Source organism: Neolamprologus multifasciatus, chromosome 12 (assembly GCF_963576455.1).
Source record: "Neolamprologus multifasciatus chromosome 12, fNeoMul1.2, whole genome shotgun sequence".
NCBI lineage: Eukaryota > Metazoa > Chordata > Actinopteri > Cichliformes > Cichlidae > Neolamprologus > Neolamprologus multifasciatus.
The window spans coordinates 26,675,591-26,819,769 of record NC_140450.1 but is presented as its reverse complement, the minus strand read 5'-3'; the positions used below and the strand labels follow the sequence as shown (position 1 = coordinate 26,819,769).

The 144,179-nt window shown below is 41.4% G+C and overlaps 2 protein-coding genes across 10 annotated transcripts; one reads left to right on the top strand and one right to left on the bottom strand.

Annotated features, from left to right (window-relative positions):
• Positions 1–38,438: 38,438 nt before the first annotated feature.
• Positions 38,439–46,786, top strand: rflna (refilin A). The gene is made up of 4 exons (XM_085179433.1): positions 38,439–38,807; positions 38,924–39,266; positions 43,455–43,564; positions 43,668–46,786. The coding sequence occupies exons 2-4, from the start codon at positions 39,048–39,050 to the stop codon at positions 43,999–44,001; spliced, it is 663 nt and encodes a 220-aa protein (XP_085035559.1). The 5' UTR covers positions 38,439–38,807; positions 38,924–39,047; the 3' UTR covers positions 44,002–46,786.
• On the bottom strand, positions 46,363–143,355 carry ncor2 (nuclear receptor corepressor 2). 9 transcript variants are annotated; one of them, XM_085179423.1, is made up of 46 exons: positions 143,082–143,355; positions 124,517–124,712; positions 123,698–123,813; positions 115,265–115,442; positions 110,280–110,462; positions 104,653–104,766; positions 98,875–98,931; positions 97,013–97,065; positions 93,164–93,230; positions 91,959–92,131; positions 91,666–91,759; positions 88,175–88,353; positions 87,441–87,495; positions 87,253–87,351; positions 85,469–85,614; positions 82,923–83,083; positions 81,635–81,697; positions 76,472–76,614; positions 76,189–76,327; positions 75,176–75,602; positions 72,320–72,440; positions 71,478–71,742; positions 70,260–70,424; positions 69,991–70,118; positions 69,762–69,861; positions 69,469–69,576; positions 68,922–69,025; positions 65,267–65,417; positions 64,981–65,130; positions 64,790–64,882; positions 64,044–64,249; positions 62,006–62,342; positions 61,639–61,830; positions 61,240–61,485; positions 60,449–60,583; positions 60,065–60,349; positions 59,793–59,973; positions 59,194–59,690; positions 57,267–57,385; positions 56,886–57,055; positions 56,611–56,745; positions 55,595–55,740; positions 55,439–55,492; positions 52,597–52,785; positions 51,619–51,798; positions 46,363–51,528 (listed from the first exon to the last, which is right to left on the bottom strand). In XM_085179423.1, the coding sequence occupies exons 2-46, from the start codon at positions 124,619–124,621 to the stop codon at positions 51,326–51,328; spliced, it is 7,212 nt and encodes a 2,403-aa protein (XP_085035549.1). In that variant the 5' UTR covers positions 124,622–124,712; positions 143,082–143,355; the 3' UTR covers positions 46,363–51,325. The 9 variants fall into 9 exon arrangements, with proteins under 9 accessions (XP_085035549.1, XP_085035552.1, XP_085035553.1 ...); XM_085179426.1 differs by having other exon boundaries at positions 85,469–85,605; XM_085179427.1 differs by having other exon boundaries at positions 59,308–59,690; positions 61,240–61,488; positions 69,469–69,579; positions 143,082–143,354.
• Positions 143,356–144,179: the final 824 nt, after the last annotated feature.

Genomic DNA, 144,179 nt, shown 5'->3' with positions numbered 1-144,179 from the left:
AGGTAAACAAAAAGAGGCCGAGCTTCACTTGTGTTTACTTTAACGTTGCGGCGAACAGCGTGTGTCTGCATACCACTCATGACAGCAATTTTCTCAATCCCTGCAAGATGCATGGAAATGATTAAAGGAGAAATTTGCACTGTGGTGGCCACAGTTATTCTGGCAACAAGCACTTGGCGAAAGCCTCGGCTGGTTGTTCTTGACTTTTTTCTTGCACCTGCACGGATCTTGTTTAATAAAGAGACGTTGAAGATTTTCCCTTTCTTCGTTCTTATTTCAATAATCACATCCAAGTGGAAAGAAATGCAAAGTCCATCAGCTTCACATGAAAGCATAGAGCACCTGGAGATTTCCCATTCAGACAACCATCAGCCTGTTCTCATATCATGGCAGGAGGAAGTCTTCTTGATCCCATGTAAGATTAAATCTGCAGCTAAAGTCTGCAGAATGACAGAGTCAGCAGTGCAAAGAAATTCAGGTAGTGAAAAAGACTCACACCCCACCTGCTGCAGGCTGCTCGAATTCTTGTTTGCACAGCTGCAGTTTTTACACTTTCTCATACTAAACTATTTCATGCACTCCTATTGCATAAGAAGAGCATTACAGAAGCCTTCCCGCAAGTAACCGAGCTCCTGGATGACCATAGCCTGACCGACCCACCGGACGTCCGCTCTCACATTTGCACCGGACAGGCTGGTGTTGACAAAGAAATATGAGGACATCTTAACTGGAAATGTGGTTGTTTTTTTCCACCAATCTAATAAAAGGCTCAGATTCCTAGAAAAGCACTAAGTCTTGGTTGACTACACAGCTGTCAGCACTTGATTTCTTACCACCCACCAGCTGAAGCACTATATATATAAAACCTCTACAAATAGACAGTTTTTGGTAGATGTGATGTACCGCATGAGATAAGACAGGATTTTAAATAGAGAAGAAGTTAGTTAAGTAGAAATCCATTTAGATTAACCCGTGTTTGATTACCTGCCTGTGCAAGTCTCTGAGGATGAAGTTCTTTTAATTGAGTACCATGAGGTTTCAGTTTAAATATGCTGGACCCCATCCCAGCTGTCAGTTTTGGTCTCCATCCATTCATCCGTTTCCTTCTCTTATCCAATTCAGGGTGGAGGCTAACAGCTAGGCTATCGTAGTGGTTAGTTTGGGTCTGTGTATAGCTAATTTCCCAGTTAAATTATTTTTATAAGTCAAAATGTACAAAGGAATGAAGTTCGAGCATGTGCAGTGTGAATGACAGTTAGGCGTTTGTAATCATCAACTCGCCGAACTGGATCTTTCAACCTTGTTTGATGTGTCGGTGCTTTTTTAAAGCATTTGTATTGCAGTTATTTTCCAAAAATCATGACTTTACGTGTGGAAGCTTACATCTACTAACAGCATATAGAAGAAGTCTGTTCTCTGCGGGTGAAGTTTGTTGACCATGAGGGTCTTTTTGATGTTAACATGTAATTATGTAAAAATTAAAACGCTGAGTTGGCTCAGACGCATCAAGTTGGAATCCTGTACACAAACACACTGGATAAGAGTGGGAGTGATCTGAACCCATTAAGATCATGCTTTTTCCATTAGATAGGTCATCTGCTGCAGGGTGAGATGGTAATGCCGAAGATAAGACATATTGACATAAAATGTGCCAAATCGGATTTAAGGGTCTGTTTGTTGACTCTGGGGTTTTTTTTTAACACGGCTGTGCCACACCAGTTCAAGGTCATGGTGAGGCTAGGTTTCCCTCTCAGTCAACACTGTTGATAAGCCTGGGATATATAAACACAGTTTCACTCCCACCCTCACTTTTGTCTTTCTCAAACAAAAGAACGCTGATGCTATCGCAACAGACACAAAGGGCAAATATACGAATACAAAAAACACAAAATGTGCCAGTGTTTTGTAGTGCTGTTGAAATCTATGTTTGATTCATCTGTGCGAGATTTCCACATTTTACCAGGAAAAAATAGTTTTGGCAGTTTTACTGAACCTGTTAATAAACTAGAAGTAATCACATACCCACCCAAACATCAGCCCCATATTGTGCACTATGTATTTTTGGACAGTGCCACTGTTCCTATAGTTGGTGGTGTCCCAGGATATTTTCAGGGCAAGTCCCTTTAAGTATTTTTTTCTATCTCATATTCACTGGGTGTGTCCCATTGCCTTTTTTTTTTTGCCTCACTAGCAGTCAGTTACAGTCTACAGTAAAAGGCGGCAACACTAGCTATTACGGCCGTAATAAAGGTCCAAACTTCACAATTGGCGGTGAGCTAATTTTAGCCCACATGTGCTAGCAACAACCAGGGAGGCCCAGCAACAAACATATAGAGGGAAATGAATGCGACAGGGCGAGCCAGAAAATGTCTCTGTGTGAGAGTCAGAGACGTAGATTTGTCATCTAATCTGTCACCAGCCGACAGCCAGCAGTGCTGTGCCATGCTATCACGTCTCAGTTTCTTTCTCTTTGCTGTTTAAAAGTGGTACATGTGACTAATATGCACTTCTGTCACTGTCTAGACACATTAGAGTACAATGTTCTGTGTCTGCGAGTGAAAACTGAGCCTGTGTTTTATTTTAGTTCAGTGCAAACACATTTCAAATGGCACAAGAGAGCGTGCAGCCTGTGAAGTATGGTTTCAGTTCAAGTACATGCAGTTCATATGTTATTCTGCCATTTCTAGCCCACTGTAGTTCACTCAGTCACTCTGTCTGTCAACCCACCACTAAGATATTATCTCAGCACTGTACTGTGCTGAAGTTTGTGATGGTCTTACACAGCTAATCTAAGTTTGCACATTTTTATTTTTGACAGTATTTAGTTGGATTGCTGCTTTGTTTGGGGCAGATATTTATAGAGCCTGGTGTCGGTAACATGTCTGAGATTATTTATGAAGCACACAAGTCTATGTCTTATACGTGTCCTCACTGTTCTTCTAGTGTAAAGTTGACATTTGTGGTTTTGACTGGTTATCACATACAGCACTCACATTCACACCTAAGACCAATTTAGATTCATCAATTAACCCAACCACATCTTTGGACTGTGAGAGGAAGGCCGAGTACTCGGACAGAACCCACGCAAACGCATGGAGATGCAAACTCCACACAGAAAGACCCTGACAAGGTGGTGAAGTCAAAGTCAGAACCTTCTTGCTGTGAGGCAACAGTGCAACTGTGCTGTCCTCTTACCCTATCGGTCTTTAAGTGATGATGTGATAAACCCTGCTTCTAGGTCCAAAATACTCTGTGTTTATTGAGGCTGTTGTGTTTTTAACACGTTTTAATGCTTTGTAACTTGTTTTTTAAAATCTGAACAAGCCCCTAATAAACAGTCAGTGATCACTTTCGATCTCTCTCCGTTTTTATTACCACTGTCATTTTAAATCTCAGTTTTTAAAACCTTACGATGTAACTACAGCCCAGCCCATGCAGGAGCATATTAATGACTAACCTCGTATTGTGGATGGATTATCTCAGGTGTTTTCCTGACTGAAGTTTGGTCCATTTACAGCATCCTGCCATGCAACTACATGTTCTCCTAACCTTCAGAAACCCTCAGGTTAACTTTTATCAAGTGGAAAAAAGTTAGCATTCATCCTCGCACTTTGTGTGTTTATATTATGCTAACCATAGCTGTGTAGCTAGCCACCACATAGCACATCATTATATACCAGCTAGCCCAACATCAGTAACCCTACAAACGTTATTACTGTTTAGTTTTCTTGTCTTCGTTTATGTCAGAAGCGATGGCAGAGCTGTACATTTAAATTTTTTCAGAAATCCCTCAGTCATAACATGGTATATTATGTTTAGGTGGAAACTAGCGAGCTAACTTCCTGATAACTTCTAACTGTGTTAAATTTCATAAATTCTGTTTTCATGGATGCCTGGATGTTAAACTTAATTGTTACACCTGGTAGAGCAGCAGCACTGATCATCATTTTATTAAACATGAAAGAATTTAGACAGTTTTTAACTCTCAGTGATGCCGCAGTGTTGCTTTGAATTTGGAACCAGAAACGACTAATGACGTCAGACTTAAAGACAGTAATGGACAAGGTCTAGCACCCTCCCCTCCACCCAGCCACCCTTGACCCTGATAAGGATAAGTGGAAGAGATTGGATGTATGGTAGGAACACATACAGTTTGCCATGATCCTTGTTCCAGACATTCATATCAGCCTTGTGATAACTTGGAATAATTTTCGTGATCCTCTAACAACTTTATCCTCGTGCCAATAGAGAAGTTTATCCGTGGTGGACTCATTTCATGTTTTTGTGTCAAACTTTTGTATCTGGCATCAGACGCACACATGTGTTCTAAGCTGTAGGTTGGACTTCTATCTAGGGTTGCCAACCGTCCCTTAAAAAACGGAATCGTCCCGTATTTAGAAACAAAAGTACACGTCCCGTATTGAGCTGAAAAGGGACGCACTTTGTCCCGTAATACAGTGAGAATCAAAAGTAGTCTATAAGTTTTAATGTAATTAACGCTTTGTTTGAAAACATAATTCCCAGCCCCGCTCCTGCTTTGTGACCAATGAGCTGACAGCGCACTTATGACAATTCGAGTATGACAATTCAGATTACCGCTCATCTCATTGGTTGAGGAAAGGTCGCTTGCGGAGAAAATACCGGAAGACAACAGATGACCACAACAAAAAGCATGGCCAACGGGGAAACAAACGCCGACACTGCGGTGCAAGTCTCAGACGACAGTACACCTGAAGCTGGGCAAACACTGTGCGATTTTCAAACTGCACGATTGGCTCGCATGGGTTATAAGTTCGTAGGTCACGATGCAGGGTCTCACACTATACCGCCCGATGCTCTGATGCGACCCGAGTGCTCACACTGTGCTTCCATAAAATGAAGGTTATAACAGAAAATCTGTCGCTCGCTCTCCCTCTCTGTCTTTCACTCACACAGACACACACCACCATCAACTTTGCTAAATTGCTAATGAAAAACACTGATCAGGCAGCTGTGATTGAGCAGCAATGTAAATCCAACTATTTTCACGGTTGTTGTGGTCGTGATAATTTGGTGATGCCACATCGAAAAGGCTCGGATGAGCTTTCCAAAGTTCTACAAGTTGTGCCTCCATCGCTTGTGTCCAGATCACACGCTGCACAGCCGTGCTGCTCCGTCTTTTTCACCGACGTTTACGTGTTTTCGCGTGAGCAGTGTGAGCGGCTGCGGTGACACCCTCACGAGCAATTGATGATCGGGAGCTGGTCGTGAGGTGTTAATCGCTTCTCGTTACCCCACGTATACTACACATGCACGATGAAGGCCAAAATCGGGCCGATCACCAAATTGGTCGCACGACTCAAAAATCGCACAGTGTAAGCCCAGCATTAGACCAGCAATGTTTGTTCCTCTCAGAGAAAGAAGAAAAAGGCTGCAAAAGTACAGGGAAGAATGGGAAAAGGAAAACACCTGGCTGGAAAAGTGCACGATAACACCTATAAAGCGCACTGCACTGTGTGCCGGCGCACTTTTTCCATAGGCATGCTTCTAATAGTGGGCACATGAAGAACATGAGGGGCGTGAAAGCTCGGGGAACCCTTAACCAATTTTTGTCCACCAGGCCACGGCAGAAGCAGATATGGTATGTAAACACTGGTTTGTTTGTTTTTAAACCCTCTGGTTAAGGTTAAAATGGGCATGTGCAGTGAATATCAGCGCTATGTGGCCAGAAGTGTGATAATATAATTTATTTTTGTGTAATAAACAACTGCAAGGATAGATTACAATAAATAGATGAGTAATACATAAAAGTAATACATAGATGAATAATGATGATGAGTTATGATGCGTAATCATGGGAACAAGTGGGTTTACAAACGGGAGCAAAAGCTGAAATAATGCCTCTACTGAAGCCAATTGCACTAAATGCACTAAATGTGCACTGTTACAAGAATATTTTTCTTTCTATTGTTTTCTATTAATTTATATAATTTTAAGTTAAGCAGGACAGAGTTCTTTTAAAGAAAGATTTACTTTTATTCTCAAAAGTTAAGCATGACAGGCTTCTGTTTAAGAAAGAGACCTGTTTTATTGTGTTAATGTTGTCATTTTGAGCTAAAAATAAATGGCTAAATGATTTTTGTTTCCCATGTGTTGATATCACAAAGAATACGAATCTACTTAAATTAAATTCAAGTCAAATGGTTAAAAAATAATTTCACACACAAAAAAAGAGCTAAAAAATTCACCACACTGGGAAGGGTGAAGACAATTGGGTTTCCCGGCCCTGGCCACGAGGTGTCCCTTATTTATTTCTCAGGGAGTTGGCAACCCTACTTCTATCCATCATCCACATTTTATTTGCACAGACCAACCATCTGGGATCCTGAGTCACATTTACAGCCTCAGTCAGAGAGATACCGGTGTTATGGAAAATATCCTGGACAGTTCCTGTACCGAATAAGTCGATGCCATCAGAGCTTAATGACTTAATGACCAGTTACCCTCACGTCACATGTGATGAGGTGCTGGAGAGAATCATTTCTTGACCATCTCATCCAATGTGTACATAGACCAAATCTGGAAGTGGATGATGCCATAACCTCTAGATTGCACATAGTTTGCTCCCATCCAGATAGCAACACCTTAACCATGAGGTCCATCCAAAGCAGAAAGTCAATACATTTCTTTAATAATGCAGAAGTAAGAATATTCAAGCCTGAGTAGCACTAAACGACATTTTATCTGATTCTGGCATCCTTCCTGGCCTGCACTGTTTTGTTAAGTATCCTCCTCAAAACATCCATCACCTCCTCCGGGTTTGTCTTCAGTCTTTTCACCGTCTCCTCCTTGCCTCACTTTTCCAAACTCAGACCTGCCAGGAATAGAAGAAAGCATTTATCGAAGCAGCACTCACAGCAATAGATGAATGAAAAATATCACACAGAAATAAATCACTGGCTCAAAAATGTGGAAAAGAATTAAAAACTTTGACTAATAGCCCCAATTATCCTTACATGCAACTGTAATGAAAGTTTGTCAAGCTTTAAATGCATTAGTCATTAAAGATAAGAGTAAAAAAGATTGTCTTTAACAAGACTATTTAGATGAAATGCTCATTTTGGTTGCTTTAACCCTTTCATGCATGGTGTTCCCTAAACTTCAAGTAAAACCACATTATTTAAAATAACGTCTCTAAATTAGCAGAAAATGTGATCCCAAACGTTCTCTGAGATTTTTCTAAAGGGTGCTTGTTTTACTCATTACATCATTTTTCACAGATGTCTAATTTTAAAATAGGAAAACTTCACATAAATTATGTCTGTGAAGGTTCTCAGTCATCCAGGTCATCGTAGTCAAAGGAGCTTGCAAAGAAAAGCGTCTGGACTTCTTTAAGTTACTTGAAGACGTACTTCAGACCCAGCAACACACTCAGACAAAAACTGGTTCACCCGAAAGACAAAACGGCAAAACACAGACTTAACAATGTGGTGTATGTCTGTGAAGGTTCTCAGTCATCCAGGTCATCGTAGTCAAAGGAGCTTGCAAAGAAAAGCGTCTGGACTTCTTTAAGTTACTTGAAGACGTTTCACCTCTCATCCGAGAGGCTTCTTCAGTTCTAAGGTCAAATGGTGGAGAGTCCCAGATATAAACCTGGTGGGAGTGTCCCCCCACAGAGGGACAAAAGGACCCCCTGATGATCCTCTAATCGCCTGAGCCAAGGTGTGGAACTGGGTGTGGGTCCCAATCAGCCAGAGTTTCTGGTGAGTTCATTGTGAAACCTGGCCCCACCTTATCATGCGAATTCCTGAGGTCAGATGGCCCAGGGTGTGAGTGGGCGTTAAGGCGTCTGGGAAGGGATCTCAAAACTGGATTATAGATGGCAGAGAGTTGGTGTCGTAAACCACCGCCTCTGTTCAAAGATGGTCGCTCACAGTGGACATAGATGGCTTCTTTCACTCCTCTTTCAAACCATCTGTCCTCTCTGTCCAAAATATGAACATTGGCATCCTCGAAGGAGTGTCCTCTATCCTTAAGATGCAGATGGACAGCTGAATCTTGCCCTGTGGAGGTGGCTCTTCTGTGTTGTGCCATGCGCTTGTGAAGTGGCTGTTTGGTCTCTCCAATGTAGAGGTCTGGGCATTCCTCACTGCACTGTATGGCATACACCACATTGTTAAGTCTGTGTTTTGGCGTTTTGTCTTTCGGGTGAACCAGTTTTTGTCTGAGTGTGTTGCTGGGTCTGAAGTACACCGGGATGTCATGCTTGGAGAAAACCCTCCTACGGTGTATGCCGTACAGTGCAGCGAGGAATGCCCAGACCTCTACATTGGAGAGACCAAACAGCCACTTCACAAGCGCATGGCACAACAGAGAAGAGCCACCTCCACAGGACAAGATTCAGCTGTCCATCTGCATCTTAAGGATAAAGGACACTCTTTCGAGGATGCCAATGTTCACATTTTGGACAGAGAGGACAGATGGTTTGAAAGAGGAGTGAAAGAAGCCATCTATGTCCACTGTGAGTGACCATCTTTGAACAGAGGCGGTGGTTTACGACACCAACTCTCTGCCATCTATAATCCAGTTTTGAGATCCCTTCCCAGACGCCTTAACGCCCACTCACACCCTGGGCCATCTGACCTCAGGAATTCGCATGATAAGGTGGGGCCAGGTTTCACAATGAACTCACCAGAAACTCTGGCTGATTGGGACCCACACCCAGTTCCACACCTTGGCTCAGGCGATTAGAGGATCATCAGGGGGTCCTTTTGTCCCTCTGTGGGGGGATACTCCCACTAGGTTTATATCTGGGACTCTCCACCATTTGACCTTAGAACTGAAGAAGCCTCTCGGATGAGAGGTGAAACGTCTTCAAGTAACTTAAAGAAGTCCAGACACTTTTCTTTGCAAGCTCCTTTGACTTCACATAAATTAGTTCTTGAGAGTCTCTAGTTTTACAACCAGGATCCAAAAACATTCTAGCTGTATCTTCTCAGTTTGTGTTGTAAAAATGTTACTCACACCCAATAAGTGATTCACCAGAATTGTGCTGTCAGTGTTGGTGGGGACAGTGAGATGTTATGAAGGTGCGGTTTCTCTTTCTTAAATTTTCTATTTCAATCTCTTTGTCACTCTGCTTCTCTCCCTACATCCCGCTGTCTGGCCCAAGAGCAGCAGTGCATGGTCTCTGCTTCCAACTTTGCGGGTTGAGTCTGAAACCCAACACTGGCACCAGGAGTCACCTTCCACATGGCTCAAATGCCCACCACCATCTTTGTGCCCCGCAGTCACAAGACTGAGGTGGAACAGGAGGTCACACATACACACACACCCAACCACCCCACCACCCTTGTGGCGCTTGCATAACTTTAGAACTTGTTGGAGGTCGCTGGATGGGGGACCACCTCAAGGCATGTGATCAAAGTACACCATGTTTGCATGTGTGATCAGTGCTGGGCCCGACCGTTAGGTGAGCTCTGCTGTGACCTTCCATAAACCTGCATGACCTCCCCCAAGCACTCTGCTCAGTCTCCCACTCCCATTCTGAGGATTCAGTTTCAGCACAACCATGCTTCAGATTCCTGCTATTCACACAGGGGCAAACTGGAGAAGCAGTGAGTTTTAGAAAGGGAATGGACGCAGTGACGGAGTGACTGAGTAAGTCTGAGAGAGCAGAGGTAAAAAGGTGTAAATAGGCGGATGAAGTGGCAGCAAAGACATCACACAAGCTGGTGCTTTTCCTGGAAGTCAGTGCTCCCAATTAAGTTACTGGTGCTCACAAGGGGCTGTCTTTAGGTAACGTGGTGTCAGTGTGGGCAGAGGGTGTTGGGCTTGCTGACTTTGCAAGAGGCCATTAGAACCTGAGCCTCGTCAGACCACCCACACTACCTCCAGCCTGTCAAAATGCTGGCCTTTAACAGAGTTGTGCTGCTACAGGTGGTCCCTTGAGCATTTCCAACCATGCCATACTTGCCCTAAAACGGTTTCTTTGTAACTGGGATTCATAATAAATTCCTTATTACCAATGTTTATGAGTGTACTTAACAAAATAGCTGCTGACATAAGAACTTGCTACAGTAAGGCCTGACCATGGAGGAAAAACAAATGTCACATTATCAGATAATGGCAAAAAGCAGTTTACTTTATATTACCTATGTCTGTGAAGGTTCTCAGTCATCCAGGTCATCGTAGTCAAAGGAGTTTGCAAAGAAAAGCGTCTGGACTTCTTTAAGTTACTTGAAGACATTTCACCTCTCATCCGAGAAGCTTCTTCAGTTCTAAGGTCAAATGGTGGAGAGTCCCAGATATAAACCTAGTGGGAGTATCCCCCCACAGAAGGACAAAAGGACCCCCTTTATATTACCTAAATAACCTAATTTGGAGGTCCCCTGCAACTACACCAAATTACTAAACGAGTAAGTAATTCTATCATCTTTATGCTTGAGTTTACACCAGAAAGTCTGGGTAATAATCGATAGCGATGGGCGGATGGATCCAAATATCATCAGTTTTAATACCAATCCTGATATTGGATTGATACTAGCACGATTTGTTGCTATCAGTATGTAAGCCACTGAACTGTGTTAAAAAAAATGTTTTTCTCAGTAAGACATTAACTTATCATTACTTATATCTTATATCTTATCTTATATATTTGTAAATGTAACAACCTCAAAGATTGCAGTATGAAAAATGTCTGAACCTTTTTGTGTCGAATGTCATATCTACTTTATATTTTTAGTCTTTACCACAAAGCTGACCCAAAGTGCTATAAAGGTCAGGTCTCCAAAATTCCCAGCTACAAAATACATGAAAAATTATAAGTTGTGTTGTAAAAGTAAAAAAAAAAAAAATCACAGTGTAGTGGTCCTTAGAAGTGTTCAGAATTTGCAAATTGATAATGATTCATGTCATAAATCATGACACACTGCTCTCCCCTAAATAAGCTGCCTTTACAGGTTAAATGTATCTGTATCAGCACTGGGCCTGTATTTACCTGGTATTAGATAAACACCAAAATTTGCAGTATAAGCACAGCACTAATAATCATACGGTTCACTTTCCCTTTGAGTTTGGTTAGGCTTTCTTTAAAGTGTGTGTGCTCATCTAACTACTTGGCCTTCTTATATCTGTTAGCTACATTTTGTCAAATTAGCCTTTAACATGGTGAAAGCTGTTCCAAATTGCAAAACACCTCAAAACAAATATGTATAAACTGGAAACTTGCCGTTATCATGTAGATGGTCACAAACACAAGTTACTGACCACCAGTGTTGGGACTAACGCGTTATTAAGTAACGCGTTACAGTAACTACGTTATTATTGTGGTAACGAGCACGGTAACTAGTTATTATGCCAAAATCAGGAACGCGTTAGTCGTTACTGGGATTTAGATAGGGTCGTTACTCGTTACTTCGTGTGGTGGCTATCGCGGAGCTTCCACAGATTCTGTAACATTAGCAAGTGGTGGAGGCAGCAGGTGGATGAGGGAAAGGGGACGCAGAAGGAAAAGAGACCCGAGGCGGCCGCCGGTCCAAGTGTGAACTGAACTTCAGGTAAGAAGTTATGACCTGCAGTCTATCTGGGTCAGATATAAACCAAGTTTAGGTGGAGTTTATTTTCGTTATTCTGACTTTTTCCGTACTGCGTACTAGCTAGCATGACGGAGTTTCTATACAGCTGGGTGGGTGCTATGAAGTTAATGATGTTGAACTTTATTTTGTTCATAAGTTATTAGAGTTGCCAACCGTCCCGTCTGGTATTCAGAGAAAATATTACGCGTTTCTTATTGAGGTGAAAAGGAACAATTTGTCCCGTAATTCAGCTACAATGAAAAAGGCACAAAGCTGGAGTTATTCTGTGTCTTTGCTGCACAGCTGCCTCTTCTTCTTTCATTCCCCTCCCTCTCCTGTTTCTACTTCAATCATGAAAACTGATCAATGATCAGCTGATCGGCTCTCTTGTTTGTTTATCGCCCACTTTGCGCCAGAAAGAGGAAACCAGCCGATGTCGCGCTAAACAACAGCAGCACGTTTAAGCTTGAGCAGCCGTTGTTAGAATTTATTTAATATTAATTTCTAGTATCAGCTGATGTTTGCTGGAGCCACAGCTGCAAAAAAGCTGCTGGTCATAATATCGGTTTGGTTATCTGGTGAGAGGGAAACATGAAGATGAAACCAGGAGATGTCCTTACTGAATCATCAGAGCTGAACAGGTGATGGAGAAACAGGTCTACCTTTTAGGTGACATGAATGAGTTGAAGGGAAGTTATGAACTGTTTCTGAGAGACAAATAACACCAGGATCCTTTTCTAAGTAGCTGACAGCTGGTAACTGTGCAGGGGCGGGTCTAGCAAAGGTTTGCCAGGGGGGCCAGGTAGGGCATTAACAGGGAGAGGGGGGCACAAGGAAATACTTTTCTTTCTTATTCTCATTTAAAATGTCTGGCTTTTAAAAAATAATTATCTGAATCTTACAACAAACGATTGATAGATTGGTGCATATATACCATCAAAACAGTGAACATCACTGTCACAACAGCATTTGTTTTCATTCAAAGGCTTTATGATTTTTCCTATAATGGCGGGCCAGTCTCAAGTCAAAATGCCCGGGCCAATTTTCTGTCCCAGTCCAGCTCTGTATGCAGCTCATCTGCAGTCTGGTGTTGCCTACATCTTCCTATTCAGAAGGCAGAATTTCCGAGTTCTGAGTACAATCAAAGCACCACGACTGCAGTTTTTGTGTTGGATGTAAAAGGCGCACATGACGCTGTGACGTAGGCTAGAATCATGGCAGCAGTCAATGACGGTCCAGACGTGGGATTTCTCTCGTGGAAATATGCACATTATCTTTTCCTTTCTATTGGTAGGTGGCACAGTGCACTTGTGGCAAGTAAGCAAGCTAGAAGACTGGCAAAGTTATGGAAGCAACACATTAACAAGAGAATTCTGAGTAAAACCAAAGTTACTTTCCCTAGTAACTAGTTACTTTGAAAGTAACGAGTAACTTGAAGTAACTGAGTTACTTTTGATAGAAGTAACTAGTAATGTAACTAAGTTACTATTTTAAAGTAACTTACCCAACACTGCTGACCACACACAGCATACAGCTGAATAAATACCGTATTACACATTCAGAATGGAACAAGTTGCTCTTTGTAATGTAAAAGTTATGATGTAATAAATTATCTTATTATAAATGTTATAATTTTATATACTACAGGAAACCAAAATACATTTACCACATCGACTCTTTATGTCACTTTATTGTGTGAACACCTCGCTGTGTCTACATCATGTTGCAAACCTCTATTTACACACTCCAGTCACACACAAGCAAACAGTAACAATTTTTTTTTTTTTAACTAATTTTCTCTATAAACCTGACAGTAACTCACTTTTCATATATGGCTCACATAAACTGCTTTTATGCATGCACCCTAAACCTGCACCCTCTGTGACCTTGCAGCCAGTAAAGGTGACACACGCTGTCACAACATGAGATTGCACTCAGTCACAAACTCAAGCGAGTGGCCTCTGATGTAAGCTCGCGCACATTAAATTCTTGGTAACCAAATGCCTTGGGCAGCCATGCAGGAGACAGCCTCCGTGAACCCGCAGAGAGTTATAAAAAGAGCAGAGTGCAAGCAACAGGGCACGCCCTCTTTGCTTTGTTTGTTTGTTTGTTTTCATTGTTTCATCTCATGTTTGTCTGTTTTGTTTTGTTGGGTGGGTGTGTTTGTGGGAGTGGGGGTACATTTGTTTCTTTCCTGGGCACATCAGCTTCCTCCACTCAGTTAATTATGATAACTGCTTACACATCTGTTTAAATAAATGTGTCATATCACATTACAGTACATGTATGTTTGAAAAGTTATCATTAACACTGTATCTCCACATGTGCAGGAATAATTCACAACAAAAATATAATTTTGTGTTCAAGCTATATTTTTAATCTAGCTGAATAAATAATTAGAGCCACCCATCTTTTGCCTTTTGCCATCTTTTGGTCCCTTTGTATACATGAACATGATGCTTATTGTCTCAGTTATAATGGTTATTTTCTGAGTGTGCACAGATTTAACTTGCACTCTTTGTAATGGCCAGCAGGGGAAGACACTGTAGTTTCAAAAAGAAGTCAGGTTGCATAGATGTCCAACAGAAAATAACCCTTTTTCTTACTTGATCCATGATCTGAGTGAACACTTTTCCAATATGTTTATGGTCTCAGTCACTGGTTTCAAGGCTTGTGTTATAGAGCAACTGTGTTTATGTGACATATAGGATTGATATGTTTATTGATTAGCATTCAAATATCTCAGTGAAGACAGAACAAAGATTTACCACAAAGCAAGAAAGCATGAGACAAGGCTAATCAAAAGGTATTGGCTGAAGCATTTGCTTATTACGCCAACCCTTTTAACAAAAGATCTTTTAGCATGCAGCTCCTGTACACAGGGCTCGAAGCAAATAATAACATTCAATTCAATTCAATTTCATTTATATAGCGCCAAATCACAACAAATGTCGCCTCAAGGCGCTTCATAGATACAGAGAGAAAAGCCCAACAATCATATGACCCCCTATGAGCAAGCACTTTGGCGACAGTAGGAAGGAAAAACTCCCTTTTAACAGGAAGAAACCTCCGGCAGAACCCGGCTCAGGGAAGGGCGGCCATCTGCTGCGACCGGTTGGGGTGAGAGAAGGCAAACAAAGCAAAAACAAAACAAACAAACAAACAAACAAGAAAAAACACCACCACCTTAGTAAGTAACTACATCAAAGCAAAAGAATCAAGAGGTTTTCTGTTTTTTGTTTTTGTTTTTGTTTTTTTGCTCTTTTCATTCTTGATATATATATTTTTCTAATACTCTATTTTTAAACATATTTTTAAACAAGGAAAATGAACTACACCTTTTTAAATCACTGTCATAACTATTCCACAGGTTAACTCCTCTAACAGAAACACATCTCTGCTTGTTTTTTTTAAAGAAATCTGTTCCCCTTAAGTCATATTGACTCTCTCTGACTTTGAACAGCTTCTGAGTACTGGGGCAAAGCAAGCTATTTTGTGCTTTATACATTATCTGTGCCATTTTATATTCAACTAAATCATAAAATTTCAGGGTATTCAGATTAATAAACAAAATGTTAGTTGGTTCTATATAGTTTGATTGGTTTATAATTCTTATAGCTCTTTTTTGCAACTTGAAAATAGGAAGAGTGTTCGTTTTATATGCATTACCCCATATCTCCAGACAGTAAGTCATATATGGAAGCAACAGAGTACAATAGAGTGTGTATAATGATTTTTTGTTCAGGACATGCTTTGTTTTATAGAGAATAGCAATGGTTTTTGACATTTTTGTTTTCACATGGTTTATATGAGACTTCCAACTCAGCTTATCATCAATTATCACTCCAAGAAATTTATTTTCGTACACTCTTTCAATTTCAATTCCATTAACCCTGATTTTAGATACATTTTTCATTTGTCTAGTGCCAAAAATAATCAATTTTGTTTTCTTTATATTTAATGATAACTTATTTATATCAAACCAGTTTTTTAATATATTTAACTCCTTTTCCGCTGTAGTCAGAAGCTGTTCCAGGTTTTACCTGAGCAATACAGAGTGGTATCATCAGCAAACAATACACATTTTAACAGTTTGGAAATGCTACATATGTCATTTATGTATAATATAAATAATTTAGGGCCCAGCACAGAGCCCTGAGGAACACCACAAGTTACCTTCAACTGCTTAGATTTTACATTATTGAATTCGACATATTGATATCTGTCATCCAGGTAACTTTTCATCCACTTGTATGCTAACCCTCTTATGCCATATCTCTCTAGTTTATTCATTAATATAGAATCAATCGTATCAAACGCCTTTTTTAAGTCTATAAAAACACCAACAGTATATTCCTTATTATCTATAGCATTAGATATCCCTTCTACAAGTTCCATCACTGCCATCGAAGTGGACCTTTTCACTCTAAAGCCATATTGGTTATCACTTAGGAGATTATGCTTCTCAATATATTTATCAAGTCTATTAACAAATAACTTTTCTAAAATTTTTGAGAACTGTGGGAGCAGTGATATTGGCCTATAATTGGTAAACTGACTTCTCTCTCCGTTTTTATGGATTGGAATAACTTTTGCTATTTTCATTTGTGAGGGAAATACACCAGTTTGAAAGGACAGATTACAAATGTATGCGAAAGGTTGGACATATCAACGTCTTGTGTATCCATCCCTCACCAAACATTCAGCTGAAAGGTGAGAAAATGTTTAGGGTTTTTATGTAGTTTATATAACATAGATTTACTATCTAAGCTTTTGGTTTCTTGACAACAAATTTCCTTTTTAAAAAAAACAAAAACAAAACAACAACTATTTTCTTGTACTGAATGCACAAAATCATCATGTGTTACACTTAGACCTGATCAAACATAAACAGCTGTACTTCAAAACACAGGGTAAAAGAATGTATAGCGCAGCTTTAGCGAGGTGTTAGCAGTCCTGTTGGGATAGAGTGTCGAGGTGCTGAAATGGCCCATTGAGCCAGAATGTCAGCTATACAGAGCCGATAGGATGGAGCACTAGTCTGTCAACAGCTTAGAGCTGCTGCATTGCTCTGCACCCCCTCCCACCCACTGACAAATCAGGGTCAGTGGAAAACTTTGCAGTGCGCACACAAAATGCACATACATGCAACAATTCTGCAAAGAGGAAGGAAACAGATAAGTATTTAGTTAAAAGCTTGTAAAGAAGATCAGTATACGTATACTGTTTAACTGAGTTTTGAGCGTGTTATACCTTCGAAGGCCCATTTTGCAAACAACCCACACTTTGAAACACAAAAATCCACTGCCATTGTGACACATTCAAAGGAATCTGTTTCTCTGAAATGCCACGTCCCTAACAGAAAACTCATGGAAACCCTTCACAAAGCCAACATTGTTTCTCAGGCCTGTTAGAAATGCACATGGAGACAATGCTGAAGGAAAAGCACCCCCGATGCAGCGCTCTGGGTAAAAGTACGGGCCACTGACTGATCACTGGAAGTGGGTGAACAACGATCCACTTTTATGTATGAGGTATAGTATTAGCACATACTTTAACAAAGTGACACTGTTGTATGTTGTTTGTAAAATAAATACAAATAAACTACTAAATAAAAATTACCTGAATAATCACTGGCGTAATATAAAAACTTTGTAAGTTATAAAACAAACCAGTCGACAGAGGATTTAATAGGAAAAAAATTACTTAAGATAAGATGATAAGACAGAGCACACACACACTGACACATTACTCAACCTAACACAAAGGGTTGTGTGACAAGTAAAACAGCCCACGAGAAAGAATCCAAAGCCAGATATGAATGCTCTACTTAGCATTCCCCAATCATAGGTTGTGACATGATTTCTGGGTAAACAGAGAAAACACATAAAGACAAAAGAGCTATCTGAGAGCTATCAACAGAGCAGCTATCAGTGAGTGAATGCATCACCTAAGCTCATCATTAGGTCCTGTGGGTCACTTAAGGCAGCAAGAAAAAAACTTTGGGCAAAGCCCGGGTCCTGACTGTAAAGAAATGTAGCCAGTGCTTCAGAAAGATGATAACAGCTCCTCCCATGCTGGTTGTGTTTGTGGTGTGTCAGACCCCCACGGGTGTGAGCCCCCCACCGGCACCATCCTCCCATCGGGAGACACGGACACGTCGACAGAGTTCACCTCCCTTTCAGTGCATTGGCAGAACAAACACAGGAACCACATCAAAGCAGCTGAGCCAGGCCACAGTGCCCCTGTGGACTGGTTTGTTATTCTCCTCCAAAGGTTAATTACAGTGGGGGATTCAAAGGCCTGGCTTGGCCATCTGTAAGGGATCTGAAAGTTAAAGTATGAAATTCCTGTCAGGCAAAATGAAAAAAATAAACAGACCAATCAATCAGCACAGTGCTTACTCACACCCTCCTCCACTGTGGTCAGTGGTGGTGGTAATGATAAGGTAATGTCCTACTGAGAAAATAGCTTGCAACTATTAGGGGGAGCTCTGACACCTTTACCATCCAATCTGTAGAGAGGTTCAAGTGACAGGGTTACATAAGACCAAATCAGTGTGCACAAGCACCGGAAGGAGCAAAACACTGATGGAAATCATCTTTGTCTAAGTGAAAACCCCTTTCTTATTGAGGTTGTGGCACTGATGGCCGGAGCAAAGTTTGTGTGAGGGGAAATTACAGGATGGAGGAACAAAACAGAGTGTTTCTCTTTGTGAAAAGAGAAGCAAATACATTTAAAGAAGAAGAAGAAGAAGGGGAGACAAAAACTAAAACTCAATGGAAAGGAGAAGTTGTAAACAAATGCCTTTGTTTACCTAGCACTTCAGGCAGCCTCAGTTCCTACCCTGTTATAACTCCACAAGTGGCGATAGTGCATTTCAAGGCCCCCTGGTGTCCCTGGAAGCTCTCATTAGGGCTATGAATAGTCAGCTATTTGTGTTTATGCAACTGAATCCTGGGTTATTTTATGACTGTTTACCATGGAGGGAGTCATCCGAGCTGTTGGTTCTCACAAATAAATGATACCCGCTGCCAGGTACGAGTGAGACTGTTGCTCAAATAAGCGTTTGTTTTACCCCCTCTAAAGAAGACCACATTGGTGGGGTGGGGGTTGTTATTGTATTGGCACTTACAGAGGCTGGTCAATCACAGGCGAGCAAACCAAAGTCAATTTAAAAAGCACCTCTCCAAACTTTCTCACGCTGATTGTACCGCCAGGCAGACTCATACCGTACAAACTGCTCCTGTGGTCAGCTTAAACAAACCACGAGATGTATGTGAGCTTGCCTTCAACCTTTTGGTCTGTTTGCCACTCATCAACTTTTTCCCAAACCTGCACGCCACTTCTGTTTATTCTAATAAGGTACGGAGGGCTAAAAGAGACGCATTAACCGGGTATAGTGGGGCAGTACCCCTCAGTCTGTATTTATTATTCCAACATGGAGAACAGGCGTGCCTAATTGCTTGAACAGCTATGTGTGTGTGTGTGTGTGTGTGTGTGTGTGTGTGTGTGTGTGTGTGTGTGTGTGTGTGTGTGTGTGTGTGTCCCTTTTTTGGGCTGGGAGCACACAGGCTGAATTGAGAAGTGGGTCCCTTGCAGAGCGAGCGAAGCCAGGCTCACATGGTTTTAATGCTTCCTGCTTGTTGTTTTATGTGTCTGCATTAAATGGAGCCACATGCTATCAATAAACTTATACACATGTGGAGGAAATATTCATCTTTAAAAAAAGAAGAAAAAAAAAGGTGGGCCCATTTATTTCAACACATTTCTCAGGGTAATCAATAGATGAATCAATGGAAACATGGGCATGGGTGCAGCCATAAAATTACATTTAAAAAAACAAAACAAAACTCGTAGGCCTACAAAGTCTTTCTGTGCCTCGAGGGGCGGACAGGCAGGATTCATTTTCATTCATTTTCATTTGCCTCGTTTGCGTCAGAAGCTGAGTTTTTTTGCGCAAGCAGGGTGTGTCTCGGTGACATGCGATGGCCCGGACAGTGCTGGTGTCATGTTCACGGTGTGAGTCACAGTCTGCATCCCTTACTGCACAGTCACTCTAACCCAGCGGCTCAGGTGTGTGTAGGTGTGCGCGCGTGTGTTCGTGTCTGTGTGGCTCAGCACCCGCTAATAATATCAGACCTGCTCGGCCCGCCACACTCCCTCCGTGCCTGTGCAAGCACGTTCAAATACGCATACTCACACGCCATCAGTGAGCAACCACAAAAGATGACTGTTACACAGTGTTTGTGTGTTTTCAGTTGAATAATGTGTCATATTTTGAAATAACCAGACAACAAAAATGACTGTGCACATGCTGTGGTGTCAAAGGATCGAATTATATGTTATTACTTCCTGCTGGATAGAAGCCTGTGCCTGCTAACATACTGTATATGATCAGTTTTTCTTTATAGCCAGCAATGATTTGTTAACAAGGCAAATGTCTCCTTGTAGTTAAGAAAGCACTGATAAATGTTCTATAAATATTCGATCTGAGGAAGCAGAGATGTCACCTTCTTTTATAGACCTCCAAATACTAGTAACACCTATTTTTATAAGATAGAAAGAATGAAAGTATCCTATTTTTCTTCTGATCTCAACCTGATATATGTATATTTAATATGTGGATTCTCAGTTAAGGTGCAGAAAGAATCACACAAGGAATAGGTTGTAGCCAAGCTCTTATCAGCACAGCCGGTTCATACAGGTGAGTATGTAACGATGCCGTTTACACATGAAGAGCCAGGAGTGATGGAGCCTCAGTATGAACAGGAACACCATATGTGCACACAGTGTTATACAGTAATATTTTGACTCACTATTTTCCCTTCTGGGTGGCTTTGAAAATGGTTAAAGTGATTTTACAAAACATTATGATATCCAACTGAAAATGACCTTTGACTTTTCAGATGTAAAAATGTCTTCACTTCCTGCTTGAATCCTTTGAGACATTTGTGTGAAATTTTGCAATAATCATTGCACGGATTTGTGAGTTACAGCTAGAGATGTGTTTTGTGTGGTCATCCCAAGTTCCTCCCAATTTTTTAAAAAAAAGTTACCTCAGGGTGGATTTAAGAAACAAAACAAAGAAAAATAAACTGAAAGGATAAAGGGCAATCTAAAAGCACAATGCCTCCAGCTACACCCATCGCCCGTGTGGCGTAAAATCCCTCGGCTCTCTGCTAGACTTCCTATCAGTTATCACATCGTCAGCTGAGTTTAGATAAATCCCTGTATGACATCCAACCCAAACATCATGTCACTCAGCCCATGGAAGAACCTTCATGATGAGTTGGCAATGAAAGAGTGATGGTTTTAAATATATCTGTCAGCGGCGTTGGTGGCAAATCTTCTTCATCGTGGATTTTTGCCTCCCAGTGCTGAGAGAGTAAAGAAGGAGTGTTTTGGGGAAACTGTAACGTGACAGATCAGCTGCAGAAGTTCATTCTGTAAAAACTAAAACCAACACATGTAGTCTGAGAGCCAACTGCCCCCAAAGCTATTTTTTTTTACTCGACTATATAGGATATGTACAGCAATAAAGTTGTGGCAGTCAAAAATTTCAGCATTGTGGCAAATTTTATATATGTATAGCTCTAAGTGCAACCTCAGTCAGCATGTGTCACTATGGCAACGGTCCACATCAGGCAACAGTAATAATCAGCACACTCAGGGCAGTAACCACCAAAATGGGATCCCAGGAACAACACCTGAGATCTCTGACCAGAAGATTGCAGTCCTAGGAACAGCAAAGATACTGCACTGGACCCTCAAGCTCCCAGGCCTCCGGTCAAGCACCAGAGCCTAAATGATAAAGTAAAATAAGAGCAACAAGCTTTACAATACATATAAAGGTCTGAGGCTGAGGTGGGACCACCTCTGATGATAAGTGCTACCACTTTCCTTACAGCTGTCCACAAAAATGTTCACAAAGACTCAAAATTACAAAGCGGATGCAAATGAGGTGCTCCAAAAGTTAAAAAGGTGCCATTTTCAGTGAATAGTAAATAATTACATGCAGCAGGCAGGTTGAACCTTTCCCAGAGTTGACTAACAGGGCCAAGCTGCAGACTTTTAGACTCACATTAGCAGAAACGTGTGTTTAAATCTTCCTTCTTAGTCTTCATGTAACTCCCTTTGAACTTGATGCATTTTTTTAAGCTGAGGAACATTTCGCTAAAAGAAAACTGCAAAATAATTGTAAATAAAATGGACTCCACAGACCTCTCATCTTAAACCTTATGCACTATACAGTGATAGCTCTCAGTCTATCAGCCTGAAATTACAACTGAAGAGCAATATTTCCCTACCAGCCCGTATGTAAAATGGTAAACACAGTCTGATGCAGTGGTGACGCAGACAAGGGAAACTAAAAAAGCGTAATAAGACGCCCGCAGGACCAAACAACCCAGAGTTCCCCTGCAGCTATAAATCACTCGTACGTTTTAATCAGCCAAAAAAGCAAAATGAACATCCTGTGCCAAAAACTGCACATTAAATTCATTAGCGGAGTCCTTACAGTAGGGCAGCACATACAGAGTGGCATTTAAAAAGTCATTTCTAATTCGTCTCAACATAAAACTTTTGAGCTGTCGTTTGAACTCCGCCCCGTCCCATTTTCCTTGCGGTATTTGGGCTTTGTGAAGGATAAAAGCAGCCTGTGAAAGTGGATGGGGGAAAATGGACCAGTTGGCTCAGAGCTCAGAGCAACGAATAGAAACACATCTCTCCAAATCCCTCCTATCCAACGCAAATACTGCTCCTGGTTTAGAGGCAGGCAGAGCTGCACTTGCCCCACCACTCACTGCTCTTTATAGCTTACATATGCACAAATCGCAGATCCCTGTTTTGGATGCTCAGGGGCTAATGGATGCTGTCAATGTGAAAATAAACCATTGTGGAGGGAAATGGTCCGTGACTGTCTGACTGAACAAAAATAAATAAACCTTTGTCACGTTTGTCTGACCTGCTGTTCCTGCTTGACGGTCTTGCAGGTCAGCTTAGGAAAGCCCGAGAGGCAGCTGCATGCTGTGCTGCTGTTGGCTGCGTGTTGGTTGGTTAGGGTGAACGTGGACTGGTGGGACAAGCGAGTCTTCAGTCCAGCCCCGCACAGCTGAACAAACTCACTGCCAAAACCAGGCTGAAGCTCAAGTTTGAACCATCGTATCCTGTGTAAAAATGGGTCATGTAAAAACAGAGAAGCATCTCCAAGTTTTAATTACTGCAGGTGGAGTTCTAGGAAACTAGCGGCCTGTCTAGACAGGACACCAGAATATTTTGGGCTTTACTTAAATCGGTGTACGAAATGATTTGCCACTGTTTGTGCACAATATACTGTACTACAGCAAAGGGCGTACATTTACATGAATGCTTGTGTAGAATATGTCTGACACTTGTTGAAACCACCTGTTGCTAGCAGGTTAAAAAAAATGCATTGTTTCTACACTGAATCACAGTATCAGGGGTTGTGCTTAGACCATATCAGAGGCTTTGAGTGGCTCCTTTTAGGAAATAACATCGTGGAATGTGGCCCGCCTCTCTGACTGATCACGTCCTCCTGACAAAGTGTAGACACTTACAGGAAAGAAGCCGCCGTGTTCTGTAATTGTATCAACAAGAACTGAGTGGAAAGTGATTACAGTGATAAAGGAAGATATTTTGAGGTGGTAGCGTAGTGCTACATGTGTTCAGGAAACTTGTTCAGTTTTGCAGGGAGTTCCTTTCTTTGTTTTTTCTACTTCACCTACTGACTTCCATTGTGTTACCCTGTTTTTGCTGGAAATACATTGTGATGATGTACTGAATTATGTCTGGATGGACGCGGCAGTAGTGGTGTGCGATACTACATATTTTGGTATCGATCCAATACCAAGTAAATAGGGGCCAGTATCGCCGATACCGATACTTTTCAATAAATAAGGTGGATGCCTCATTGAATTGCTAAATCTCAATTTTCATGACCTTAATTATTTTTTGTGATTTTTCCTTTTTTATTATTAAATAGCTGAAACTCAGGACACTAAATACAAAATGCTTATAGAAAATGAATGTTATCAATTTTTTTTTTAGAAAAATCTTAAATAAAAAGTGCACGCAAACTAGTTAACAAATTAAAAACAAACAAGCACTGTTGAGAAACTATTATACAAAAATTACAATTAAAATTCTCAACAACAAAAACTATAACTGGTGAAAATATAAATAATATGTAAACATATTACATAAATAATATGTAAACAACTAAACACAAGAGGGGAGGAGGGGTAGCAAAGTATGGGATACACTCCAGTGACATCCTGAGCTGGAGGAAGATGGATGGATGGATTTTCACCTTCCCAATAATGAGTCAAAAAGCAATATTTGCTCCAGTTTAGGTTTTTAATAGCTGCTTGTCAATCTTCAGAGTTACTGACTGTGATTAGAGCTGTCTGTAGGTAACATACTCAGTTGTGGTCTGTTAATATGATGGTCAATGTGAATATGTTACCATTTTAATTTGGTGGAATTATACATGGAAAGACACACACCTTGTCTTAAAGGATATTTTTGATATTTTGATTTAATAGGAGGTCACTGTAAAGCTTTTTCAGATATGCTAATTTATGCTTTTTACAGAGTGTTCTGCAATGGCACAGTTTCTGTAAAAGCATGAAAAGTATCTCTGCAGTGTGCAAAAGATGCGTGCATGTTATGCTCTATGAGTGTGCAAGAGTGCAATTTCATTCAGTCTAACAAGTTGTGGCAAGAGTTTTTGGTGTGGCACTTTGAGCACACCCACTCTGTATCGGTTTGTGCGCCTCTGCGTCCTCGCGTGTCTACAGGTTGAGACACGGGCATCTAAACACAGCCTGTTTACCCACAGCTGTGTTAAGCAACAGCTCAGAGATGTACCCTCCCTGAGGCCAGAAGCCAGACAGGGGCTTTAGAAAAAAACAACCTCAGTCAGCATGTGTCACTACAGACAAGTCTGATTCCAGTCTACCATTAACCGGAGCCTTGAGGCACTTCCAGCTTTGATCAATTATCTAATAATTTTACAGCCTGCGTCTGGTTTTTCTAAAGAATTCCATTTAACGATGAAGCGTTGTTATTGGACTGGATGGTAAGTTGACCATTTGGCTCTTTGGCAGGGTAAATTCTCCCAGGTGTTCAAATGGTTTTTACTTTGGATCTCGGTGCTGAAAATGTAACAGGGGGAAAAATATGAGGAATTTGCTTCTCTTTCATGTTGGCAAGGCTTTTCCAGATACCTCCAGCCCCGCATGCAACTGTAAACCATCTCCACACTCTGCCACTGTCAGACAACAAAGGAGAGTTTCAACACGTGCTGTAAACCACAGGCTGACATATGAACAGTAATTCACAAGACTTTCTCCAAACACAGCCGCACACTTCTCAAGTCATGACCTGGCCAGGAAGGTGGAGAGGGAAGGAAGAGGCAGGCAGTGGAATAAAATCAGAGAGTTCAAAGGTCAGCGCTTTGTTGACGAGGTAATGCCAGACTAGAGAGGGGAAAACAAAAAAGATGGGAGGGAGTTCAAGCATGCCAGAAAGAAAGTGCATGAGTAAGTGAGTGATTAACTGAATGGGTGAAACTGGGTGACTTTGAGTGAAGGAGAAAGAATGTAAGCAAAGGTAAAAGAAACTGACAGAGACGAGTGAGTAAGAGCCACAGACGCAGATTCAACTCACCCCTCTGTGTACAAATAGTGGCACATTAACATCCATGTATGTCAGCAGTATGATGGTAGGAGCTTTCTTAATTCTGACTAAAATTTTCATCTAAAAAGCCTATTTGGATTTTTTTTGTGCTTTTCTTACTGAAAGGTTGTCATTACTTTGAGAAGCTCCCTGAGTTACCTCTGCTATTCACTGAATGTTTATGCCCGTTGCTTCCAGTCCTAAATTACCACTTAACCTTGTGTTTAGATTTGTGTTCAGTACATCGTCATCGCTTATTTCCTGTTTTTCATCTTCATATCCATTTTAGTGCCAGTTTACCTGCCCAGTATTAATGTGGTCCAAAGTCCAGATGAATGTTCTACCTGTCCAAGTCTTATAAGACTCACCAGCTTTGTCAGCTACACCTTACCAGGACTGGGTTGGACACCACGTTTGCCTTCAGAACTGCTTTAATTCTTTATGGCACCGATTCAACAAGGTGCTGGAAACATTCGATCTGCGTCCAGCAGACATTTGGGTACTCGCTGTGCTGCAGTTTAAAGCAATCTAAGAAGGGCAGAGAAGGTTTTTAAAACCACTGCTATTAAACTGACAAGTGAGCACGATCTGATATCCTGTGTTGGCGGTGTTCCTATATCATCATAACAATGTTTGTCCAGGATCAACTTTGGGACTCCAATGACCTTTTCTGAGCATTCAATTAACATTAGCTGACAAGTTAGCTAATACCATTAGAACATGAGTAACATAAACTTGTCAGCAATGAGCTTAGCTTGATTATATATTTAGGTTATTAGACAAATTAATATATAAAACACTTGAAATGCTTGTGATTGGTTCCAGAAGAAAGTATAGAAACAAAGGCAATTTTCTTACCCACGCTCCAAAGTTGTGACATCACAACAACATTATTGGTCAGTTGTGATGTTAATTCTGGACAAGACAACCTCATTTCTACTAAGAAAGGGAAGGTTTACAAGGTTTGCAGATGGTGGCAGTGACAAAAAGAGAGTAGGTGGTGTTGGAAACTTTGAGACTTTCATTGGGAGTGACCAGAATGTATAAGATGAGTAAATGGTAAATGGTAAATGGCCTGCATTTGTATAGCGCTTTACTAGTCCCTAAGGACCCCAAAGCGCTTTACACAACCAGTCATCCACCCATTCACACACACATTCACACACTGGTAATGGCAAACTACATTGTAGCCACAGCTGCCCTGGGGCGCACTGACAGAGGCGAGGCTGCCGGACACTGGCGCCACCGGGCCCTCTGAGTACAAGAGAGGGGCAGCTCATATTGAGCAGTTTGAAGACAAAGTTAAAAAGGCAGGGTGGAGATGGTTTGGACATGTGCAGAGGAGGGATAGGACAAAGGATGTTGAAGATTGTGCAGCCAGGCAGGAGGAAAAGAAGAAGACCACAGCGAAGGTTCATGGATGTAGTGAAGGAGGACATGTGGAGGGTTGGTGTGACAGTGGAGGAATCCAACGAGGGGGTGAGATGGAGGTGTATGATCTGCTGTGGTGATCCATAAAGGGAGCAGCCAAAAGAAGAAGAAGACAATGCATATTGCTACTGAAAAGATTACAGTGTTCCCTAATAATAAACCATAGGTGACAAGAGAACACAGCCAAACCTTCAAGAAGAAAAAGAGTTTTCTTCTCTGGTTTAAAAGCTGATAAAAAAGGAGAACAGAGAGGGCAGGCGGGCTTTAAGAAATCTGCCAAACATAAATGCAGCGATAAAGTGGAACAAAGATTTAAGAGCAGAATTCTTCGCTCTGCCTGACTGGGTTTGAAGAATTTGGCAGCTGTGAATACAACCTAGTCCTCCCACAAGTTTATTCAGGTTGAAGGCAGTAGTCCAGCATCAATTCTTAATGACCTTTCACATCAGATTTGAGCAAGACAGTAATTGCCACTAAATTGTTACCATCTCCCCACTTAAACCTGGAGACGCAGCCCTCTCAATAACTACAGAAGCACTCAAGAAGACCTAGGATAACTCAGCACCTGGGCCAGATAACAAGAACTGTTTAAAGATTGTGCTGAGCAGCTAGGGGGAGGCATTCCTGCTCTTGTTCCTGAATTCTATCGATGGCTCCACTGTACCACCGATGTATCAGCTATGGCAGCAATCCCTGATTATTCCCATTCCAAAGAAGAGCGCTGTCAGGGTCCTGAATGAGCTCAGGCTGGATGAAGGCTATGGAGAAGCGTATTAAAAATCACATCACCAAGGAAGTAGATTCTCAGCTGGACCCACTAAACTTTGCATATCAAGCAGGCAGAGGGGCTGAAGATTCTTGTAGATGGACACCATTCACAAGTCCCTGGAAACCTCTAACACAACAACCAGGCTCCTGTTTGCAGATCTGTTTTTCATTTAACACATGTATCCACATATTCTTCCCGAGAAAGTCTTCATTCTGTTTCATCTATGTAACCAACAACTCAGCTTGTTCCCCACAGACTTGTGTTCTCTCACCCTTTCTTTTTATTCTATTTATTGTAGGGCCAAATTCCTTAATGTGAACAAAGAGAGATGGTCTTGATGTTTAAAAAAATAAGAAAAAAGAGGCAAGTGGCTGATATAATCATAAACACCATCCAAGGGGAACAGGTAGAACTGGTAAATGAGTAAAAGTATTTGGGGCCAAACTTTGAAAAACAACTAAAATTCAATACCAACACAGAGAAGACTCAGGAAATGCCAGCAATGGGAGTGTATCCTGAGAAAACTCTTTAAACAACATCTTTGCTATGCTCTACTATTCCTTCATAGAGCGCTTTATGAAGTTCTCTCCTATTATTGGATTCCCAGTCAGAGTCCTCTCTTTGTGAGCAGTAGATCAAAATAAAGCTGTCAGAATCACGCATGACCTCTCCCATGTGCTGTGGCCCGTTCATTGGATACTTTTTAGATGCTGGCTTTGCTGCCCAGCCTGCAGGTCTCAGGGGACACCTCCATGCCCAGCTTTTTAAAGCATAATCATTCTTCACCCAGTCCTTCTGTGTGTTCACTCTGTCTGTGAGAGTTATGCATTATGCTAACAGTTGAGTCTAAATTGACTATATGTGAATGTGAGTATGAATTGCTGTCTTTCTCTATGTGTGAGTTCAGTCACAGACTGCCACCTGTCAAAGTGTAAGGAAGAGGACCTAATAATCCTTTATAATAACTGAGCTCCACAGCATGTGAAAAGCATGTCACTATAAATGAGATTTCTCATTTATAGTGACAGAAATTAGATTTCTTTACCCTCTTTCCAGGATGCTTGAAGCTAGAAACCCATGTGAGTCATTCAGCAGACAGATACACATGGAGAACAGTTTGTACCCCGACAATGAAGCCAAGTCAAGATGTGTGTTTTTTTTGTCACCAGAGAGCAGCAAACCGTTCTGCACAGCAGGTCCTCTGACCTCTGGAGAATGGGCAGCTCATGAATAACTCTCTGCCCGAACTTTACAGGGAAGTCCTGTTACTGGTGCTCGGTTCTGGCCCTCCTTAAGGCTCAGAGAGAAAAGGAGAGAAAGGGTAATGCTGATTGCATTTGACAGAGGCAATGAGAAATATTATACATTACAATGCAGTACACAGTGTTAAGTAGGAAAAATCTGGCAAGGGTCTGTCATATCATGCTGTCCGCTCCAAGCCACGTGTTCAAAAAAGGGAACGTTTAACTGTCACTTACAAACAGGTTATTGTTAAACTCAAGCAGTGCCGCATCATTTAAGCGAGCATTTTGAGAAGATTAAAAGTAAACCGATGAAGCCAAAAACGATTGCCTCTAACTTTCGCAGAACAACAGCGTATTTACACCACTTGTCAAATAAGTGTTTGCTTTATGTAATGAAAAAGAAAAGAGTCAATTATCAGTTATTACGGTGTGATCTCGTTAAGTCTTCATGTCAGCCTTTCAAAATAAAGGGTCATGATGCTGCCCAGGGTGCAAGCATGCAAACATAAACGAGGGATTATGGTTTCAAAGACACATGCGCGCACGCACAAACTCAAACTGGGGAACAGTAAGGCAAAAGCACACATGGGTGGTCCTCGCTTGTCATTTCACTCCTGCAGGCTAGAAGGCAAACACAAAGCACCATGGGAAGCGCGGCCATGCTCTGATGGCAGAGGGGCTGTCAGCCTGCAGGAGACGAGTCATGAGAAGTGACTGGAGCACAAATCTCTCTGAGATGAGAGTTTAAACTATCCCCCAAGGCAGCAGAGGAAAAGAAGCTCTCTGGAGAAAATGAACTGTAGAGAATAAATCCCTGCATCACTGAAGAGGAAGTCCCAGATTGTTTCTTCTTCCTACAACCTTGGCTAAATCGCTTTGGTCTAATTGTGTGGTAATAAATATCATGTTACTGTGGTGAGCTGCTCGTCGTTGACATCAGTCTCAAATTGTTGCGTTTGATTGGTTACTTATGCACAGCTTACGCTCGAACCCAAACCGCAGCCCTGTACAAACATGTTGAGCAAATAGGCAAGGCTCCTGTCATGGCCCGGGAGCCGGGCTTGTTTATGCCTCCAGAGCACAGAGCACAGGGCCGGGTGTAGAGATGAATGGAGATGAATGGGACAGGAAACATAAACAGCTGTTATCGCTCTGTCCTTTACACATGCCGTGACCTTTTCTTGTCTTCTTTGGCTCACTCACTTGGCTGTTTGCGCTCCCCCGCTGAGCCCAGCTCTCCCTGTGACCACTGCACACCTTGTTTGGTCAATAAATACCACTGAAAATCAATAGAGTGTCACAAGGCTCCGATTGTATCTGTTCGCATTTCTTTTTTCTGAGGGTGGATACCACTGACACTCCTGCTCCCTGCTATTTGTCTGACAGTTTTGTGACTCACGTGGACCATGTGCATGTCATATCTATAAGCCAGAGACTGACTATTGACTGTCTGCGCACAATGTCAATTTTTTATGACTGTTACACGTGTTTAAATTGTCACTATGCAATTACCTCAGCAGAACATAGATCCGCATGTGTGCTGATAAAAGACAATGCTCTAAGTCTGCATCATGGAGTATATCGATAAACACAGTTAGCTGCTGTAACTGACACGTTAAACAAAAGTCAGCGCGCGTGTTTACCTACTTACTGTTCACACAAAGCAAAGATGTCAGAGGAACAAGAGTGCAGGTGAATCACTGATTACAGCTGAGAGTGGATGAGCTGCTAACATGCAAGGCCAACAGCTGTGGAGCCCCCGGGTGAACCAGTGTTTGTCTTAGACAAAAACTGGTTCACCCGAAAGACAAAACGCCAAAACACAGACTTAACAATGTGGTGTATGCCGTACAGTGCAGCGAGGAATGCCCAGACCTCTACATTGGAGAGACCAAACAGCCACTTCACAAGCGCATGGCACAACACAGAAGAGCCACCTCCACAGGACAAGACTCAGCTGTCCATCTGCATCTTAAGGATAAAGGACACTCTTTCGAGGATGCCAATGTTCACATTTTGGACAGAGAGGACAGATGGTTTGAAAGAAGCCATCTATGTCCACTGTGAGCGACCATCTTCGAACAGAGGCGGTGGTTTACGACACCAACTCTCTGCCATCTATAATCCAGTTTTGAGATCCCTTCCCAGACGCCTTAACGTCCACTCACATCCTGGGACATCTGACCTCAGGAATTCACATGATAAGGTGGGGCCAGGTTTCACAATAAACTCACCCGAAACTCTGGCTGATTGGGACCCACACCCAGTTCCACACCTTGGCTCAGGCGATTAGAGGATCATCAGGGGGTCCTTTTGTCCCTCTGTGGGGGGACACTCCCACTAGGTTTATATCTGGGACTCCCCACCATTTGACCTTAGAACTGAAGAAGCTTCTCGGATGAGAGGTCAAACGTCTTCAAGTAACTTAAAGAAGTCCAGACACTTTTCTTTGCAAGCTCCTTTGACTACGATGACCTGGATGACTGAGAACCTTCACAGACAGATTGATGAAAGCATCCTTTAGATCGAGGATGTCATACTCATTTTGCATTGTGGGCCTTACAGCTCTCTTTATGTGGGGATGTGAAATGGGTTGGACTCATGAATCCGCCCTCTCTCTCTCTCTCTCAATGTGAAGTTTAATTACACACCAAATACCTCAGATATCTGAATATAAGGAGAAGTGCAATTTCAACAGTAAGTCTGTAGACATCTGTCGGCACGACTCTTTATGCTTCAGTAGTAAGAAAGGGAGCTGATTGGCCACACTGTCCTGGATTTTACATAAGAAAGCTTTTGTTAGCTCAAAAAAACTACAGTGGAAAACAAGCATTTTTATAGTAACTACTCTGGTGTCATATGATTGACCATGGGGGAGGTCATTATCAATAGGGAAAAGGGCAAAACCTATAAAACCTACAGTAAAAAAAAGTCCAAAATGTATGTAGGTCTTTACATTTACCAAAGCCACCCAGTGGGCTGACCTGAAGTTTTTGCCAGGCCAATTCTGGCCCCACTGGCCTTATGTTTGACACCCATACTTTAGCTCAGGGGTAGGCAACTCAAGGGCTAGTGTCCTCCAGGTTTTAGATGTGTCCTTGATCTAACATGGCTAATTTAAATGGCTAAATTACCTCCTCGATATGTCTTGAAGTTCTCCAGAGACCTGGTAATGAACTAATCATTTGATCCAGGTGTGTTGACCCAGGGTGCGATCTAAAACCTGGACGACACCGGACTTTCACGCCTGAAGTTCCCCACCTCTGCTCTAGCTGTTAATACAGTGACTCATAACTGCGGAACTGATAGGTTGCTTCTACATATTGAGCCATTGTGTTGAACTTTTGCTTCCTCCTTTTAGAGTTGACAGGAATTTTACATTAAATGCTTTTACTTTAGATTGTTCTCCAAATCTTCCTCATTGTCATTTTCACATTTGCCGTCTTCCTCATCTCTGGCACAAAATAATAAAATCGCTATATTCAAGTGTAAGGAAGAAGACTCCCTTACATTTATTTATATTATATTATCTGTATAGCACTTTAGAGCACACCTTTCACTTTTTTAAAAGCACCTAATCAAGCACTTTATTTAGCCTTAAGCATGGATTTGCACAGTAAAACAGTTGCACACAAGAAGTTTAATTATTTATTGAATATTTATTGGGAATTTTAAAATCAGTTGGTAGCTTTGTTTCAGATCCTGCACAGCTGCTCCTCATCAAAGAATGTGGTGGTTGTCTGTGAGGAGAAAGGAATGGTGATTGAGATTGTGATTAAGGTTTACCAGTAAGGAAAACTAACACAAGTGTGTGTGAAGGAAATCTAGGAATAAAAGAGGTGCAAATAAGTGTTTGTAAGATGTGATTACTCACCTTTCTTTCCTGTGTTCTCTCCAAGGTGTTTGGGCAAATGTTTCCCTGGGGGTCCAGACACCATTTAAAGGTTCCGGGAGAGACCATGGGTTAAGAGAGTGTGGTGAATCTTTTTGTGCTTGGGTTTTCATAAAATTGGGTTTGGTGTAAAATTAAAGTGTGAAATATTTATTAATATAAAAATGTGAAATGTATTTATGTATTTATTTATTCAAATTGGTATATTGTATACTGTGGTGGAAGGCTGGGATTTAAGAATTTACCTGAGAGTGGAATAATGGTTTAGTGTGTGACAGCTGAACATATTTAAGGCTGCTGGTTGTCATTAGAGAAGGTTGATTGTGCTGTGAAGAAGCGCGACGAGGGAATTGTTTGTAAGGAGAGCTGTATGGCAAATAAATGCTTTCTGTTCCACTACATTTGCCTTGGTCGATCTCACTATGTTTCCAGCTGCCAAGGGCCACCCTGTTACATCAAGTCAACATGAAATTGTGGGGAAAAAAATCCACAGAGCTAGACTGACGCTCCAGATTTGAACCTCTTGTTTACATTTTCCTGTAGCTTTATGAGGTATCTTTGAGTTGACCCCTAGTAAAGAAATATTCCAATTTCAGACCGTGTATATAGAACGAGTTTAGAAAGAATGGAAGGAGAAGAGATTTAGTGGAGATAGAGGAAGTCTCTGTACATTAATAAAACCAGATGCAGCCAGGCTCCTGAGAAGTGCATTTCACATTGAACTCTGTGGTTTGGATGGCACACTGAAAGTCAGCCAGGCTCATCAATCATCATGTCAAAAGCTGTTTCTTTTCAAACGGGCGGGGGTAAGGCTATCAGAGGAGAGGTGCAGCGGGGCCACATGAGTCTGCTGAACGAGCAGCCGCCGTTTACGTCTATACTGTGTGAAAGGCAAACTGGAGAAATGGTCACCTATCTGCAATGTGGAGAAGATTCACAGCTGAGTCTGTGTGTGGAAACAACTCTGACGTCCCCGTCAGCTCAAAATAGTCGTCCTGCTGGGAACCTCTGTGCCTTGTTTACACTGAGGGCTGCGCCGAAGCAGGCACACACCCCGACACGAACAGTGAGCTGCACACCTTCGAGACAATATGCGTCTCAAAGGTGTCACAGTGAAAACGTGAAAAATTGGGCTAAATGCCTGTTGTTCTGTTGTTGCATGCAAACAAACTCGCACAGACACACCTGCACCAACCCCCCCCCCCCCCCCCCCCCCCCCCCCGCTGCTGTTACTCTGTGCAGTTTCGTACAGCTGGCTTGGCAGGGTTGTGTTACTGCAGAGAGAATGCCAGAGATTTCTGCAGATCAGGAATGTGTAAGAATCTATGGAAACATGTTTGTTGTTCTCACATTTGTGTGTGTGTGTGTGGCAGGATGTGAGGAATGATTGCCCTGTGAGGGGGAAGGATGATGGAGTACTTAAAAAAATGAATCATCAGCCAACAGCTTGACTTTCCTCCCCCACTGTGTCTGTCTCAACGCCTCCTGGGATCTCCAAGCGCTCAGAAACTCAGGAAGAATATTGATTGCAGAACTCTTCAATCAGCTCCAACAGAATTGGGGTCAAAATGGTAAGGTGCCTGTTAACATTTACTGAATAAATTGAAAGGATAAAACAGGTATGCAAATGCCCGTCCCCAAACATAATAATGAGTTAATCATCTCCTGAACATGTGATGAAGGACAGGGAAAATACATTCAGTTTGGTCATAAAGTAACCTCCTTCTTGTCAGCTGAACTGACTTCCTCTTTGCAAAACCTGTAAAACTAAACAATGGGCACTGAAATATGCCGGGGAAATGAGCTCTGATTGTTGTGTTTTGCGTGTTTAGAAATGAAGCTAAAATGTGTCAAACTGTCTCAGATTTATTTGTAACATAGATATACAAAATAACATTAATGTAATAGTCATAAAAGTCTATAAGAACCTAATCAATATGTTTCTAAAGAGGATGTTTAATAACTTTGCGATCAGTTCATCCAAATAACAACAAGGTTTTCTGGTTGCTATTTAGTTATACTATTATTATCTCACAGTTTATGCCTTTGCAACGACTTACAAACTTGAATTTGAACAAACCACAAGACTTCTGTCTAACCATAAAACACCTTGCTATGCCATGCACAGCAAATTATCACAAACACTTTATATCAACTGTCAAGCATGGTGGTGGAGGGATGATGATTTGGGCTTGTTTGCAGCCACAGAATCTGGACTCCTTGTAGTCATTGACTTTACAATGAATTCCTCTGAATACAAAAGTATTATAATCAAAGATAAGGTCATCTGTCTGACAGCTAAAGATTTGCCAAGACTGTCATGCAACCGGCACTGCAGCAAATCTACAGCATTGGCCCAAAGTCCATACCTCAACCTGAGAACCCAGTTCTCATGAAACTATTCGATTCCACATTTCTATATGTAAGACGGCTTCAGATATTCACTTGCAGACTAGAATTAGATAGGCTGATTGCGGGTTTGAACTGATCTATCAATGCGTCCACGTGCGGCATGGAGAAACCGACCCATGTGTAAAATACCAAGATAAAATTCCACCATGCTCACTCCTGTTATTTTCACAGCTCTCTGGGTTATCCTTCGCTGAGGTTGCAATTGAGCAACTCCTCCTTTCGGCATGCTCACAGACATGCCTGCACCCACGAAAGTGCTCATCATCTGGGTCCCAGTGTTTTACGGCTAATCTGTACCAGATCTCCACACTAATCCTTGGAATGTCTGAGGATCAGCATCACTGGGCTCTTAAGGATGGACACGATGATACAAAAACACACCTGATGCAGGGAATGCTAGTAAAAACCTCTCTCCACGGTTTCCTGCTGCGGCTTCCAAACAGAATACATGGAGGAGGGAAAACAGTTCTCAGCAAACAAGATTACAGCTGTGCAGGCTTAACAGGCATGCCATTAAATATATCTTCCAGACAACAAAGGCAAACACAGAGTTATCTCAGTTTTTATGAGAACTGAAAAAACAAACAAGGAGGGAAAAAAAACCCCATCATGCATGATTTCCTGGAAATCTGTGGTAATCACCATGAAGAGCTGCTGGACCATCAAAGATACAATCAGCCACTTAAGAGTCTGTGCAGTTCTGCACTGGCTGTTATTTATGCTCTGATTTCCCTTTTGGCAGAGCTGCTGTTTGTAAGAGTATGAACAGAGAGCGCAGACGTTATGCGAGGAAATGATCAACAAGGATTCAATTCAGTCTCCTCTGTCTGACACAGTGACTGCTGCCTGTTCACTCAGGTCTGCTTTGTTTGTGTCTGTGTGTGTGTGTGAGAGCAACTCATTTGGTTGCTGCTGGATGAAGAGTTACCACCCGTCTCCACCCAGTCCTGAAATATACCAGGCAGGATAGCTACAGACACGCAGACACACAGATCTCCTGAAAAATAATGAATCACTCTTTTCCTCACTAAATGCTTTCCAAACAAAAGCAAACTGCTTAAGCAGCTGACTGAGCATTTATTCACTTAACTAAACACGACTGGCACAAGGATGCTTCTTGACGGGACAGGATTATCTTTGAATATATCTGGGGAACTTTTGAATAGCTTTGTGTGAAAAGCTTTCCATATTTGGAGGTTTCAGGTCTTATCAGAGCATGTTTTCAAAACAGATTGTGTCAAAAACGATGGTAGATAACTATATTTTTTTTTAGCTGTCGGACTTCTTTCTTCTTCCTTTTTGCAAATGCATGCCCACACATGTCTACATCCACAAAATACTTTGTTAGATACATCGCTTGGACCCCCTGTTGATTTCAGAACTGCTAAAATTCTTCATGGCATAGATGTAGTAAAGTGCTGGAAACATACCTCAGAGATTTTGGTCCATAGTGATATGGTAGAGTCTCACAGTTGATGCAGATTTGTCAGCTGCACACCCACAACACAACTCTCGTATTCCACCTCGTCTCAAAGGTGCTCTATTGGCCGTTTGAGTACAGGGAGCTCATTTTTATGTTCAAGAAACCAGTTTGAGAGGGTCTGAGTTTTGTGACATGGACTGTCATCCTGCAGTAAGCGGGTATCAGAAGATGTGTACACTATCCTCATAAAGAGATAGACATGGTCAGCAACAATACTCAGGTAGAGTGTGGCTTTTAAATGGTCCTCAGTTATTAGTAAGGTTCCAAAGAGTTGCAAAAAAATATCCCACATTCTGACCCCACCATCATTCCTCTCTCCAAGGTTGTCTTTAAGATTGCACTGATGTGTTTCACATGAAGAGGGTTTTATTCATCTTCAACCTTACTGGGACTTAAAATTCAGAGAGGTCCGAGAGCTTCTCGGATGAGAGGTGAAACGTCTTCAAGTAACTCAAAGAAGTCCAGACGCTTTTCTTTGCAAGCTCCTTTGACTACGATGACCTGGATGACTGAGAACCTTCACAGACACAGAGAGGTCTTTCTTTTCTAAAGCTATAAAGGATACTAAACATTACATGCGAGTCTCAAAGGCTAAAAGTCGGCGTTGTGGTTGGTTTAAAAGGTTTATAAAGCTTTAGCATGAAAGTATTTAGAAAGTTTCACAGTGAAAGAGAAGATTATGGGGAAAAATATTGTAACAATACCGGCATTGTGTGTTTGAAAAGGGTGTGAGTGAAAAAAAGACTTTTGAAGTTATCTAAAATACACTTGGAAAAATATATTTTCATGTTGGTGAAATTGCAAGAAAATGTCAGCAATACAAGCTTCAACCTGATGAATCACAGCAGTAACACAAAAAATGGATAACACCCGCTATACTAACATTGCTAACAGCAAACTAAACTACAGTGCTGACTGTTCAGTGCACAGACAGGACTTACACCAGTTACTGTTTATGTATGAATGGCTACTGGGCCCTGCAGAGGCCTGTGAAAAAATAAGCTGGCAATGGTGCAGATGATGAAGGAGAATTTCTAAACGCATTTTTATTTAACTAAAGTCATAAATCAATGAGTGATTTATTGATTTGCAAAACATGAGTAGCATGTATTAATTGTAAATGACCAATTCATAAGTACATATTATGCAAATGCAACTTAATCTCCAAAAAATGATCTCAAATAGTGTTGAAATTGTATATATTTATTCGTTTTTATTGACACTTTTGAACTTTTTTCATGACATGAAAACCGAGAGACAGGAAACGAGGCCTCGTGGGGAAATGAATGGGAAAGAATTTATTGTCCGAAATTCTTCCATTTTATTTTTATGCTTACATTTTTTTCACTCTTTCTTTGGTTAGGGTGAGGCAACAAAACTATTTGGGTGCAGTCTCCAAAAAATACAAACATGCTTCCAACCGAAACAGTCCTGCTGAATATCCATGCATCAGCATTGACGCACAAAATCGCATTTTGTGACTAGTTCATGAATTGCCACGAAACGGTGCTAATAATTAATAAAAGGGTTGCTTTGCTGATTAACTTACAATTAATTATTAGCTATTATTAGCTGAGCTTGAGTGCTCAGACAGAGTAGAAAAGCGCTATATAAGAACAAGTCCATTTACCATATAACCAAGTGCAAACGCTGAACAAGTGCCAGAACAATTTGCATATTATACTTATTTGTTTTTAATTTTTTCTTCTTCGCCAACATTATAAAACGACTCCATCACAGCATCTGTTCTCGTTACTAGCGGATGATTAATTACTTGTCCCTACCTGCTAATTATAATATATCTAAGCAGATCGGCGACTGCAGCAGTCAGGAAATGAGATAATTTGCTTAAATGCGCGTCAGCAGGTTCGCAAAACACACCAGCCAAACTGTACGGGAGGAGCAGGGAGGATGTGCTCGCCCCTGTCGGTTGTACATGGAAGTGATCCAGATCATGAGGGCTGGACTAGATCCAGGTACGGAGGGGGGCCGAAAAAAGCCTGGCAGGATCATTAAGAGGGAGCTCTCCAGTGAAGAGCGCGCACACACAGGGCGCACACATACTGGAACACACGGTCAGAGCAGAGGAGCTCTCATGCAGCTCGGTGCCAGACGCGCTGTCGACTCTTTGTTTTTTGCGCGAAAAAAAAAACAAAACTACGTAGTTGTTTTTGTTTATTTGGTTGTTTTTTTTAAATTATAAATCACATAATATTTCACTTTGGAGCTGAGTCCGTGGCTACCGTGTGTTTGTTTCGGACTTCTTCGCGCATATTTGGAATATCTTTCCGGATTAAAGTGGATACTTGACACCGCGCAGGTACAGTAAAGTTTGAAGCTGAGCTGATATCAGTCTTAGGGTTTTGTCCAAAGCCTGTGGCCAATGGTTAAATGTCATCCCCTGATTATTTTTTTTCTTCTTTTCCTCACTTGCAGAAGTCTTCTTGAGAGAGTTCGCACAGGATTGTTTCTGATCGACTCAGGAGCGCTTCAAGGAAAGAAAAAAGTATTGTGAGTGCGACTGGGCTTCCTTTTTTTAAATAACTGAGCCGTCCCAGAAATGGTGGGGCACCTACATTTACAAGCGATGGATGACAGCCTCAAAGGAAAAAACCGGGAAGGTCTGCTCGACAGTCCAGATTCGGGTTTGCCCCCGAGTCCAAGTCCGCCCTTCTGCTCACTTTCTCCGGCTCTGATTGAGTCGCGCTCGGGCAGCTGCACGACGCCCGTCGAAAGCCATCATGGATATTATAAGAAGGAAAGCAGAGAAGGGAAACTGGTAAGAAACAAACTGTTGCACTTTATTGTTTTAATACCGCCGTGTGAGCGGAGAGCGGACACTTATTCCTGCTCTTTGTGCCCAATTTTGCACTCAGATGCTTCAGTGACACAATGAATTAAAGGACAAAGGAGTTCATCCTCAGTAATGACGCTGAAGGAAGAGAAACTGAAAACCTGAAAGTCATTTTAGCTTTTGGCCAGAAACAGATTTCACATCAGTCCCCCTCACACAACATCTGGAAGCTCTCTCTCGCTTTCTCTATGAGTGCGTGTGTGTGTTTCTGGAATTCAGTTGCAAACTTATGAATTTGCACTCTTGCTACTGGGCCCTCCACAATACAGTAAAACGTTTTTATTTTTTCAGCCTCGTGCATCAGCTGGGCCCTGAGTCTAACCCTGTTACGAAATTAGGGCCCAGGGACTCCCAGGGGTCCTTTCCAGAATTCCCTCAGAACGATGACACTTATTAACACCGTTACTTCATCAGCATGAATGAAGGTGGCAGGCTGACCAGATCAGTAAATAGTCAAATGTGATCAAAATGATAATGGTATTTGAGGATTTGCATATGAAAAAGCTTGGATCAGGCTTTTACTCAGAGTCTGCTGTTGCTACAGGATCGCGACTGTGAATTTGTAGACAGAAAACCAGACTTTTAATCCTGTAAATTAACCATCAGCAGCAGGTCTGTGCCCTCTTTTTGAAACCTGCTGGTTCAAATTAGTTGATTTTTAGGGCGGTACTTCAACCTGTTTTGCTTGTTATCCTAAAGCTATGTGCAGTATTAGCCTTCACAGTCTGTCATGTTGCATTCTCATGGGGGGTGGGGGATTTAGAAAAGTCAGTAGCACAAATATGTACAGACATTCCCCTACAGGTGCAAAACTGTCCATTTCAAACACTCATTTATTTGGCTATTTTACTCTGACTTTGATCTCTTGCTTAATATTAATATTTTTGTCCATATCTTGCTAGTCCTGCTCAATCTCTGAACACTCACAAGCCCAGCTCCTTAAAAAGAATAGAATTAGAAGCATCAAAATTAAGTTTCAGGGTATCCAAGAACCTCAAAAATCACCAAAAAGATCACTGAAGTCTAAAAAAAACCATCTGGACATCTGGAAGCCAGCATCTTTCTGCATTAAATGCTGTTCACAATGAGTTTAAATGTGGAAGTAATAAAAACTCTGTCTTTATATAGCCTTTTTGATCTTTGCTGTTTCTTGTCTTATCTGAAAATCCTAAATAGCTTCCTGCATTAGCAGCAGTTTTCCTGCCTATATGATAAACAAATGTGCAAAATGAGTCAGACATTGCAGTTTAAGGCAATACTTTGTTTTTTGTTTTGTTTTTTTGCTGGGTAATCAACATTACATGAGGCATTGTCTCTTCTTTCAAGGCAAACGCTTTTCATTGGCACGTCCTGCAGTGAATCACATGACGAGGCTGATTTGATTGAAAATCATTTCCAGGTCACTCCCAGTTCCAAAAGTCTTAAGAACATGTCTGCACAGGCTGAGGTGGCTTTTAAAGTGTTTGAAAGAGGCCTCAGAAATGCAGCGCTGCATCCTGGGAGGTGCACGACACTGGTGTGTGCTGGGACGTGAAGCAAAAAAAAAACCCGATCATCTAATCCTCTGGAGGTTCGGATTAGAGTGACTCCTCCGCTTTGTGGTTTTTCCTCTTCTTTTTCTTTTTTTAAAGAAAGGAGCTGCTCCCGCTTCTGTCTGTGGGCCTGTTTGAATTAAAAGAGTCAAATGTTTCTATCTAAAAAACAGTTTCCCCAAGTTTACCGAGTATAAATCTGCTGGCAGGATGAAGGGAGGTGTACCATTGCGCCGATTTTTGTTTGTTTGTTGTGTTTTTACTCCTTCCAAATCTATTTCTGTGTTGTTTTTGTATGCTACCTAAGAATAATCCTCTGGTTCTATTTCGGAGGTGCAGGGGGGGGCTCGTAAAAGCGACCTCAGGCCATTGCATAAGTGTTTGATGACCTCTCACTTCTCAAATTAAACACAGATAAATGCTCAGCCAGCTTCGTCCGTTTTCAAACGTGGTTCAAATTCATGCAGATGCAGGATAATTATTCTTATATCTGCATCTTTTTATGTGTGAAGAGATTTACAGGAGGCAGGATGCATGAAAAGCACATGCATGGTCGTGTAATCGTGTGTATTTCAGAGGCTATGGACGTGTCCAGTTCAAGGAGGTGGCTCCAGCTGCTGGTGGATTAGAGAGGAAGGACAGGAAGGAGACAGATGACTTTTTCTTACATTTGGCTTGCTGTGGGATACTGATGAGCCTGGCTCTGCTTTAATGCCTCTACTGCTGTGCAATTCAGCAAATTTTGGTATCGATCAGATAGCAAGTGAATACAGGGTCAGTGTCGATACTAATACCAATACTTCAAATCTATAAAGGTAGCTTATGTAAAGGAGAGCAGCGTGTCATGATTTTAGGACAATGCAGTTATTTACGTTTCATAATAATTAGTTTAGACAACATGCATTTTGAAACTGGATGTTTTTGGAGACTACTCGGCTGTCAGCTCTCCAGCTGTCCGTATCTGTGTCCGCAGCCAAGTAGAATCTGGGCTTCAGAAGGTAGAAACAAAGTATCGATCCTACTGGGCTAGTATCAGTCCGATACCAATACCAGCACTGGTATCAATACTATTGATATTTGGATAACATCCACACAAACACAGACTTTGCTGCAACAAACAGCCTACAGTTGGAAGTCTGTGTTTGGTTTGGCGTTTCTCTCCATAGCTCTGCATTGTGTGGGTTACTCAGTTGCACACTATTTCTTCTTACGTGAATATGTGCTTCCACTGGGATGGGGGCGCGGGGGGGGGTGCTGTGCTGTGTGTACATGCTCGGGGATACGGCGCCTGGAGGAGGCCTCCCCTCCATTCACGACTGTTTGCTTTGCAGACATTGCCAGAGCACACCGTCTGCGGCGAAATACCTGGAATGCTCTCCACGCTGGAGCAGCGGTGGAAAGACAATCAGACCCTCGCGCGCTGTTTCCAGGTCACAGAGCAGAAAAACGAACCAGGCTGAAGTTCGGCTTTTTGTTCGCTGCTGCGTGGCAGCTGTTGAAGCGCGGCGCCGTCGTACAGATGGCCCCGCGCGGCAATGATGGTAGGCTGTAGGTAAGACGAGCTTCTCGCGGTGATCTGCAGCGCCCTTGGCCTTCTCTCGCTCGTCCCCTGTAGCGGCATGTGCAGTCCAAACCGCAGCATGTGACAGCTTCTCCTGTGTAATGTGAGAGGGAGCAGAGCTGCGGTTGTGGAGTGGTTTTATTCGGACAGGGTTAGAGTTTTAATCGCACGTGTACAGAAAAGGGTTCGTTGCATTGTTGCTGTACCAGCTTTTGTGTCCACCGAAGGCTCCAGAGGGGGCCAGTCTTGTAGGTCAGAGGTCAAGTCACAATCAGAGCTTCAACAGACAAATTATACAACAAAACCAAGTAATCCCCAAATTTTAGCCCTAGGGTGTTCTTAAAACAATACTTCCAATTTGTATTGCATGATATTTGGAAGAGAAGTGTTGATAGAGCATCTGTAATCCACATGTCATAACAACGTGAACAACCCTGTGTAGTAACTTAAAGCCTGTATAAACTGTACAGGTATTGATTGGAGCATTTTTGACTTCAGTAAGAAGTCAGCTTTAGCTTCAGGAGGATATGGGGACAAATTTGTTAATGGATCAAAAGAAAATGTCTTCAATCAACATAATTAATGCATGCGAGGTAGTGCAGCTAACCTTTTATAATCGAAACTTATTTTTTAAAAAGCACATCATCACATAATGCAATGCATTAGTAACACGCTGCATCTCTACCAGCAGTGGTGTGGGTGTGTTAACCTCCTTAGTGCTGGGATGTTGGAACATAAGGGCAGGAAAAGGAGGGCTACGGTTTTGAACTTTTAAATGTATTTTAACACGTTTTACAGCTTTTCCTGTTGATAAAGACAGGCTGGAGAGTGAAAGTGTTGTTGTCTTTCTGGTCTAATTGTTGTAGTACTGTGCTGTACCTTTAAAAAGGCGAGTTGTTGCGAGGTTGAGAAGAAACAGGGTGGGGACTCCAGTGATTTGAACTGGCTCTTTTGGGATTTCTTAACTGGGATGATTGTTTGCTTATATGTGAGATTGTAACCCGTGTTTTCTCTGCACAGTTGCCCTACCTGCTGCTGAACTCCACGGGAACCGACCCAAAGACTCGCATGCACCCCGTGTTCTTTGGAGAAAGCATCGAGGTCAACCCCAAACCAGAGAAGGAAATCAAGTAAGGGTGCATGTAAAGATGAGGCACTGTTTTTGCATCCTGTTTCATCTCTTTATTGATCCACTTCACGTGAGTTTCCTAACAGCCACTTTGTCGTTTTCAGGTGTAACTCTGAGGTCAAGTACGACTCCGACAAGCACTACCGCGACCGGGTGTTTTGCACCCCCGTTCCCACGGCTACGTCCTTCAGCGAGACTGTGGTGGCAGTGCGGAACTGCACCTGGAGGAGCTACAAAACCCAGGTGTACCTGGAGCCCCGGCAGAGGCCCGTCAGCTACCAGAGCACCACCATAATCTACCCGAAACATGCCAAGAACACTTACCGCACCACGCTCAACTACAACGCCACAGGCTCCCGCCGTTGGTATGTCTCCACAGTGAAACTGGAGTCAAGTGAGGATACTAGTCCCTGCATCATCTACACAGAGGACCTGTAGGGTCTGGACTGCATCAGCCTGCACAGGAACAAAAGCTATCTGGTGATCGTCCTGGTTCTTTTCTCTTTTTTTCTTCTTTTTTTTTATTTCAAGGACAAAAAAAACTGAAAAAGGCCCACACTGAGAGGGAAATACTTCAAGCAATATTTGGACTCCATGAAAACCCTGCTCTGTTCACCTTTACTGGCCATGGAAGAAACTGCAGTGGCATTTAATAACCTGATTATATTTAGATTTTCTACTGTTGCAGTCTCTAAAAAGAAGGGCGCTGGGTTTCTGGCAGCTCAAAGCTGCGCTTCGGTGGTTAATGTCTTATTTAATTACAATGCTGACAAGTGGCCTTCGCACTACTTCGGGTTCCTTTGCAACCTCAGTGATGGCAATGATCAGAATGTAGATATCTGTGTATATAGAGAAAAATCAAGAATGACTCGTGTTTTGGATTTCAGCCGAGCCTTTGAAAAATCAGTTACACACAATGTAAACCTTTCTAAATAATGGCTTTATTGCACTTGTTTTCTATAGATCACAGTTCTCTCCGAGGGCTTTTGGCACGGCACGGGGGAATTTCAGGACTGTGTATGAAAATTCGGACCAAAGAGCATTTTGAGTGAGACTGCACACTGAGGCAGCGCACTCGCTTATCATTGGACACTTTCAATTCCAGCTTGTGCAGTTTGATCGAGAGAGCTAAGACTAGAGTCTTTTATCAAAACAACACAGTTAGAGAGGATATATGAGGAGACATGGGATCTCCGTAAAAACTCTCTGTAGCATTATATTTAACTGTGTCGGACCACGACAGCTGTTCATTTAAAACGAACGCGTTGGTGAGCGCAGTCAACGATGCAGTTTCGGTAACTGGTCCTTGTTTGCTCTCTAGGAGGTGCTGAAGGGCTGCAAAACAAAAATGATTAAATAAATTAGCAATAAATTAAGAGTTTAATGCTTAAAAAGTGAATTAAAGTGTGGGTAAAGGACCACATCACCTGTAGTTCCAGTATAACTGAGATCAGGACCTTCAACAGTGATTTCCTTTTTTTCCCTGTCTTTTTCAAACAGTTCACTTTTAACAATCAGAGGGAAGTATGTAACACTCCCCCGTCATAATTCTCGGTACAGAACAAACTGTACAGTGGCGCTGACTCATCTGCTTCTCTATTAGGCCTACAAAACAAACACAAAACAAGAAGCTTTTCCAAATTCACTCTGTGCAGTGATCTTACATCTGTTTTAACTGTTCCTCATGTTATTGCCAACACTGCTCCACATTCAGTGGAGACAACTCATTAAGTGATTTCATTTAAAGATTGAGGAATACCTTAGCGAGTAAAACCGTCCATACTTTTAAGTAATAATAAGAATAATAATCGATTTAATCTTTGATGTTGAATCACAACTTGTAGCATAACTTCCAAAAACCCAGTCTTACACAACAAGCTAAACTAGAGTCCTGCCAATACTGTCAGCTGATATTAGCAGACCTATCTGTGATAAACACATTTGAAAAACAAGGAAGAAACGGGAGAAACACCCTTAAGTTTAACTCCTGTTGTGGGTGTTGTTGCACAGGTTGTCCACCAGATGGCAAACTATGTCTGCAGCTTCCCTCCAGGCAGCCACTGGATCAAACTCCACAACCAGCTGATGTGAGCAGTCAGCAGACAAGTAAATAAATAACTACACAGGAAAAATGTGAAAAGTTGGGGGGGAAAGGAAATCTGCAAATTTTCAGAAAGTTCTGTGTCTGAGAAGAAAAAAAATATTGGCCGATAAATCGGGATATCTGATATTTAAATCACCCGATATTGGTATCAGTCTTAAAAATCCGGTATCAGTCGGGCTCTAAGCTAAAGTAACATTTAATTAAGAAAACAGAGCACTGTTTCTGTTTATCAGATATTTAGTAAAAACTAGCCTGTGTAATCCAATCTCTGTTAAGTCACTGATGTGCAGACTTTATTTAATAAAATCTACTTAACTAGGCGAGTCTAGAATAAACTGAGCATTTCCTTTTTTTCAGATCCACGGTAGCATAAAAACTCACAAAAGTGAAGCAGTGAACCCACGCCACATTTCTCCATTGAGGGTTTCGTCTATTTCTTTATGTGTGTCTAATATAAATATATGTACATGTTTTAATTATTGAACATGGCAAATATTGAAACTTCAGACTTTACCTCAAATTTTCTTAGGTATCAATTTTAAGTCATTGTCAGTGTGTGTTGTTGATTGTCAGTTGAGGTTTTCTTGTATTTTCACAGTTTGAAATAGCCTCCGGGTTAAGTGTCAAACGGAAAAGTAAGGCGTGCACGAAGCCGAGGCAGTGCATTAGTACTGTAAGATGGGGGGGGGGGGGGGTTTAGAGAGGAAGAAACAAATATAAAGAGCGAGAAGAGACGAGATAAGCAGATCTGCTCTTTCAAAGAAAAAAATAGAGAGCGGCTGAGGAAATTGTTCAGGAGACGGTTTTTTTCTACAAAACAAAGCTCCTCGGGAAGATGTTACGAGTTTTGCAACGTGCAGATGGTGCGAGAAATGTCAGAGACGGCCTGTGAAATGTCAGAGGATGATGAGAGACAGTCGACCAGTGTCGAGTGTAATACTTTGGTGGCTTTATGTGAGATCCTTTGTGTGTTTTCTAACACTTGATTTTGTTACTGTAAAATATTTTCCTGTTGTATATGTGGTATCGAGGCACTTCGCAATTCTCTTTCTATTTTTGTACGCCAATCATTGTTGTTATTCTGATCGAAGAAAGTAATTTAAAACAAAAGATGATTATCCTGATGGAATAAAAGACAAGCAGTTCCCAAACCTTACTTCTGTTGTTTTTGTTGCTCATCTGTGATCACGGGAAACAGGTGTTTCTATTTGACAGACTGTACCGCATTAAAATAGAGTCGAGGCCTGTCCATCAGGCAGAGTGTAATGTTAATGTTTTTAAATCGTTGTCCAAGAGCAGAGGCTGTAAATCAAGGTGGCGATCGTTCCGCATGTTCATCCTCGGCTGGTTTTAAATATCAGACTGCAGCAAAAATAACATAAGCTGCTGCTGCCAGTGTTGGTGCGGGTTTTTGGATGGGAGTCTGCTGCAGCCCACATCATCATTCGGCGCCTCATCCGTCTTTCCCGCGGCGAGGCAGCAACCGGGGCCTGACCGCACTTTCACATTTAGGACCTCATCTATAAAAAGCTTTTTCTTTTAGTGTGTTAATCCAAACTGTACAGCTATTATTTTTAAACAAACCACCAAAAGGGAAGGCTCACTCCAAAATTAATGTTAGAATACAGCTTTTCCTCTATTTGTTTCTAGTGTGTGTTCTACTTTTGTAGACATCAATAGTTGTGGAAATGTCTGCTTCCTCTTGAATACAATGTAATTATTATCAGCTCGCTTCATGGTGCTCAAAACGTCAGAGACGTGAAAATGGCTTAGATAACCTTTTAGTGTCAGCTTCCTGTAGGAACTACTTTGTAGCTGCACCTCAATAAAAGAAAAACTATCATTGTGACTAGAGGCTTGTTGTAGTGAGAGCATGACCAGATATACACATTAATATTGCCCCACCATATCTGAGCCATTTTGGACGGCTGACAAAATAGGAAAACCACAAGCAGGTAAATATACTCTCACTTTATTGTGAAACTTCAAACTTTACCTCAAATTTGATATGTTATCAATTTTAAGTCCCCAAACGAGGTGCTGGAAACATTCCTCAGGGATTTAGTTCATTTTGACGTGAGGGCATCACACAGTTGAAGATTTGTCGGCTGCACATCCACGATGAGAATCCCCTGCCCCACCCACATCCCAAAGGTGGATTGAAATCTGATTGGAGAGGCCATTTCAGTATAGTGAGCTTGTTTTCACATTCAAGAAACCAGTTTGAGAGGATGTGAGCTTTGACAAAAGAAGATGTGCACACTGTGGTCATAACGGGATGGGAACGGCCAGCAATGCTCAGGATGGCTGTGCTGTGTGGTGTAAAAGAAGTGATTTATCGCATCTTAACACCACCAGCAGCAGCACCAGTTTGAGCTGCAGCTGACCACAGTCTCTTCTGTCAGTCCTAATAATTATATGGCAGATTGAACTGGAACTGTGCTGCTGATGCTTACGGACTCCCAAATCTTATATATCATAAGATTACAAAGTGAAATTGCATTCTACTGGTCTGTTGATTTTAGGTTTTATCGGGGTTTGTTGAATTCGGCAAAATCTCCGCAGAGCACATGAAGCAGCTTTACATTGTAGCTGCAACATTAAAATAATTTAAAATGCAGCTCGACCCGTTTTCTTCAATTCTTCTGTTTAAGAAAGAAGAAAAAAAAACTCTTACACAACAAGACATTCAACATGCAATTGAAATATTTGCTTGTACCGCCCCCTGCTGTAAATCAACCGCCATTACTTTAGGCTCCAGTAATAAGAACAAATGGAAAATGGCAGGCCCTCAATCAAAGCCCCTGCCAATAAATAACAAGACTGAGACCATGAATGGCAATAAGCTTTTTATTTAAACATTAAGGCAGTGTCTCTTTTGTTTTTCATTTTTACACTGCTATCCACAAAGCTTGCTGGTGGGCATGTAGAATTTAACCATGTGAATATTTCTTCTTTCTTTTTTTGTAATACCAACCTCGAAGCAAGCCACATAAATATTTACATCTCTTCAGTTGTATATACAATCCTTGCTATTATACAGTGGGTTATAATAAAAAAAAATGCACAAAATGGTTGAACAATGTGTTGTTTGTCAATCCCCCACCCCTCCCTCTCCCACCCCCCCACCACTGGACAGTCCAGGGAACACCATCAGCAATCACCTTTGTCCTTTTAGGTTTGAATGATTAATCTGGTTTCAAATGAAACAGGCGCGCACTGAACAAACAGTGAGAACAAAAAACTAAATGGATACATGTTAAAATTCATTTTTAGTATACTTAAAAAAACCAAAACGTATTAGTCAGGGAACAGCTGGATATGGCTTAGTCTGTTTAGCGTCACATTCTTAAATTTCATCAGTGGATAAGTGATATACACGCAGAGACTGTGTTTCTGCCGTGCCTGATGAAATAAACCATCCATCAGTCTTGACAGAAAAAAACCTTTAAAATAAAAACTAAAAGAAAAGAAAGAGACCTCAAACACAGCTGAGATGAGCTTTTTGCAGCTAAGGCCAGCTAGATGCTTCACCGTCAACAGGTAGGATGAAGGAGGGAGAGGAGGTAGTCCTATAACAGTCATGTTTGTGTTTCGAGTATCACGAGCTTACTGCCGCTGCTTCCCAGTCCCAGGCAGGGAAGGAAAAACAGAAGCTTTCACATCAATTTACAGAGTTAGGGTGACCTTTAAAACGCTGCACGAAAATGTGCTAAAATTGTGAGATATTGTCATGTAAAAACTACCAGGATGCTTCTGAACGCCTTGCCCCTCCACCTCCTCTGACTCGTACAAACTCAGGAGCTGCAATGAAGTACACTTGAATTAATTTGTCATAGGTCTCTGTTGTTTAAGAAAGCGTCTGATGCAGGCCCAGGTAAGCCGTCATTTGACACAGTTTTGTCTTGTTTAGTGTACAAATCTAATGAGTGAAACATTTAAAAGCTAAGGCAGTGATGGATTGGGAAGGGAGGAAAAAAAGATGTTTCATTTGTTTATTTTTTTGTTTGTTTCTTGTTTTACATTTCCCTGTGTAGACAGTATAAATCCCGGCATGTGGGGACTAAAAAGAAAAATTGTGCGTCACTTGATAACTTCAGTACTGTATATTGTAAAATAAATGGCACTTAACACTAAGAATATCTCATAACTGTACAAAATCTGCCTGGATGAGGAGTTGAGTCTCAGTGCCTCTTTTGGGCAGCAAAAGGTCAGAGGTCAGATCGTCATGACAGCTTCGAGGCGGGATTCTAGCAGGCCGGAGGTACCCGACGCTGCCATGGACCAAGAGTCATAGAAGGATGGCTTCTTTTTTAATTCTTTAAAGTCACCTTTTTTAATGCAAGGAAACTCGAGTGATGCTGTGGAATTTGCCTTTAAGCAGCTTTAAGTTTGGTCTGCAAACTGGCTCGAAGCGGCTTAAGTCATCGATCACCGAAATGTGATTGTCACTTTGAGTGCGGGGGAGCTACACAATAGAGGTGGCAAGACCAAAGAACAAAATGAGCAGATGTTGAAGGAGACCTCCACAGTGGGATTTTCTACGCAGTTCTTGGGTCCATTATTTTTTTCCCACCTGACACAGGAAACAATTTCTTAAATGCCATTGTGAACAGATTGACAACTAAGTGCTTAATATCCAAAAAAACGTTTCAACAAACACAGACATGGTTAATATATATAAAAAAAACAAAACAAAAAACAGTGAGAGTGTCACTTGTCTCAGTGCCATCCATCTGGCAAATCATCTCTCCGCACATGGATTTCTGAAGTCAAACTAGGGCTTTGCCTTTTCTCCAGGGCCCTCCCCACTATGTGACGACATCAGCAATGAACAGCATGTTTACCCTGTAAACCAATGATATGACCCACCCACATAACAATCTCTGCCTGCCCCCCCGCAAAAAAGATACATCCTTACAACAAAATGACACCATCAAAAGTTCACCATCAAAATGTACTAAAGGTCTCAGCTCACCAAACACAGGACTGGACTGACAGAATTTAAAGTAAAAAAAACCAAAACCAACAAAAAAGAAAAAAACCCAAGGAAAAAACAAACACGTCGATTCTCCTCCTGTCCACCCTCGCCTAGTTCTTGTAGTGGTAGCAGTGCTCAAGCCACGTGCACCTGGAGTTCACCATGAAGAAATACAAGAGGGTCCTCCGTGTGCATGCCGCTGCTCTCAGGTCAAATCATCTGTCACTACAGCAGCAGTCATCGGCCTCCTGACCGGACCAACGACACAATCTCAGTCCCTTCCACACAAGTGTAAAAACATTAGACCAGGATACCCGCAAAGGGTGGAGGTCCATGTGTGTGTATATCGATAAGGCCAGTGAGGAAAAGTAGTAAATTAAGAAGAAAAAACAAAAAAAAGAAAAAGTGATTTGTCCTTTGGAGCAGTCCTGGAGTGAATGCATAACATGTAAGCGCAAACATACATACACGTGCGTGCACACATGCATGCACGGGGGGTGCAGCAGTGCTCCACTTCGTCGCTGTTTGGCGTATCAGGTGCATGAGAGGAGGACGCGATCCATTCTCGATGACCGATGGAGAAAATACGTGTTGGAATGGTGTGGGAAGGTCTGCGGATGCCGTGTTTGTGGAGGTGAGTGACCGCACGCAGGTCCTGTTAAATCTGGCGTTTCCAGTCACTCGCTGTCAGATAGGGTCTCGTATTGAGACACAAGCAGAGGTTTGTGCTCCTCCTCCCCCCAGGAGGGGCGACCCTGTCCGGGTCCGGACCCTGGTCCCTGGCTCCCTTGTTGGCCAGAGGAGGGTGAATGAGCAGGCATCGGTCCGCTGGGGTAACGCATGATCAGCGGGTTGCATGGAAACGGAGTTGGTGTTGAACCTGCAGAGAGCAAAACCAAAGAGTTGTTAGCAAGTGTTCACACTGGTCCTACAGGATCTCATATGAAATCAGTGTCACAAAGGTTTATACCTGCAGACAAAGGCCGGTCCTCCCAGACACGGTTGGTGAGCGGGGTTCGCCTGTTGCAGTCTCCCTCTGAGTGGACCGAGGACACTGAGGAAGGTCTCTCACCTCCTGAAAGCCCTGGTCCTGGAGACTTTGCCTTGCGCCCATTAGAGCGTCCACTACCCTTCGAGGACTTTGCGCCTCCTGCAAACAAAGGAGATCAAGCGCCGATTTGAGTCTACAGTATACTCCGTTTAAAGATGCTTATTCTGAGCCACCTTTGGCCACATAAACTATAGCTTCCAACATTAATGTTTACGTGTATGGTTCTGTTTGTCACAGCAACACATCAGTAACACCTAACGTACTCAGGAGCAGGTTTAATCAATTCAATTCAATTCAATTTTATTTATATAGCGCCAAATCACAACAAATGTCGCCTCAAGGCGAGGATGAAGGATGAAGTCTGTAATCTTGTTTACATTTAATCAATGTAAACAAGATTACAGACAGAGCTAAACTGTGTCATTTCAGGAAAATTACCAAGCACCACTGCTCTATTCTTGGGTTGCAATCAGTGTATTGATAATGACAAGAGCATCGACATGTGTGATGTGTATTCTGAATCAGCCAGTTGATTTTGTAACTTTTAGGCAACAAATAGAGAACAGAACTCCATAGTGCTTCCTTTATGACTTAAAACTTGCTTTATCCCAAAAATACACTTCGGCACAGTTGTACAACAGATCATATAATTCAGCTAACTGATAATATTTATTACTACAGATGAGAAGCATGTTAGACAAATTATTAAAATGGAGACATCTGTTTAAGTAGAAACACCACTCCATAAATAGAAATGATACAAGGACAGTGCAAGGTGCCATTGATCAGATGGCACGGATGCAAATTCTATAAAAAATATAGTGTAGGTGTAAAATTTGAACCTTTGGATTCAAATCCAAACCAGATAACGTATGAAGGTTTCTTAAGTGTTGGCACCTTGTGACAAAGAGTCTTCAACTCGCCCCTCTGCAGACAAACCAGAGCTCAGCGGGGTAGCAGCGTTGGATGGAGAGCGCTCCTCAGATTGATCATAATTGCCCATCAAAGCCTTTCTTATAATGGCCTCCAGGCCTATTGAGTTTCCCGGCGTTTCTGGGGCTGGGTTATGGCGGACGTTTACAGGTCCTGTGAAAGAAGAGATCATTATAAAGGTTAATAGTTGGCCGAAAATCACAACAGCGAGATGCAAAATGGTCAGAAAAGTAAAAAAATATGTAAAAACGCTGTTAGGGAGGATGAAGAGCATCAGCAGTAAATAGAGACAGATATCAAAAAAATACAGGATTTCTACTTGTTGGTGTACACCAGCCTGAGTGTTTCACACTTGTACTTAAATTCAGTTACAGATGTAGCGTTGAGTGAATAAATTAAAAAAAAAAAAAATGGTTGAGCTGCAGCCTCTTCTCCACACACACACACACACACACACACACACACACACACAGAGAGAGAGAGACAGCACATCAGCAGAGGCAGTGAAACCAGGTTAAGTTAAAAATAAATGTTCTGGCAACAAGAACCTTCGTTACTGAAAGAGCATTCAAAGCCTTGGTGTAGGCCACTATGCAAAGCACCTGTTAAATTTAAAACCACTGAGCAGCTTCAGTTCACACTTGTTAGCACCTGTATTAGAGTGCAGAGGACTGTGGAGAAACCAGAAAACTCCACTCAGCGTTTACTAAAGCCAATTTCCAACTCTGTCCTGGTTTTAGATTTATAATGGACTTACTAAACTTGTTCTTTATCTTCAAGATTAAAAGACCAAAAAAACCCCTTAAAAATGTATTTAGGAAATGGCAGGAGATGCACTGTTTGGAACCAAACTGACTAAGAGAACAAAATTAGTGCAAAAAATTACTCCAGAATCAAAGCATCCTTTTAAATTCGTGATAGATTTGCAAAATCTAGAAGACTCGCTGAGAGAGCGAGGAATGCACACAGAGTATAAGCGCAGATTTCAAGCATGTGTTCCTCTTCAGTAACAGCATGGCAATTTAGATCAGAGATCGACAGCCGAAGAAATATTTGCTCTGATATAACAGCATGCTCTTCTGTCACAACCTGACAGGTACTATTTGGAGTTCAGCAAAATCTGAATATGCTATGACTGATTACTAGAGAGAAGTATATATCCATGAAGGTGTGCTGACTAAAGGTTTTCTTTATGCACTGAATTCTGTAGAAATATGACAAAACCTGAACTCTGTTACTGCTAAAAGTACCTTTGCTGCCTGTAATACATCTCTGTCATGTATACTTCTTGTATCAGGTAATGTTTTCCTCCTAACAGCTCACTTCAAGCTTGGCTCAGTTACATTAAGATACCAGCCTTTTTACACAGCAGAAATGTGTGAGGATCAGGTCTAAACGTTCTGCAGGACCGAGCCAAAGCAAAGGCAACACGCTCTTGAACAATCCACCTGTGCCTACAATACTGCCAACATCTCCCACTTGCATCCCAAATAAATTAGCACTCCTAGTGTCATATATCACAGCTATGTCAGGCACAAACGAAGACATGCTTTCCTCCCCTGGCGTTAAAGATTGATGCAGTAAAGTGTTTTGTGTGGTTAGTTTAAATCATCTCCTTCCTAAATATTGTGCTCTGAAAGGGAAACTACGGCAAATACATATTCATTCAGTCCACTACTGTTTCAGTTGCAAACTGCAGCTATGGCAAAAACAAGCAAACAAAAAAAAACCTCAGGATTTCTTTTGTTTGTTTTGTTAAACACTTTCAGATACAGTAAACAGAGTCATAATTGTCAGCCCACATGAAAACTATGTGTTTAAATTCAAATTTAAGCAACAGAGGAATTCACAGGCTAGCATAAAACTGCAGAAGATGATCGTCTCACAGAGAAATGGAGCCCACCACCACCCACAATGCTCTCAGACATGTGCCCATTCCAACCACACCCATCTTTGACTGATTCTAGCAGTGCATTAAACTGCACGTCTCCAAGCTTTCGTGGCTGCCTCTTGCACGGTTGTGATGTGCCAAAGTACACAAAACTGACTTTGCGTAACAGTACAAGTCTCCAAGAGCACAGTTTGCTGATACAGTCTTAAGTACTATGGTTGGTAATTAGCCAAAGCTAGCATTCAAATCAGAGCTTTGTGTCTGCACACAGAAATGGATTGTTAGCTAACGCTTCCTCACCGATGGTGAGACTGCAGGAGGAATTTAAACTGTAAAGGTAACATGTTTAGATGCTCTCATATATTTTCTCATATCTAACAAGTAGGAGACCAAGTCAAGCCTACACTGCGCCTGCAGCACACTTGAGCAGAACTTGAAAACATGCAGCTAGCACTGTTCCCCAGTGAGCAGCTGATAGATGTGATGCATGACAGATTAAAGTCTGCCAAGATGGTGGACGTCAATCTTCTTAAACCTAAATCAAATGTGGTGTAGTTGTGTAAGTACAAAGACCGGTTTTTCAAACAAAACAGAGCTAAAATGAAATTTCTGCACTTGGTCAACAATATCAACATGACTGATTTCTTTCTACATTTATTTTACTTTACACTCATGTAGCATCTGCCTCTTGCAGAGCCTGTATTAACCACACAAAGGAAGATCAAGCGCAAGTTGCATTTTGAATGTTTGACTTTATGAAAATGCAAAGTTATTTTTGTTTGGAGATGATGCCAGTTATGCAATTCTTAGGTAAAGCTGCCGATCCATTATTATCAAGAAGGCACAGGTATCTCGGCCTAAACGTTCGCTCATTGTTCTGCTGTTTATTAATAGCAATGTGGCTTAAATGATTACCTGCAGTTGTAGATGCTGGCATATTGAAGATTTCTGTTCCAGGCTGACCAGCATCTGAAAGTGTAAACAGGGTTTCTTATTTACGCTCCATTTAAATTAGAATAACATTGTTTACTACTGAGCACTTGGTAAGACCAGTCCTGATGTCAGACTTACTGAAATCAGTTTCACTTCCCACTACTGAAATCATCTTCTTGATGATTTCCTGTTTCTTTGATTTCACAATAGCAGAGTTGCTCTCAGTCAGTTTGCTGAAGAAGGCAGGAGGCTGGGAGGCATTTGGAGGAGAGTGGGAACCCATCCTGTAGAAGAGAAAGTACTATGATGTCAACATGCACACAGACACAAACTAACCCGAGTCCTGTGACAAGGCAATTTAATAAGCACACATGTAAATATAAGGGCTTCATCATTTTAAAATTGCAAAAAATCCAAAACAACAACAAAAAAAACCCACTCATTTATCCAACTATCTACTGGTGTGCACTGCTGTGACGACAAGGCAAGCCCACATTTTTTGTACTCAGCTGTGGTACCTGCCTTCTATATTGAGAATTTCCTAAACACTTAAGGTGCTACATTCAAGGCATCAGGTCATGCCACCTTATCAAGGAGCGGATGCTCTTTATTGACATTAAAGCTCCGCCTTTCTCCTACTTCAGAGATAAAACGCAGCACAATCAGTTGTTAATAAATGCTGAAACCTGGCAATCACAATTTATGGCCCAGAGGATTACGTGACAATCGTGCCACCCACTTCGGTTGTAAAAACCTTTCCAGTGCAACGAGGCTACCAAACAGATACGCAATCATTAAAGTTTCCTATTTCTCTGACTGAAGAAAATAAAAAGTAGGTTTATTAACCCAGAAGCAACTCTGTTATCTGGAGCAGAAACTCCAGAAACCACAATCCAATGTCAGAGTCTGTCACTGTCCTTTAAACATGACTAAACTACACATACGCATGTGACAGGTACAGTATATATGCAAGCATAAAACAGTGGGCTAGTATTTTATGACCAGGACCTAAATTTTGACATTGTGTTACAGAATTTGCTCAGTGAAATAATCTAATTAGTGGTGCTAAATGTAAATAAACTGTGCTCATAATGGACTTTTTGGAGTGGACTCTTGATTTTCATGCTGCTGCTCCAACCCAAATCCAAACCTACCCTTGCTCTCCCTGCTCGCTGGGGTAGGAGGCTCCTCTCTGGACTTCAGGTTCAGAGTTGGCTCCAGCAGGAGACACCGGTTCGATGCCGTCAATAGAAACACTGACAGGTGACGTTTTAGGCTGAGGTGGAGATCTGGAAAACAGCATGAATATCATAACTCTGATTATCCATTACATATATTCTATGACATAAAAATCTTTTATCACTTATATAAGATTTTAAGATAAGACAAAAGGTTAGATGCACTAATTGTACCCAAAAGAGATTCCTACCGGTCTCTGTTGCGTTCTCCACCAGGTCCCTCGGCATAGCGGGTCCCCTGAGCAGACTCCTGTGAAGTGGGAGGGGGCTGGGAGGCACTGGGTGGACGGGTCAAGTCCAGGACAGGAGAACCGTGGTAGCTTTGCTGCTGGCTCTGCCTGTAGTCTTTAGTTATCACCTCCTGTTTGGGTGAAGATTATCAACATCAGACATTACACAAGACTGTCTGAGATAAACTCTATCAGGAGACCCGTGTGTAAGGATTTTATTTTACTCTATAGAAAAATAAACACATTCGACATGCATGCATTTGCTTTAATACAAACGCCAACTTCTTTTATAAAGCACTTCTAATTATTAGATTATTTTATGCAGTAGTTGAGAGGGCTTACACTGATGTGCTGTGCCAGAGTGACCACCCTTTGGCTGCCTTTGACACAAGGGGACTGGGGCTGCTGGCCTGGAGACAGTCTCTCTTCAGATGGAGAACGGTAAAGACCGTGTGTCATAGCTAAGAGTCGAATCCAGAAAACACACGCACGCACACGCACACGCACACCCACACCCACACACACACACACACAGAGACAGGCAAAAAGCACACCACACGTTTTAAAAATTAGTTTGGATTTTCAGGTTAAGGTGACATAATTCTAAACCTTTGGAAGGTCCTAAAGAAAACATGCATTTTTTTTCCTGAGATGTCTCTACACTCATCCAGACTTTTGTAGGCTCAAGGTGCAAGCTTTGGAAAAAAAAGAAAAGAAAGAAGAAAAATATATCTAAATATGAGTAAGTGTGAAGAGCTGCTCAAGATATTTTCAGTGCACACTTTGCATACAGCCTTGGCAAACTCATCTTTGACCAGAAATGGTGCTAAAAGTGATGGGTTTTGCATCAGTAACTGAAATGAAGAAGTTCAAAAAGACACTTTTACATCCTCCTTTATATCACTTGAGGGACTTAAAAAGTGTGTACTGCATGTTATGAATAGAAATAGGCTATTACTATCATACTAGAGTACAAAACCTAACTCCAGAAACTCCATTCAGTCGAGGGTCTAAAACATTCTCCCTGTAAGCTCTCGAGAGTACTACAGCACATGGATTTCAAGACTTTGTGTCCCTTGTGTGTCATATCTCGCTACGTGTTTTTCTTACACAACTCTTACACTACATTATTCATTTCAGAGGATGATGTAAGTTGAAAGAGGGGACCAGGATTGACTCTGTGAATCCCAGAGAGGGAACAAGTGATCCTATGGGGAGAGCAAGCTCTGCCTTTTGTTGTTAGCTAGAAAACACATGAGAGACTCTGGGTTCATTTCAGCAGCAGCTTTATAAGCACCTGTATTTCTCTCTGTGGATCCATCTACTGTTTTGTGAACAACATCATCCTGGTGTTGTCATCTAGCTCAACCATCTCATCAGCTTTGAGAAGCATGCTTCTCGAGTACATTAGCTCGCAACATCCAAAAAAAAGAAAACCTAAATAAATCAGCATAGATTACAGTGAGCAATAAAACAGGAACATGCACAGATTTGGAAGGCCAGAAGCTGTAGTACCCCCTCCCCCTGATTCGCTGAAAGTGTCTCCGGTCTTTGCCGTGTTACTTCCCCTTCCCACCTGCCTTCTCTGCAACACTGGTGCACTCTGGGACCCCAGGGAGTGAGTTTGGTGGATGGTAATGCTTTTCCTGTTTAATGAAACTATCAGACCAATTTTCTATTTCAATGTTCTTTTTTATCTGAGTTACATATGTTTAAATTACAGCAGTCTTACTGAACAGAGGGTATAAAAATACTACTCTGATGATCTGTCTGTGGTGAAATATTTTCTTAATGTAAGCAGCCGAATGGCAGGGAGGAGGGTGCCACATGTTAAATTCAAGTCACATCCTCTTAGGAAATAAAATGAACATAAGCAGCAAAGGATGCTCAACCTAAATATCCCACCAGCTTTAGCTACCTTAAAGGACACCTAGGATCTTCTTGGAAAAATCAAGTTTTCACAAAAACACTATCAAAACTCATTCAAGCTACAAATTCTTTTTAAAATGTAATCTAAACAAGTAATGTCCAATTTGGAAAAGCTAGAAGTAAGGCTTTCCAGAGGGCACCCTTGGTGGACTTTAAGTCTATAAAAGGGAGAAACTGGGGGGGAAAAGGCAAAAAAAACCCTACAGCTTTTAAACAAAAAATGTAAATGAATTCTGCTGATCTGATAATGCCAACCACCACAGCGTGCAATAGGCCACAGACTGACGGGGGAGTGGGTCTGGGTGATGAGGGGGGACCCCTGGGATCCAGAGCGTCTTACCATCAGTGGCGCTGCTGGCAACAAGCGAGCCCATCTCTGGCATCCCCGTTTCACAAGAAATTTGACGCATAATAATCGTGTTTATGAAGTTGGCCGCAGTCATGGTGGTCTTACCGAGTGATCGGAGCTCTTGTTCCTGAATGGACATCGGTTTGTTTTGAGTCTTTTCCCTACTAGGTGTACCGCTTTCTCCACGGCCAGGAGGGTTGTCTGACTGCAGAGGCAGTAGGTGCTGGGGACGGCCTGAAGCAGAGGTATAAGACCCGGGGTATAGTCCACCTGGGCTGGGGCTGGACAGCTTGGGGTCAGATTTACTGGATGGGCCATGCTGGTCCTGAAAATGTTTGGGTAGACCTCCCCTATTTTTGCCTGCATCGCGACTCTGCTCTTTGGGTGCATTTAAATCCATGGCAGTTTGGTAGGCCTCAGAAAGCACACCTGTCCTTTGGAGATGGCTAGGGTAACCTTGGTAGTGGGATGACCCTGAGGGCATGGACCTAACAAAGTAAACACATTTAAAAAAGCGAATTGTATTTATAAAAACAGCGTACAACTTTTTATCTGTTTATTCAAATTTTCTATGTTAAAGTTCAGTTTACCGTAACACAGATGAGCCGGAGTGTTCGTTGACAGAAAGACTTTTTCCCCCAGTGTGCAGGACACTTGGCCTCTGCTGGACGTTTTCCTGGGTACGAGGCGACACTGGGGAGTGCTGGTGGCTGTGCGGCTGGGACGCAGGTCTTACGCTGCTGCTGCTGCTTGACAAGCTGTGCTCTGTACCTAAGTAGCAGAAACAGACTCGTATAACTTTGCAAATTCCAAACTAGATTCGTAACTTAAATAAAAATGAAGAACAACATATTCTCCACACCTGGTCGCCAGATGGGGGCATGTTCCACATTTCCAATAGAGCCGCCCTTGTCTCTCTCACGCTCTCGATCCCTCTCTCTCTCCCGGTCCCTTTGCCTTTCGCGGTCCCTCTCGCGCTCCCTTTCCTTTTCCCGATCTCTCTGACGGTCCCGTTCGCGCTCCCTCTCCTTTTCCCGTTCCCGCTCCCTCTCACTTTCACGCTCCCTCTCCCTGTCACGTTCACGGTCTCTTTCACGCTCTAAAGATGAGGCCGTGCCTTGCATTTTGCTCATGTGTGAGGAGCCAACTGCACATGCAAAAAAAAAGGGAGAGAAAGAGAACTTTAGAAATAAAAAGAGTGCAACATATTTATTGTGCGAGTCTGCTTGAGTGAAATGAACTGTACCGGGTGAGATGGGAGAGGTGGTGTAAGGTCTGCCAGGGAAGCCGGTGCTCGTCCCAGGGATGTAAGGGATGCGATCCACTGTCCCTGGAGAGGGAGGGACCAGTATGTGTGATACCTGAGAAAGATCGATGATCCCTAGAGGACAGAGAAGGGTCAGCTGATTACAGGGCATAAAAAGTAATGAGAGGCTGTCAACAGTGATGCAAATGTTTTATGAGGGAATGTGATATTTATATTTATTAAATCTGAAATGATGGACTGACTATGTGAAATTCTATATTTCTGACAGACAAATGGGAAAGCAGAAGCAAATGACTAAAACATAAACCCTTTAACTTAATAGATTCTGCTATAGTGTTCTAAGACAAAGTAATAAATGAGTCAAGATGTGTTCCATCAATGCGTTATATTGGAAAATAATCTGACTGGCAGCTCCCTCAATCATCCTACATGACAAATTTTCAGTTCAGTTTTTTTCTATTATATTTATTTGTTTTTGTAGGAAAATCGTGGAAAATGCCATAATAAAGGAAAATAAGACTCTCCCACGGAGTGTGATGAGAAAATCAAATGCTGCTTTATTACTGCACACCAGCTGACTATAAATAAACTGTCCACCAAATTGATTTAAATAACTCAGAGCATGAACAGCACTAACATTAAATTTGGCTTGCAGGTGCTTCTATTAATAACAACCACCCTGCTGTTGTTTCATACTCCTATTTGTATTCGTAGTGCAGGTGCAGCACACTTGACTGCACTTTCAGTTAGTGACTGAGTATTAGCCTTACCCCGAGGAGGGTAGGGCAGGGGGACAGCCTGGTCACGTGATGGAATGCCCCTCATGATGTCAGATGAGCGCTGTGCAGCCATGGCAGCAGCTGCGGGCCACTGATGCATCTGCTGAGAAGTGATATAGTCGTTGAGCAGCGTCTGCCGGTTCTCCAGGGCAGCGGTGTCAGGAAAGCCACGGATGATGTAGGGGTAGTGGGGAGAGTATGGAGCACCGGAAGCGAGGGGCCTATGCAAGTAGTATGCTGCTGTGTATAAACAAGAAGATGATCTGTCAGGAAGTCACTCAACTTGGAGTAAAACTCTGATCACATTATCACACAAATGCCTTGCAGATGATTAAACTGTTCTCTAATGAGGATGGGGGCAACATGTACACACTATAATGGACACAGTACCTGAGTCGATTGGGATACTACGACCCAGCGCAGCAGGATCAAAAGCTAAGGAAATGTGACGGTACATTTCAGGTCCCAGACCCGGAAACAGGGTCTGCTGATCTGGAAGAGTGGAAAGTGGTGATTTGGTGGTAGTCATCTCTCTGGGGGTTGGTGTGGCTTTACGCTCCTGAGTCAGATTCTTACTGGAAACTGGTGGGGGAAAAAAACAAAAAAAATACAAGGAAACAGAATAATTTTTAGTACAGAACAACTCTTTTACATGCCTGCCACACATATACACGATTTATGCCTTTTCATATACTTCTTGGTTCTTTTTTCGTTTAAATTACAAACTCTCAATCGTTTTAGCATGTGATATACTTACCCTCATGCTGCCTTTGACCTGCTTCCCTGGACAGTGGGGAGCTACGATGTGAGGATCCAGGGTAAGGTGTCCTTAAGGCTCCTTTATCATCGTAGCCCACTGGGCTGTGATGGGCTTTGCCACCCTGCTCTGACCCCAGCGTTAGTGGAGAAGAGCGCGATATGGGGCTAGCTGTACTGACCACTGCACTGGGGCGCCCTTTAGGTGCGTCTTCATATCGGCTTCTCTCAGTACGCATCTCCAGGTGTGACTGTGTACCGTGGTAGGGACTGCCCATGATGGAGCGGACATCATGACGTTTCCCTGAACTAGCCACCTCCTGCTTCATGGATGCTCCCTTCAGAGACCACAATGGGAATTAACTCAGTTAGCAAGCATGAAGTGTTTGATTGTCTCTACATACAGTGGGGCAAAAAAGTATTTAGTCAGCCACCGATTGTGCAAGTTCCCCCACTTAAAATGATGACAGAGGTCAGTAATTTGCACCAGAGGTACACTTCAACTGTGAGAGACAGAATGTGAAAAAAAAAAATCCATGAATTCACATGGTAGGATTTGTAAAGAATTTATTCGTAAATCAGGGTGGAAAATAAGTATTTGGTCAATAACAAAAATACAACTCAATACTTTGTAACATAACCTTTGTTGGCAATAACAGAGGTCAAACGTTTACTATAGGTCTTTACCAGGTTTGCACACACAGTAGCTGGTATTTTGGCCCATTCCTCCATGCAGATCTTCTCAAGAGCAGTGATGTTTTGGGGCTGTCGCCGAGCAACACGGACTTTCAACTCCCGCCACAGATTTTCTATGGGGTTGAGGTCTGGAGACTGGCTAGGCCACTCCAGGACTTTCAAATGCTTCTTACGGAGCCACTCCTTTGTTGCCCGGGCGGTGTGTTTTGGATCATTGTCATGTTGGAAGACCCAGCCTCGTTTCATCTTCAAAGTTCTCACTGATGGAAGGAGGTTTTGGCTCAAAATCTCACGATACTTGGCCCCATTCATTCTGTCCTTAACACGGATCAGTCGTCCTGTCCCCTTGGCAGAAAAACAGCCCCATAGCATGATGTTTCCACCCCCATGCTTCACAGTAGGTATGGTGTTCTTGGGATGCAACTCAGTATTCTTCTTCCTCCAAACACGACGAGTTGAGTTTATACCAAAAAGTTCTACTTTGGTTTCATCTGACCACATGACATTCTCCCAATCCTCTGCTGTATCATCCATGTGCTCTCTGGCAAACTTCAGACGGGCCTGGACATGCACTGGCTTCAGCAGCGGAACACGTCTGGCACTGCGGGATTTGATTCCCTGCCGTTGTAGTGTGTTACTGATGGTGACCTTTGTTACTTTGGTCCCAGCTCTCTGCAGGTCATTCACCAGGTCCCCCCGTGTGGTTCTGGGATCTTTGCTCACCGTTCTCATGATCATTTTGACCCCACGGGATGAGATCTTGCGTGGAGCCCCAGATCGAGGGAGATTATCAGTGGTCTTGTATGTCTTCCATTTTCTGATGATTGCTCCCACAGTTGATTTTTTCACACCAAGCTGCTTGCCTATTGTAGATTCACTCTTCCCAGTCTGGTGCAGGTCTACAATTCTTTTCCTGGTGTCCTTCGAAAGCTCTTCGGTCTTGGCCATGGCGGAGTTTGGAGTCTGACTGGTTGAGGCTGTGGACAGGTGTCTTTTATACAGATGATGAGGTCAAACAGGTGCCATTCATACAGGTAACGAGTGGGGGACAGAAAAGCTTCTTACAGAAGACGTTACAGGTCTGTGAGAGCCAGGGATTTTCCTTGTTTGAGGTGACCAAATACTTATTTTCCACCCTGATTTACGAATAAATTCTTTACAAATCCTACCATGTGAATTCATGGATTTTTTTTTCACATTCTGTCTCTCACAGTTGAAGTGTACCTCTGGTGCAAATTACTGACCTCTGTCATCATTTTAAGTGGGGGAACTTGCACAATCGGTGGCTGACTAAATACTTTTTTGCCCCACTGTATGTCGATAGCATTATCTTTAGTGTGTACCTGTACAATGATGCCCTCCTTTCCAGGCTGTCTGAGCTCTTCCCTGGGAATGAGGTGGATAGAGCGCCCAGCCTCCTTCACTATGGTCTCTCGGCCTTTCATAGAATCAGACAAAGAGCCAGGCCCACGAGGTGGGGGGCTCTCTCTTTTCATCTGTTTAGGTTCCCTCCTCATGTAGCTATCCTGATCTAGATGACGAGGTATACCTGAAATGTTAATATATGAATATTATTAATCTTCAAACAAGAGCAGGAAGCCTAGTGTTCTCATTTCTTTTCATAATTTAGCCAGAAGTGAGCCAAAGGATAAAGAAACATGAGCGACAGCCACAAAGGTTTTATAAGCTTAGCTGAACAATCTGGGGTTCGAGATCTGCTTAATTTGCTGCTCTTTAGGCAAATAACTTCAGGTCAGCTAGCACTATCCATTTCTTGTAAAGGAAGAAATAACAGAAAAATTTGGCTTTCAGTTCACTGGAGGGAGCTCTGGGAGTGGAGTCAGATGAAATGAGAACACGGACTACATCAATCAATAACCTGTTACGCCTTTAACCATGCACCTTCACAAAACCAATGGTGACTGGTAAAGCAGCATCAGTCTTTTCTGGGGTCGCCAAAAACACAGGCTGCATTAGCATTCTCCTTTAATGTATGTTCTGCTTGAGGACATTTTTTAAGTACTTCACCAGGATGAAATGAATAAAAAATAAAAATATAAAATCTCGTTGGAAGTAAACCACTTGCTACCTTGTGAGATGGAACCACGGATGTGATGAGAGTCCTTGTAAGAGGCATGGTGGGGACTGTCACTATCATGAGGCATGGCTCGTCCAATCAGTCCTGAGGTGGAGGTACCAAGGAGGGAATGGTAAGGTGTAAGACTATGGTGAGTTATTTCATAAATAATCAAAGTCAAACCTCTATATGTGATCTGTTACCTTCACAGTTGGCAGCCGACAACGATTCCCTCATAGGCAGTCCCCTCGAGATGCCTCCTTCCATTACATCATAAGGACGCTTGAGGCCCAGGATTTCCCCAGACTGCCCTCCACCTCGGCCCTCATCTTTAGGAGTCTGAGATGCTGAGCCTATAAATGACAAAGATCTCAGTAAATATACTGACAGTATTTCTTAAGGTATGTGCAATTTGAATCAATATTATTTCTAAGATTAACTAAAAGCAACATAGCAAAAAGTAGGACAATACGGCCAAGTCCTACTTACGATCATATGTAAGAATGTGCCCACTAATGCCCTCATAGAGCACATGTCCTTTAGAAAGGGCCTCATCGCGCTCCCTCTCAACTCGGCTGGCACCGTCCTCAGTCATTAGTCGCGCTATGGTTCCCTTATACAGCGAATCAGCCGGTGTCCCCTGTGGAGAACAAAAAGAAGAAATGAGACCTGTACGTTGTACCATCAGTGTGTTGTAGCAGAGAATTAAAAAAAAAAAAAAAGTCTGATTAGGATTTTGATATGCAAAGGACAGTGAAGCCTGACAGCAGACAACCTTGACTACAAGCAGACTTGGTTAACAATCCTCATTTCGGTAAAACTAAACAGTGCCAACGTCATAACAAAAAATGTTACGGAAATTACAGACTTTATATCACGAGTGTTAAACTGTCATTTACAATTACTCCACTAATTAAAACAAACAAACAAGAAAAACAAGTGAACAAACATCTATGGAAATTTAAGCTGACTGTTCTTGAGTCTAATCAGACTCAACTATGTCAAAGAAGGAAAACACTGAGTTAAAAATAAGTACAGCTTGAGGTTAAACATTTCAGAGGAACCATCAAGTGAACCCACTCACACAACTTGAGTCACGTCACTAAAATGGACATGAAAAGTAGTAGCTTAGGGAACATTGTTACTAGGGCTGGGCTATATCATACCGTTCACAGTAATACAGGTGTAATTTTGGGCAACGATAGGAAAATTACATATCGCGATAGAATATGGGTAAAACGCGCATGCGCAGTGCCTATGTTTACATACGCACATGGCGGCGACGCAGAATGAGAAGAGCGAAAGTGGATCGTTAAATGAAACGAATGAACCAGAATTGGTTTTTAAAAATGCTGCAACTTCAGTGGTGTGGGACTGGTTTAGCTTTCCTCCGTCAGATAAACAACAAAGCACTATTTTTGGTAGAGCATGCTAGTGGGCCGTCGTTATTACCGTGTTGTTTGGAAAATACGGCACACTTAAAATCAATCCTTTAATTTTTCTGAAAATCAACAGTGCCCCTTATAATCACGTGTGCCTTATGTATGAATTCTGGTTGTGTTTACTGACCTCGAAACGATTTTATGTCGTACACGGCGCTCGAAAATCTGTCAAATGTTTTAGTGCGACTTTGCTAAGCTACAAAGCCCCACCGCTTGATGGATTGTCGAAGCATTACGGCTATCGTAGGCAGGCGCATCGCGGAATGATACGTACTGTGCTTCAACATAATATTACCGTATTGTGTGTGTATAACCTCTTTAAGTTTTGTGGATATTATACATGGTTATGCTGAGGATATGTCTGCCAATTTCCACTGGAAATGCCTTTTGGTTAAACTGTCAGCAAGGAATTTGCATTTCCACTGTTACATTTTTATATAACTTTAATGCACATAAAAAACAGCTGCTTGTTTAAGTGAAAATACATTGATGGGGTTTTTTGCACTAATAAAGTTGTGGAGTTGTAAAATATTTTGTCTAGTGTCAATTATATCATCAGTTATATCGTTATCGCAAATTTTCAAATGTATATCGTGATAAATATTTTTGGTCATATCGCCCTGCTCTAATTGTTATTGTGTTGCTTGCAGCTTTTCCAAGAAGACACTGAGGAAGGACGAGGCCAGACTAGCATGGTTTCTTATTATAGGATCAGATGGCGCTGACTTAACTTACCCGCACCTACCCTTTAAGAAGAGGCATCACTGCTATATGGATTCGTGTACTGAACGGTAGCCTGCACACTAAAAAGGTATCCCTCTAACAATAGAGATGTTACACTTTCAGTTATCTCTCCTTTTACTAATCCACAACAGCAGATAGAAGCCAGTATGGCAGCTGGATATGATATTACAGTGGGCATATCAATGACTGGTTTTGCCCGCGTCTAGAGTAAATAGATAAAGTAAAGAGGGAACAGATGTGGTACATTGTGTACCTGTTGCTAAGGTGACGGGGCCACCCAGAGCTGCAGTTATGTCACAGCACCACGGAAATCCACCAGCCTTATGACCTCTAACCAGCTCTGCTGCTCTCGTTTCCATCAAAAGGACAAAGCTCAGACACATGAAGGCTGCTAAAATTGACTGTGGCAATTTTCAACAGGTATAAAGACATAAAGCCTTGAACTTTATAAGCAGAAACCAGTGATGGCATCAAAATGAACCAATGAAGTACTTCTAACAATGCGTGGCCCGTCAGTGTATGAGCTGTACATGCTGCTGTCACTATGAACCTTGACTTAATTTAACAGTGTTAGTTTCAGTTCAGTATTACAAGGGGAAATGGTGAGCTAGGGCTGGGCAATAAAACAATAAAGATAATTATTGCAAAAAAATTCTCCCCTACAGAAATATGAGACATGGTCAATATTAACCTCCTAAGACCCGAACTCTTCCACTACATGCTTTTTTAATTTCTCATTGATATTTGGACATATTGGGGCCCGATGAATGTAAAAACAAAGAATTACCAGATTTATTTATTTTTTTTGCCTTATTTTTGTTTTTAAGAAAAATCAGAGCCACATATGAGCATATTCGTTTAAAATCTTGATAGAACAGTAGCAGTATAATGTCCTCGTAAGTGGATATCAGGCCCTTGTAGAGCAAAATTCAGTTGATGGCCACCTATGTGGACGCCAGGTCCTAGGAGGTTCAAGTCAATAAAAGCCAATTCATGTTTTGATATATAACACGAAAGGGTCAATGACATCAATCATGTGGTTGGAATAGAGTTGGAGCCAGCAAGCACCTTGCTAGATGGAGGCAGTGTCAAAAATGTGTGATATAACAAGACCGTGGGCTGTTGTTGGCCCATCAGTCAGACGGAAGAGCAAAGTTTTAACATACAAAGACTCCTGCAGAAGCCGTCTTTGCTTTTCATGTTGTATTTTTTTCCTATCTTTGATTTTCTCGAGATCTCTGCTGTCACTCCTTTCCCAGCCTGTTTATTAACAAATCAGCATTCAACCAATGCACAGTGTCATCTATGTCGAGCAATGTGCAGTTGAGATTTTGGAGGACTGCACAGGAGTAGCACTGCTTGAAAAGCACTCTCCTTATATCTTCACTTAGGAACAAAAATGAACTTTTAAGCTTGACTTAAGAAACTGATTTGATTTAGATCCTAGTCGTACGTGCTAGTTATGATGTCAAACATAAAAGCAGGTCACTTCTAAACCTGCATACTGGGGAATTATTTATAAGCATGTTCAGTGAATTTGAAAGGTTGCTCGGAGGTTCCTCGAAAAGGGGAAGAGAACCGTTTTCCAGTTGTGTGGTAATGCACAACTCAAACTAGAACAGAGTCAGCAGAATATTATTAACAAACACGAGGATTGCCCCACCCAAGAAACTGTACATATGGGAGACTGTTGCAACGAGAGTTGTAACAGTGGTCAGGGATTATCTGTAGGTTACATCATCAAACCAACAGCCTATGAGTATTTTCAGTGGAAACAACAAGGACCTTCATATGAGTAAAATTCTTTGGAATATACAAATAAGCCTGTTGTTATTTTCTGAATAGAGATTGTCTCTCTACTTTTGTACCAATTTTGAACTTTAAACTGGAGCATTTTTAACTCCAGTATAGCAGCTTTATTAAAAGGACCAAGGACTACTTCAGCGGTCAGCACTCACCTGAGTAATGGAGCCGCCTCGATAGGGAATTGAGGAATCAGGATGCAGTCTGGTCCCTGGGATGCCTTTAGTGATACTACCCCCCTGAACAGCTGAAATAGACGCTTTAAGGACAGTAAGAGAGAGACCGCTGTCACTATAATCCAACATGTAAAGTCACATTAAGAGTAAAAAAGAGGAATGCATTTAACTGGAAATAAATATTTGAAAATGTTTTGCAAGACCACCCGAAAAGAAAAAGTTGAAGCATCACCGAGTACAATCACTTCTGCACATACAGATTTGGGCAGTTTCTCCTAATCTTCACATTTTCCCAACATCAGTGAACTCAACTACCCACTGACTTTATAATAAACAGATAGATGAATGGCCAGACAGAGAGAGATTGAAAGTCTAGACTAGGTTACATTCAGTACATTTAGAAAAGTCACTCCAATTTGGTGTGTTGGAATAAAAAGCAAGTCATGATTTGACTTTGTTCAGAATCTATGGCTTATTGCTTTACTCAGTGTGGCAGTAAAACAGTGGGAAAAGACAGAGCACCCACCACGTCCAGCAGCACTATCATGAGATGGCCCTTGGGCTGACAGGTTATCAGCTTGGGACGAGGAGCTGTGAGGGGACAGCTGTTCCTGCTTTACTATTGGAAAACCACCTGCTATATATTAGATTACAGAGAGAAAAGAGAACGAAATGAATAGGGACAATTTTATTATCCTTTATTTATCCAGGTAAAAGTCTCATTGAAAGTAAAATCTCATTTTGAAGATAGACCTTGCTGAGAGGGGCAGGGCACAATGATGAGAAAGAGTATTAATCCCCTCAGCCAGATTTACTCACCCCCTTTCCTCTGATCCATCCAAGGCACCCCCATCGGTGCGGAGGGCATCTTCCCATGGTCCAACCCATGAGCTGGGCTGTGCAGCTGTACTGGCGTGCCCTGTTTATTTAATTTTTTTAAAAAATGTACATGGTCATAAGAACAATATGTAGGATCACTGATCAAAACAATTACATGATTTCTACTCTCAAACTATGTTTACTTAATGTTATTGGTGTGGTGCTGTACCTGTGTGATAGAGCCTCCTGGCTTGGAGGAGGAAATGAGAGGTGGAGGCTCTGGCATTGTGAGCGGTCTCACTGCTGCTAGCCTTCCGCTGTCCTGCGGCAGTGAGGGGTGGCCTGATGGCTGGAACGCTGGCAGATGGATGAGATTGTGAGAATGAGATTTGAGCAACTGATCTTTAGAAAAAGGCTTAAAAAAGCAAGTTAAGTAGACACGGATTTGCTAAATGTTCTCACAGTACAGATAAAAGATTATGTAAAAAGAATGCTCACAGTTGAAGTGGAGCAGGTGCTGGTCATGAGTGCTCTTGGCCATGTCTCGTGGGGACACAGGGTAAGGGGATAGAACTGAGCGCCCCAAGTTGGAGGTCCTCGGGTCATCAGGGCCCAGCGCCTGCTTCTTAACTTCACTGTGTGGAGAGAATGCCGGGGGCTTTTCTGCAACAGTGACACACAAGGAGAGTCAGGACCAGGTAACAACACAAGTGGTTATCCACTAATCCAAGAAGTTGTCCTTTGGCCATTACGAACACACTACTGTCCACACCTTCATCACTGTTGTCATAAGAATTACAAAGAATATCTCATGCTACTTCCCAGACAGAGTGACACGCCACTGAATTAATACCCTTACTTAATACAATCACACCATCCCAGTGCTAATATTTAAAGTGAAATCCAGCTGAGGAGAAGTTAAAAGGCAATGGATGAACCTACTTAATCCCTGCAGGAGGAGCAGAAACTGCTTCTCATTGTTCTGAATGGACATAAGCACACCACAGATCATTAAATCCTCACAGCATTTTTACAATCACCAAATCCTCAATTTTTTAAATCCCCACAAGCGCTTACTTGTAACTATTACTTCCCCCACACTGTGATTAAATGCTGAAAAATATCAATAAATATAAGCTGGAATACATGTTTATATCTGTCCTTATGTTAGCATAAATGAATGAAAAAGGACTTTGGAGTTCACAGCTGCTGTGCACATGCTGGTTATAAAAGACCTCTCTTTGTGTGGACCTTTAAAAGTCCATTCAACAAGCTTACAGTAACTGCACTGAACCAGACTGTATTCCCTTTTGGGTCAATAGCAATACCAGATCATTTATCAGTTCCCTCTCCATGAGTGTCCCAGAAACACTTCAATGCCCTAAACACTAGAGTACACAGACTCAAGGTTACAGGATGTAGCAAGGACCAACAAAGTAAAACTAGATCAAATGCAACTAGAACAGCATGTTGTGCTGCATTTTCATTAACCTAATTTTAAAAAAATAATTTCATTAATCCTCTAATCTTGTTTTTATAAAACACCAAGCTGTACACCCTGCAGTGGAGTGACACTAAGGTCATACAGAACAGTGATAAAAAGGATCCAAGCTGAAAACCTAGAACTGTGAAGAACTTCTGTGTTTGCAACTTTAGCAGATAAATATAGTTTCTAGGCAATAAGAGAAGTTTCTGTTGTGATGGAGGTGTGCATACCATCCTTTTCACCGGCAGAGGGGCTGCGCGGGCGAACACGTGGGCTGTTGCTGTGCAGAGCCTCCCTGTCTCTGTCTGCCTGTGGGGTATAAGGCTGCTGTTTGCCTGGCTGGCCTGGAAACTGCTGCTGCTGTTGTTGCAGCTTGACCTCCTGAGAGGACTCCCCATGAGCCATGGTGATCTGTTGCTGGTACAGTGCCAAAGCGTGGGGAGGCAGTAATGCCTTCCCACTCTGCTGACCCCCCTGCACCGAGGCTTCTTGCATCTGCACACAGGGCGACAAGAAAATAACAGAGTTACATATGTGCCACACATATAACACAAGTCCACTCCTATCCAGGAGCTGACATATGGTTAGCCACATAAAATATCTGATAAGCATGTTAGCTAAGACGCATCTCTTATTTCTTGACAAGCTAAAGTTTCCCTAATGGTCATTATCTCATTTCTCGTTATCATCCATCTGGTTGGCTTATCTTATACGGTTATGACTTAACAATTTCACCTACTATGGTGTTAGCCTTGTAAGCAGAGAGACTTTGATAGGATTCACAACTGTAATGAAAGATTGTGAGTGTGTGAGTACATCAGTTTTATGTGGCTAAGACCCTTTCAAAGGCTGGAAAAGCCAAGATGCTCTTCACTTAAAAAGGGACATAAAGGTTTATAGGGACACAATAACAATGCTCATTATCAAGTCCATATGTGTATTCTTGGATTCTAGCAAAGTAGTTCTGTATGAGTCATATTAAATAAAAAATAAATAAATAAATACATAAAAAAAGAGCTGTAACTGTTTAAAACAAGAACTAAAGCTAGCAACTTTAAAATTAGCAACTCACAATAGGTGGTATAGCAGCTGCTCTCTGTTTCAGCTGTTTCAGATCCATGGGCTTCTGTAGTGGGGATGATATGACCCCATCATGAGTGTAGTTCAGTAGGCTTGGCCGTGGAGACATCATTCTACACAGACGAACAGAAATAAGTTAGTGGGAGTAAAGAAGAGGTTGAAAAGAAGAGCATACAAAATCACTTGTTTAGTTTTTCCACCCACTAATGTAGTAGGATGTGTGCTGACATAGCCCGAGACCATGGAAAAAAAAGTAAAGATTCATATTGATGTATTACACATCTGTCAAAAAACACAACAGACTCTGAATTACAGTTAAACACACAAATCGATGCACAGAACCACACATGCACGCCCCCCCCCCCCCCACACACACACACACACACACTCCCCCCCATCCCAACCCTCCCCCATTTGTTTGCCTTGGCAGAGGGCAGCATTTCCCTGAGCTCTGCCAGTACATGCAGTCTGCTGTCATGGAAAAAACTGAACAAATACCGTGCAAACACGACTAATCAGTTCTCCTACGCACTCTGACACCAATCTCTAGCGGCCTCATTCACAGACACATACGACATGTTTTATTTTTTATATATATTTTTATTTAGATATATCTATCTTTATATATATCTATAGATATATCTATATCTATCTATCTCTCTATATATCTATAGATATATCTATCTATATCTATATCTATATGTATATTTATATATCTATATCTACCTATTTTCATACTGATGTGCAAATAAAATCCTTGGCTAATAGAAAAGTGCAACCTGTGGTACATGAACACACAAACACAGCTTGCCAAATATGGCTTCAATGCTGTACAGTGTAGCTAGGCAACTACTACCACTTCAAAGCCCTCACTGCTTTGTGTTCTTATGTCTGCTGTGTCAGAACAGAAATGTAAGATACCCAAGAAAACTCAAAAACCAGAAGATTTTTTTACAACAAAGCTCTCAAACTGGTATAACGATGTAAACAGGGGAAATAAAGTAGGGAAGGGATACACTGATCAGCACTCAAACTGCCTAATACTGTGTAGGTCCCTATTATGCCAGAACAGCTCTGAGGCCTTTGGAGGTTGAACATGGCATCATTGTCGGTATCTTATGACTGCATGGCATTGGTGATATTGGAGTGCTTGGGTGCTGCTGTGGTATTAGGCCACTGTGCCTCATACTTTCATATGCAACAGATGTTTGATAGCATCATTGTCTGTAGAGTTTGGAGACAGGCTCACTGTCCAGAGGTATTTCTTATATTCTCGAGATGGTTTTCTGATATGTTTTTTGCTTTCTGTTGGAGGACATTAAGGTACAGCCATTTTTGTTGATCTGCAACAATGTTAGGTGGGTGGTAAATAGCAGTAAAAGTAATAACCACATAAATACCAGGGAAAAGATGTCCCTGTAAAACTCAGGGTTATGGCTATAAGCCTGGTCCTCTGATTAGTGCTGATGGTTCTCACTATGGGCCTCCTGCATGACCTCATCAAAACCTCAAATGTCCCTATTCTTGAGAACAGCTGCAGCCTGAGGGGCTGGTACTTTGGGAATCCTGAAAATGCAATGCTGGGGGAGACACTGCCTGTGCTGCAACCAAGAGGCCTTGGCAGATGACAGAGGTGTCAAGGAAATCCTTTTTCCTTTGTCATCAGGTTGGGGAGCCCAAGCCAGCATGCCCACCCCACAAGAACCATTAGCCCCATGGCTTTCCCAGTAGCCTATATTCCCACTTTCTGGAACTGGAGGACATTGTTGGATGTAACAAATATTTCTTCCCACATAGTGGTATCTGGTTTAACTATCTTACCCTCTTCTGAAGGGATGTTGATCTTAGCAGCTGTGTGCTTGCACATGTCCTGTATGTTGCGCTATAAGGTAGACAGCAATGGAGGTTTAGTTGGTAGTGAGGGAGTTGGAAATTATAGTTAGAAGACAGGAGTTCTGAATCAGCTGACTCATCTCCATCATTGTTAGCGTCGCTTCCCAGGATAGCTCTAATAGAGAAAAGTCCTCACATCGTCAGTCTGCCACCAGTGATGGGAAAGAATTAGCTACTGGCTCAGAGTGTGATTCTGCATAAAAGTCCTTAGGTATTAGCACTTTTCCCTGTGGCAAAGCTGCCTCACACACCAAAGGGACACTGCCCTGCAGGTTAGCCTGGTGAGCGAGCCTGCAGTGGCACAGTTTGTGTCATAAAGGAATACAATGGATTTGGGGGGAGGTCAAGGCAGCCTCAGGAGTCTACACATGCCACACAAACTGGGTATGTATCCCAGAGAGAGCTCTTGTTGCTGCAGAGAGACAGATTTCCAACTTCACTCAGGTTGTTAGCCATAGCCATGCTGGTGGGCCTGACAATCGGCTAAACAGCCACCAAACTAACGTGCAGGGAAGAATACTGCTGTTCTTTGGGTAGCACAGACTAAAAAGTAGTGCAACTTTTTTTATACAGTATTGCTACCTAATAGGGTACGGCTAGAGCCATTAGCTTAGTACCCAAAGGACAGCTGCAAACAGGCTTCCGTGAGAAGAGGTTTTTGAATGACATCTCACGCTATGTCACACCCCATTATGTGGGTGTCACTGAGAAAGCCTATAGCAGGTGGCGTAATAGTATTTCAGCTTCTGATGAGGTCAGGGAGGGGGCATTACCCCATAGTCATGAAACAAATGCGATGAAAGAGAATACTGCATTGTAGAGAGAGGATCCATCATATTCACTTCACGGGTCACAGTTTTAATGTTGTGCCTGTATAAAATTGTTGCTTTAATTTAAACAAATGGGAAATTACCATTTACCATTATCCACTATATCCATTGCTACGAACCCTCACCTGTTCTTATCTATGTTGTCCGTCTCCTCCACCTCATCAGCACTGCAAGTGGCACTAGAGTCACTGTCTCCATGGGAGCAAGTTTTGGCCGCATGGTCCTTCTTGGAGTTCTTGTTGGAGCTCTTGACTTCCTCCGTGCCTGCAGTGGGAGGTTTTGTATCTGTGGCATCACTGGGCGGTGTTGGCTGCAGCTGGTCTCTGTTGGGCTCCCCTGTTTCAGTCTTAATCTCCTGTTTAATGGAATCTGCATCTTCCTTGACTGGAGGTTTCTCATCCCCTGCCTGACTTGTGTCTGCAAGGTCCTCCTTCTTGTCGCCAGTGTTTGAGCTGCCCTTTGCCTTGCTTGAGGCTTCCTCCTTAGCCTTGCTGTCCTCAGACGAGTGCGGCGAGGGTAGGCTCTCCGTGTCAGAGCTGTTATTGGCTCCACCTGGCAGGGACACAGGGTTCGAAAGGAAACAAATTAGAGGTTTGTACTATAAATGTTTTATCTCCTTCACCTTTTTTCTTCCATTTTTCCTCTTATCTCTTTCTGCTAAAGAAGATTCTTCGCACTGCCAGTCTTCTGCCTAATCAGGTTTCACTGTACAATAAGGGGAAAACAAAACCAATTGGAATGATGGATGAAAGCCCCCAGGACTTCAGTGCTCTATTGAGGAAGTACAGTCTACGCAGTACACTTCTGTCAACAAACTACAGCAACGTTTCATGATCATTTTCCCATTTGTAAACCGTGATTCTTTAAGCCAACGTGAGCTGCTCAAACACTTTTTTCTGTCATATGAAACGATGCCACATAAAGTTTGTGTAGAATAAAATGCAATTTAAAAAAAAACATCTCTGGCATAAATTCTACATTTACAACCATTAATAACTAAACTGTAAGAGAGTTATTAAGTCTATGTATGCAATCCAGTTTGTAGTTAGGTTGTAGTTGTCCTGAACATTCAATGCAATACAAACAACTTTGTAGACAAAATAGAAGGCTTAAAATCAAGGCATAAGGATTGATATACCTTCTCCATCCTCGGGAGCTTCTTCTTCATTGCAGCTGGCTCCTGAACCCTCCATCTCCTCCTCCTCTGCTGGATATGGGGCATTAGTTTCCTCATTCTGTGAGGCTTTGCCTCTACGACGGGCCTTTCGTTCCTTCTCCTGGGTGAAAATAAGCAAAAAAAAAAAAAAAAAAAAAAAAGCCTCAACAGAAGCAATCTTACAGTATAACATTACACAAAGTATAAAATTCTTTTTTTTTCTTCTTTTTTTTTTTTAAAGGCTTGCGGATGTCATTTTGATTACCGATTTCATTTTATGCTGCTGCAGAATTTCATCCAGTTTCTGCCTCTTCTTGTAGTTGAAGTAGAAGTTCTTGCACTGTGACACGGTCTTTGATCCCACCATCTTGGCGATGGCGGACCAATTCCTACCATACTGGAGAAGGCCTAGAATTAACAGATGGACAGACAGAGGGATTAGGATAGACATACAGAGACAGACGTGTGGATGTGGCCTTGATGACCTGCTATTCTCTCTGCAGTTGTAAAAGATGTAAGCTGTGCAAAGTGCACTGCTTGTGACTATTGTAAATTTAATGGTTATTTTGGCTTATATACTATCAACGCCATCTCTAATCTCTTCAAGTGTACAGTGTTGCCATTGTAAATCAATAGCCAGGAACATCTGTCTCTATACAGCTGTCTAAACTGTGGCACAGCCTGGGAGTTTTACCCACAGTGTAACAGAGACACTGTTCCACTCTGCCAGGAGCACCATGGCTTGTTAACATAGATTTCCAAAGTACAGACAGAGTGAAAGAAAGAGAGAGACTGATAAAGCAAAAAGGAGAGGGAAGTGCTAGTGGTAGGTAAACCGCCAGTCAAACCAATGACATCACTAACTCACTCCACTGGGGTCACTGTGTGTCATATTCTAACTGACTTTGATGTGACCCACTTCCAAGAAACCCAAGTCCTTTACTCAGTCAAGCACATGATTGGGCCTTACACAAGAGTCTACAGGCACCCACTGGGCCAGAGCTGTGATAGATCAACCTGTGATGAAACACACAAGAATGTAGGGACCCACACATAAAGTGTGTATATGTGCTATAGTAAGATATGCAGAGAGCATTCAGTGCATAAAGACAAGTAAATGAGAAATACAGATAGCATAGAATCTGCTCCAGCGCCCCCCCTCCCAGAGTCTGCTGTTAGCTAAAAGGCAGCTCATTAACAGTGTGTTGTAAGAGGCTTAGCTTACACCACCCACTTGTTTCCTGTGCCAGCCTGACAGGTCCTGGCAACAGGACAGCTCTCAAAAGGTTGCTGGGGGCTGGTGGGTGGGAGGGGTGTTATTAACAGGCACAGAGCCAACACGTCTTGGGATAACCTTGGCCATGGGTTCAGAGGTCTCTGCATCTCATCGCTTAATGGAGGTAGTAGGACGGCACGCAGAGCTGCGAGCCAAAGGAGAGGAAAGGACAGCTGTTTACAGCCCCGTCAGTTCAGCTCTCATAATAATCTGAAAGCCTGAATCTGATACCAACACTGGATTGAGTAGTTAGTGATAAGACTATTACTAAGTAATATCTGCAATAAAAACTGATCTATTAGTTGTTTACAAGTCTCATTTCCTGGAAATGTTTCATAAGACTTTGTGTACAGAGATACTTATAGCACTGATATTACGACACGTAAAATGCCACCTAAATATGAAAACTTTTTTTGATCACACAGTCGTGTTTCACTCGCATAATAGTTGCAATTGTATTAACATTAGCACCTACATAAGTACTGTGTCACACATACAGTGTGCAAATGTAATTTTTTAAAAAAGATCTCTAGCTAAAAGGGCTAGCAAACCTATGAATCATGCAGAAAAAGTGCAAAGACCTATAATATTCACTGTCCGACTGAGAATTTATTAATACTATTATAAAAAGACCTGCCATAACAAGCTTGGGTGATCTTCATGTCTGAGCTTCTGGAGTCTAAAAGTGGCAGCGCACCTTGAAACTGTTAAAGTGGAAGAGGTTTTTCAGCTGAAATATTCATTGCTGCCACCAAAGGTATTGCTAGAAAAGCTTCTCCCAGGAAGAAAAGACTGGTTGGCCTGACTCGCTCCATGAGGACTGAGACACGTGACTGCTGATACCTAATAACCTTTTAAAGTCGGGGGTGGACTGCCCTACAAGTCATACACCCTCGAAACTGATAAGAGTACACACAAAAATATATGCCTTCACCCCAACCATGAAACAACGGTGGCATAAGAATAAGCACATTTATAGAAGTTAGATTAACTCTTAGCAGCATGCAGTGAAGCTGAAGTGCTAAAGAGTTCAATTTATTTACTGAAGGTCAAAGGTCACTTTGTGATGACCTCTAGCTATATCCAGTTTGATCCGCCACACGCAAGCACACAAAGCACAATCCCAATAAGTTATAGTTGGCTCAGGGCCTCAGTTGCTCAGAGCAACACACATGTAGCATACATCCAATCAGCTGTAAGAATACTGAAACAGGTGGTAGCCTCACACCCAATCAGGACATCGTATTTTCTTTAGCTCCTCCCAGATAAAGTCCAATCAGCACCTGGTGCGGCCAGAAAGTGGTTATTCCTGTCTGTCACATGCCTGTCGCTCTGGTCGTCGTCTCGTGCCCCTGCTCTGGATAATGCTATCAGACGGTCTGATCTCTCGAGGGCCAGCAGGGAAGCTGTTCAGGGCTGGGCCTTCCGGATCCAGAGCAGAGGAGATGAAAACAGCTCAGTCTCGGTGTTCTTCTTGCCAGCTGGCTCGATACATGAGCCGGTGTCAGGTTGACATACTCTAAACCAGCACATGCTCCTGGCCTCTCCCCTCCTTTTCCCTCTCCCTCTGTCCTCCCTGTGCTTCGGTGAGTGCTGCTCTGTTCTTCTCAGTCGCTCCTCTCCCCAATGGCGGTCGTCTGGGAAGACTTCCACAGGAAAGTGGGACTGTGGGGCGGTTCTATGTGCTCAGCCTCTCTCTCCTCATCTGATCTCTCCTCTATCTCTCTTTTTTTCCCTCCCTCCCTCTTTCCGTCGGTCTGTCCCTCCCCCTACCTCACTCTGCCAGCAGGCACCGCGGCATGCACATACACACACACATGCACACACAACCGCATGAGTGAGTACAAACTCTCTCTCTCTCGTTAATACTCTAGCACACAGACACAAACATACACTCGGGCAGTCCAAGAGTAAACAGAGAGCAGAGAGAGAGAGAGAGAGAGAGAGCAGCCTGGAGAAAGCGAGGAAACACAGAGAAAGCAGAGCCACTGAGCCAGAGAGACAATGGAGAAAGGGAAAGGATACAGAAGTGGAGAGTAAGCACAGAGAGAAGAGTGGGGGCAGCAGGGGTGAGAGAGGGAGTTGATGTTGATACCATGAGAAAGCATAAAGGCTTTCACATTTTTCCTGACTGACCTGCTTTTCATCTTGAATGTGACCTCTCCAGTTTATAACAACACACAGTGAGAGGAGAGAGAAAGTGAGTGGGGGAAAGAGGCGCTTGCCAAATCTTCCACAGCTCTTGCCAATCTGGGCTGTTGCCATCTTCCCAACCGAGAGACAGAACGAGAGACAGAGTTGGAGCAACGGCGGAGGAGAAAGGGAGAAAAGATAATATGGCATTCTCTACCTGCTGCTCCTTTAAATGGGTTCTTCCAGCATGCAGAGCTGGGCCTATTATCCAGCTGCCTGGCTGCCCACACCCAAGCGAAGCCTGGCAGATTAGCACACTTACATAAATGCTGGCCAAGACTGGTACGCACTCCAGCACACACAGGCATAGCCTTTGCTACACATTACTTGCATGTGCCCACATTCACGTAGGCGTAGGGTGGTGGGTTTAAGACAGAGTTACAAAGCCTGCTCATCCCTTGTTTGAGGTGCCAATCTTTGACTGGGGAAGACAAGGGCGATCCATCTCCAAGTGTGGCCATGCCATACTCGAAGGCACTGCTGGCTGGCACTGCCACACAGGAATGGTGAGGCCCAGCCAGACACTATAAATGCCATTATTCAGATCTGGTTAGCTCAAAGGGATAAACACATTAGCATCGGGACACCTAAACCTCTTTAAAACATATACATGTCAAGCACCTGCTGCGGAAAAGCACCTTGACAAGCTTATTCAAAACTAAAGCGCAACTGAGGAAATGGGAGGACGGAGGTTGTGATCTTGGAATGTCTGAATTCTTGGAAAGGGAATCCCTTTTGACAGGTGTGGGGGTTGTTGCTAGAACTGATGATAAAACGACCTCCTCCTCCTCCTCAGCCCTTGGTATTGTAGCTGGGGTTCTGTGGTTGTGGTTACATAAGCCCTTCACAGAAGCCCCGCTCCCACAGAGCTGCCAGGCTAATCCTCTTGGATGGAGTGCCCCACTAATCCTACAGCAGGAGAATGGAACTGAAGACATTAACCAGGATTACTACACAGGACCGTGTTCGAGCCAGGCTAGTGCCAGTTATCACAAAATAACCTCTTAACACACAAACCTGCACAAACACCCAAGTACCAATTTGCAGGAGACGGGACACAAAGCACAAAGCAGGTGCAGACTAAATGGGATTTTAATATCACACTGGAGCTTCTGATAGTTGTTTGCAAGGCACCTCATCTGCTGTTCAAAACATTCAAAAACAGGCCTGCCAGTCGCACAAAGCACAATGACACATCACCTATAAATTACCACAAAGCAGCCGCCTTGTGAAACCCAGTGAATCATGTGCAGAAGACCTAGCACTACAAAGAGGTAGTTGATCAACTTTGATCATTATTTTAGAAGTTATCAAAAAAGGACACATTTATTGTGAAGAGTAAAGAAAGATCTTTATATGCAATGTCACTGCCAACACACACACACTCACCTTTTCTTGCGATATGTAAACGTGTCTTTAAAGCATAGTAAATATTACTGCAGGTAAAGAGCTCATTGAATCAGCAAATGAGGGTAATGTACTGCATATTAAAAAAAAAAAAAAAAAAAAAAAACAACCTTTAAAAGCATACTCGGAGAGTGCAGGTGCAAGGAAAACTGACAGAATGTCAGTGACCTTTATGAATCAGCCAGTAATCTTCAGTGAGAGACAATAAACAGCCCAAGTTAATGACTGCCGCATTCGCAGGGGTTGGTTGATAAGGGGCAGACTTTACAGCCTCCTTGATAAAAGACAGGCTTGCCTTGACCCAGAGACACAGGGAAACGGCTCCAAAAAGCAGCAGACTCCATTCAGGCAGACTGACATACACATGCATAGACATAACCTAGCAGCACGTGGTGGTTGCTACCACACCAACAGGAAGTCACAGCCACATCACTTGTCTATGCTTTCGAACAGTGCTTGAAGCTGATAAGTATTCTTTGCACTGACGAGTTTATTATAATACCTAAAACCTGCAATAAAGCTACTTCACATGAGAAAAGAAAGGTGTCTTACCTTTTTTGGCAGTTTCCATCTCTTCTTCAGTCCAGCGAGAGCTCTCATTCATTTCAAGATTGGCTGTTATTTAAAAAAAAAAAAAAAGAAAGAAAGAAAAAGACAAAAAAAGGAGAACCACCAAGTTAGAGAAGGCGGGAGGAGGTGGAAGGGGGAGTGGGCAGTTGTCACTATGTCTGTTAGGGAGTGACTGACGAGAAGAAAGACAGAGAGAAATTAAAGAAGAAAAAAAAGAATAAGAGGGGGAGGGTGGCTTGAACTGCTTGCTAGTGAAGCACTGCAGCATGGGTCGCTGGGGACTGTTTGTTTTAGATGGTGGAAGCAGGAAATCCAAGGAGAGAAGTCAGTTAATGATTATAGACATAACAACTGGCTTCTTTCGCTGCACAGGCCATAAGCCAGGCTGTCCCTGGCCTTCCATGACATCGCAGCAGGAGTCTGTGCTCACGTGTCCTCTATACGGACCTGTGAAGGGCACATTGGGCCAGCTAGCACTTCTGCTAGCAAGGGAGCAAACAGTGGCAGGGGTGTGGCCGCTGACTGAGAGCCCCTACAGCCCGAGTCACCAGGGGATTCTTTGTGACTACACCTGCAGCATGTATGCACAAATGCTGAAACATCAAAAATACCATCCTAGCCTGAAGCTAGTTTGTCTGTGTGCACAGCTTACACACCATCTGTTAGAATATGAAACAGAGCTAAGCAGGGGGACAGTGCTGACACACAGTCCTTTATTAATAGTTCATCTTTTGCCAATAGGATTTTGTGTGCGTACCTAATGCTGCCACATTTTACACCCATTACGATTTCTTTTTATGCTGTTTGAGTGACAGTGAGGCAAAAGTAATGAGTTTAAGACTGAATAAGACAACACGAATAACAGACAAAGGATCAACAGTGCACTCTTGTGGTACGGGACCAAAGGCCACAACTAGATCAAAGGTGACCAAACTCAGTGCTGAGTGATGATGGCAAATATTTATCTGTAAAGATTCTCTCTTGTTCAATTGCTGTTAACAAATGCACAGAATTTATTCCTGCATGCCATCTTAATTTTTTACATCTAGTAAAAAATTATAGGGTTAATTTAGAATGATTTTGTAATAACATATGTCTTTACATCTGTATATAAGTCCAATAGCAATTTTACCATGCCGTTTACCTACATTGTTTTCTAAGACTACAGAGTTCAGCGTGGCTTAAGTCATATGATAATTTGTTTTTTTAACACTGAAAGAAGAGAGAGGAGAAATCTGCACCAATTTGCTGCAATGCAAGAGATACTGACCGAGCTCATTGTTGAGTGGCGGTGCTGAGGTCTCCTCTGCTTCGCTGGTCATAGAGCGGGTTATACGGCCCTTGCGGCGTCCCTGGCTATTGGCTGTTCGTCGACCCTTGATAGCCACGGGAGGCTCTTTGTCCTCTGCATCTTCTCCAGAGGTGTCGTCCCTGTATTTGGAAAATGTCAACAGAGTCAGCAAGAGAATGCGCCGGGTTGCTGAATGGTCAGGTCTATTAAACGGGACATTAATTTCTGGGTAGCACTGTGAGGCACAGATAATAGTCTTTTAAAGAAAAAAACAAAACACACGTGGGGTGGGGGTATGATTCAACAGCATAATGGCTTCAGTCTGAAACTGAAATCAAGTGTTTTATTGCAGAAGATCAGACTACAAGCTCTGTGGTGAGTTTTGTGCAGGCAAAGTTCTGCATCACAAAATGATGATTCAAGATTTAAAAAAAAAAGTGGTTCCAAATATTCATCAGGGATATAAATTTTATTTAATATTTATTGGGACTATAATAATTTCTGAAAAAACAAAAAATAATGCAAATGATAGGATGCAAATATCGAACAAACAGGAGCTGTGACACATTTCAATACTACAACGCTAAAAAACAGCAGGACCAAGAAAAAGCATCTCACTGAAGTAACACTGGGAAATTGTGGTACATTATTCAATATGTGGACAGAGAAGCAGGTAAATGAAACTAATGGACTGTTTTCTGATATGCAAAAATAATGACCTTATATGCCTGATGCAATTACTTGCGTGGGTATACTGTCCCAATCCTGGACACGGACATGTTTGTCCAAATGAGGATGGGCTAGGGCTGTTCGATATAACGATATATATCGGATGACGATATAAAAACGTCTATCGTTTCATTTTACGCTATCGTTTGTTTCGTGGGTTGCAAAATAAACTGTTTACAACAATATTTTTTTCATCGTTTTGATGGTCACTGTAGTTGCTATATTCATTTCTTAAAGTTCTCTCTTTCTCTTATATTTTATATAACCACACTACAGACGGACAAGCGCCTGTTTTTATGCGTTTTGGTTAGCAACAACGACGGTAACACCATCGCGTGTCCGCTTGTTTGTCTGTTGAGACTTTTCAAAATAAACTGAACCACGTGAAAGAGCAGATTATTTATGGATGAGAAGTAAAAAAGAGCCGCCAGGTGCTAAAAAATAAACCTTAGACTCAAACGTTAGAACAGGCTTTTCCCCGCAGCACGCTGTGTAATAAATACTCAAAGAAAACGGCGGCCGTTACGACTTATGTCTAAAAATGTATCGTTTCATGCATCTGTTAAAACACTTGACTACAGTTACATGACGCGCAGCTGGAAACACTTCCCGCAAGTCGAGCTGCCCGAGATTCACAGAATTTACAGAAAATGTTACATTTTTGTGATTTATATCGTTATCAGACGATAGAATTCTTAGATCGGGATATGAGATTTTGGTCATATCGCACAGCCCTAGGATGGGCAAAAATACCTCAGAATGACACACTTCAAATCAAAAATTTGAACGTGTATGCAGACGCTGCTTTTTCCATTCTTTTTATTTCCAGGATAATTTATTGAGTGTCTGCACAATGGCATGCCAGGAGACAGCCACTGAATTTGAACCTTCTGCTCCTCCATTCATCTTCCCCCAGCTCCATTAATCTTGCTGAGGGGAGCTGGTGGCACACTAAATATAGGCAAGCCAGCTGTGCCAGGGGTGACAGGCAGGCAGCGGGGTGTGCTGGGAGTCACGGAGTCCCCTGGCCTCGCCTCAGAGCAGGCAGGCACCCGACAACGCTTCATCATCATCATCCTCCTGCAGTCTGATACATCTGCAAATATGACCTACCATTGCTTGAAACTGCTAGAGTGTACACTCTCAGCTGACAACATAATATAGTGCCTAAATACACACACAGAGGGATGGATTTATCTAATAATTTTCAGGCAACAGAATGCAATGAAATTCCTACCGTTTCTGCCTCATTCAGTGGCACCGTGCCTAAAAACACCCCCTCCTTCAACACTGCACCCAGCTAGGTTAATTACACTGCTTATTTTCCTCACCAAAAACAACTCAGACTAACAAAATAAGCACAGAGTTTTAAAAATGAGACTTTGTGCTATTTGCAAAGGGATGAACGTAAACAGGAAAACAGCTGCTCTACTAGGGAGAGCAAATGGAAGCTCAAAATTGCTGTAGGTGGAAAGTTTGGCTGAAGGTGAGGGAGAAAGAGCTCAAGGGTTACAGAATGATTGCATTTCCAGATCAACTCCCTATAGCCAAAAATTACCCCTACTCCATTTCCTGCATCCTGACATGGAACAATTCGAAAAATTGCGACTTGGAGAAAAAGATCAAGTAAGAAAAATTACTCCAGCTGTATGGGTTCACCCACTCAACTCCATCTTTTCTTTGAGCTGTCAGTGTGCTCTCAAATTTAAAGGTCCCAGTAGTGCTAAAGCTTGCTTGGATAGTTTTGACTTCTTTTTGGGGTTTTTTTTGTTTTTTTTAAATTAATGGCAACTCACTTCATTCCATCTTCCTTGTCTTCAGTGTCATTTTTCTCTTCATCCCGCTCTGCCTCCTTCTCTTTCTCCTCCTTCTCCTTGTCTTCCTGGCTGTTCCGGTTCACTTGTTGTTGTTGCTGCTGCTGCTGCTGCTGCTGCTGACCGTGCTGTGAGGAAAAAACACAACAATGAGGTGCCGTATTACAAAGATAACCCAAGTAGTTTGGCAAAGACAAACAACCCAAAAATCTCCTGCAATTTGCACATCTTTGACGCACATGCTTCATTGTGCAAACGCAGAGGCATTCAGATTTTGTCAAAATCCTGTGCATCCTGCCCATCAGATTAATATAAAAAGAAGCAGTCGGTGGTTAACAGCTTTACTTGAGTAGGTTACTCCAGTATCTTTCTAGCATTACAAACCACAATTTATCTTCTCAGATTTCATGCATGTTCTGCTTGCTTCCAAACAGCGAATGACTTAGCAATTTTGGTGGCAGAACTCAAGTCTGAGACTTTCCAGCCGACGGTGTCAGGCTGGCTTTTGTGGTGGTGGTGTTTTTTTCTTGTTTATGAAGCCAAAAAAAAAAAAAAAAAAAAAAAAAGGAATTCCACTCTTCCTCATTTCTAAAACCTTGCTTTCTTTTATTGTTTTTTCAAATGCATCTCACTTTACCTAAATGAAGATTTACGCAGCTTCAATTTTAGCATAGGCAAAACCAAAGAGGATGCGAAAGTTCCGAAATTACAGCAGCACATTTCTTGCTCCTGAAGCACCCAGAACCACTTCCTCAGCAGTTTCCTGCCTGTCTGGGCTTTTATGGTTAGAGTTCACAGCACTGACACGCAGCTCGACCTAAAACCATAAATACTGCTTAACAATGATCAGTCGGCTCTTCATCAAGAATTAAGATCTCATATTCTCTTTATGAGGTATTTGCAGTATCATTCTGAGCAAATGCTCACTCAAACCATGTAAACAATGTGTATCTCTGTAATATAGACATATTTTCAGTAGCTCCTGACAACCAAACAACAATTGGCAAAATCTTATTTAGCATTTGTTGTTAGGGAGGGAGAAGAGCAAATTTAAAATGCACCTTTCACACAGAGAAGCTAATTCTTTTTTCTCCATTTGCACAGCATCCCTAATGTCCTCTTCCGCTCTGTGAAATTAATAATGATCTCAACACAACACTACAATACTTAGAAAAAGATTGGACTCTGTGAAGCTGGAAATACATTAACATTTATATTAAGTCGTTTTCTATTATATTTTCTCCTCTCCCCAAAAATAATCTGTTACCATTTGGAGCAATCCTGATGTATAGCAATGCACTTTCTGTTCCTCCTCTGCAGATACCTCCCTCTGTGACTGTGAGCTGTAAATGCTAGCTGCTAATCAAGAGATATGGCCGCAAAGTGCCTGCTAATGAGCAGTTTCTTCAGGAAAGATGACATAGTTTGCTCATAAACATACGAAAAGGTCACCCTACGTGTGCCATTTCATTAGTGCCACCATGAAGTTAGCACCTGAGGTTAGATACATTATAACAGAGTTCATTTGGAGCAGGAATAACGTCACCCTACTACAGAAAAATGGTTTAACACGGTGAGATGATGATTGTGTTTACAACAGACATTATCAGCCTCATTCTGAGTTGATTTTAAAGGGACTAAAGTCTTTCAGTGTGCCATATTTACACATAAAGTACCCCATGTGCTCTACACAAAAACAATCTTATCTCAACTCAATCACAATGCAGAGAATCTATCAGAAGTGTAAGCCTCAAAGATGAAAATACCTGGCTTCTTCCTCTGCGTCGGTAGTTCCTTCGCACAATGTTCTTGTAGTTCTCATTCTTTTTGGTCAGGTAGTAAAAGAGCACACACTCTGCCACCGTCTGAAACATCAAACAAATGTCATTTCTTATGCCTTGAAAAAAGGGAATGACACAAAAACAAAGGAGAGGAGAGGGAGAAAAAAGTATACCTTTCTCTCTAGAAAAGACGCAATCAGACCAAAGTTTTTGGGGTGCTGGATGAACCTGTGGAAGCACAACAAAGGCAACAGAATGAATCCAAAATAATGGTAATTTCTGGAAAGTCACAAAATACCACGAAGAGAGTGCCTGGGGGTGGGATGACGTCAGCGATCACAAAGAAAGAAAATGAGAATTTATGACTCAGCTTACCTAAAAAAATTTTTTTAAAAAACCCAGAAAAAAACAGAAAAAAGGAGAAAAACAAAAACACTGCTTTAAATATAAAATCTATTACATAAATAGATATTTCGATAAATAAATAAAACCGGTTACTTAGTATTTCTTTTAGATCAGAATTGTTAGAAGAAGAAGCTGAAGTTTATGTGGGGCCAAACTTTAAAGTTGATGATTTTACAGCACGGGTTTGATTTGGCTGCCTGAAACGCCTCTTCTCAATTCTCACGAAAGAGGAAGATTCACTTCCTTACCAACAACTCCCTGACCCTTTCTCGGTCACACATGTTTCACAGGGAGTAAAAGACGCAGTTCGCCATGTTATATAAAAAGCAAATCTCAGGAAATTTTATGAAAGTAAGAGCTGAACTGAAAGTTAATACAGCATCTGAAAACAGAATAAACCTGTAAAGATGAAGGAAAACCAACAGTCTGGTCATATGCTGTGCTGTGGGTGTCCAACAGCTTCTGTTTCTAGATGTGTTATTATCAAAGGAAAGGAGCTTACTTCTCTCTGAACGTGTCCTTCTCTTGATCGCTCCACATATTCATAACCTGCCGGTCCTTGTACACCTTCATGGGGTCGCCCATCAACCCATTCATGTTGATGAACTTGATGCGTTGCTGCTCAGCATCAAACAGCATAGGAGGGATGACTGCCAGCTGTCGCATTTGCTTCTCTGTGTTCTAGTGTCCACGCGTGCCACAAACCCACACAAGACAGAGAAATCAACATCCTGGAGTGAGGGGGCTGGTCTCCAGAGAGACATACAGCCTAGTGCTAATGCAGACATGCACACTCTTAAAAAGTCGTGTGATAGCACATGATGTTTGAAGCATTTGGAAAACAAGCACAGAATTTCAGTGTGATTTGGTGACTCAGCAGGCTCTGTTATGCTAGGTCTAATAGCAGCTCTCCTTCACAGACTTATTTCCCATCACTCAATTATTTGCAACATAACAAAGAACCAAAAACCTCAGGACTGGTTTGTAAATGAAAAGCACTGTCTTGTCGTCAGCTTTCCAAAGACTGAAGTTTTGCAGTCTAATCGACTGACAATAAGTAATCATGACACTGTCAGGAATAAGTACGAGTCTTTGTGCATATTTTTGTGTGTCCATCTACTAAACTTCAGTTTAGTAGATGAAGCTTGTGATGAGGAGGAGGATGACGTTTTATCTATATGCCAGTCACGTTGTGTCTTTCCTTTGTGTTTTCACTTCTTTGGTGAGGGGGACCCTGTCTCAGATGATAAAACATAGGTGTGATCCTTCATATTGTGAGTCTGAAGGTGCAGACATTAATTAAAATTTGCATTCTTGGCACTTTTCTCCTCTGTGACTGGTCTGTGATATTTTCAGTGACTATATTTTCAATTTGAAGATACACTTTGAGAAATGAATTTCATTTCAACTGGAGTAATTATTAGCTTTTGTACTTTAAATGCCCCACAACACTTGTCAAAATATTTTTAATGCTAAAACTCTTTCCAAAACCTGCCAATCTCCAGGCAGTTACTCACCTGTGATTTTGAAGTCCATGCTAAAGTTCCCCATTCTCTGCCTGAAGGTTTAGATCGCAGAACAATTACACAGAGTATAACGGGCAAGAACTATGATTACTGTAGCTAAGGCTATGGGTCAACTGTGCAGATTACACAGTACATAAAGGAAAGAGAAACGAGGTAAGACTACCAGTGAGAGAGCCAGTAGAAACTTCCAGAAACTCCTAAAGCCTTTGAGAGCATTCCAGCTGAAAGCAGCTGTGCTAGCTTCTGGGTTGTGGTGGCCTCAAAAGTATAGTTGGTCGTTTTTTTAACCACTTAAGCCCCACGCCCCCGGTACCGGGGCAAAAAGGAGGAGATCACGTTTAATTGGTTATAACGCGGGTGAGAAATGTAAGTCCAGACATGTGTGGTATCCACAGAAACCTCTGAATCTCAGCTAAAATGTCATATAAACAATTTCTACAACCGCCAAACACACCGAAAACAAGCCATGATTAAACGAGCAGTTACGTAAATGCGCAGAAGTCCGCTAAACAAACAAAACCGAACAAGAATTTCTTCAGACTTCATGTATATATAGGCTAAAGAAAGGCTGGTTATCTTCTAGATTGGTTGAAGTGATGTGAACGTGACATTGTTACTGTGATCCTATTGGCTCAAACGATTAAAAACAGGTGCCAATCATGCAAATTGACCAAATGAAACCAAAGTTACAGCCCCTTAGAGTTTAAAGGGTCAGAGGCCAATCAAACGCACTATGCGCGCTGCAGAATAGGGCCATTACCATGTAAATGTGTAGTTAATTCTTCAAAAATATATTTTTAAAAAAAACATTTTTAGGCCTGTTAATAAAATTAATTAATTTCTGCTCTTTAATACATAAAAAAAAAAAATTCCAATGGTATGGTGTCCAATTGTGTGCCGAAATTGGACATTTTTGTACAGTGTCTGTCCACTGTCCACAGAAACATAAATCTTTGCACAGAGGGTGTTTATATGTTGGTTACTGAATTTCTGAAATGAAATGTGAACTGAGGCATATTTTTAAAAGGGTTATATGCTAAGAAATGTAAAGAGAAAAAAAATAAAAAAAAGGGGCGAGGATAAAATCTACTTACTTTTTCTGTGTTCCAGTCTCAGTAACTTTGACACAGTAATATCTGCTTCAATATTTACACCTCTGATGAAATTTCACAAGTGTTAGCTTTATTTTGATACCAAGATTGTAAGGGCAGAGTTTGTAATTGCGAAGAAATAATCAATTAAATTTGGGCATTGCATTTTTGAGCAGGAAGCTCAGAAACCCCTTTGGGGCTTACGAGGTTAAAAATAGCGGGTGTGGGTTTGTGGAATCTGACATGTTACCCTGGTACCTTGAATATGGTGGCTGTGATGAACATTGTCATTCTGCTTAACTGCATTTATCCATGTGGCTAGAGACTGGTCACATACAAAGCACACCAAAGGTAGAGGAGAAAAGTGCCATGAAGGCAAATTTTTATTCATGCCTGCCAAAAAAGTGAAAATACAAAGAAAGAGGGCGCGCCTGGCATCTGGATAAAGCGTCATCCTCTTCCTCACTACAAGCTTCATCTCCTGAACCGAAGTCAGGACTCTAAAGATGTATTTATTCCTGACGATGTCGCAATTATTTATTGTCAGTCGATTAGACATGCAACCTCCAGTCACTGGAAAGCTGATGACAAGACTATCATAGCCGAAGCAAACCAAACATTTCCCACTGTAGCATTTTCACATTTAAATTCACCTAACAAAACACAAGTTGACTTATATTGAAGTCAGAGCAAATGCATTGTTTATGTCAGCATCTCTGGCACTGCTCTGTCAGTGAATCAGTTTGAATTATGACAGAGAGTAAAGAAACAAGGAGGAACTGCTAGTGATCTGTTCAGATGAAGTGCTGCAGGCAACAGCACACCTCTGACTTCTTAGCAAGGTAACCAGCTTTCACTTTTACAGCAAGTTTTTGTTCAAAGACTCACGTCGTGTGTTTCAAAAAACAAACAAAACAAAAAAAAAATATGATTGTTCAGCATGATGATGGGAAACGCCAATTACTGACAGATTTTCTGGTCCTTTTTTCTCTTTTTACACCTATAACTGTGTGAGGTGCAGCATTAAACTGGTATCAGTACTGCCACCAGTAACTGCAGGTGTCACCAAAAAAAGAGCAATAAAAAAAATGTGTAATAAAAAAAAATGTGTCCAAAGTGCAGTGAAGCTAAAATGCTACACATCAATATTTGGCCTGAGCTGCACTTGCCTTTAAACCAGCAGCAATTAACATATAGACAATTTTTAAGCTCACAAACTTCACATATTTAATACGAAATAGGTGAATGCTCACATATACAGATTTACATATTAAGGCATATCACATTTCTCCAAACTGAGTGGGGAGAACTTACAAATACAAGATGCACATGAAGACCAAGTCTAGGGGCTAAGCCACTTTAAGAGAAGAGTTTACCTCATGCTCAGATATTCCATCAATGATTTCAGAGACTTCATGTTCACTGCGAGCTGCAGATGAGGTCAGCCCACCCCCTCGCTGCCCAACACGGCTACAAAAAGAAAAAAAGAAGACCCGTTCATTCAAATCTACCCACACACTGCTGGCAGTGAGCTACCTACATCAGATGATGAAACAAATCCACGTTAACGCTTTACAAGAGCAGCAGTAATAAGGCAACAAATCAAACTGATTGAGTCTGTTACATTAACAGTGTCTGTTGTGCCGGTAGGGAAAACAAATCATCCTACCTCTGCATTCGCTCCTGCAGCTCTCTTTGCTTGCGGATCTCTGGGAACTGTTTCTCGTAGTACTCCCGCACCTTGCTTTCCTTGGCTCTGCGCCGTGGGTTGTTTTCAATGCGCTCCACCTTCTTCTCCCAAGCCTCCATTAGCTGGTCATAGCGCTGGCAAAACTTCTGTTCCTGAAGGATCACAGAAACAAAACGAGCTCAGTCTAATGTGGATCTATTTAAATATGATCCTTATGCCATATTGGATTTGAACTAGGAGGAGTATTACGTTTGAGAACATGCATTTCCTGAAGATTTGACAGGAAACCTTAAAACACACGGCAACCCTCAAAGAACAAAATGATTTTTCACATTACGTCTCCTGGGTGTATCCTACCATGCACCCCTGTGTGTTCAGAGGGGGCAAAGTGACGTGTTGGTATTCTACGAGGAGTCTAGCCTCGAGTCAAATCTCCGGCAGACGGCAGCCAACTGTTTTCCCAGCATCCTCACAGGCAGGCTGTAAAGCAGGCCATTAACCCTGGTGGAGACACGACCCTCGGCGGGCTCATAAATTACAATGTAACGTCTCCCTTCACTTTGCCCACAAGGAGCTCCTCACTTTGAGAAGAGTGGACACTGTGACACTGATGAGATGCTGCATTTGAACCTTTTTTTTTTTTTCTTACATCAACTTGCAATACAGAATATGCTGTGATAGAGTTCCTCTGGCACCGACTGAGAGATTAGATGCTACTTTCTCATCATATATTTTTTACTTTTGGATACACGCAAATGTCAGTAAAAAAATAATGATTTCCTGTCAAGTCAGTTGATTTTACAATGGCTGCCTGGCTCTAGCATCAGAACTCACCCGATTGATCTCAGCTTTATTTATAGTCATGCTCTTTAGCTCAGTCTTACTCAGGCCCTGGCAGGCTGGAGCATTGGGTAACCCTGTACACTGCTCATTACAGTGTACAGTGAATTCAAAATTATACTTTCAGATGACAACATAGGTTATTTTTTTGGTTGGTTTTGAAAGCAATTGTTTCCCAGGAGCACAGTGCAAGTACCAACAGCAGATCATACCCACAGCCCTTTTTTTTTTGGTATGCCTAAAATGGCCACGCACTTCAAGGAGCAGCTGGCCCACTTTCATACTAGTCATCCGTCACGGGCTAAGGCCAGCAGAGAGTCAAAAATGTGAAGTTCTATACTTACCCACTGCTTACGAGCATGATTTCTCCTTTTGAAGTATAAGATGAGCTTCTTCCTCATCGCCTGGTTTCTAAGAGGAGAAAACAGAGGGCAGAAGGATGGGAATAAAAGAATAAGGTGAGAACATGTGAGGGGGATCCAATCATTGTCAGACACTGCTCTGGCTTTCATCATATTTCTCTCACATAATGGAGCCAAGCCTATGATGTCCTCAAGATCCTCAGGTACATTTTCTATTATTTCAGGAGCTTCTGTGCGGCACTTCTTTTCTCAATACATAAATAACCACATACATACACACACACTCTCAGACTCTCACACACTCACATAAACACAAACAATGCCTGTCCTTGTATGCCACCACTCGATAAACTCAAACTTGCTTCTGGGTGGAAAGGACAGCGAGGGAGCCAAACTTATAAAACTTGTCTGTGCTGGGAACAGCCAGCCACAGAGCTTCAAATAAAGGTCAGGGCCAGTAATCTCCTTAGGCAGCCACTCAGTTTGTCTCTCTTTGCTGCAAGACAGAGTTTTATTCCTGACACTTAATCTGTCACTTGTAAGGTCACGTTCCCCACTGATTAATGTAATCTTATTCTACATTAGTCACTTCAGCTGAGCCGCAGGGTCCTTCAGGTCATGGACAAGGACGGAAAACTAGGAAGTGGGCTAACAGGGGTGTATGACTCTTGTGAAAATTTAAAGATAGCACGATAGCATTCAGTAAGCAGAGATATAAATGCTGACGATGGCCCTGCTCGCATTCCCAACTTTTTATCTGTAGTACCAAAACCAAGTCAGATCTACAGAGCCTCAACCCCCAACCTACAAAAACACTCCCACGCACACACACATACAAACATAGACACATGTTGAGCTGTGGCCTTGCAGCAGGGTTGAGGAAAGATAAAAGCTGCCAAATCCAGCTAGATAGTGTAGATGTCCACACATGTGGCCTATAATGGATGAGAACTAACTCACTATGGCAAAAACAGGACTGATAGATTAAGCTCTTTAAGGACAGAGATGGCTTTGTCCTCTAGACACCAGATGGAAAAAGGAAAGATTAGCAGCCCTGAACACTTACAAAAGGTTTCCTTTGTCCTGCTGTAAGCTATTGGAGAACACTGTAATTTGGCATTATACCTCTAAAACATGGTGGCTGAAAGATGCATTATATGCAAAATTGTGACAGATGTTCTACAGTGGTGCCATCACACTAAGAAAAAAAAAACTTTTCAAATCTCATAATTAGAATTTGCCGTTACAGTAAACTGCATACAAAAAGGATATCTGTAAATGCCCTTTGTGACACTACTACTACTGTGTGATGATACACTGAGATGATGAACTAGGATGGAGACAGAGCTCCACAGAGATACTACTAGTCGCCTATCCCAACATGAATACCAAGGTTATCAAACCAGTTAACAAAACAAAGGAGTCAATTGTGCAGGCTCAAAGCGACACACTGGTATTTAATAACATAAACACGAAGAGAGTGAAGACAGTTTTCAGTTAATTGCTTTGAGGCAATAATACTGATCAAACGATGAAGGGATCAAAAGGGGTGAAGACAGCAGTGTGCGGGTAAGAGGTCAGACACATCTTGTGGTGCGCCACTGCCCAAACTACAGTGCCAACGGTGCAGGCGAGCCACTACACCCTCCCAGAGTCGTTTGATGTGCCTCACTGTGAATTACAGTCCTTAAAAGATTACAGATGGACATAAGCTATATTGACAGACATGGCAGTGCCACACAGGATTGTATACTTTCTGCTCCTCTCTTATTCCAGTAGGCATTTTTTTGTGTTTGCTTGTCTTTTTAACCCCTTAGCCTCCCCATTGTTACACACATTAATTCCATCAAGTCTCACTACTTAGCTTATCTCACATCCCCCTCTGAAATGCCATTGTTTGTGGTCTGCCAATGGGTAAAGGATAGTTAAAATATGGGATGTGGTGGAAAGCAGCTAGTTTCTCACACTGAGGCAATATAAAACCAATGCAGGGATTAATGGCTGCTAAGGTTACCAAGTTTCAATCGCTGGAATTATAATAAAAACAAAAACAAAGGCTAAGTTAACAGAATATAACAGGAATTGCCTTGTGTAGACCTCATTTACATTATATAGGTGTTGTTGCTCTTAACGTTTTACTATCAGGTTTCAAATTCCTTGTATACACTGATTACACATCAATCAGTCACAACATTAAAACTAGCTCCCGAGTCTCCTGCGCCTCTTCCTTGTGCTGCTGAAGCAGTTCTGACCTGCCAAGGGGGGTGACTCCCCAGGACTTTAGCAGCAGATCCTTAATATCTGATAAGTTGCAAAGGAGACCCTTTGCAGTGAGATCAGCAGGGTGAAATGTTAACCAGTTAGCAGCTGGTAAGGCAACAACTACAACAACAAGACAGAGAACACTACGATTTGAGTTGTGTGTTATGTTTCTTAATAATATATCTGGAAAGGAGAAGTATGAATTGACACTACGTCCATGGTTTAAAGCACTCAATTTGAACATAATTTGAACAAAAAATAACTATTTTCTTTATATGTTACCAAGTATAAAGGGAGTCATTAACCCTTAACACATGTCTCTACCAGCAAACTGCAGGTCCTGGTGCCACTGATGATGGTTTCCAAAAGCTTGAATAACAAATCCTTTGTGCCTACATTACCAGTATATGCCAGTCGACACCAAAACACAGGAACCAGTCAACCATAGCAACTTATATTCCTCCGCTTTGGTCTCTGTGGCCTTTTGACTTTCTTGTAATCCGGATTCAGCTTCATAATTTTTCTCAGTACATTGTGTCGCTGTGTGTGGTTACCACAGGCTGCAAGCTGACAGGAAATGCAAGCAAATGTTTTTACATCTCTCTTGACAAGTGAATTTGCACTGCATTTCCTCCATACCATAAAACTGACTTTTGTTCTTTGTTTTTGTTTTTTTAAACACAGGTTTCTGCCAGAGGGCTGTGTATGGTTAGTTTTGATTCAAGAAGATCAACTTCTTGAATCAAAACCAACCATACATTTAGGTAGGTCAAAGGTTTGTGCTGTGCTAGAAGCAAGACTATCGTCCCTGTTTCTTAAAATGCCGACACACACGGACACAAAAAAGGGATATTAGGTAATTAGAACAACAAAGTATCTAATGTTTTGGTAGGTTAAAGCAAAATCCAGTTTTCCCAGATGAACACTGTTTTCACCAGGTCTTCTCCTTCCAATCTCTTTGCTAATTTGGGAAAAAGTGGCCCTAAACATCCACATGATGTAAAAGAAATCATTATTTAGAAGAGAACACCCTGCACTGTTGAAGGATCCAGTTCTGACACCGATGTTCACCATTTAGGACAGAGGTCAACAGCAGCAGTTCTTCAATCCCATGTGCATCAACACACACTGACTACCAATGACCTTATCGCTAATTCACCAGTTGTTGACCCACTGGGGTGGGCGGTCTTTGCCAAAATCACCTGGATCTTTAAAGCTGCCTTTTTCTCCTCCCGCTTTGTGTTCACTCGCAGCTTAATTTATTCTATTACTTGACAGGTGCCAGTGTAAAAAAAAAAAAAAAAAAAGACACAAAAACCACAACACTGACACAAAAAACTTAATCTGTCAGTGGGTTTAGCGCTTTGGCTAATTGGTGTACATCTTTAAATACATCCGTTTGTAATTAATCTATATAAAACATGTCCATCAAGAGCTCTAAAGTGACATTTATCCCACAGGAGGTCCCATGTCAGTTAACATATTCAATATGTTACACCTGTATTTTAGTGTTTGTGTATAAAAGACTTAGTGATGAGAGTGTGTAGGCATATATAATGACAAACTCACATTTTGATGTTTTCATGGTACTGCTTGGTATCAGATGGCTGGTTGTACAGAGGCTGGATTGGAGGGGGGAAAAAAGCTGATGAACAGAAAGCCATTTTTTTCCTACTGTATAACAGATAAAACAAAGGTCATATGTCACTTTTCCTTCCAACATGTCATGAATATGATTCTCACCTTACAGCAAAAAAATAAAAAATAAAATAAAATATGACCAAGAGTTAACCTCTTAAACCGCAGGGTTTTTCCTGAGATTACTGCTCAAAAATAAAATGTCCAAAATAAATATAGTATTTCTCTGCATACACTCTGGATAAACAATCTTAGTATCAAAACAAAGCTAAAATTTGTGAGACCTTATCAGAGGTGTAAATATAGGTGTCGAAAGTAACTGAGGATGGAAGAAATTTTTTTTAAGAAAATATGAAAAAAAGACCTTTTAAAAAATGCTGCAGTATACAAAACTCCAGAAAATCATGAATCACTATATGGATGATGTGTGCAATAGTTGCAATGCTGCGGAGTGAAACTGAAAAAAGTTGCAGAGGTTTTAGTGAAGACATAGCCAGGCGTATTGCAATTTGGCACAGTGAGTGAAAATTGACAGGTATTAACAACATTAACTTTCTTTACATGCCTAAAGATTTCTTGTATTTGAATATTTTCTGAAGAATTACCCACATACACGTGCATAATGGGCCGTCCATGAATGTAATGGATAGTCTGTGGGCCTGAAAATTCTGAGGGGCAGTAACTTTGGCTTCTATTGGCCGATTTGCATGACTGACCCCTCCTTTTAATCATTTGAGCCAGTAGGATCACAGTAACATCACAACGTTTACATCAACCCCACCAATCAGAAATTGCAGGGCGAGAAATACAAGTGAATGCAAAAAGCACAACACTTACCATTGTTAAATTCAATCTCTGTAACTGTCGGAAAATGGCAACGTTTTGGCAGGAAACGGTCTGAGGCATTGTGGGAGATTTTCAGGAAATGAGACATAGCCACGATTTTTAAAGTTTTGGTATAAAAAGCAAAGGTAAGGCTGAATTCATGTTACAGTTTTTAAAAGTGAAATATAATTTCGGTCTTCTTTTGTTGCTGGTTCAGTGAATTTTGCTCAGCGCGTGATGAAAGTTGCAGTTTTGGGATCTATGCGATATCAGCTTTTAGAAATTTATTATTTAAGGGTTTCAGGAGGTTAGCAAGACTGACACAAAGTTGTGACTGACAGAAGACCGATAACATGATATAATTCAATCCAGCGAACTCACTCATAAAACAAATAAACTATTCGATTCAATTCAATTTTATTTATATAGCGCCAAATCACAAAAGTCGCCTCAAGGCGGATGGAGAGATGGATGCGTTGACAAAATAGGGATAGTATTTTGCGTAGGCTCTTGAATAGGCTCATTTAAAAAAATTAAAAAATAAAAAAACTTAAAAAGCCAAGTGGACACACAGTGTGCTACTATGCATGTGGGAGTAAGATGTATGGACAGCCAGATGGACACACATAGTATATCAGGATGTAGATGAAGAAAAACACAGTAGTCTGGAAATGTATAAAGGAGCAGAAGTACTCATTTCAATACGACTGCTAGAACAAGCAACATGCGAGTCATTTTATTTAAAATTAACTATTTAACATACCACCTAATGGAGCTTTAAGATAGCACACAAATGTTTTCACTTCATTATCTTTAACCTAAGAACTGAGGTCATGATGTGATCAGGCTTGTTCCTCTTCCCTAAGCATCCTTTATCCTTCTAATGTGACCTTGTGAAAAAACACGGGGGGTGGAGGAAAGGGAAATGCAAAAACTGACTTGTGAGATAAAATAAAGTCTTTACTCACCAGCTCTACCCTGGGTCCCAGTCCCTCCAGTATCCTGTGAGCTTCTTCTGCCTTTTTCTAGTGAGCAAAGATAAACACAAGTAGAACATTAGCCGGCCGCCTGCACCTCTGCCATCACCACGGCAACGCAATGAACATGCTAACTTGATCACTAAGGCTACACCACTGCTTGCCGGCTGGATGGAGAGATGGATGCGTTGACTATTATTAGAGCTTTTAACTGAAGCTGGGCCGCAGCTCCTTGCCTCAGCACCCTCTCCCCTTTCTCTCTCTCGCTCAGATAAAAAAATAAAAGATTACTCACCACCCCTGAGCAGAGAGGTAAGAGAGGAAGAGCAGGCGGGCAGGAAAGCAAGTGGGAGTGGAACAAAAAATGAGTGGGAGAGAAAGAGCAGAAAAAAAGAAGAGAAAAAAACACAAGGAACAAGGAGGAGTGGGGGCTACAAGGCTTTGGTACTTATCTAATAAGAGACATCTGATGAAAGACAGAGAAAGCTCTTACCCCGAGCTACCTACAGCCATCAACCCCTTAAAAAACAAAATTCCTGGTCCAGGGACCATAAAACAAGAGAGGAGGGGTTTTGGGGCATGAAGCTGGGCAGTTAAAAAAGGAAAAAAAAGGAGGGGGGGGGAGGGACAAAAAACAAACAAAAAAAAAACCCACACACCCCCATCTCGGGGTGACCTCTCTGCTGCTCTGTTCCTCCATACATTTATATTTAGCTCCACTACACAAATGTTGAAAGCAGTGGCCCAAACTGCTCCTCTCAGTGCTTTTTCATGCTTTTCTTTATTCCACTATGTAAGCTTAATCAAACAGACCCTCCTTGGTGGCACGCTGCACGCTCCGTTTCACATCTCAGTTCATTTTCCTCAATGATCAATCTAAACTGCCTGGGCTTCAACTCTTTTTCCATTAGTACTACCTCAACGCGACTTGAAGTGGTACGACCCGTCTCGACTTGTTTTCCATTACAATCGACTACCGCCTAAGGTGGCGTGGGGTCTTTATAGCAACGCGTGCGAACGTCCCGTGACGTCATTTGTACGCGACAAGAACACGACAACTAGGGCAGCTCGTGTCCACCGTGTTGTTTCCGTGTAGCCATTTCCCTTGTCGCCTGGTTTTAAAAATGGCGGTTTCAATTTTCGTGAAGCAGAAGCTCTAATAACTCATCGTGTGATGCCTCTGACTAGCCAATTGGTGGCACACAGTTTTTCGATGTCATATTTTCCAGTCGCCCTGGATCGCTTGGAACCGCGGTCGAGTAGGTACCCAAAAAAAGCATATATGGTATCAGGTGTTATCACGTAATGGAAAACCCTAAGTAGGTACTAATGGGAAAGGGCTATTACAGACAGGATGGCAGTATAAAACAAAGAAGGGTGTTGGATGGAGAGGAGCATGTGGGAGAAGTGGGTGGGTGGGTGTGTGATGAAGCCTACACGCTTCACCTCCCACCATGTTTCTTCACTGTAGTGGTAACAAAGGAGGTGTTTGGGGACCTTCTCCTAAGTTTATACAAGACTCATGCAAACAGACTTGAAAGTGAGACCCCAGAGAAGCTCAGCACAGCTCAGCTTCAGTCAACACAGGCTGACAAGTAGGTCACCTGAGAGGGAATCCAAATGACACAGCTCCTACCTTTAAAACTACCGTGCATTTCCTCCTATGAATGCAAGCAAAAGCACTGATGCTTTACATATGCACAGCATACATATCTTTGAAATGCAAATACTGTATCGGAATGTTATTATTCTTCCTTCAGTCTGATTAGAGTTTTTCCTCATTCCTGTTGCTCGTCACCAGTGAGTAGGTGTAACAGGCTGCAGAGTGTTGCCTCAGAGAGCTTGCTTACTACAGAAGCAGTTAATGAGCAGCAATTATTAAAAGCAGCCTTTCATCCTCAGGGGAATTGGGAGACTCAAGGATTTATATTCATTTCCTGGCTGTGACACTTTAAGCAAATTTGAGAACAAGACTGCATGATTTCTGACCTCAAACCGCTTGAAACACACATTCAGATGAAAATACTTGAAATGGCATGTTCAGAGATAAAGAGTGAGGAGGGGGAGCAGACAAGACTATTCTGCTTATTTCATGAGGGAGGGACGATGCTTTTAATAACTGCTTTCTCGATCCATGTCTACCACACATAGCCCATCACACAACCGAAGCAGAGAAGCTGGTTCTATTATTTCAATCACACTCCCCTGTGGTAGCACACTGGACTTAAGGTCTGCGCAGTTGTAAATCAACTATTTTCTCCAGCAGGTCATAAGCTCAAACTAAAACTACAACAGTGTGCTTTTTCGTTTTGGGGGTTTTTTTGTGATGTGACTACAATCACAAAACCTGTGAAACTCCCATTAGGGGGGAAAAATAAAAATAAAAAACAGGTACGAAAAGATAACAAAGCCTAGAGGTCAAACTTAACACAGAATAATGAAAGAATTTAGAATAGCTCAATGCAATTTTGATAAGCCAGTGTAACACAGGATCTTTTTTCCTGTTGTGTTTTGTGTCCGTGTTCTAAATATGAGAATGAGCTAAGCCTTCCCCAGAGTTTGATAAAGGGCTGTCAGCAGAAATGAGGCTGTAACCCTGCATGAGAAAGCTGGTGATGCAGAGTGTAGCGGGAACAAATGACAACACAAAGACATGAGCTCAAAAGGGTACACGAAGGCTGAAGTAATAATAGACAGATGCTTAAATACACACACCTGTGTGTGGCGACATGTTAAAATACATACTCAAGGTGGTGTACAGCACACACCTACGAGTGATTATTTTTGTTTTAAATTGGGTATAGCACCAAAGCTGAGGGACATAAAGGATGTAAGTTATTTTGCAACCTCTATAAACAAGCAAACATGTGAGGATCATTTGCTTTAAAAGATTAGGGTGCACAAGCTCTAACTTCCACACAACAATAGGTCTCCAAAGCCCAATGTGCTTTGAGAAGTTTGAGTGCATTAAAATATAAATATATATATATATATATATATATATATATATATATATATACACACACACGCTCCAGGAGCCGTTGAGTCAGATGTTGCCAGGCGTAAATGATTTCTATCTAGAACAGGCCATTTACTGTTAACTGTTGTCTGCAAAAAAAGATGGGGCTGTACAAGTTATTCTAAGATTTCCTGGCATTTCTAGAAGCTACCGTACACCTTCAAGTGTATTATCACCTCTGGGCTGAGTAGAGTTTACACTCATTCACATGTAGTATTTAAAACCAAGCTAGAAAAAACTGTTTTCTCTGAGCATGATATCTTTACTGCCTCAGATCACAATAGCTGGATTCATTTAATATCTTACTGTATTATGTTACATTTCAGTTTTCTAAGATCATCATCTTTATATTTTAATTATTATCTTGAATAAAAGGGAAATTCTCTTTTGAGAAAAAAGTCAAGTGTGGAGATTCCAGTTTCAAGACAAACTGCCACGGCTCCTATACCCTCTAAACAATGCCTTGTGTAGTCGAGTTAGTGAAATCTTACATCATTTTCCATTTTAGTTACAAGAAAATTTCTCTTTTAGCACATAAACACAGTATAAAGACACTGAAAAGATGGTGCAGAAAGCTGCACCTGGCCAGAAGGGAAATAAGCCAGAATTAAAAATTTGTCTTGATTTGTAAAATATGAAATAACAAGAATATCAATGGTCACACCCTTGTGCAATAAAAAGGATGCATGTTGTATCACAAGATAAGACAGCTGTCCAATCTGTTTTACTAAATCATCAACACCAGGCATTTTGTAGAGGGTATAGAAGCTGTCTGGAATCTCTGCATTTCCACTTTTTAGCTAAAATAGTATTTTGACATCAATTGCAAAATTTTGACTTTATTCTCAAAACATAGAATAATTTCTTAATATGGCCCTAACACTCCTTCATAGAGAGGGAGAACAAATATAAAACTAGAAATACATTTTATTTTATTTTTTTAAAAAACTCTTCTTTTTTTTTTAGAAAGGGAGGGTGAAGCAAAAGCAAGTTGGAGGGTCGGCAGTAGGCCAAAGTACATCAAGTCAGTGAGAGGGAAGTGGGAAGTGTTACAGAGGTAACGCTACAAGTCAGCCATTTGTACACATCCAGATAACTCTTAAGCAATGTCCTGCTATTTCGCAGAAATGCTTTGAGTCAGCTGTGCCTGATGACAGTAATAGTTGTGAAGGACAACCCCAGCTCTCCTAAAAGGGCTTTTAATGCCATTTGTGGCCATGAACTAGCAGAAAATGATTGTTCTCTAAAAACCAAGCTTCTGCACAAAAACAAAACCTGAAGGCAAACAAATGATGCAAAAATGTTCTGCTCTGCAGTCAGATTCGGACACACAATACCAAGATTTGTCGGTTTGTTTTTTGTGTAACGGTCCGACATACTGCCTTTAGCCAAAGGCAAGGACATGAAACGTAGCTGTAAAAGGCTATGACCAACACGTCACTTTGTGCTACTGGAGCCTCCACACACGGACTAACACAGGATGGATGACCTTACACTGACATGCCCATGATGATTCAAAACAAGCAAAGATAGAAAAAAAAGTGTCCCTGTACTGGGTTTTTTGTTTTGGTTTGGTTTGGTTTTTTTTGAATGACATTTAATCAGGGTTAAAACTTTACACCTTTACGACCAATTCTTCATTTTTGGTGCCTTGAATGTGCCAGAAATGTTGACAATATTGAAATTTGCTTTGTTAGCAAACAAGTAGTTGTTTACCTGTTCCTAAATCCAGCTTCTTTTCCTGAATCTGGGGGCACAGTGAAATGAAAGGAGGACTTCCCTTCTTAAAAGGCCACTTTATTTAAAAAAATAAATAAATAATAATAAAAGAAAAGGAGGTGCACACCTCCTTCCGACCACTAGAGGGACCGAGAGCACAGAGAATCACTTCAAATATAGACTTCTGTACACAACATTCTCTGCAGCACATAATTATTGCCTTGATTTGGACTTTTTAAATAAATAAATAAATAAGACTGGCCAGATTTTCTAATGAATTTTTTATTTTTGCTTCATTTTTCTTTTTGGAAAGAATTGAGAATTTGCATAAACAGACCAGCATAAAAGACACAAGTGCATTTATATCATTTCCTGATATGTGTATGTTTTTTGTTTGTTTGGGGTTTTTTGCATGCGTACACCTGTGATTCATCATACCTGATATGCTGACCTTTAGGAAGTCGTTCTGCCTTGCCTGACATTAAAGACTAGAGAACAGGTAGGAGACGCAACTGTGACACTCACCGTCTCTGTTACACAATTTAGGGTTGGGCTTTTTTTCAAGAATTTAATCAAATAAGGTATTTAAAAACGATAGATCACAATGAAAAGAAAAAGAAACATTCTTGCAGACTGTATAAACCCACCATGAGCAACACAAACCTTGATTATGGTGTAAGTGTATTAATGAAAATCACAAAAGTACTATAGACTACTTGTATGTTATGCGTTTTTTTTTTAAAGCTACACCTGCTGTGCAATTTAGATTAGCTTACAGAAACTATTTTCAAACTCTGAGCAGCTTCTCATCTCTGACATTAGAACAAAATTAGCATACATCACACATCAGAGAATGTTCTGAGGACAGCACAACTTAATTTAGGGGCTTATTGTGCACCAGCCAAAAACCACCCAAACATGAGGAAACGGTTGCCCTCCTCCACTATTATTTACTTGTGCCGATAAATATAGTCAAAATGAAGTGAAACTATTTCAAATGCAAGGTGTGTGTGCGTGTGTATTCCACTGACCCTGTTCTCATCATAGATGATCTGCACCAGGCTGCGGTGCTTGGCCTCACTTGGTGGTGGCGAGATGGGTCGCTCTGGCTCATGGGGCTTTGCGGCCTCCTCCTCCAGCTGTTGCTGTAACGTGCATGTAAACAAAGATGACAGTTAATGCTTAAAATAGGGCCCTGGACTTCAAGGAAGACCTGCGGCTCACAGGTTTCTGCTGTGAGGTTAGACAGTGTGCATTAGATCAGCTGTCCTTCTCTAGCTCTCCAACAGGGACAGCATTAACTGTCCTATTTACTGTAATAGCTATTAGCTCCCCAGGGTCTAGTTAATCAAAGAGTTACCAAAACAGCTTGTAAACAGAGCCAATGCCTGGTGTGTAGCTTGAACAGCCATTGACTAAAAAAGAGAGACAGAGACAGACAGAAAAGAGAGAAATAATGACATGAACATGTGGAAAAACAACACCAGACAAATACTGGAACAGAGGAAGTTCTTTAACCTACTAGTCATCTTGGCAGGTGACCAAGCTTTACTTGTGATTACACTACAGAACCAGAGGATTAAGGAAACTACTGTGGAGCATTTTGGCATTCAGAAAGAAGCTAACCAGTTTATAGAAAGAAAAGCAGAAATCATAAATGGAAAAGCAAAGTGTAAATGCAACCAAAGGGGGACTGCTATTCGAACTGTGCATTCTACCCATATGTGGAAGAGGCTAAATGTACCAGTCAGGATAATTAATCCGCCCACACTTTATGACACCAACATGCAGCATGTGGACACAGCCACTTCCTTCTGACTTTGAAAACGGAAGGCGACGATGAGCTTAAACCTATTAAAACACTTTTAGACACTTAAAACACTACACAGAAAGCTGGAGCTTAACACATTCACTTTTAAATAGGACATGCTGCATATGTAGAATCAACCTATGAACAACCGTTTTCCTTCTTATTATTCAGCAGTGCCAGTCATCCAAGTCTGTGTCTAACAGTGATTTGCTAGTTAGCAAGAAATTAACCGTTAGCCTGTTCTTAAACTCCAAATACTTAAAATTACCTGATTAAATTATCAGGTAATTCCGGAAGAGGCGCCCCGGAAGGGGCCTCTTCCGGCGCCCCGGAAGAGGCCCCCCGCGCCTCTTCCGGGGCGCGGGGGGCCCTCGGGCCTCCGGCCTCTGTGCCTGCGGCTCGGTTCACTCTGGCACAGCTGGCTGCCGGCAGAGCCGGCGGGCACGCCGGTGCAGCCCCCTCTAGCTTCTGCCCGGTGGCTACTGGGTGACCCCTCATCTGGGGATCCTCAGCCCTTCCCATGAAGGTGGCACGGATGCCCCTCCGGTGGTCCTCCTTGGGCTCTTGCACTCTGGGGCCTCTGGATGTCTGGGGCCTGGATCTCCTCCATGCCTGCTTCATGCCCTGGGGGACGGGGCTATGGCTCTCTACATCCTCTAGCAGACCATTACATGGGGAAACCATTTGAATACAAGCGCGCCGATCCACACAGGTGTGCACATGGGTGTTCACTATTCGTAGACTTAAATCACACCTTTCTTGGCTGCTACTTCAAAGCACATTGTGCGCTGTCTGTCCTGCGTGCTGCACAACAACATTCAATATTTAGTATTTACTGCTGTTTACACTTAGCTAGATTAATGCGATGGTGTTGTGTATAGTATGTTGCATTGTTTTGTTTTGTTTTTTGCTTGTTTTCTATTCTTTTTCTCTCAACAGGTGATCCCGGAGATATTTTTTCTTCCCCCCTTTCTCACTGTCCCTCTCCCCTTCTGTTTTTCTTTTCCTTCCTCTTTCTTTCTCCCTTTCCTATCCCTCACTCATGTCTGTCCCGTCTGTAACAACTGAAAATAAAATAAATAATAAAAACAAAGGTCGATCAAATGGACCAATACGGCAATGCCATGATGATCCATTTGGCAAAATAAATCCATTGGGTATCCTTGTTGGTCTTCAGACAACAATTCTGACGGCTAAAGAACCAAATGGGACAGGCGGAGAAAAAAAAAAAAAAAAAAAAAAAAAATTATCCAATCACAATTTAGTTTTCTGTCCTCCTTCTGAGATATGTTAGGTAGTGCTTAAACTCTGAACTACTAAACCATAAGAACAAGTATCCAAATTAAACTTGTATCAAAAGATGAGACGCAAGGTGGAGAAAAATCTGATTACAAGGACTGTTGCATTTAATTTACTGCTTCTTTTCAATGGCTACATTGAAAGAGTCAGACCCAAGGACAGACTTTCAGTAAAAGCTTGACAAAAATCTAATTCAGCAGCAAGTATAGTCTGATACTTATAAGAAACTCAACTTAAAAAGCATCAAAAGTCTCAATCAGGTAAATGTAAGACCCAACTACCCCCCCGTGTTTACAGTAATAATAGAGCTATCCACCTCTAACTAAAAAGGAAATGTGCATTTCAAACACTGCGCATGAAATACATTGACAAATATCACAAAACTATCAGCACAAATCTAACAGAATTAAGTACGTACTGAAAGGAAAAACATGTTTCTCTCTTATTACAGCAGGCAGGAAACTAACATTTCTGACACCCTCCCAAAGAGGTGACAAGTCTATAAAAGACACAAAAGAGAGCTGAGATCTTACTTCCTGTCTACCTTATTTCCATAAGATTCAGTCTATGGGTCTGAAAGATGGAGACAGAAACTGGAGAAGTGTACTCAGCTATAACTAGTTATCTGGAAGAATAGACCAAGTGCTGCTGACCATACAACGTATCTACCAGTTAAGTCAGCCACGTTCCCCTCCCCACTCCTCCTTCTGATCTCCTGACAGGGGCTTCAGAAAGGGGGGGAAAGGCAGCCTCCAGAGGATCTACTTGAGAGGAGTATAAGATGGATCATCTTTTGCCATTATAGCCCTGGATAAGAATCTGGTGAGGCAAACAGACATCCCCACAGAGAGCCCCCTTCCCTGTTCAAACCCACCATGAAGTAAAATAAAATAAAACAGCCATCCTGAGCTTGGCTGACATGAATCATGCTGGCTGTAACCTAAACCTTAACCGCCACCCATTCACCAACTCTGCCAAAACCTTTTAATAAAGTTTTAGCATGCCACCTAATTAGTCCAGATGTTTTAATGCTCGAAGAGAGCCGGACTGTAAAAATATCCATAAAAAATACTGTGTGTATTAAGCGACGATGATGAGGGGAGGGATCTTGATTTATGCTGGTGAGCAGCTGAGTTTAGATTCTCCATCATTTAAAAAGGTTCGACACCAAGGTTGAAATCCAATAGCTGGCTTCATTTTGGTTCTTGTGGTAATTTGGAAAAAAAAAAAAGAGAGAGAGAAAGGAGGCAGTTCTCAGTTTCAGCAGTCGTGTTTGTTCATGCCAGCAAATTTTACGGCAATAGTTGATTTATGTTAGTGAGGCAAAAACAGGACAAACTACAGGACATGTTGTGATGAGATTACATCAGCGGTGACACCAATGAGGTCTCAGACCACCCTCATCTCTGATGTCAGGGCCATCATTTTACTGTCAGCTTGACTGCGTTACTTAGAGCGCTGTGCAAAAGTTTTGAGCCACTCTCATTTCTGTATTTTTTTCCCCTCCAACCCAGACTTTCTTGTATTTCTTTTTATTAAAGTACTGTTGAGCAATAGCTCTCCAGACTTTCTGAGGGTCTTTCAATTTGCTGCTTTTTCACTCCTGCTACTTAGCACAGACCTATGAATCACTCAAGCATAAACCAGGAACTCAGTGGATGAACCAGTATTGTGTCAAGCCTACAACTTTGCAAAGAACCAATTTTAAGAACATATTTAGTCAGTTTGTTACCAGCATCAATATTTTTTGCACAAAAAACTTAAGTAAAAGTTCGGCATATCCCAGCAGTGTGCCTTTTAAAAATTGGAGGAAACCGGAGAGCAATGCAAAATCATTTTAACACAACAGAAGAGCTTTTAATGTCCTTCAAGAAGCCTAGAGAACTATTGCTGAAGACTACTTAAAGTAAAAAGCCTGCCTAAAAGAGTTCAGGCTATGTTGAAGAATAAATATGGTCATACCACTTGGACCTCAAGCTTGTTCGAGTTGTACAAACTCTTTGCGTCATATACTTTCCACGCATGTTTTCATGTTTCAATAAATCCTACACATCTTTCCTATTTTCATAACAAAATATGAAAAAGTGAGCAGTGAATAAAGGCTTTTACACGCTACTATAAACAGAAACCACAGACACGTAAACATATAAACATCTGGCAAAGTACTCAAACCTATTTTGTGGTAGCTCTTGTTACAGCAGGTGTCTCCGGGAGTACACGTGACACACTTTCACAGGGTTAAAACCATACCCCACACAAACTATCACATGTATGTTGAAGGAACAGTTTCAGTAAAAAAGAACAAGCTTGGCCATACAATTTCATCACTGATCATGGAAGGAAGCCAAAGGGGAAGTGGTGTGGTCAGCATACAAGTGGTGCAGACAAACAAAACCTCACCATAGTCTCACTCCTCCCCCAGAGAAGCTGTTATATATAGCTCCATATACATTTTCAACTTACTTTTGTCCCAAATTAAATAGTGAAGAGAACTACGCCTGGTGTAGTTTGTGTATATAATCACTGCACACCAAGCAAAAAGCAGCTACAAGCTCAAACGTGGTGATTACAACACAGCAAAGACTATTTAAGACTTTATTGCTTTGATGCCAACTGAAGCCTGGCAGGGAAAGTCACACTGGAAAACCAATTATTTCAAACAAACACGACGGTACACTAAGAAAACTCAACACAGGCGTATGCAAGTGCTGGCAACGTCTTCTACAAGCACGACAAACAGTTCAGTACCTTTTTTTTTTTTTAACCCAATTTCAGTGTGATTTATTAGCATGAATGCAGGATGACTGCACATGAATGACATCACAGCAGTTTCTACTGAACTTCTACGCACAAAATATCTCACCCACACAACTGATTATGTGTGGAATGTTTAACTTAACTCACATGGATACTGAAAAAATTTAAAGACTCAAAATGAGTTTTCCCAAAATCTTTAAATGGTTATAGAATTTTCTTTAAATGAAAGCAGAAATGTCTGCCCCATGTGATTATCATGTACCATAATGTGCTTAAAATATTTCCAGGGTTGCTGTGGCAGCAGAGCAGCAAAAGAAAGAGATAGCTAATGAAAAAAGAAGTAGGTTATGAGGAGGAGGAAAAGGGCAGCAGCTAATATGCTGTTTTGGGAGCTAGAAGAGCAGGTAAGAGCAACATGCACATGGCAACCCACCACGCAGTTACCATCACAAACAGAATCCACTTTTGTGGGAAACCCTGCATAATTATTTACAGTCTAATTTTATGTTTAATGAAACTATATTTTGTAATCTAGGAAGGTAACAATGATTGCAATATGAGACGTAGATGTGTCATACTGACTGAAAAGGAAATAATGTGAAGCTTTTTCTTCATTGCTGTACAAGATAAACTATTTTGCAATCTAGCTGGCAAAGACATTCTTGGAAAACGTGTTCCCACTGATTAAAATCAGCTTACAACACTTTTGTGACGCTAGTACATTCATAAGATGGCAACATTTTGTAACCAGTATATCCTCAAAGTTAAGAGCAGAACTGTACATACACACACCTGTTTTTTGCGAAGCTTGCAAATCTGCTGCTCCACCATGCTGATCTCCCTGTCCACACGGTCCATGTTCTGAATCAATTCTTCCTTGGAGAATCGAGCTGGAACCAGCTCCAAGTCAGGATCCATATGGACAGGACTTACAGGGGAGATGGGCTCCAGCTTCCCAATGGCGCTTCCACGATCCTACAGAAGCACAACAGAGAGCGCAGTGTCATGATTAGATGTAAAACATATAAAAGATGTAAGAATGAAGCAAATGGGGGTTTTTGTAGTGTGACACGTGTATACAATGTTATAGCCAGAAGGTCAGAAAAAAAAAGAGCCCTCACAAACAACAAGCATAAAAGCTGTTGCTAGAAGCTCTTTATAGAGAACGACCTTGTAGGTTTCCTCCCACGCCTTCCATTTCTCAAGGCCACTCTATAAGAAACATCATCCAAACAGTGCGTGTACCCTTTACATCAATAGCACATGCCAGTGAATAAATGCCAACACATTGGCTCCGTGAACACACAGATTCTCTCACCAGATTTAGGCACAATAGTGACTGTTTAAAAATACAAAATCACTCCATTTTTGTTGCTGTGACGACACTTTGGGAGATATCAGATTGGTAGTGGGTGTGCGGGAGGTTTAAATTCTGGTAATACTCATTAACCAGCAAAGTAGAAATGATGTGAGTCAGTCAAAAAAATAATAATACAGAGGTATCTCCATTAACTGAGCAGCGTTTGTGGCGCTGCATTGGTATCCATTTCTGTAGCTCTTTGGCTACACAAAGAGAGGGACTGCGGGAATTCAACTCGAGAGCAGCTGCAGAATTGCAACAGTGTGTAGCCGCCCACCAGCACTTAAGAAGAAAATAATCAAAAATAAAAAGCATGGATGACAAGCAGTATAACAATAACAGTATTGTTTCTCTGCTTGTTTTATACCGGTATCCAAAATAGTTTTTATGAATTCAACATATCAGGAAAAATTCACTTTTACTATTTTATGCATTCATATTTTCTTTAAAAGCTGGCCTGCCGTTTCCAGATCTGCTAACACCCTCTTACATTTTCGACAATGCCCCCGCACAACTTTGTTTATATTAGACTAACAGCTGAAGCTACAGTGGGAGGTTTACATGATCACTCATGGTCTCACTGTTTCCTTTTTTTAGTCCACAGATTGGCTTTCAAACAGCACAAGCAGCTAATATTAGCACCCCACAGCGCTGAGTGCAGCGAGCTACTGTGAAAGCTCGTCTGAAGTCACTGCACTAGAAAACCACTTGACACTGAACTGACAGAGTTAAGTGTGTTACGTTAATGATATTAGTTTATTGCTATATAGAGAGACAGTATGTCAAGCCTCCGTACTGTTACTCCTCTGGCTTTCTGCCGTAATGGAAATACCAGTCCTTAATGCGTGCCTCTTGGAACTGTATACAAGTATTCACGGCATTTTTTGCAGCCAAAGGAAAAGAGAGAAGCAGGGAGGGAAAAAAAATCTCTACAGTACTTTTATTCTCTGTGCACACAAACACAAAAAAAAAAATTGTGTGATCTCTACACCAAAGTTTTGGCTATGTGGACAAACACCCTTGTACACTCAAACCATTATAACTGCCTGAACAAGAGGAATGTATTTTTTTACTGTCTAAAATACATCAACAATTATTAGAGGAAGAAAAAAAAACAGCTGGCTGTCACTTCTCAATAACAATTGGGCCAAAGATCTGGGTGCTTGTGAATGTTCCTACTTTCTGAATATATGCACACATTTTAGTGTTTATCCAGCTTGGGTTTTGTATTGTGTTATTTTTAAACATTTGAAATGAAGGTTACGTAAGTAGGCTAATCTGGACCAGGCAGGTGGCATTACAGCCCTGCAGATCTGCTGTGACTGAAAATGTCAGTGCCAGAGGATGCTGAAGCACTGTCCTTAATGATGAAATCCTAGGATAGCCCTAACAAAGCACTCACCATATATAGCAGTAAACTACAGGACATGCTCATGTTGTCCAAAAAACATCTCTCAACTATAATAACTTTCAACAGCTGCAAACTAAATAGTTGAGTTAGAAACCTTGTTTATCCAGATGGGATTTGATGATATGACAAAACTATGAAGTTTAAACCACTACACATTTTTCAAATCGACTTCTCCCTCTGATTTTGCTCCTTACGCTATCCTTCGTTTGGTTAAGCGGTACGTCAAGAGTTCCTAGACCTTTGACATTGTGTGAAAAGGTCACAGTTCAATCGCTAAGCCAAGCCCAGTATAGGTTATAGCTTAACTGTTTCACACTCTTCAGCATGATGTGAAGCCTTAGACATCCTGTTCTCATGCTAAGTTCAGGGTTCACTTTCTCAATTCTAGATTGAGAAAGTGCTAGAGTCAACCTACTGAAACCGATGTGACTGAAACATGACTTTCACATATGTCAAAGGTGAATGTCATTATAATACTTTGCACCTAATATAACACCAATGCCAAACAGTACTTGGTTTAATTGGATGCCCTAACAACTAACCACTCTATTCATTCACAGATGCTAGCAAGGCTTAGAGTATGGTACAGCCCACAAACACAATCCTACTAATGCCACCACGTGTGCAAAAGCCAAATCATATCATTCCCTCCTCCTTCAAAGCAATCCCGGTTATCAAAAGTGCGTCAAGCTAACCAACATATTACTGCTTTCTGTGATAAACCTCAGAATAAAAGGATTGCACACACGCAACAGCAGCAGAAACCTTATAAGAAAATACTCAAACAAATTTTTCCAATACCCAGTATGCCTTTGAAAAATATTATGTGGAGCAATGACACTGTTTTTCCTTCCCATGTACTGTCGAGACCTCAAGTCACTGAATGCTCTCAATGGGAAAACCACAGCACACGCAGTGCACTTCTGTATTATACACAACTTTGGCACCAACGGGAGACCGGCGTTAATCTGCCAGGAGAGAATGGCTGTCATTCAGATTTTTTTAAAGACGGGAGAGAGAGAGAGCGAGAGAGGGGAAAGTGCATTAGTCAGCTTTGTCACATGTGAATTCCTTCAGTTCCATAAATATTTCATAACATCAACAGCAATGCTCATTTTTAAGCCATATAAGGCCAGTAAACTCTGAGATCACCCCTGTAAAGATGATTTCTCCTAATGTCTCACTCTTATGCTCCCTTATATTTCATTTTCTTTCCAAAACCACAAAGGATGATTGAACAATGGTTTACTGTAACATGCTGCCTTTGTCCCTCTAATTCTCAGTCCATGTGAGTCATGCTGCAACCATCAGCTTTGTCTGCTACTACTGATACTACTGGCCTACTCCCTTTTTACGGTTAGTCTTTTACTCTTATTTTCCTCTATTTCCCTTTATATGCATCTCCCTACATCTGCCCTTTGCCTCATTTCAGCCGCATCTCCCTTTCTAACTCACATCAAGTATCATTAGGTGCACTTGTTCCACACAGTGACTGCATCTGACATCACTTACATAATGGGTTTCCAGCCCTTGCCGCTCTAAGGGGGAATTGCTGGCATTCCTGAATGTTTCCCTGCTAGCCTAAGAGTCTATGTCTTTTTTCCCCTGTGCCGTCTGTTATTGTTGTATCTATTTACCATTCCTTGGCTGGCTGCCTCCCCTGGCAGTTTGAAGCACTCTGTGTAAAATCAGGAACACCTCCTCATCAGCAGCTCTACACACAAGCAAGTCGTTTTGATCTGTAGTTCACACAGTTTCGTGCTCAGTCTTTTGAAATCTAGGTCAGCTCTATTATTTATTAATTGCGGTTTCACAACTCCCTTAGTCTTCCTACTGCTGCTCACAGAGAGCCAGCTTAGCTACAATGCTGAATCTCTCTCTACAACCTCGGCTGTGTGTCTAATAACATCCTCTGGGGCTCTGAAGGAGGCAAATAAAAAACAGATTTCTAGGATGACTTTTTTGCGTGTGTGTTATTTTTCAAGGAAAACTTACCATTTTTACATGATTAATCATAATTGTTGAATATCATTTTGGTAATACACCAACCTCCCAAAATACTGATTGTGTTTTTTTTGGTTTTTTTTTTCAAAGGTCTTTTTATTAGACAAAGGTTCCAATACAATGTATACAATAACACAAAATGCTTCAGAATATTCCAAAACTTCAATCTTGTTCCCACCCTAACCCCTAAAACAACAAATAATTGTCAGCCTGCTGCCCAACTAAACCAAAAAACAAACAGAAAAAAAACAAAACAAAAACAAAACAAACAAAAGCAAAAAACAACAAACAGACTCATAAAAGGAGAAAAAAAAAAAAAAAAAAACAAGGGGGGGGGGGGTTTCCTTGGACTACTCAGTAACAGTAGTTGTGGGCCTTTCAAAGAAGTCCAGAAAGGGGGACCACAGTTTATAAAATTTATTTTTAGACCCACGAACTGTATATCTAATTTTTTCTAAATCCATACAAGACATTACATCTTTTAGCCATTGCGTGTGTGAGGGGGGAGAAGAGTCTTTCCACTTCAGCAGTATAGCTCGCCTGGCCAACAATAATGAAAAGTTTAACGTTTTGAGTCTGGAGTTGGACAGATTCAGATTCTGGACCGCACCAAACATAGCACAGAATGGCTCTGGTTCAATTTGATGCTGCAGGACTTCAGACATGGTATGGAAAACAGATTTCCAAAAGGCGGACAAAGAAGGGCAGGACCAGTACATATGAAACAATGTACCAGGGGCACCCCCACACCTTATACAGGCTGGGTCCACCCCTGGGTATATGTGTGCCAGTCTATCCCTGGACCAATGCCCCCGATGAACTATCTTAAATTGGATGAGTGGATGATTGTGTTAATTGAAAAACTTTGTTGTACATCTAGCCCTGTATTTTGCATTTAGCATGGCTTTCTTCTATTGTTATTAGCAGCAAAGTCAAGGACGAATGTTTTTTGTTTTCATTCGCTTGCTGGCACTTTTACTGTACTTCATACCAACTACTGACCTTTGTCATGTCCTCAGGCCCTCCCAGAGGCAATGGCGGGCGGTGGGATGAAGGCCTCATCACAGACTCTGGTCCCATCTCTAAACGAGGCCTTTTGATTTCTGCATACTCCACCTCTGATTGGCCAGTGGGCTCTGTTAGGTAGATGTGCTCATAGCGGATATGCTGCTCCTGTCCTCTGCAAAAGACAACAAAAAAAACCAAATGCAGCAGATAAGAAAAAGCACAAAATGTTATCGAAGGAAAAAAAACAGATACTGATGAAAAGCAACATTTCCTTGATATCTTGTTCTTGCACAGACATGGTGACTCCATCTTGAAACGCACAGGACCAATGATACTGTTCAAGTCCAGGTGCCACATACGAAAGGGCACTTAAAGATGTCTTGGTGACTTAGTGCCTTGTTGGTTTTGTGTTAAGTGAGTACAGCTTATTTATAAGGGTAATTTGCACAGACATGAAGTCAAAGTGCTCTACAACAGAACAGTATAAAAATAAATACAACTACTGGAGAGAGACACAATAAAACCTGCTCTATACCAGATAATTAAAATACAGTAGCAAGACAAAACCACAGAATGAAATAGAACTACAGTAAACAATTAAAGGCAGTTAATATCAAACAGAATCTCTTGCTCTCCTTTTAAAAAAACTTACAAAGTTGGCAGTCATATAACCAGAGTGAAAGACTACTCCATAACTGCCACTGAGTGAAGGCTCTGTCCCGCTACTCTTCAGTTTTAAAACCTCATTATAATTCCCACATCCACTTGGGTTCAACTGATGTAAATTTTATAAATAGACTGTGAGCGTGAGGGTCCATGTTGAACAATCCAGAAGCTTGTCCATGTTTTGTGATCATGCAGACTCCTCAGAGAATTCACATTAAATGGCACCGACTACACATCGGCCCAAAGCTGGAGCTAGACCATTTAGTGGTCTGTATACAAGCGTTTTGAAATAAATTCTATAATCCACTGAGACCAATGTAAAGTATGTATAAAATAAGGGTAATATGAGCTTGCTCCCTAGAACATGTTAGTCTGCCTACGCCATTTTCTCTTGAATATGAGAAAGATGGGTCGTCTAACCCAGTAAACAATGTCCACAATCTGTGCAACAATACTCATGATACCCACTAAAGAAGAAAATAAAGAAAATTCAATTCAATTTAATTTTTAAGACACCAAATCCTAACAACTGTTGCCTTAAAGCACTTCATATTGCAATGTAAAGCGCCCACAATAACACATAACACAAGAAAACAGAAAACAAAACGAAATAACAGACCCAGCATTGAACCCCGCATGTTAGTAAGCCATGGAAGAAGAGAACTTCAAGCTTCAGTTACAGTCCAAACTGGACTGACTGAAACTCTCTGAGAGTAACTGCAAAGGTATGAAAATAATTGCCATCTAATTTATAAATACGGAATGCAAACATGTTACCATCAGAGTGAATGAGTGTTTATCAATAAGAACAACTTGTGGGGACTCGACTCCACTGGCTGCCAGTGCCAGAACACTGGTTGTGTTCTGTATTCAAGTTCTTATATAAAAGGAAGGATGCTAACCAAATGTAATAGTTAAAATGTGAATTTACTTCTATGTAAACAGCAACACATGTGATTTTCACTGATTTGTCACAGTTAATTGCTGTATAATCAGAAATAGATTGCATGGAAATGCCAGTTTGCCCCCTTATACTTGCAGAATGAAACCAGACCATCTTATGGCAACATTATAGGCAGGTTTTAGAGCCAGTGTTGGAATGCTTAACAATCTCATTTTGCAGTGTTACAACTGTTGCCTTTGTTTTAGTTTCCGAACAACGCACTGCATTATGGAAACTGTTAACATTGCAGATGTATGGCAATTCGACTGTGCAGGTGCTCATCTGTGATTGGTGTGCTGATGTACAGCTCCTGGGTGACCAGTTCCAGCCTGTGAACCCACCCTATACACAGAGCCCACAGAACCAATGGCGAGAGAGGCTCACTTGCTTCCCTGAACACCTAAGTATAAGTATTGAGAATGAAGTGGTGTTTTCTTTTCTTTTTCTGCGAGTTAATGTACACGGGCATCGGAGCTTAGCTTAGTTTTTGTTTATTATTTTAGCCTCAGCTCACCCTGAAGCGTTGACACTCCTGTTTTGTTGTTTTCCGCTTCACATTTTTGGAAATAAAAATGACATTTAAGAGAGATGTGGTGCGTGGTCAAAAATGATGCCATCAGTTAACAAATTTAAGAGGACAACACTAATCCTGTGGGCTAGAGACAAGACTCAGAGCAGGCTTGTTTTATCATGATCACCTAATTAAATCCCATTTATACAGACCACATGTAACAAAAAAGACACGTGTAAACAAGTTGACAGTTACAGCCTGAGATCACCAAGCCAAGCTTGTGTCAAGCCTGCTGACACAAGCGTCAGCAGGCTTGGCTTGGTTCAAACCGAATCATCATCAAATAATCACTGACTGCCTTTTTTGTTGTTGTAATATGGCAGCATGCAATTGGTTACCCAGGACTGGAAAGTGGAAAAAATAAGGAAGGAAGAAAATTGGAAATGGTGACTCACTGTAACACTAACATTTACAGCAGCATATACCGAAGGTCTTTTGTGGGGGTTTGTATGCAGTGGCCACACACATAAAGTCATGAAAGGCTTTGTTTAAAGCTTCCGAGGAAACTATGACACTCCCCATACTGCACACCAACAGTACAATGGCACTGGATGGTTGAGCCTTACTTACACTAGGAGACAATGTGGCGCAATCTAATCATGATATGCTGCATGTGCAGTGGCAGTATAAATCACACTTTTCGCATTCATTAAATTCATTAGTACACTGGGGAAACCAGAAAAAAAGGGGCCTTGGTGTGCAGTCAAATGACAGTTTCCACATGTTAACTGCACTCACTACTTAGATGTGGGAAATTTTATTAGCCCGGTTGTAAATGGATCTCTGTTCTTACTAGGGGAGCAGTTTTCTCAAATCTGCCCTGAAGGCAGATGCCAGAATGTCAGTGACTTTGCTGCCAGTGTCAAAATGGAAGTAGCTTCTGAAGAGAAGAGGGAAAACACAACCATAATTGCTGGTCCAGACCCACAATGGCCTAGTGTGAGGTTTCTTTATGTGCTAAAGAACATGTAGCCCATCACTGTCTGGAGGGGTGGTGTAACAATCAAGACATTAACATAATCAAATATATACACATATACATACATATATACATATACATACATATACATACACATTAGGGGTGCAACGATACTCGTATCGATATCGAACCGTTCGATACAGTGCTTTCGGTTCGGTATGCATATGTATCGAACAATACAACATTTTTAATTTATTTTATCAACTTTCCTTCTGACGATGCTGTCTGTGTTGAGCGCTCAGTGGATCTGCGCTCGACAGTGCAGCCTAGGCGGAGTAGTCGAACACAGATTCACTGAGCGCAGGGCAAGCTAGCGAGACAGAAGCTAGGCTAGTTGCAACATGGCAAATTGAACCTCCCCCACCCTCATTCAGATCTGGCGTTTGGAACTATTTTGGTTTTCATGTGACGTATGACCCTGAAGGTAAGCGTGTCATGGACAAAAGTAAAACAGTATGTTGGATGTGCCAGCAATGCTCAATTGGTGGGAACTAGTGTGTTAGCGCAGTTAGCTCGTTAATGTGTTGACGTCTTCCAGCCCCACTCATGAGGCGATCCGCGGTAGCTCGTTAACGGAGATTTTCCGTATTGTGACGTTAACGTCATTTCAGATTAACGCTGACAGCACTAGTGGGAACACAACCAATATGACTGCACATTTACTCCGACATCATCCTAGTGCAAACACAAGTGGATGCAGACAAAAACAAGCATGCATTCCTACAAACTTTACCTGAGTCATTTAGACAGCCGTTAGCACATGATTCTCCTTATGGGGACCCGATATGTTTAATATGCTGCTGAGAATATAATAGAGCCCGGTATATAATATACAGGGCTCGCAAAATCGCTAGCCCGACGTCCTGGGGCTTTTTTCCAGTCGGGCTACCAAAATCTATCTCTGCCCTGCCCGTCGGCCTATAGTAGGAAGGAAAAATATATGTCAATGCTTTTGCATTCTTTCGGAAATGTAGCTGGGTAATTATGTCATTGGCATCGGCCACTGTCAATATGTGACATATTGAAATCGCGTTTGAATTTGCGCTTGTTTTTTGCTTTCACTTTGCAATCGCGTGAATTGTGTATAGAGAGCGACAGTACTGATTGGTGAGTGATGATAATTTGCGCACCAATTCCTCTGACATCGTCTTATCAATCGTTAGCTTACTATGCAAACATGACAAGTGAAATCTCCCGCAGCTTAAACATGTGAGAGGTTGATCGCGCAGAGAATCGCTGAGCGTTATGTTAGTGCGTGTGTAAAAGCAGCAGGATATATATTTTAGTTCTGCTGAGCCAAATAAGACAGGTCAGGGTGAAGAAGTGACAAAACGGAAAAGTTATGACAAATCAGACTATAAGGCAAAAAGAAAGTGCAGCTTTATGGTTTCATGGACAAAAGAATTTCTGTGGCTGCAATATGACGAGCTAAATAACCAGGGCTGCACATAAGTGGTCCGCAGGTGCGCATTCGCTGTCAAAATAAAAACCCGCACAAGATAAGAAGTTGCAACGCGTGTTTGCGTACATAAGATTTTCAGGAGGAGGACAGACATTTGTTTAGAACTCTTAAAGATGTCGAAGAAGCTCCTTTAAGCAATTACTGTGATGTTCCTCCACCTCCAAAGAAATGTCAGAAGGAGTCCGAACCACAAAAGAAGCACGTATTCTCGGAAAAGTGGTTGCAGGAGGTGAGCTGGCTTCAAACAAATGATGAACGCACAGAGATGTGGTGCAGAATGTGCCGTGAAAATTTAATAAATGACAAATTAATAAAAAGGCATGAACATTTTTTTTGTATCGAAAAAATATCGAACCGTGACACCAAAGTATCGAACCGAACCGAACCGTGAATTTTGTGTATCGTTGCACCCCTAATACACATACATATATATATAAAAACAATTGTTTTGGATAATTTTTTTTGGAATCGGGTCATAAAAATATTACCCAGATGGTGTGCGATCTCTCCCCCGGACACAATTTTCTCACTCATTCAGTCGAATACTTCCTCATCTCCATAGAGGACTGGCACTTACATAATCACATCAAACTCTCCAGCCCACCCCCTTCTCTCTCCGTCTCTCCCCCTGTCCTTTTCTTCTCTTCTCTTTCTTTCTCCCTCTCTCCCATGTGAGCGTGCAGAATAATCTGTTCACTAGGGAGGATTTGTCTGGAGGATAGGAGAAAGATGTGCATGGAGGTGAGGGCTGAGAGTGTATGGCAGAGACAGGGAAGGGGCAACACAACACCCCACAACAGCTCCATTACTTTCTTACTGGCTTAGGCCCCATTGTGCCAAGAACAGAGATCGTGTATGCTGATCGCTGCCTGTTGTTGTGAAAGCACTACAGTGTTTGTGTGGCTGCCAATCTCTTCGTTGCTCCCCAGAGGAGCAGCTACGCAGCTGTGCACGGTGCAGGAAAGGCTAACAGAGACAGAGAGAGAGAGAGAGAGAGAGAGACAGAGAGAGAGAGAGAGAGAGAGAGACAGAGAGAGAGAGAGACAGAGACAGAGAGAGAGAGACAGAGAGAGAGACAGAGAGAGAGACAGAGAGAGAGAGAGAGACTGACTCCTGGCTAAATGCACCACAGCTGGGATGAATGAAAGTGAGATTATGCACAGTAGAGTGGGGACGGCGGGTGGAGCTCAAAAACTTCATTCAAAAATGTGCAAGCCATCTACTTTTCTGTTCACATTACGGAATAAAGTTGCCCAGTGGCCAAAAATACTGGAGAATATTTACAAAATATCGTAGCAACCACATTTATTCAAATACTTAAAAGATCTGTTTCTAGGAAATCGATGTGTGAAATGCAGGTAGAGGCAGAACAATCAAATGAAATAATGTATGTAAAGTAATTCAGCACATTAAAGGCCTTAATCAAAAAAGACTGCATTGCAATTACAAATGCAACACATTTGAATGAAAGAAAGACTGGGATGTCTAGGCATTCAAACAGCAGCAATACAAAGGATTCATTTAAAAAGACTACGAACACTGCCAAACTGCACCTACCCATATCCCCAAAAGACTCCGATTACTTTCACAGAATAATTCAACAATAATGCAGGCTATGGTGCAAACTAATTTTCCATTCTTGCACCAGACACGTTTAGACACTCCAGAAAATAAAGTGTTAAGTGGTTTCAGTATCTTTTTATGCTTGCTAGAAAATGTATTCGCTCCCTTTCTCAAGAAGCTGGGATGATCTCACACAGACGGGAAGAGGGGGAGTGAGTGAGATACTGCAAGGAGTAAAAAAAGGAAGGTGAAACAAACAACTATCATAGTGGTTCACAAGTGATTACACACTGCAATGGTTTCTGACCTGTAGTTAGGTTAAAATAGCACATTTCCTCCTGCCTTCAGTCCAGATTATTAAAGAGAAAACATTGATCTGTCAAACTGTTTCTCAGTATGACAGATCTCTGCAGAATGGCACAGTTTCTAAAGGCCATATTAGTGCTCACATTTTCTCCCCGAGCTTGCTACAAATGGAAACACGGTGTGCAGAATTACCGAGACTTGTGAAAAGACAAGCACACAGAAGAGAATAGACTGAAGGATTCCAAAGGCCAGAATTACACTATTCACACTCTGAATGAGCTTCAGTCTGAATTCTGAGATCTCTAAAGGAATGCTGAAGCCCTGAAATATTCAGCTGAAAGCTTCCCCACCCCCAGACGCCTGCCAGCAAGACCACCAGTTTATTTCAGCTTCTACAAAGAAATGTGGGCTACCTGTCTGTAATCTCTCCTTCTCATATGAAGGTTATTTTATGTGCTTAAAAACATAATTCATTGCCACTGTAAAAGCTGCAGAAGGCACAAGTGAGTCAACTCAGAGAGACTGCCAAGTGATTGAATGAAGAGTCAGAAAATCAGAAGCTAGTGGGAAGCATTCAAACTGTGCAGTGTTTATCTGTTTATCAAACCATGACCCAATGTTCCCGCTCTGCGGGCTAAGCTAATAACTGTTAAATGGGGCCAGTGCACAGCTCTCTGTTATACAGTGAAGACCATAATGCTAGCAGACTGACATTTAAATAAGCCAAAAATAAAAATAAAAAATATGCCACAGCCCCACAGTGCTCCAGAATCATTTTGCCATCTGCTGTCTGCCATGTCAGACACACAAGATGATTTATATACTGAAAGACAGACCCCAGCCTACTCCTGACTTACTGTGCATGTAATATCTGTCAGCTGATTTCTAGTAAAGTCTGCCTACATTTTGTATTCCATGCATGTTTTAATACATGCAAGAAAATCTGCCAAACAACTGAAGGAGGAAAAAGATTCTTGTGACTTCCTCTGTGCGTCATGCAAAATTCATATCATGCACATAAATTATTTATAAGTACTCATCAAGTTTCATCCTCAAAAAGAGATTGGGTATATAAATAAAGACTATTAGCAGGTACAAGACCTGCATCTGCATTGACAAGGTACTACTCATACAATTCTTTGGCCGATTTACTGTTTGGTCGATTGGAAAAGCTTTTTTTTTTTTTTTTTTTTTTTTTTTTAAAAACACCTCTGCAAGCTTCATTGCCCAGCAGAGCAGTTTAACACAACATTACAGAAGAACGGCTGCAGATGCCAATTACATAAGGATTAAACTGGGGGAGGGTTAACAGGCACAGGCTTTAACAGAATAATACTGCATAAAAAATCCTGTCTGCAAGAAGCCTCTATGTGGCTGTGGCTAGCAATCAACAAGAACAAATTCATCAAATTTGGCAATGCCACATAAGCATCATCCATCCAATATCCAGAGCTGGCGGCCCAAAAGGCCGCTCCCTTGATGTGTGACATCTTCCTCATTCACCACAAAGTCTCTGACTTTCATCTACTACTACAGCTCAAAGTCCCACATTTCTAAAATTACACTATTAAGGATGAATTACTTTTGTTCCTTTTTTTTAAATTGAAATGTGCATCTAGTATAAAAATATGGTGTCATTAATAAAACTAAAGCAGTGGCAGATGCTGAAATGATCTGTAACAATACATCAATAGCATTTTTTTTGTTCAGCAAAAGCTATAATTATGTTAACCTAAAATATTTTTTGTAGTAGACATTGTTGGGCATTCACTGACACCAATTTTATATCTACATATACATTCAATTGCAATCAGTGACCTCACGCAATTGAAAAAGAAAAAAAAGACCAAGAGAAATCTTCTCTGGTAGGTTTCAAAATTAGAGAAATGTGTTCCTTGTGAGGGGATAGACCATATTCATGAAGAAGGTACCCTTACCTTTCACTTCCAGGCTGGAACTCTGAAAGCAAAGAAGGTCGACGACGATGGGGCTGGGTGAGGTGGGGATTGTATTCCCTGCTATGATGAGAGGGGTAGTCAACCAGTCCGACGTCCTACAACAGAGACAACAAATCTTATAGAAACTCCATCCTCATTAGAACACCACGTAGTGTTAGTGTTAGAAAACCACAAATACCTCCCCCCAAAAAATCTCCTGCCTTGGTTCTCCTGTAATGTCTTATCTTTTATCTTAACCTCTCTGTCAGTTGGTGATATGTCACACATTCCATCAACTTTCATTGTCCAATGAATATGATGACATAAAGGAGCAGCAAGGTTAAACTAATGGTGGCCTAAAGTCTTGGATCTTCCTGTTGTTCAAGTGGAAAAAAAAAAGCCTTGCAAACACTAAAGGTCAGTGAATGAACTTTTACGTCAGCCAGAGGCCTCTTCTTTCAAGCACAGACAGCTTTGTCGATGATGCGTGGAAGAACATAATCTTGATAATTAGGAGATGTGGGTGGAAATCATGCGGAAGGCCTTGATGCCAACTCCACAACAAAAACATGAACTTTCAACTCAAACATCTAATGAGGGGACCATTTTCAGGTTACGCCAGTGTAATCTGGAAAAACACCTATGGGGGTCTTTGGGGTTAAGCCCTTTCCAGTAGATCTGACTAAAATCCTGTTTACCAAATATCCAAGTAGGAACAGCCAAGCCACAACAGTTTTCATCTTTCAAATGTTTTTCCCTACAAAACAAAAAGGCAACACAAGTGATTCCATTAAAACCATTGTGTGTAAGGCCCCTTACCGTGTGTGCCCGTTGCAGCTGCAGTGGTAGAGTGGCGGGGTTTGGCAGGTGCCGTGTGTCCACCGTCCTCCGGCCCGGCGGCACAGTCTGTGGATGAGAGGACATGCTGGCACAGCCGCTTCCTCTACAGGCAGGAAGTGGGTGTTGCTGTAGAGCAGATGCTGCACATTATCAGCCGTTTCTTTTAGCCTGCAACCTATGAGAAAAGAAAATAAAAGAAAAAAGATTAGACGTTTTGAAAGTTAGGCCAGTGGAATTGCTCTCAATAACAGAATAATCACAAAACTGGCTGTAAGCACAGCTCTTTGATGCTTTCTGGCTAGTACATCCAGAAAAACTAGAGATCTTAGAATGTCATCACATCCCTACCACAGCTGCTCCACCCTTAGTAAAGAAGTGAGAATCCTTGCACCTGCTAGACCCAACCTCTCATTCACAGCCTACTGAATGGCCCACTGTCCACACACGGAGGACTTGCAGACAACACCGGCCAAGACAAGCAACCAGCCAGTAAAAATACTCCGCGCGCGATGGGGTTTTAGGACCAACATAAATAACTCATTTCCAGATAGAGATGTAGGTCTCAGGAGTCAGGCCACTAGATTTTAACTGCAGATGACATTATGTAAACCAGAGTGGTCACATCCACAAGGAGTAGGGCATATATGGACCAAAAAAGTGGACATACAAGTAAAAACAGCCCTGAGTGTAACACATCTCTACCTACAGAATGAGGTATAGGTAGGTCTGTCACATAGGCCTGAGACAACTTTAATTATTAATATATTATATATGTTATCATTATGAACATATATGTGGACCTCAGGCACCTCCTGCAACAAGGAAGGAAATGAAGAGAATTTGTTACTTAAAAGGTAACAGGTGTTAATCACAAGGACAGACATACAGAAGAATAAGTTAAAATTACTTTGCAAGGTAAAGAAAAAAAAGAATCATCTAATGACATGCTAACTGCAATGCAAATACTCAGAAATGGTGGCAGCACGCAGTACTTGCAATGCACTGGCCGCAACCCTGTAATTGGGTTTAAAACCCCATAAAAAAGAGGGAATAACTGCCCTGTCCTCATTACAGCGACCATGCAAATTATAGCAGATGTTGGAAAACATATTTGCAATATAAAAATTAAAGAAAAAATATATATATGAAATTTGTTTCTCAATGGGATGGATGGATGGATACATTTATAGTCTTATTTGTGAGATTTCACTCTCCACATGATGTTCACTGCCATTCTCAGGCACACTTACAAGCCTGCTTTGCTAGTAGTAGTAGTGGATGTACTAGTGCCTGCGACATGTGTCCCTGTGACTTCTGCCAGCAGAGAAATTAGGCCTCCTGCCATTTCTGCAGGGCTTTGGCTAATGACGCCTCCCTCTCACAGCTCATGTTTCAGTGCTGTGTGTGGCACACAACAAGAGGCATGGTGAAATATGGGCACTCAACAGGGGCACTGATCGAAATCTTGACAAGATAGCAAAGTGCTTTAAGTGCACTGCAATTTTGTAAACTGAATGGGAAAGCCACTGTCACTGAGCCAAACGCTCAAAACAAGTCCAAATGCATTTCACTGCTTGACGACAAGATAGGACACATAGTTTCTTCCTTTAGTCTAAAAACACTATGCAAAAACACTTAACAAACATAAGTAGTTATTAAACATATGAAATAAGCGATACCAACTACGTATTCATACGTTAATATGCAACCATGTTTAGTGATTTGATAAATTAATGAATAGAAACTACAAACACATTCTCTTGTTTCATTTGGTTACTTCCCAGTTTTATTGATGACACACATATGAAAGACATGCCCTATATCCTATGTGGAACCCCTCTATTTCCAATACTGTATTAACAGATCGAGCCTTAACTACTGCTACTGGCTGTTAACTGAGCAGCAGTACTTAATTTCTTTAGTGCTGGAATATTAATTTGAGTAATAGAAAGAGAAGCACTTTGCCTTCACTGAGATTAGACTAATTTTAGATTTAAATTATTAAAGAATAGATAATAAGGAAAATGTATATGCTGTTTAGCTCTACAACGAAAAATTAATGTTTCCTATTTTCCAGAAAGTGGCAACATTATTGTGCCGGGCTGCTCCAGAAAAGCTGGCAGGTTAGCAAGTAATGGCAGACAAACATTAAAAACTACAGTCAACCACTGCAATCTGCAAGCAACCAAATGAATCACTTGGTGCAGCAATAGATTTAATCCAGCAACAGCCAGAAGCCTTCAGTAACCACTGCCAACCAGTCAGGGAATACATGTTGTTCCCTAGCAGCTGGTGGTTGTATCACATCCAATATGGCGAACAACTCTTGAGTATTGTGGCCATGACATCACATGACAAACCGCAACGACTGGCTATAGTTCCTCATAGTGAGCTCCTTTCAAGTCTCTCAGCTGGGACAGGCTGAGTAATAATCTTTGCAACTGGTAATAAAGTAGAACTTTTTATAGCACAATGAACCAGTGACCAAATCACAGCACTACTTTGGGCAGAGTACTATTGTGCCAGTCTCCATTGTCTGACTATGATTTTGAGTCTTTTTTTCCCCAGCACAAAGAGGGGCACTATCTACCCTTCCTTCCTGTTCAACTGTCACAAACACAAAGTGTCACTTGATTTCAGTTACGCAAAGGGCTCTATTACGAAAGGCTGAACATGGCTCTGACTGTAAGAAACAGAGGAGCTCTGTAAACATAGGCTCATAGAGGCCACAAGATGGGAAAACACTGCTCAGAGTCTCACACCAACTAGAGACTGTGCCTTTGTGTCTCGCAGTCTAAACTGTGGCTTCAAATATTTTCACAAAACTAGTGCACACTCATTGTTTGGTCAGACAGACTTGAGTAAACAGACCACAGAGGGAAAGTCCTTTAGCAGAAACCCTTAAATAATTTAAGACACTATTGCTGTATTGACATAATGTGTACTATTCAAAATAAAAGGTAAAAAAAAAAAAAAAAAAAAAAAAAAAAAAGAGGCCAGAAAGACTTAAACGGGGTGAGATGAGCCTACCCACGCAGAAACCTCTCTTTGATGACTGTCGTGTTCAGAGAGATTCCCCTGAGAAGTGAGAAAACAAGTCTGCAGGCAGTCACAAGATCGGCAGAGAACAAAAACCCTCAGTCAAGATGAGAGAACCTACACAATGAGTGATCTTTGACATCCACTCTGAAGCGAAAGGGGCCTTCCAGGCAACGGGCTAAACACATGCACTGGCACTGCTACAGACACCCACAGGCAAGTCGTTGGCTTGCTTCCAATGCTGCAAATGAACTCAGTCACCTCACTCTCTCGCTCTAGCGTGCCTTCCTTCCCCACTCTCTTTTTACTCTCTTCTTTTCCACATAGTAGAGTGGGCCTCAACCTTCAGCAGTGCAAGCCAATATTTCATCCTCTTACCCCCACACACCCCACCCTCCCTCTCCATTTTAGGAATGGCTGTGGAAATACTAGCACAGAGCACACAGACGGCTTGCAGTCTTCAAGTGGAGCAGAAGGCAGACTTCAAACAACAGTTTCATTCTACTGATATAAACAGTTATTCAAATCTCGGTGTGCTCAGACTTTGTAGCTTGAGCACAATTTATTGTCCTCATTCCTGAGAAAATTAAAGGATTTTTTTTATATACATGATTGTGAATACTAAAATAGAAGCAAACAACTATTTGCCATGTAAAGATACAGCGCTGTAATTGTATCCCTAGCAGAGACCTAGTTAGCTCACTACCAGCTCCATGTGTTTATTCTGAACTGAAGTAGCTTTGCATGATTTACAGTTCAAGGTAATCTGTGTTTATCCTAAACTGGGTCTTAGTGTATCCCCTCAGTTCATCCACCATCTCAAACAGGCCATTTTAGCTCCCTTACCCCTTCCTTTATGCAAACTTTCTTGTGATTGGCTGCCACTTGTAAACAACAAGTAGGTGAGGCTGCTATACTCACTACCCGGCTCAGACACCCAAAGAGTGCCTCTCTGGGACCTTCCTGTATTTTAAAGAGATGCGAGTGAAAGCAGCATTCAGCTAAGTGACAGGAAAAATGTGGCCACTAGGGCTGTGCGATATGACCAAAATCTCATATCCCGATAGAAGACATCTATCGTCCCAGGGCTCGCAAAATTTCAAAATCCCTGGTAGCCCTTCGGGCAGAGACTCTTCAGTTTTTGGTAGCCCAAAATAAATTTAAGTAGCCCGAATAAAAAAAGAGCAATTTTTTGATTGATGTTTTGTTTCCTGTTTTGTTTCCTTTACAATTTATACATTAAAGTATAATATTGTAAAGGAAACAAAACATTAATCAAAAAAATTGTTGAAAAACAAATTACAACATTGTATAAAAATTACAATCATCAACTCAAATACTTGGTTCTAATTAACCAGAAATTTCTATGAACTTGTAAGAACTGTGTAGAACATGAATCAGTCTGTGTCAGATCCTGAATTTGAAATTTCCACTGAAGTCACGGGTAAGAGGCAAGTGGAACCAACATCTAGGCCATTTGCTTTTTGAAGTTTGCAAAGACTGCTAAATTGTGCCACTGGTAGTTCACTCTTTGCAACATAGTACGTTGTTTTAAACAGATTTTTCAGGTTTATTTTTAGTATGTTATTTGCAATTGGTGTTTGTTCTGGAAAAGATATTGCAGGCGATGGTTTTACCGACGTTATCGCTAATGACAACACATAAAAACAGGCGCTTGTTCGTCGATAGTGTGGTTATATTAAATATAAGAGAAAGAGAGAACTTTAAGAAATGAATATAGCCACTACAGTGACCATCAAAACGGTGAAAAAAAATATTGCCGTAAACAGTTTATTTTGTGACACCACAAAAACGATAGCGTAAAATGAAACAATAGACGTTTTTATATCGTCATCCGATATATATATTGTTATATTGAACAGCCCTGGTGGCCACTGCATCAATTTGTTTTTGTCTTTGATTCTGGTGATCTCATCCAACATCCAGATGTTCCAATTGTTGCTTGTTCCCCCTTGAAGAAAAAAAAAGTTGCTTGCTCATCCAAATTAGATACTGTACTGTCATTTTTGTTCATTTTAAACCAATTCGATTACCATTACACAGTAGATTCGCTTACACATTAACCTAAAAAAAAAAAAAACATTTTATCTACATGGCAGAAGATTTCTTACAGGTACTGAAAGCACACTCTCCTACAGTCTTGGTAAACTCCTGTATTAACATTTACAAGTGGTGTAAGCTTGTGTTTCAACGGGACTTTAACCTGAGTGTGTCCATGTATTTTTTCGGTCTTTACCAGTCTGCAGCTGATCCAGTGAGAGGAGAAAAAGCAGTCTGTTCACACATCTTTGCACTTCCTGTGCAACTTTGTTTCTTTATATAGCACCAAATGGTTATGGGCAAAATACATTTCAGATGTACGAACTGCCCAGACATATCAGGTGATCTGAGACAGGTCTGGTTAATGTCACTGGACACCCTTAACATCTTGTGGTAGTCATAACATGATTTCATATTTTTCAACTCTGGTGCTCCTATTATTTTTTTATTTTTTTATTTTTTTTGGGGGGGGGGGGGCAACTTGCAGTCCTATAGCTAAATCTGGAGAAACTTTAGCATAGTCTTGCACATTCATGCAGCTCTACTCCAACATTTTTCCTCGTTCCCCATCCACTGAAATTTAACACAGAAACAGAGCCCTTGCAATTAATCCACTGAAGCCTAATAATTAGGCCCAAATAGATCTTTTAAGGTCAAAAGACATAAAGAAGGTCAATGCCCATCCTAAGATGATACAGTGGAAATCATTACACTATTTCCAAGTGAGCTCACCAACTTCGTTTTATATTTAAAGACAAAAAAAGGTTTCTCTTGACACTGATGTTTCCCAGACATGACTTTGCCTTGTTTCACTGTTTAAATAATTCATTCTGATCGGCCCGTGTCATGAACAGAAACGCCAAGAAGAAGACGTACAACAAAAAGTAAAATGAAAAAGAAGAAAAAGAGAGAAGGTGATTGTAAATACCTTTCAGTTAATCTCAGAACAATAACACTTAAAGATCCAAACCAAAATGCACCAGCATTTCTACTGCCAGGCTGAAATATCAAAACAATGACGACAAGGCAGACTGCTGCCATTAAAAAGTAGGATGACGACATAAAAATCAATGCTGTAAAGAGGTCATGATGCAAGATATCCTTATTGTGAGTACATATTTAATCTAAGACACAGCCATAAAAAATGTTGTTTTTTTTAAAGAACACAGGCACGATTTGTGCCAACAGACAACCCGTGTGATATGCGATGATCAGCGGCATCTGATATCAGATTTCTTGTGTGTTCAGCATTTAGGTTTTGAAATGTGCATCAGAATTGGCAAATCTCAATATGTTTGGACTAGTAATGAATATGGGGATATGAAGATATATCCATCTATCACTAACACCCAGACCAACACGTATGTGAAGCCCTCCTATAACATCAAAACAGAAAGACTGCTCAGAGTTTTCAGCTTGAAATAAGGTTAAACTTACACTAATGTTGGCTTTCTGTGTCTATTTTAAAAAGCACTGGGACCAAAAAGGCTAAGAGGTAAAGTATACTTCGCACACTGTGGCAAATTTGGTTAATCTAGAGATAACATACAAAGATGTCAACATTCAAATATCTGAAAATCAGGCCAGAATCTGTGTTTTATTTTTGAATAATCTGGCAATAGGTGCAAGGATGCTAGAAGCTTTCCTAATGATAACACTGCTAGCTGCCACATAGGAAAGCAGTTACCCTAGTTACCCAAACACTGCACCCTACCCCTGCTTGACTTTCACAAAGGAAATCTGCGGTCACAACACACAGTCAGCAACTGAAGACATTGTGCAAAAAGTGTGAACACCCACAGTCAACTTTGACACAGCTGTAATTTGCCTTGATAGAAAGAGGTACAATGACCCTTAACCACAGCCTGTCAGACCTTTCATTTTAAATCTGACGGAACAGCACTGCCTATCACACTAACAGCAGCATGATTAGAAACAAAGACACCTGCAGCCATGAGACATGAGTAAAAAAGAAAAAAAAAAATAACAACAAAGCTATTTCAGACACCGTGGCTGAAAATGAAAGTGGAAGTATTCAAGTATAAACAGCACAGGAAGCTTCACTGATATGACTCTTATTAGGTAAAATAACCAATATAATGCTACCCAAATAAGGTCCTTTAAAACACAAACCTACTGTGCCATTTAGTTTGACAAGAAAAGTAGAAAAATAATGCTTGCCATACAATGCAATACTATGCTTAAAAGCCTTTATATTCTGTGCACTGAAAAGAAATGTGTCAAAAGTAGGTCACCTAATTTGTTGCATATGCATCACATATATTTTACACTTATTAACATTAATGCTGCTTAGATGTCTATTTCAGGCTGTAGTGCCCAGATGTGAACCAGTACTGTGTTCTCATAAGAAAATCTTAAAACTTTTAGATTTGGTGGGTATTAGGGTTCAGTATTGCTGCCAATTTAGGGTTGGACACTACACAAGGCCACAGCCCAAAAGCTAAGTGAAGCACTAGATTTGCTAGGTTTGCTACAGAGAACCATCAAGGAAGTCATCCCTGAGAGCTGTTTGGAAAAGGGGTACGTACTTTCAAAAATATCTTGGCCATGTCTACCACAGGCTTTAGCCAATCAGATCAACAGACCGCAGGCTACAGAGGAAAAACAAGGCAGTTTCAGAAGCTCTAAAAGATAGACAGCAGAAATTAAATTAATGACACATCACAGTTTATCTACCTTTGTAAGATGAGTCAGCTGACTGCATGACTCATCTTTTAACTTTTTTACCTTATACGCAGATAAAACTTAGGTTTGAAACCATTTTAGTAGTTTAGCTTTGGGAGATGCTCTGCTGCACACCTTTAAGGGAAACTTCTATGAGACTGGTATGCTGAAGCTATTAGTATAAATGTGTAGTTTAAAAAAACAACAACTATGATTCACTTACTATTATACCCACAGTAAACAACCAAAAGAAAAATATATAACTACTATGAATAATCCACTAGAATAGCTGTATCAGACATAAGGTAAAAAGAATGTGAAGAAGAAGAAGAAGAAAAAATGCATTTGTATTTTGCAATAGACTACACGCATCATTGTCACCATTTCAACACAGACTTTAAAATGGACTAATCTGACAGGAAAGGACTAGCCAGGAGGAGGTGAGAGACTAACAGAACCAGCGATTGGCTGTCCTGAAAATCCAGATGTGGTCATCCAGCTGTGTCTATGGTGTACAGTAGAGCCATTATTGGATTTCCTGCCTGTTCCCTGGCTACTGGCCGCTTCAGCGACATTGTGTGAAATTACATAAGGCTCGCCCTGCCCCCTCCCTGCTGCCCAGTGTAGAACACAGGCCTTCACACACTGCCAACTATGACTCCCTGTAATCATGCAAGCAAAGCCACTCAACCAAAACACTCTTGAGGATCTAAAAGATACTCCCCTTCTGCTCACTCACACATGCTGACGCCAGGGAAGCAAAATTTACGTAATTTCTCTGGTAACTCCATTATGAAGAATCAACAAAAATCTTAATAAGCGTCTAAGAATGAGTTTACGGGAATACGCCTACATACAAAACAAATGAAACCACAAAGTGAGAATGCAAAATATTGAGGAAACTGGTTAGAAAGTAAACATTGATACACACTGAACTCAATACAGTCTAAAAAATTTAGAGAACTTTTTCGAGCTTCTAATCCAACATATACGCAGTGTGACCCGTTTGTGGAAGCTGTTCCTAAAACCTGTAACACCATATACACGACCAACAAACTAATCAAATCCTTCGCTCCATATGTCATATTGGGGAATGGAATTATAATAGACATCAAGAAAAAACAGGCTGACAGTCAAATGGATAAAATGGTGGCCACAATCATACACCTATGGTGGTGATTCAGACATCCCTGTACCAATAAATACTGTGCTGAGGCTTGAGACTGGCCGCAAAAGAGTCCACTGAAAACTCAAATGTTAAAATGCACAACTGAATAGCATGTTTAGAGTCCAGTACAAAAGCAACTTAGGTGTCTATGACTATTTCTCCCCTTGTAAAGCAACTAAATACATGGTAGCTGGATATCTGTACGGCTTCTTTGACTGATAGGTGTGCTAGGAAAGGCCACAAAAACCAAAATCTGTCCCAAGGCCTCACCTCTGACAATTCAAACTACTGAACTGGACTGCTCCCCTGCATGTGTAGCATTTTAATAGTCTTGTAGCACTAATTAGCAGCTTTTGTGTCTTTAAAAGTGAAGCTCACTAACCAACCTAAAGTCTAGTTTTGAACCCTCAAGATTGGCATTTCTGCTGTCGCCATCTTGGTTTCAAAATTCAGATGTGACAGGCAGGGGAGTTTTTGATTGTGAAACCACTTGCTGGCTGGTTGACGGCTTGTGAAGCAGAAGTCACCACCCAATAAGTATACCACAAATAATTCTACTCTTCAAAACAGTGTGACCAAGATTTACAAAATAAACCCAATTTCTAGTACGACTGACAAAATGAGAGACTGAGACCATAAACTCAGCAGGAAATCGTTTACTAAGTCAAATACGAAGGCTTTTCCTTATATACTTCCATAGAAACACGTCTTTTTGCAACCACAGCTATCACCATCTGGTGGCATTCAGATAGAAAATAGGCCAAAGGCTTGGCTTGACGTTTCCTACCTGGAAGCTATGTAAAGCCATGTTTTAGTTTGTATATTGACAAAGCTAAATGATTACATCTTCTGCTAAGTGTCTGCATTATGTCCGAGATTTAAAGGTACTTTCTTTCGCTTCCGACTGTTGTATTATCACATACATTCTGGATTTTATTAGCCAAAACTGGCCTATGGAGGATATTCAATGGTAAGTAGGTAAGTAAAACCACTGGAAACAACTCAAGTTCTCTATCACAATGCTAAATTATATTGTTCATTTATTCTTTGAGTATACTTGTAAAATTAACAGTTATGCAAATGCACTACAAGTCAGGCAAATACAAAAATCTTAACTAAATAATATAAATTCAAGTTGTCTAGATAAACCTTATTCATTCAGGTCAGAAATGTCAGAAAATGCACAACAATACTCCAACTCCGCCTTCATAACTTGTCTGGTAAAGTTCACAAAGTAAAGATAAGGAATTGTTCATGTAACAGTTTACATTTTATGCAGAAATTGTTGTATGGCCATTACTGTTAGAGTACAAAATATCATTTATCTGTTACTGACACACAAAGTTATTTCCCAGCTGTGTGGGACATGATAACATGAAGCTTTAACTTATGAATCTCCCTTTATTCTCCATTGGCTCTTTAAAGTCCACCTGACATTCAGCTCTCAATTCTAAGCAGCAGGAAATAAAACTGAGGAGTGCACTTGTCTGCTGAGCTGACCTACGTCCCCCACACTGCTGCTTAATTATTCAAGAACTTTGAAATGTTCTTCAGTATGGCAGCATGCAACCCGAGTGCCTTTTTGCCCCTCATGATAGCAGCTTCATAGAACTTCCAGTTGTGCATGACAAGGTGTCTGTGCGTGTACACTGACAGCGTGCATGTATTGCCAAATACTAAAGTCCATATATGCCTCCAGTATTGACACAGATGGCACAAACAATACACCGCTCCCAAATATGACACACAAGCTTGAATGAATTAAAGTCAGGGAACCATTTAAGCAGGGAATAAATCCAAACATTACAAAGCAAAGACCAGATGTCATATCAACAGCTTGATGTACAGACAGATTCAAAAGGACTAATTTGTTCCAAACTGCACTGTCATGGATCCAAGGTACATGTCAAGACAGGAGTTCAGTCCTCTCACACAAGCACACGCAACCAGTAATTACACTTTCATACCTCTCACTTCTACAGTGGAATACAGCTGATATGTGTTCATCAACTCTCAGCTTGGCTAACTAACATCCTTTAATAGGGGGGGAAAAAAACAAATAGCAATGCTGTAACACACTCCTAGTAGAAAACTTGGGCTAATCAGAGAGGCAAATGCAACACTACCCACACTGGTAGCCTACACACAAACAAGAGTAATGCCCTTTACCATGCTGTCATCTGTGTTGCGTAACTGAGTCAAGTGAATCACTTACCACAGAGCCATTTCTAATCTTTGCTAATCCGCTGTCTGGCTCTCTTTTATAGCGTTTAAATATGGGTGACTGGTTTTAATAGCAAGAATGTTTCATAGCTAGGGAAATCAAAACAGAACACCTTATGAATAATAAATGACTACCTTCTAATAACAGCATCCAAACGCAGGTGTATCACAAGAGGTTTTGAGATGGTGTTTTACAACACAATAAGAAGTGCTAAGTATCTTTTCTTCTGACCATTTAATTATCTTCGTAATTGTATCGATAAAAAAAAAAAGAGTAAATTAAGTAGCTCAACATTAAACATTTGATCATATTCTCTCATATTTAAAACGCAGTCACATCTAATCTTCAAAGTCACCGACTAAAAGAGAAACTCGTGACATTTAATAAAAAGGAGCAAGCTAACCTAAAAAAGGAAAAGATACCACGATTCCTGTATTAGATAATTGTAACAAAAGGAAGTGAAGTCTGGTGCTCAAAAAAAAAAAAAAAAATCTTGTTACTAACCTAAGATTCAAGTGTTTTACGATAAAGCATGGGCTTATAAAACGTGTTCTTCCACATACCAAAAAACCCCACTAGAAATGCATACTGCCACAACATGAATACAAACAATAGTAGCAGTTTAGACTGCTGTTTATACAGTTTTTGTAATTGACAGGAACAGGTAGTGCATTAACGCAGTGATAGAGCGCCATACCAACTGTCAACATTATCTACAGCCTATTTACCACAAAATTATTCTGGAAGTACTTTGTATGCAACACAAACATACAAAAGCCAAACAGCCAAAAAATAAGGTATTGTTTAAAAACCTGATAGACTACTTTACAATAAAGGTCAACATGAACACCCTAAAGAGTGTAAAACAAAAATGTCTACTATAACAAGATAGGCAATCAGTTTTCAATGTTTATACATATGAGGAATTTTACAGGTTATTTCTCAAGCAACACAAATTCCTGATTGAAGAATAGATCTCCCGTTTTTAAACTTTGCAAGGTGATGGACACAGAATCGGTCTGACCTCCATACGCTTTCAACCCCAAGGTCAGCAGACCGAACATGCCCAACCTCCTCCTCTCTATAACTGCCTAAATGTTAAAATTAGATTACTTAGATGATTAGGGCAGAAATCTGAAGCCGCAGGATAACCAATATCAGAGACATTTTCTTTGAACAACACGTCACAACAAGTTTTTCCATTTGCAATCACAAAAAAATAAAAAAATTAAAAAATAGCACAGCTGCCTAACTTCGGCCCCCCCATGTAGCCACTAGAGCTGGGGTGGTACCATTGTCCAGTTCAATGGCACTTAGATTGTAATCTGAAGCAGAGCAACAGACCAGCTGTGCTTGATCATAATATTCTATCACACTGAGTCATGCATAACATTCTCCACACACAAAACCTACCAGGTGCAGTCCACTAGTGAGCAAGAAATGCTAGACAGCTGCACTTACTCATCCAGTGAGAAGGAAACTGGGTTGGAGGAGGGAAAGAGCCTGTGAGGCAGTTTTACAGAGACTGCCTCATATTTCTCTCTTAGGTTTCCACATGTAAACTTGAGGGTTCATGAAGTGCACCACGTACTAAACTTGTGTCGTTTCCCTATAATCACTCTGTTTGTCCAGCAGTTAGAGTAAATAAACATTTAATTTGCTGTGTCAAGTGCTAAGTGTTGGAAAAGTCACATCTGCTTGGATTTGCTGCATTATGAGGGTAAGAAACCATGTGAACTTGTGATTTAATTCCCCATCCAACTGGCCTGTCAATAGCCAAGATTCGGGTAGAGATTTGAACCAAGGCTTTAGCTGATATAAAACAATGGCTTACAGCCCTGACACACCAAGCAGACAGATGAGTTGGATTGCATGTGGACAAATGTCACCAGATCTAGTAAGCTGTTAACATCTGATTAAGAATGTATATGCATGGTTTGACACTGGCCAACAAAAAGCAAGTACAAGGCAAGTGTTGTTCCCGTACCACAAATACCATTTCTAAAATCCAAATAAAATCCTTATAGAGCACTAAGGACACTCAACTGAGTCCGAATCAAGAAAAATTACATTTGCCTACCTACATACATTCATACATGTACATTTCTTCATTTTTACAAGGATTGGTCAAGTCTGAAGACATACAGCATATAAAGCTAGCAGTTAGGATGTATATAGACAGACGTTGTTTTGCCTAATATGCATGCTGTGCTACATCCATTATCAGAATGTGAAGAAACAACCGCTATGACTTCAGTTCAAAACTTGTGTGCACTGTGCTGAAGAAATATCAACTAAAATTGGACTATAACCAGGCCTTACTTTCCTGTAATTCAAATATGTACCACGAGAAGGAACAGTGAGCCAGTGTAGCATATATTTAACCAGCAAGCCATTAAAAACATTCTTATTTATGATGATAGCATAGGAAAAGGCAAAGCCTTGTAATGAAACGTGGTTAGGGCTGTAAATCTTTTAAACACGCGTTGTAATTTGAGTTACAAAAAGGTATTCTGCATCGCTTCACTTGGGTTCACCATCTCCACCATGGTGTTGCCTATTTGCCAAAAACACCCAGTTGAGGTGTTTTGGCAAATATTTAATATTTCTTTCCCCAAATTAAAAACATGCTTAGGCACTACACCCAAGTCTCAAGCATTCATTATATACTTTCTACATCCACAAGTCCACTAGGATCAACTCAGGTTTAGAATTTGATTGCAAAGATCCATGTGGATGTTCATGTTTTTTGTTTGTTTATTTAGGGGGGTAACCATGCAAAATCTATAGAAAATTTACAGTACATTGCAATATCTATGCATGAACAAGTTGACTTCAAAGTAGTATAACAGAACATTAGTTTGTTATCGGGTGTCCAGCTGACCATGTATGGGTCTGGAGTAGGGATGGGTACCGGTATCCGGTGCCATGATGGCACCGGTTCTGACATAAACGGTAGTAACCAGACCGAAAAGCAGCGCACATTTCGGTGCTTTATTTCGGTGCTTTTTTTCCTGAGCTGTGATACACTTTCTTCTTCCTTACATTTGTATTGGCCGTTGGCAAACAACTGAAAGGTGCATTACCGCCACCAACTGGTATGGAAAGATACACTTTAGATTCTAGCCAATCATTTTAAGTTTCCGAGAATAGTAGGCGGGTCCAGGTACGTACGTTCTTTTAGAGCAGAGCTACAGATTAAAAATGTCCAAGGCGAAGCGGTCAAAAGTCTGGCTGTACTTCACAGCAAAAGATGCAAACTCAGCAGCTGCAACAAGTGCTTTAAGCTGATACTGGGATACTGTCAAAGAAGGTAACACCTCAAATCTGATGAAACACCTGGCGACGCATAGTGTTTTTTTTTAAAGCCGAGAAATGCGCCGTATTTGATAGCTTGCTGCAAGACCTCACACCGAGCACATCTACTGCTTGTGGGTTGCCTGTTATCGGACCCGGAATTAGCAACATCCCCAAAAACCCGAAGAGGAGAGTCCTGGCCCCTAGCCCTGCCAGTGTAGCAGAAATGATGACGGATGATGATGCAGCAGCAGCCGTTCTTCTCTGCGTGAGTAGCTTAATGTTGTTCGTGTGTAATTTACGTTGAGTAGGCTAACCACGTTATTACATTAATGCATGTAAGGTGAACAGCAAACACCATCATAGCTACATGCAGCTGTCTTCTTGTTTGATGGCAGATACTCCCTTCACCCTGGCCAAAAAGGCTAAAATGACCAAAGAAAAAGTGGAAAACAGTTAAACATGAGAGGTTTTTGGACAAAGTTTGTGTTTTTTTCCATTGTTTAAGCACTGCTTCCAGCCAAGAATGATACCATATATGCCCCATAGCTGCAGAAAAGGCTAACATTGTTATCTTTTTACAAAAAAACAGCTGAACATGAGAGGTTTTTGGACCACTTGTGTTTTCCATTCTTTAAGCACCGGTTTGAGCACCGTTTAAGCACCGGCACCGTTTCAAAAGTACCGGTTTGGCACCGGTATCGGATAAAACCTAAACGATACCCATCCCTAGTCTGGAGTGTATTCAAGACTGATCTGACAGTTCAAATGTAACAAATGCAAAAAAAGAAAAAATGTAATCAAATTTGAGGCAGTCTTTTACTATGCATGTACTGCAAATGCTCACATTACTCTGACTATAACACCATTTTTAACTCATCTAGAATATGATTTTAGTTACAAGAGTTAGATGTGTTGCACATGCTCTTCCTGTATATGGTATATTTTGTTGTTTGTGGAAGATTACCTGCTATATCAGAGGCAGCTAATGGTAACATAAATAAAAAATAAAGAACTTGTGACATTTATTATTATGAAAGAAAGACATTTGGAATTTTAATGGAAATCTTTGATTTATGACGATGCAATGTGCTTTGTCTTCCCACAAGAATTTACTGTAAGGATTCATCTTTCACAATGAAATAAAATGAAATGAGCAAGAACTTCCCCTTTCTGGTTTCATAACTCTGTTGTGTTTCTTAATAAGAGAAGAAATTGAACTAGCGGTGTAACGGTCTCCCTGAGGCTCCATGCAGAGCACGGGATTATCTCCTGCCCCCATTACCCTTCTGGAAAAGGGGGAGATATCGCCTCACTCAGATTTAACTCTTTACAATCCTGACACTATGCAATACAGACTCCAATTTTGAGGATTCACATCAGAATTAGATTTTTGATTTTGAGTGCATTATGGATTATTAGGAGGTTTAAAAGCTTTTCAGCCTGCCTGATCACACACCAAGTGTCTACAAGTACTATAACTGCTTGTAATATCAAGTGATTTTACATTAATGTACTAAATAAGCTAAACAACCTGCGCAATCAAACATCACACAGAATTTGTACTAGAGCACATTTAATGTCCAGTCCAACCGATTTTAATATGCAGCTGTCCAGAAAAATTGAGGGCTGAAGCTTAGGAAAATGATATTTGTTTCTAATAATACTTAGCTTGAAGCCCCCGGAATAACATATTACGGTGTCATGACGCAGTACCGGCGCAATATTTCCCCCACCCGACCTGCTGTCACAGCCATTACTGTCATTACTTTAACAACAGCGTGGGCTTCAATCCAATACATGAATGTAAATGCAGACAAACAAGGATGACTACATGAATGAGACAATCACAAGATTACATAAAAGCTATGGCGGAGAAACTGAGGGATTGCTTCATCATTACTGATAACTGCAGGAACATTATTTGTACATTAGCCAACGTTGGTGGTGAAAATGGCATTAAACTAAACAGCTGATTAGCCATTTTCAGTAACAAAACACCCTCCTTGTTGCTATAAAGAGCATGTGTATAAAAATAGCTTCAGTAACACACACACATACATCATAATATCCTAACTACCCATGTGCTCATGTTCCTTATGCTAATTAGCAATGTGGAGCAGTAGGTGGTTAAACCATGCTAGTGTTGGGAGAGGGGTGGGATCTGATGTATAAATATCAGAGTGAAAAAGAAATAAATCAGAGGGTTTTTCCCTTTATTTATCTTCCAACTATCTTTAGATATTATGGAAATTTGTCCCAATTTGACTTGTGCACTGTACCAGATGTTTAACGGGAAAACTTCCTGCTGATAAAGTTAGATGTTTCAGTTGACAGGAAGTAATCTAAAGCAATCAGTTGTTTAGCATAACCTATCACACAAGTGTTATAAAGCACTGGAATAGCTATAAGACATGCAAAATAAACACATGGATTGCATTTAATACTGATTGATTTTGAGTGAAACACATTTCATTCATTTGTGATAAGGCATTACACAAACACACTCATATTGTTGTCCAACTTTTTTAGCTCTGCTACAAACCTGTGGTCTTACCACAGATCACTAATTTTATCATTGGTGACGTGCATAATTTATGTACTAATGGAAAGAGGGAAATGCATTGACTCTTTGGTCATCCGTGATAAAGTGCATCAAAGTGGCTTACCAACTTAGTCAAACTATATCCAGGGGAAAACCCTGTTTTATAACCAGAGAGGACAGATCAGTAAATACATAATTTAATCCCAGATATCCAGACAGTTACAGTTTAAGGTTTGCAAGTTTTTAAATATACATTGCCATACCACTATGTATGTTCGCAATTGTGTGTTCGCACACGTTTCAAACGTAGGCACATAAAAGTAAGATATGAGACAAAATATGAGTTTGTGTTTCTTAGGGAACAATCACAGCAACACAAATTTCACAAGACAAATGACTATTATTTGATTGCTGATAATCGGCTTTTATCTACAGTACGTGTTACAAGAGTTGAAGATATACACTATAGAACAAATAACTTTAGACAACAAGGACACCATCGAGCTGAACGTCCTCCCTAGCGTTCAATATTAGGAAAACGTCTTTTAAACTATTTGTAACTCACTACCTTAGGTATCCAACCAAAGTGTTTTCAGTCTCTACAGAATTAACAGATGTGTCTCAATAGCGATTAACTACTTAGAACCACTAAAATTTGAATGTTTTTATGACGGACTATCATTACATAGACTGACTGTAGAGACAGGAATGCAGTTTACCGTAAAATACACAGAGGTCCAAAACCCCCAGTCCAACTCCAGCAAGTATACTCACTCAGCAGCAATGTTGAGAAGCCAAACACTAACGCAAACTCCCTACAGTCCCTCTTTACTTTTGTTTTTAGAGACTTGACATCAAGCTGCTTACAAACCTACTGCACGCCAAATATAGCTTATCAGGCATCTGACAACAAACCAATGCGTCCCCGCTAAAGCCGATTCAGCGCATTACGTTCACTTCATGTACAACCAGTGTTTACAAACGCAAACCGGGCGCTATTGTGCATAGCCAAGTTAGCAGGCTAAATGACTTAGCTTGAACCCATTTTCTGGTACCGTATAGTAAAAAGTTGACAATCACTAATATTGTCGGATATTGGTCGTGTTGTGTATGGAATAGCGTCAGTAACGAATCACCACCAGTGTATGATTAATTCAGCTAAATAAAACTGGCGCTGGCTACTCGGTCATTCTGACAGCTAGCTTGGGAAGCTAGCCCTGGTTAGCCACTAGCCAGCCTAGCCTAGCCATGTAGCACGTGTTCCGGATTTATAAAATAACTAACTAGCTGGGAATAACCAGCCAACTAGCACTACTGTGGCAAGATGGGTAACCAGCTAGCCGAACACCGCTAAAACATTTAATTTCATACAGGTCTGACGGACCGTGTAACTATAGCACAGCATAGAGACCCGAAAAGGTCAATACTGCTGTTTCTCCTCCAAAGAATAGCCGGACCCCGTCATCCAACAGCAGAACAGACCCCCCCAAAACCAATGGACAGCGAGCAATGAAAGCTAACTAACCTTAGCGGCGGGGCAAAAGAAATCATTCGGTGGTGTTATCGCACTGTGACTAACGTCCCAATCCTCGTCACTCGGTCTAATTTCGCTTAAAGGTCTTCTTGCTTCGACTGAACGTCTCTCCCCGGGATTAATCCACATGAAAGAGTAGTTTTCGTTTTCATTTAATCCGCTAGCGGTTTTCGGATACGTCGTGCCTGTTCCTGCACAACACAGTGGTCTAGTACTACTCCCTGAGCTGCTGCTGCTGAGACCATAGCAGGGCTGAACCGCCTCTGTCTTTCTCAATAGGTCCATAAGCTCTCTCGCTCCTCCTCTTTACTCAAAGCACTGCACATTTCCCATGCCCACAGCATATTCAAAATGATAGTAATTTGGCATGACTCATTTTCATTGGTAAATAAAATGTTATGATTAATTTTCCAAATAGATTTATAGGTGTGCTATTTAGGTGATTAACAAATATATATGTATAAAGCATACACAGTGCAGCTGCTTAAATTTACATCATAATCTAACACACTCTACAAACAGTCCACAAGAATTTCCATCTTATCCTGGACTTATTGGTACACATTAGACTCAAACGCACTGGCCCTCTCCAGCTACACCCCTCCCTGCTCCTTTATGAACCCAGAGCCTCCAAAAAAAGGGGGTCAACCCAAGCATTAAAACTCCAGGAAGTCTACATCTGTGCTGCTTGATTCCCATGGAGAAGTACAAGCTGTGAATACACTGACTTAACATTGAAGGATAGTATTCGGGAGATCACAACATGCCATGCTGTGAACTGAGTTGATGACTCTGCTGAAGCCGGTGCCTTGCAAATGATCTGAAACTGCTTTCTCTACTTCACACTGGCTTCTAAAGTCACCACCCATGCTGCATCTACTTGAGTCACAGAGAGCATTTTGTGGAAAATGTCTGGCTGCCTTGTGGTTTTTTTGTTGTTGTTGTTGTTGTTGTTGTTGTTTTTCAATCAGCTGGGCTCATTAAAAAAAAAATCTGCTGAAACGTAATCCTGGTTTTTACAGTCTATGGTAGTAAGTTTCAGTTAATTTTATGATTATTTATTGTGTTATTCCACTTGGACAAGTCCTT

Bases quoted from the DNA above. Each gene is read 5' to 3' on its own strand.
- rflna (XM_085179433.1), top strand. From the start codon at position 39,048: ATGGTGGGGCACCTACATTTACAAGCGATGGATGACAGCCTCAAAGGA. The intron at 39,267-43,454 runs GTAAGAAACAAA...TTCTCTGCACAG, and splicing joins AAAGCAGAGAAGGGAAACTG to TTGCCCTACCTGCTGCTGAA. The intron at 43,565-43,667 runs GTAAGGGTGCAT...TGTCGTTTTCAG, and splicing joins AAACCAGAGAAGGAAATCAA to GTGTAACTCTGAGGTCAAGT.
- ncor2 (XM_085179423.1), bottom strand. From the start codon at position 124,621: ATGTCCTCTCATCCACAGACTGTGCCGCCGGGCCGGAGGACGGTGGAC. The intron at 81,698-82,922 runs GTCAGTATCTCT...TTTAAATAACAG, and splicing joins GCCACTCAACAATGAGCTCG to CCAATCTTGAAATGAATGAG. The intron at 61,831-62,005 runs GTAAGTATATCA...TTCCCCCACCAG, and splicing joins AGGTCAAAGGCAGCATGAGG to TTTCCAGTAAGAATCTGACT.